At 48.8% G+C, this 114,405-nt stretch overlaps 1 protein-coding gene and 1 non-coding gene across 4 annotated transcripts; one reads left to right on the top strand and one right to left on the bottom strand.

Moving 5' to 3' along the window:
- Window positions 1–23,154: 23,154 nt before the first annotated feature.
- Window positions 23,155–92,243, top strand: Zbtb40 (zinc finger and BTB domain containing 40). 3 transcript variants are annotated; one of them, XM_006538763.4, is made up of 19 exons: window positions 23,157–23,329; window positions 53,208–53,951; window positions 54,565–54,698; window positions 64,078–64,240; window positions 64,795–64,937; window positions 70,582–70,774; window positions 71,001–71,081; window positions 72,363–72,499; window positions 73,277–73,478; window positions 74,021–74,154; window positions 75,782–75,950; window positions 76,263–76,724; window positions 77,424–77,630; window positions 80,313–80,477; window positions 83,213–83,427; window positions 84,604–84,766; window positions 85,406–85,492; window positions 86,935–87,161; window positions 88,731–92,243. In XM_006538763.4, exons 2-19 carry the CDS (start codon window positions 53,255–53,257, stop codon window positions 88,923–88,925), a joined length of 3,774 nt encoding a protein of 1,257 aa, XP_006538826.1. In that variant the 5' UTR covers window positions 23,157–23,329; window positions 53,208–53,254; the 3' UTR covers window positions 88,926–92,243. The 3 variants fall into 3 exon arrangements, with proteins under 3 accessions (XP_006538827.1, XP_006538826.1, NP_937891.1); NM_198248.1 differs by having other exon boundaries at window positions 23,280–23,329; window positions 83,210–83,427; XM_006538764.4 differs by lacking the exons at window positions 80,313–80,477; window positions 83,213–83,427; window positions 84,604–84,766; ... (1 more) ...; window positions 86,935–87,161; window positions 88,731–92,243 and adding an exon at window positions 77,832–77,924 and having other exon boundaries at window positions 23,155–23,329.
- On the bottom strand, window positions 46,163–46,291 carry Gm23834. The gene has a single exon (XR_003955510.1). It is a non-coding gene; the product is annotated as a small nucleolar RNA SNORA17 (small nucleolar RNA).
- Window positions 92,244–114,405: the final 22,162 nt, after the last annotated feature.

Below are 114,405 nucleotides of genomic sequence, written 5' to 3'. Positions count from 1 at the left end.
TCTGACTCGCTGCATCTGGCAATCTGCCTATATCGTTCAATCCTTCTGGCTGCTGAGGTAGGAGGTTCCATCTCCACGTGACAGGACCTTTCCAACCTCAGAGAGGTGAGGGGGCACATCCGATTTGCACTGTTGATGTGCAGGAGGGCTGTGATTCCAGCTTAGCTCTGTCCAGCTCCTCAGCTGCATCCATTTGAGACGTTAGCAATAGGGCAGAGGGAAAGCCTTGTTCTTTCACAGAAAAGATTGCACATAAGAATACTGGGGTCATAGCTCAATGGTAGAAAGCTTGCCTGGGAGGTACAAGGCCCTGGGTTCTATTCACAACACTAAAAAATATAGGTATCTGTTGGCTAGCTGTGCGTGATGGCTCATAGTGGGGCTCAGCTACTTGGGGGAATCCAGCTGAAAGGGATTGGGCCTGGGAAGAGGTTGTAATATTGAAGGTCCAGCCAGCCGTGGGCAAGTCAGGTTGTTCACTCCTCTGAATCTCCACTAAGCACACGTATATGATGTCACCGCCTGTTTTGTAGGGCCGTGTACAGTAAGGAAAGGAGCTGGAGCGTGCCCTTTGGAGCTTCCTATCTGCTTGTATTCATTCCTGCCACGCCCAGGGCCCCACAGCCAATGAATAGCTGAGCAGCCTCAATTCTACAAGGCCAACCTGAGCCTGGGTTCTGAGGAAGAGCAAGAAGTCAGTATGAGGTAGCAGTAGGAGTCTAGGTCCCACCACCTCCTACCCACCTGTGTCCTGATGTGTACTACCCTGGTGGGTTTAAAGGAGTTCTACCTTTTCTGCAGTCATGGACAGAGTTGATATTTTCCATTTCCTTTCTGTTATTGTAGTACTTGAAGGTGATTTTTTCCCCTTCCACAATCCTTAACTTTCCACAGCCACGTGGAGTTAGGTACCCGGGATCTGAAGAAGGTTGGTGTGCCGTTCCTATCTCCACAGGTCTAGAGGGAAGAAAGCAAGTAAGCACTCAGAGACACTAGCGTTTGGGTGGCAGCGCTGGGAGTGGGGAGTCTTGGACTGGTGAGAATACCAGGGAGAAACTGCTGGAGGATGTGACCATGTAACCACAGATCTGCAGCCTTAGAGACAAGGAGTGGCAGGGAAAGAAGGGACAGGAGACAGGGGTGGCAGTGAACCACTGTAATCTCAGCTCTTGGGAGGCTGAGGCAGGAGGACTGAAACATCAAGGTCAGCCTGGACAAATATGGAAAGCTCCGGTCTCACACTAGTCTTTAAAAGTTGGGCATGGGGCTGGCGAGATGGCTCAGCGGGTAAGAGCACTGACTGCTCTTCTGAAAGTCCTGAGTTCAAATCCCAGCAACCACATGGTGGCTCACAACCATCCACAACGAGATCTGACGCCTTCTTCTGGTGCATCTGAAGACAGCTACAGTGTACTTATAAAATCTTTGGGCCAGAGTGAGCAGGGCAGACCAGAGTGAGCAGAGGTCCTAAAAATTCAATTCTCAACAACCACATGAAGGCTCATAACCATCTGTACAGCTACAGTGTACTCATATACATAAAATAAATAAATAAATAAATATTTAAAAAATAAAAGTTGGGCATGAGCACTGGTTTGCAGATGTTGCTCAGTGGTGGGTGCTCACCCGGTATGTACAAGGCAAATCCCTGCGATTAAACCCTGGTCAATCAAAGAGGAGGAAGAAGAGAAGGAGAGGGAGAAGGAAGAGAAGGGGGAAGAAAACAGGACAGAAAGAAAAAGTAGGAAGAGGAGGAGAAAGAGGAAGAGGAGGAGGAAAAAGAGGGGGAGGAGTAGGAGAAGGAGGAAAAAGAGGGGAGGAGGAGGAGGAGGAAGAAGAGGAGGAAGAACCAAGATGCACTTGACCTGTATAAGGTGGCTAGCCCTTTCCCATAGGATGCTATCCCATGATTAAGGGACAACTGGACCAGAGAAGTTGGCATGTGATCAACTGTTATTTACTCTAAATAAGACCAGAATCAATGATGTCTAAGGAGCAACTCTGAGAGTCTGGTGGGGACTTGGACTTGGAGCTGGCTAGGGATAGCTCATCTTGTGCTGGGGAGCCAAGCCTGGGATGGGGGCCTGGGGGCCTGGGGGCCTGGTGTCACGCTGGGCCCTAAGATTCACCAGAAGCAAAGTCCAGCCCTTCCTGTTTAATCTCTACGGGTTTAATATAGAGGAATTATAATCGCTGCCAGGGAGAGGAGCCAGGCACCGGTGCCCTTTGAAGCCTCTGGGGCTGGGGCTCCCGGGGTGGAGACTTCTCTGCAGCTGTCTTTGTGCTTGCTTGGATGCTCCCCTGAAGGTCATTAGCATCAAGGTCATTAGCTACATTGTGTCTCTGGGAGGCCAGGGATATTTGCTGGTTATTGGATGATATTTCTTTTCAGGATCCTCTGGGAGCCTGAACTGCTTAGAAGCCAGGAAGCCTACATTTCTCAACCACTGATGTCAGCTGCTCCCAGCAGCCTCTGCTCAGCAGGTGATTCCTACAGCATCCTCTCCAGCCTCCCCTACCCCACCCCCACCCCCATCCCATCCCACCCCACCCCCATCCCATCCCACCCCACCCCCATCCCATCCCACCCCACCCCCATCCCATCCCACCCCACCCCCTTGGGAGTCACTGGGCAATCCTAGCATCATCCTTGTGAGTTTAAGGTTTCCATGGTGTCTGCAGGGAGATGAAAGCCACATGCTGTAAGTGACACCTCATCCACTTGGCTGCCCAGCCCACCTGTCCCTTCATCCTGGCTCTGCTCATGACCTCTTAATGCTGACCCCACCCCCATCTCACACATAGCTGAGACTGGTCTCCAACTCTCATCCTCCTGCCCCAGTCCCCTAAGTACTGGGATTAGATGTGTGTGCTACTGCTCGCTCCTGGCTTTCTCCCTCTAATCTCTCCACCACCCCTCACTCTACCCAAGTCCGAGCGATAGTACCATCAAGCCAAGATTGTGTTTATCAGTCTCTAAGGACTTCCTAGCTGCCAGCAAGCCCGAAATGCCCCTGTGTTGCTTAGTGTTGGTTGTCAACGTGATAGATTCAAGTATCACTTGGGAAGTGGGTCTCTGTGTGTTTAGGGGTATCTTGACCACGTGAGTTAGAAGACCTGCCCCATGGTAGATAGTTTGTAGTTGGGAACCTGGGCTGTCTAATTGTAGCTTTCTGTTTCCTGGCTGCGGATTGGAGGAACCAGCTTTAAGCTCTAGCTGCCTTGATATCTCCACCGTGGTGGCTTGTACTCTTGCACTGTGAGTCAGAGTAAACCTGTTCTCTCTCAAGGTGCTTCTGTCAGAGAGGCAGGAAAAGGAAGTCAGGTGGTCAGGTGGTACCCCACTGTGAGCGGCTGCTGAGCAGGATGTGGGGGGTGGGGGGTGGCGCTTCGCATGTACTCATGCATGTGGCCGGTCAGGCATTTACTCCGATAACAGATATTTATAGTGCCTTCCACACACCAAGTCCCATTTATTTATATTTTTGAAAGTTAAACAGAAAGCTTTTCATTACATAAGAAAAGTGTAATACGTCTTTAAATAGAAATGTCCCCATTAAAAAATATATATGAAAGTATTTAAGTGATTCTTAACAAAATATCAAATATTGCCATATAAAATAGTTCTTCTCGAAAGTATGTAAGTAGTAATAAAAACTAAAACTCATATTGATCATAGATATACATAGAAGATACAAAGTATCTATAAACTTTTTACAAATGGTAAGCTAAACTATTTTTGCTTTTTTTTAACACTTTTTTTTGTTGTTGTTGTTCTTTTGGTTTTTCGAGACAGGGTTTCTCTGTATAGCCCTGGCTGTCCTGGAACTCACGCTGTAGACCAGGCTGGCCTCGAACTCATAGATCTGCCTGCCTCCTGCCTCCCAAGTGCTGGGATTAAAGGCTTGCGCCAACAAGCCCGGCTTAACTCTTATTTTTATTTATTCACTTTACATTCCACTCACCGCCCCCCTCCTGGCCACTCTCTCGGACAATCCTTCCCCTATGCCCTTACCTGTTATCTCCTGGGTATCTCCCTTGCACATCAAGTCTCTTTGAGGCTAGGTGCATCATCTCATGTCCTCTGGAAACTGAACTTTCTTAACTATTTGAGAAATCCTGGAAGCAGAGCCTAGCCCTGACCTCCCTCAGCTGACCCACCACATACCTGCCTGAGTGTGCGGGCTCCCCCTGGTTCCAGGTCAGACCTTTCACAGTGGGTGTGGAATGTCCCCTTGAGATCACCCAGGTTCACCTCTGATCTGAATCAAGGGGTGTTCGCCTCGCGCACGCGTGCTTACTTGGGGGCGGGGGGGGGGGGGTTTGTAGTGTTCGTGTGCGCATGCGCAGGTTCATGTGGTCCATAAAGGGAATATAGAGGTGAGACTGGCCAGCTCCCTGCTGGGCTGGCAGCCTCTATAGAGAGTATGGCTCTGGGAAGGGCAGAATGGCTCTCCAGGAAGAAGAGCTGAGGTCTTCGCATTGAACCCTTATTGAATACTGCAGTAGCAATTTTAACTTCCACAGCAACAGAGGTGGACAGTCGGCTCAGTAAACAGAAGGACTCCACAGACATCTTAGGAGCAAAGTGGTCAGTGGAGGAGTGCAGAGGGTTGATAGCCAAGGCTGGGTGTGATTCCTAAGTTAACACCCACCTTGAAGAAGTTTCTAAACTTACCTATATCCAATTTCCTTATCTTTAAAGTGAAATAAAGAACCCTAGACTGCTGGGTACAGTGGGGTTTTTTTGTTTTGTTTTGTTTTGTCTGTAATCCCAGCACACAGGAGGCTGAGGCAGGAGGATGGATGCAAGTTTAAGGCTAGACTAAGCTAGATAAAAAAAGACTCCCACGAACTAGGTATCTCCTGACTCCTTTCTAGCAAATGGACAGTGAGTGCTGAATCTGCCATGGAAAGAGAGTCTGTGTCAAATGCAGTCTCAAGTTGTGTCTGTGTCTACTGAAGAGAAGCTAGCAGAAGCCACTCCTGGGAAGAGACAGTCACTAAAGCAATCTAGGAGACTGGAAAGGAACAGGACACTGGCAGGGCTCTAAAGCCATTATGCGTGGTTCTAGCCTGGGTGCCTCCCAGGACACCTATATTCAGCATTCACGCAACACTGGTTAAGGTTTTCGTTTAGTTTTTGGCGGGAGTCTCATATGCTTTTAGCCAAATTCTGATCTTTCTACCTCTCTCTCCAAACTGCTAGGATTAAAGGTGTGTAACTCCACGTCAACTCTAATATAGTGTGTGTGTGTGTGTGTGTGTGTGTGTGTGTGTGTGTGTGTGTGTGTGTGTGTTTTAAATGTGTGCCATGTGTGGAAGTCAGAAGGCAGGTTTCTGGAGTCAGTTCTCTCTTCTCCCACCATGGGATCCAGGGATCAAATCCAGGCCAGCAAGCTTATGCCGCAAGGACTTTTACCTGCTGAGCCATCTAGCCAACCTGGGACTTTTTTTTTTTTTAAAGAAAGATTTATTTATTTATTTTATGTATGTGAATACACTGTTGCTGTACAGATGGTTGTGAGCCTTCATGTGGTTGTTGGGAATTGAATTTTTAGGACCTCTGCTCACTCCGGTCAGCCCCTCTCGCTCTGGTCAACTCTGCTCACTCAGTCCCTGCTTGCTCCGGCCCAAAGATTTATTTATTATTATACATAAGTACACTGTAGCTGACTTCAGACACACCAGAAGAGGGTGTCAGATCTCATTAAAGGTGGGTGTGAGCCACCATGTGGTTGCTGGGATTTGAACTCAGGGCCTTCGGAAGAGCAGTCAGTGCTCTTACCCACTAAGCCATCTCGCCAGCCCCCTGGAACTTCTAATAACTGGGCCAGCTTCAGAAACGCAAGGTCATAGATGCCATTTAAATGAAAGTCCCTGAGGCCTGCTGTCTCTCATTGGCCACAGAAACTCGCAACAGCTGGCACACAGCAGGAGCTCAATAAATATCAACGGAATGCATGTACACTCAGTGGGAAGATGACCACCAGCAGAAGGAGTCGTGCCATCTGGGTTGGTTACAGAGTTACATGGGACAAAAAAAACTGTACAAGATGGAGAGGCTGGCACACACCTCTTCACAGGGCAATGTGCCCCTGATCTCAAGCAGGTACCTAGTGAAAGTGTGTTCTCTGCTCCAGACCGACTCCTGATGTGACGCAAGGGTCCCTGCTCTTAAAGGATTCACATTCCCACATGGGGAAGGGGACATAAACAAATTTAATCATGCACTGTGAAGTAAGAGGTGCTGGGAAGGGAAACAAAGCGAGCATGTGATCCTGAGTTCGGATTCCCAGCACCTATGTACCAAGACAGATGTGGTCTGTGCCGGCCACTCTAGGCTAGAATCTGGGGGATAGGAGGGTCCCTGGAGTTTAATGGCCAGACAGTCTAGGCAAACAGACAAGTTCCAGGTTCAGTGATAGACCTTATTTCAAGAAATATAGTGGAGAGAAATTGAGGAAGACACCCAGTGACAACTTCTGACCTACACACACACAGAGAGAGACAGAGAGAGAGAGAGACAGAGACAGAGACAGACAGACAGACAGACAGACAAACCGACTGACACACATACAAACACACAAGCACACACAGAGACACACAAGAAGGGGAGTAGTAAAGCAGGCTAAATAGTAGTAAAGCAGGCTAAATAGATGACGGGGCCATGGAGATGCTATTATAAATATAGTTTCTCTGAAGATGGTATTAAAGCCAGGTGTGGTAGCGCCCACCTGTAATCCAAGGACTTGGGAGGCCAAGACTAAAGGATTCAGAGTCCTTCTCCTGCCAGGGAGACAAAGTGAGAGCCTAGCTTAAGAAAGAAAAGAGTATGATGACATTGGAGCCAGGAGAAAAGCTCAGGGTAGCTCAGTGGTAGAGCACTTGTTTGGCATGTGCGAGGCCCTGGGCTCAAGCCCTGACGCCCCAAAATAAAAAAAGATGACATTCGAGCAGAGACATGAAGGAAGTCACGCGGATATCTGAGGCAGATTTCCTCCACAGTTGGAATAGTTGAAAGAGGCGCGGAGGCATTTCATCCGGTACCCAGGCCTCAATTTCAATCGACTGAAACAAAATAAAGGCTCTTTGAGGCGCAGACCTGAAAGCGGAACAGAAATACACTCCACATGAAAGGCAAACCTTTGCTTAATCTGCCTTCGCTGCTACCGAAATCTTAAGTGCCTCCTTCATGGCAGATGGCTCAAAACCTGCCGGGGAAAGAGATGCTTTAGAACAACACCAAATGAGAAAAACAAAACAGCACTGAAAGACAGCCACGGCAATGGCCTCCCACGAAATAACTGGGAGTTTTGAGTGCTCCTCTTGATGCGATTAAACACTTGGAGGCAAATGATGCGGAGCTCTGTAGAGGAAGATATTCAGGCAAGTCATCGCAAGATCCCAGGTGGAGGCACAACCCACTCAGAGATGTCCTTTTTGGGTGAGGGGGATAGCTTACTTGTGATGGTTTGTATATGCTTCGCCCAGGGAGTGGCACTAGTAGAAGGTGTGGTCCTGTTAGAGTAGGTGTGTCACTGTGGTGTGTGGGCTTTAAGACCCTCAGCCTAGCTGCCTGGAAGCCAGTTCTCTACTAGCAGCCTTCAGATGAAGATGTAGAGCTCTCTGCTCAGCCTGCACCATGCCTGCCTGGATGCTGCCATGCTCCTGCCTCGATGACAATGGACTGAATCTCTGACCCTGTAAGCCAGCCCCAATTAAATGCTGTCCTTATAAGAGTTGCCTTGGTCATGGTGTCTGTTCACAGTAGTGAATCCCGTACTAAGACGCTGCTCACACAGGAAATACTAGTTGGGCACAGTGCTAATTCCCTGCAGTACCAGAATTTGTGCTACTGAGGCAAGAGGATTATGAGTTCCGGGTCAGTCTAGACCCCATACCAAGACTCTGTCTCAGAAGAGGAGCTATAATTAAGCAGCCAGGTATCTGCAACACTCCATGTTTGCTGACTAGAAAAATAAGCTGAAGGTTTGTAGACGGGGCCCAGTTAGCAGCACGCATGCCTAACAGTCACGGGGCCCCACGTTCCAGCCTCAGCACCCCAGAAACTGGGCGTGCCTGCAGCTCCGGTGCGAGCGAGGTCACAGCAAGCTCAGAAGGTTCAAGGTTATTCTCTGCTGCACAGGGAGTTGGGGCTTGGCGAGTAGCCTGGACTACTTGAGATCCTATCTCAGAAAGATTAAAAATGAAAGATGAATGGAACTCATATCTGCTCTTACGAGGTTTTAGTCTGGTCCCAGGCTGGGCGTTTGATTTTCTATCTTATTCTCCAGTTTCATCTTTTACTGTTTGTCTTTTATTTCCAGCCCCATCCCTTTTGTCCCATAAACACGACTCTCAGGCTCTCGGTCACCCTGTCTGTGCTTTCAGATGCATTACATTTCAAGCACTTGTAATCCACGTAGCCAAACAGCTTACTCTACTTCTCGTGTGTGCTTAGTGTATATAACTGGTATGTGTGGCTATATCAACTGTTCTTTTTCTTTGAGGTGCGGTGATGTTGACTGGTGTGGAGGTAGTCCTTTTTGACTGTAACCCTGAATCTGTCATTCATGCATGCTGTGTTTTACTGAATAATTCTCCTTATTGAAGGACATTGACGTGGTATCCAAGTGTGTGGTGTAACAAGGCTTTGCTGGCTGTGACATTCGGTGAGCTAGCTGGGCAGTGCTGGAGAACTTGCATTGATGGTGTGGGTGCAGGAATGGTGGCAGGCTGACCAACTCAGCTACCACCCAGGCCCAGATCCAGGACTTTGGGTTAGTTCACTCCAGCATCTGCCCCATCTATGAACTGCTGGATCAAGTGAAGAGAGGGGAGGGGTTCCTGAAGGATCTCCATGACACAGGAAAACAGGAGATCGGAGAGGAGTCTCTGTGAAGATCCAGTATTGATGGTGTGGCAGAAGCCAGAGGTCTCGAACCAGACCGATGACTTGAACATTTACAAGTACAGATGTGTGGATAAAAGGGTCTACTGTGGGGCACACTGAGACACAATGCAGCATCCACAGAGATAGGTTTTTGTTTTGTTGTTGGTGGTGGTTTTTAATTTCCTTTTCCAGGGGCAGGGAGGGTTGCAAGGGTGGAAGGTGGATATGAGGGGACGGGGAGATGAGTGGGGATGGGATGCATGGTGTGAAACTCACACCGAAATTCGGCTAAAAGTTTAAAAAAACTAAGCCCCAAGCCCAAGTCTGTTAATTCAGTGTATTGCCCTTCCCTCATAATTGATACTTTTAACTTACTGTTTCCATCTTCAGTTCACTCCATTTTCACCTCCTTTTAAGACTGACACATAAAAAGTGTACCCTTTCAAAAGGATTTTTGAGATAAAGGCTGACCATGTAGCCCAGGCTGGCCCAGAACCCTCTGCAACTCTCCTTTCTCTGCCTTCCCACTTCTAAGAAATGCATTCAAAGCTCAAATTTCCCCGGTAAAAATGCCTTGGCAACATTTTACTGGTTTCGTGCTTCTCTGTCTTAGATATTAATCTCCCTCATACCATTTTTGCCCCGGAAATTAAAAGCATGAATCTGAGTTTCTAGACCCATGCAACTTTTAATTATTGATTCCTGCCTGGCTTAGCTAATTGCTCAGGACTCTGCCAACTCTTAGGAACTCCTTCATTCTCCTGGAGCTTAGCATGTGACCTGCTTCTGTGATTCTTGTGTGACTGGTGACAGGTCAGTGTTCTGGGCTTGGGGTGAGTCTTTTTAATCTATTTATGGGGAATACTCAAACACTCCATGCCTTTGCTTTTGCTGTCAGTTTCTGAGAGGATGTGTTCCCATATGCAGCTACTACTACAAGTTTGCCTGCCCTGTTATGGAAACCCCCCTACACACACACACACACACACACACACACACACACACACACACACACGGTAGATGAAGCAAGACAGGCTCCAACAACTTCACACATACACATATATACATACATACATACATACACACGCACACATTGGGTGGATGGAGCAAAGCACCAACCAAACACAATGCACACACACACATATATATATATATTCACACACACATTATACATATGTGTATACACATATACTCATATATATATATACACACATATGATATATACATAATACAGATACACACATACATATATACATAATACAGATACACACATACATATATACATAATATATATATACACACATATATATATACACATACAATATATACATATATACACAGACACACATACATACACATATACATATATACACAGACACATATACACATACACATGCACACATACACACATATATACACATTCAATATATACATATGCATATACATATGTACATATACACACATATGCATTACATACACATTATACTCACACACATATACACACATACACATATACACATTTGGTGGATGGAGAAAACTCCAATGAACAAGCTCCAACAACTTTATTTTTTCTCTTAACCTTATTATATCACCTAAGACAAAAATTCTCTATGTAAGAATAAAGATTACCTCACAGGCACAAGTCACATATTCTCCAAAAACAATCACAAGAATATATTCTTCAAGAACAAATTAAAATCATTACACAAAAGGAAATTACAACAGGATTATTATGCATTCTTCTTTTGAAACTCATGCCTAATCAAACCTTTCCCATCTATCTTTCTCTCCACAAGTTCATCGTAACCCCAAAGCAATAATTCTTTTGTCATTGATTAACAAAATTTAAGCCAGTCTATAGTAGTGAGTGTTTTCCTCTGCTTAGCTGATGACAATTTTATTTGCCATCATCATCTTTCTTACATCTTATTTTAAATGGTTTGTTTAGCTAACCTGGCTAACCATCTATTCTTATTCTTATGTTCATTATATTATCTACTCTTTATTCACAAACGTGTCTTTTCATGGTGCACACTGAAACCTGTGGCCACATCCTTAGACCACAAGATCCAGGAGCTCCAACCCAACCTAGAAGGAGATGTTTTCTTTGATCATGAACTTGCCCCAAACCTATTCTTCTCTCTCATGCATCACATTCTTGTAACTCACGGAAGCTCCCTGTGCTCCTTCTCTAACCTACGCAGCCCCAACTCTTTTAAAGTTAATTCTAACTTTATTATGTCCTTCTGGCAAAATAACTTAAACCATTTCCTTAAACTTTCTATCAACTACCCTAACTTCCTAAACCTATTTAAATGAAATCAGAATTCTGGAAAATCATTAGTTCATCCAAATAATATTATTTTATGAAAGTTCATCTTCATATTGACCTGCAGGGAAATTGCCCAAAAGAGTGGGCTGTCTCCCGGGAGGCAATCACATCAGATTAAAGGCAGTGAGGGTCTCCCCATGCCCAATCACGCCATGCTAGATATATGAGGGCTACAGCAATGAGAAACATGAAAAGGCAGAGCGGCAGCAAGAAGCAATCCAGAGACAAATGAACCCCTGGGGTTGGGCCTCTCCGAGGTACATCCATCACAGCTGTGCAAATGGTGGTGGACTGTCTCCAGGAAGCTCGCTCATCGCTCATCGCTCATCGTGGTTCCTCCTGTGTGTTATCTGCCACTGTCTCTTCAGAGAAAGGACTTTAGAAAAACAACAACAACAACAATCTGTGTGGTCCTTTGGGTTCATTTGGATACATTGTTGTCCTAGTTTTCTTTTGTTTTCATTTAATATATATTAATTATATGTATTAATGTATATTGTTTGGCATATATAGTGTATATTAACCTAATAGACCCCTTTTTAGTTTCCCAGCTTTCCTCTGTGCACTTGCACACAAATGCACACCTGTAACTGTTCAAAGCCGGTATCTGCACATGTGAGAGAACATGGGGCTTGTCCTTCAAAGGCTAGTTCCCTATTAATGTATTTCCCAGTTCCAGCCATTGTCCTGCAATTTCATTTCAGGTTTTCTTTATTGCTTAATGAAATTCCAGTCTGTGTGTGTGTGTGTGTGTGTGTGTGTGTGTGTGTGCGCGCGCGCTCGCGCGCGCACGCGCGTGCACGCGCACATGCATGTACATGTGCATGTTTGTGCTTATGTGTTTATGTGCATTTGTTTGTATGCATGCTTGTGTATATATGTGAATGCATGTGTGAGTACGTGTGTGCACGTTTGTGCTTGTGTGCATGTATAGTTTGTATGTGTATATGTTTGTGCTCGTGTTTGTGTGTGTGCATGCATAAGTATGTGTGTATGTATATGTAAATGTGTGTGTGCACATTTGTACTTGTGTGCATGTATGTTTGTGTGTGTCTATGTGTGTATGTGTTTCTGCTTGTGTTTGTGTGTGAATGCACGTATGTGTATGTATAGGTGAATGTATGTGAGTGTGTGTATGCATTTGTGCTTGTGTGCACGTATGTTTGTGTGTGTATGCATGTATATGTGTATGTCTGTATGTCTGTATGTATGTGTTTCTGCTCGTGTTTATGTGTGCACGCATGTGTGTGTGTGTGTATGTGTGTGTGTGTATACACCATGTTTTCATTATCCATCCATCAGTTGATAGATAGCTAGGCTGCTTCTACCCCCCTGCTATTGTGAAAACAGCACAGATAAATAGGGTGGGCGTGTGTCTCTGCCGTAGTTAGGACCAGTCTTCTCTAAGCTGTCCTGAGACACTGGGCCTGAAGTGCCTCTTGTTCTGTAAATCAAGGGTGTAAGGCATCCCTGCCTTGAACAAGTTTGCCAGCTCTGCTTTTCCAACAGCTTGTGCACATTTTGGGTCTCAGAGTCATGCTTTGGTAATTCTCAAAGAGTCCAAGCCTTTTCACTATTATTGTATCTGTTATGGTGACCTTTGATGACTGACCTTTTATTGCTGCTATTTTAATTGTTTGGTGTTGGCAGTGGGCTGTGCCCAGAAGAGATAACATGCTGAACTAATGAATGTGCATCACCTGACCTCTCCATCCACAGTCAATTGTTACCCCCACCCCCTCTCCCCTCCAGCTTCCCTACCCACCAGGACAACACTGAAATCAGACCAGTTATTAACTCTACATGGCCTCTGAGTGTCTGAGCCCAAGAAGAAAGGGCTGAAAACTACGGCAGGCCAAATGTAGGCTTCTTGCCTGAGTATGCTAACTTGTATGAGGGAAATTATATTATGAATAGCTCCACTCCTTCAGTGAGCAAGAAACAGGAGAAAGACAGAAAAGCCTCATTGTTGAGACAGAGAAATTTCAATGGTTTGGACAAAAGATCAAATGGCCACAACATTCCATGAACCAAAGTAATTCAGAGCCAGCGCCTAATTGTGTCAATTCTGGGGTCGGGAAGGTCGCAGAGAAAAGAAGCCACCTCCATGGAGGAACAAGGTAACACCACGGGTAGGGGACACAGAAGCAGTAGCTGATGGCTGGAGGAAGCCATCAAGGACTGTCACACCTTGTCTTAGTTAAGGTTTCCACTGCTGAGAAGACACACCATGACCAAGACAACTCTTATAAAGATAAATATTTAATTGGGGCTGGCTTATAGGTTCAGAGGTCCAGTCCACTAGCATCTAGGCAGAAACACGGCAGCATCCAGGCAGACATGGTACAGGAGGAGCTGAGAGTTCTGCATCTTGATCTGACTGGAGCCAGGAGAAAATTTGACTCTTCCGTCCTGGATGGAGCATTAAAGTCCACAGTGACACACTTCCTCCAACAAGGCCACACGTCCTAACAGTACCAGTCCCTGTGGGCCACCACACACCTGTAGAGAAGTCAAGGTCACGTCACAGGCTGACAGATGAGGGGCTAATGGGACTGGTTCAAGTTGGAGCTGTTCCTTTTCCTGTTGCTATGGTAAAAATACTCTGACAAAAGCAACTTAAGGGAGAAAGGGCTTATTTTACCTCACAGTTCACAGTACAGCCCATCAGGCAGGGAAATCAAGGCAGCAGGAGCCTACAGCAGTTGGTCACACCGTGCCCACAATCTAGAAGCAAAAGATGAACAAAGTGCCAGGGTTCATTGTATGTAGTCCAGGCTAGCAGCTGAGGGATGTCGATGCCCGCATCTAAGGTGAGTCTTTTTACCCTGGTTAACATAATCTAGATTAGCTCTCACAAATGTTCCCAGAGCTTTGACACCTAGGTAATTCTAGACCATGTCAATTTGACAATCAATACTAACCATCACAGAAGCTAAGACTCATTTGCCATTCTGAAAGCTAGAGACATTAAGAATTATATAATATGCAGAGGCAGGTGAATTTGAGTTTTAGGTTAACCTAATCTACACAGTGAGTTCCAGGACAGCAAGGGCTATGTAGTCACCCTGTCTCAAACAAACAAACAAACAAACAAACAACAACAACAGCAAAACAAACAAAAAGAAGAAATATAAAATATAATCTAACCAAAGAATGAAAGATCTCTACAACAAAAAATTAAGTTATTGAAAAAGAAAAATCACGGAAGAACTAGATGATGGGAAAAGATTCCGTATTCCTGAATGGGCAGAATCAATATGGTAAAATGTCTATAACCAAAATTATTACACAGAATTAAATGCAATGCTTATCAAAGTCCCCATGTCATATCCCACAGGTTTAGAAAAATTAATGTATGGATTCAAATGCAACCACAAAATCCTACAAATAGATAAGCAATCATAAAGAGACAGAACCTGCTGGAGTGCAGTCATACCACAGAGCTATCGTGATAAAGACAGCCCAGCACACAAACAGAAGACCAGTGTAGCAGCCTAGAGGGCCCAGAAATGAACCGGCAAAGCTATCCCACCAAATTTGTGACAGAGGGGGCAGAAATGGGCCTTGGGGAAAAGACGGCCTGTTCAACAAACGGTGCTGGCCAAATTGGACTACAAGAGAATGAACTTAGATTTTTTTTTTACTTTTCACAAAAATCAATTCAAAAATAGATTAAAGACCTTAACTTAGAACTGGAAACACTAAAACTTTTAGTAGAAAGCACAAGAAACTTCAAAATGTTGGGGTAAGCAAGAACTTTTCATTTGTTTACTTACTGGCTTGTGTTTTTGAGACAGGGTGTCTCTGTGTAGCCCTGGCTGTCCTGGAACTCACTCTTGTAGACCAGGCTATCCTGGAACTCACTCTTGTAGACCAGGCTATCCTGGAACTCACTCTGTAGACCAGGCTGGCCTTGAACTCACTCTGTAGACCAGGCTGCCCTGGAACTCACTCTGTAGACCAGGCTGCCCTGGAACTCACTCCTGTAGACCAGGCTGGCCTTGAGTTTTACTTGCTCCTGCTCCTATGCTGGGATTAAAGGTGACAGCCACCACACCTAGCATAGCAAGAACTTTTCAACTAGAGCACCAACAGCACAGGGAGCGACTCCAGTATCAACAGATACGCAAGTATAAACTGCTTCTGCCCAGAAAAGGACACAATCAGCAGAGTTAACCGACAGACAGCCCAGAGAGTGGGAGAAAAATCTTAACCAGCTCCTCTTCAGACAGGGGCTAAAGTGTAGAATTTACAGAGAATGCAGAAATTAAAACTACTAATCAGCACATGGGCAAATAACCAAATGGAGAGCTTCTTAAAAGAAAGAAAGAAACACAGACGGCTAATAGGTGTTTTAAAATGTGTTCACTATCCTCAGTCCCCAGGAAAATGCACACTAAGACAACTGTGAGACACGATACGACCCCGCTCTGGTCAGCACGGCTGTCTTCACTACATCTGAGGACAGATGTTGAAGAGGATGTGGAAAGAATTGGAGCCAACCTAGCTTCCATCAAAAGAAGAGTGGATAATGGGAATTTGTACACATGTAAAAATGGGACACTCTTCAGTTCTAAAGAAAAATGAAGGTAAAAACTTGGCAGGAAAATGGGTGGGTTTTGAATGTATGATATTAAGCAAGATCATGCAATCTCAGGAATAAACCTCATGTTCCCTTTCACACGTGGAATGCAGCCAATGACATATGTCTATGTGTAAGCAAATGTGCAGGTGACTACAGTATAACATGGAGAAAGAAGAATAAGGATAAATGTAAGAGGGCAGGGAAGGGCGGAGTGCAGGGAACAGACACGGCTATGACGGAGGAGATAAACGTAATTGTTTTTCTAGTTCTAAATCCGTCAAAGATGTTTTGTTTTTGGTTTTAGTGGAGGATAAGAGCATAAAGTATATTTGGTTGCAAATGCACAAGACTTAAGGTGAAGCGCCACATCTGTTCCGCTTGCCCACCTTAGCCGTGTAGAAGTTCATTGAGCTGCATACACTTTGGGTCTGGCTAGTTTGGGTATGTCATGTTTTTGTGCAAAGCTTTTTATGATAAAGTTTATAAACATAATTTTCAAATGGATTATAGGAAATCTCTCCCCTGCCTGTGTTGTAGGTACAGAACAAACCCTGATGAGTGCACATCTGCTTCCAAAGTGGTTTTCTGAATATTTTAAACCCATTGCTGAGGGGGGAAAAAAGGATTGCTTTCAAAATGTCGCTATTAGCAATGTACACATTTAACACAGAAGCTCTGTTGGAGACATGCAATGAGATGAATGTTGTTTGTGTGAATGTTGATACTGTCAAGTGAGGGCCAGGGATGTAACTCAGTGGTAGAGCATGTGTCTGTATGCAGGAGCCCCTGCTTCAGTTCCTAGCATTGTAAGTTAATCAACACACCTAAGGTCTTGGTCTTAGTCAGGGTTACTATTGTTTATTTTGCTCACAATTCATCATGAAAATCAGTGAGGGCAGGAACCTGGAGCCGGGAGCTTGTGCAGAAGTCATAGAGGGGTGCTGCTTCCTGGCTTACTCATCATGTGTTGCACAGCCTGCTTTCTTATAGCACCCAAGACTACCAGCCTAGGGGTAACACCATCCACAATGGACTGTGCCCTCACCTATCAATCATTAATTAAGAAAATGCCCCACAGGCTTGCCTGTAGCCTGCCCTTTCGGAGGTATTTTCTTAATTGAGGTTTTGTTGTCTCAGCTGACATTAGCTTGTGTCAACCTGACATAAAACTAGCCAGGATAGTCACAGTGGTCTCGTTCTGAGAAACTGCTAGTCACTCCAAGCATCAGCAACAACCACCTTGATCATCCGGCAGCCATCAACACTAAGGCAAAACCCTACACCGGTGAGAAGATTATGCTCTGGGTTGGAAGATGGAGCTCGCTTGGAGCAGGTGCACACTTGCTGATTCCATCCCCAAGGAACCCTCTACAGACAGATAGATCACTGAAGGCTCAGAAGATAAAAGAGATATTAAACGGTCACTCTCTGTGGTGTGTGCAGTGTGTGTGTGCATGCGCGCGCGCATGCACGTACGTCCATTCATGAATGTGTGCACAGGCCTGTAGTGTTGGACATCAAACCAGAGTGAAAATCCACAGGAGCTGAAAACTGGTTGAAGGCTAGAAAGAGAAACATTGAAGAGAATGGCCACTGGGGCATCATCTCTGAGCTGAAAGGGAGAAACAGGCTTGAGGGAAAACAGCCCTTGGGTCCTGGGTGAGATGAACAGGAGGGGTCTGTGCACGGTGTCAGCAGACACATTGATTCCAACATTCTGAATGTGAGAGTGCCTTTGGCCTGGGGCCCAACCAAAACCCTGAACTCATCTATAATATATCAGCAGGCGCAGGGCCCGAGAAGTGCCCCAGGCTGGGCAGTGGAGCTGGAGTGAGACGCTCGCCCTTTTGTCTTTTGTCATCCAGGATAGATGAGCAGGCACCTGACCTTTTTGAGGTATTTGGCAAATTCCAACAGCAGTGCCATTTGGGACTGAGGTGGCCACTGGGCAAGATCTGAAGACTGGGACTTCACTGGGGACCAAAGGGAAGGGTGGAGAAACCAACACATGGGAAGGAAGGAAGGGGGGCCCAAAGCCCTGATACTTGCTCTAACTCACACAGAGCACGCGTGCAGCCTCTATGAAGCTGACTTTGATTCTACAAATAACACCACTGCCTTGGGGAGCAGCAGAGATAGCTGACCCGGCAGCAGCTGCATGGAAATTGCTATTTAAAGACTCGGCTTTTGCAGCGCAGGACTCTGGGCTTGGGATTTGATTGGAAGGCAACACTAGGAAGGGAAACAGATTTGGGAGGGGGGGATCAGCAGGTGGATGGCTGCTGTGAACCCTGAATATGTTCAATGAGCTCATCCTAATAAAATGATGTCTCTCCACCTCTCTCTGGGTAAATTGAGCGTGTTGGTTCGTGGCAAGGGCTTGGGATAGTGTGCAGCACGCAGTGATCAGTGGGTACAAGATGTCATCGCTGTCATGGCTATCTCCACAGCCACCGACTAACATAAATGCATCCAGAGATGGAGAGATGCTCAGCTCTAAGTGAGAGGGTATAGCTGAGGGGTGAGCTTTACCATCTCTGCTCTCCTGCTCTCTTCTTTGTGTCTTCCTGTAATCCTTCCATTCCTTATAGTGAACACATTATAGATATAGATATAGATATAGATATAGATATAGATATAGATATAGATATAGATATAGATATAGATATAGATATAGATATAGATATAGATATAGATATAGATATAGATATAGATATAGATATAGATATAGAAACCAAAAGTTAATATTCAAGGCTGAAGAATGTCCAGACTCTGGAGTCAGACCTCCTGGGTTAAGCTCTGATTCTTTGAAGAGCTGTGTGTTTATGGGCAAATTATTGATGCTCTTTGAATCAGTTTCCTCTTTTTTAAAAAATATTTATTTTTAAATGTGTGTGTGTGTGTGCGGTGGGGGTGGGGTATGTGCCCATGAGCACAGGTGCCCACAGATGCCAGAGGAGGACATCACTTCCCTTGGAGTTGAAGTTACAGGTGGTTGTGAACTGCCTGGTTTAAGTACTGGGAACCAAACTCCAGCTCTCTGCAAGAGCCATGAATGCTATATTTTATCTTTTATGTCCATTGGTGTTTTGTCTGCTTCTGCGAGGGTGTCAGATTCCCTGGAACTGGAGTTGCAGACAGTTGTGAGCGGCTATGTGGGTGCTGGGAGTCGAACCCAGGTCCCCAGGAAGGGCAGTCAGTGTTCTTAACCGCTGCTAAACCACCTCCTCAGCTCCACCATAAATGTTCTTAACTGCTGAGCGATCTTTCCACCCTCACAACCCCAGGTCCCTGAGTGGTTATGAGAGTTAAATAAGATGATTTAGACACTCACATGGCACAGCGCATGGTAGGGAGATAGGAAGAGATAAAAGACAACTGCTCTGGTGAGCAATGAGATGCTAGTGGCTGCTTTAGCTCCCATGTCCATGTTCTTGGAATGGGTTTGACACGGTGGAAACCGAAGCTCTTCATTTTATTTATCTTTTGGTGCTGAGGCTCAAACGTAGGACCACTTAAATAATAGTTGAATGTTCTAGCACTGACCCACATTCCCAGGGCTCCACTGTGGATGGGTGAACTGGAACCATGGCAGGTATCTGACAGTGGCTGGAGACCATCTCTTTTGAGATGGGAAGAATTGAAAGTCCCCAAGTGTCTTTCCCATCAAGGTCAAGGTTCTACCAACATGGAAGCACATGCTATTTTCACAAAAGTCAATGCCACTCTGAGAAAGTGAAGTTACTGTAGGGGAAGGTCCAGACACTGTTTTCTTATGGGGGCAACCAGCCAGAAGCCAGGGATGGCCTTTTCTGTAACCCTATCCTATCATGAACCCTCCTCCCAGCTTCCAAGGCGCTTCTTCCTGAATTGCAGGCGAGTCATTTCCAGAAGATTGTCTCCCGCTCAGCGCTCATCTCCGCCCTGGCCAGAGACACTTCTTTCTGCATAGTCAATGCTGAGAGGCAAACCTGGTCAAAGTGCTGGCAATAAGTGTCTGTTGAGATGGATGCCCGGCTCAACATCAGGTACCTGCATCTACCTTGCCGCCAGGGCTCAGGGAACATCTCCAAAGAGAGGCAGAACGGGAAGGAGTGCTGTGTGAGGTGCCTTTGACGAGGTCATCACACCCATGATTGCCTGCACGAGATCAAGCCAACAAGACCAGTCAGGATTCCATCAGGCCACACCAGTTAGATGCTCAAGGGGTTCCAACATTTTTAAAAGAGAAGACATGAGAGTGGGAGAGGACTCAAGGGGAGTAGGAGTGGGGAACTGGGGTGCGTTCAATTAAGATGTTTACATGTGTGAGATTGTCAACGAGTAAATAAGTAAAAGCTATTTTTTTTTAAAAATGTCTGATGCAAGTTGAACATGCTTGGGACTAGAATTATTTTGAATTTCAGATTTTGGAATATTTGCCATAGTGGATTGGGTCACATGTAAACGTGAAAGTCATGGGTGCCTCTTAGACTGAAGGCTACTTAAAATCAGATTGTCAGTGTACTCGTGTGTGTGTGTGTGTGTGTGTGTGTGTGTGTGTGTGTGTGTGTGTGTTTGCATGTATGTCTGTGTATTATGTGGGTACCTGGTCCCTGAGGGGAGCAGAAGAGGACATCAGATCCCTTGGACAGGAGTTAGATGGCTGTGAGCCACCTTTGTGGCTACTGGAAGTGGAATCCAAGTCCTCTGGAAGAGCAGCCAATGCTCTTAACCTCTAAGCCAAGGCTCTAGACCCTCCACCCATGTTTTAACTGCAATTTGCCACGTGAGACCTGGTGTGGAATTTTTCTATTTATGGCTGTATATTGTCACTGGAAATTCTTCTGAGTTGTGAAACATTTTGGACTTCAGGTTCTTAGGGATGCTCAGTGTCACGTGTCAAGCAAATGTTACCTGGAAGCTGCAGATAAGGCTCACTGACTTCCCCCCTTCTCTCCCTCCATTTTTCTCTCTGCTTCCCTCCATGCGTGTGCACTTGAATCCTAGGGAAGGCATTTTTGTTGTTCTAATTATGTGTGTATGATGTGCATACATGTGTGTGAATGCACACATATAGAGGTCAGAGGACAACTCACCTGGAGTTGGTTCTGTCCTTCCCCGTGGGTGCTGGCGATGGAACTCAGGTTAGGCTTGTGTGACAAGAGCTTTGACTCACTGCCTCATCTCCCTGGCCATGTGGTCTTTTCACCACGTGTGTATTATTTATTTGCCTGGGGGCAGACATGTGCCACAGTGTGTGTGAAGGTCAGAGGACAATCTGTGGGTATCAGTTATCTTCTTTTCGTATACAAGGTTTCAGGGAAGAAACTCAAGTTATCAGGCTTAGTGGCAAGTGACTTTACCTGCTGAGATATTTTGCTTGATACCATATATTCCTTTTAAATTAAGGGGCGGGGGAAGCTTTCAAATATCCTACTTTTGGGATTGGGAGATGTAGCTCAGTGGAAGAGCCCGTGACTATCATTTGCAAGATCTAGGTTTGATTCCCAGCACTGAAAAAGAACCTATTCTCTGCAACCACTGTCACGAAAATTATGTATGCATAGTGGCCTCTTTTCTTGTGATCCCTCCTTTTAATCCTTGTGTAATACAGAACCTGGCTTAGCAGAGGTGCTTAAAACTTGCTTGAGATGCAAGTCACCTCCATTTCTATGCAGAACAGTGGCCAGTAGCCACATTGTTCTTTAAAAACACTATAATTTAGTACTTACTTGTGGAGCACCTATGTGCTGAGCACTGTCATAGGTATTTCCTAAACCTGTCAGCTCTACATTGGGGGGGAGGGGCTCCTGCTATAAGTGGGGGATCAGTCCTCCCAACAGCCATAGGTGAAAGTCTAGAGGCTACGGAAATGATAAATCTGATGCTGATGGTGATCTGTGTGGGTAACAGTGGCCAGGTGACCGTGCACCTGGTAGGGCCCTATCAGATACTGGTTTGACTGTGGCAAGAAGGTAGTGGCCGAGTGCTGACAAACCACCGACAGGGAACATGGTGTGGCACCTTGTCAGCTTGACACAACCTAGAATCTCCTGGGAAGCGTCTCCCTAGGGGATTGTCTACATTGGTTTGGTCCCTGTGTGTGTGTGTGTGTGGGGGTATCTTGAGTAAACCAATGTCAGAATACTCAGTCCACTGTGGGTGGCCCCATTCCCCAGGCAAGGAGTCTTGAACTGTGCCTGCAATCCAACTGGGCACAAGCAAGAACATGCATGCATTCACTTCTCTCTGCTCTATGGATGTGGTGTGATTAGTGGTTTGAAGTCTTTGTCTTGCCTTGACTTCTCCAAGGTGGTGGACTAACCTGCAATTGTAAGCTGAAAAAAATCTTTCCCCCCTTGGTCCTCCTCCTTCTTCCTGGTCTTATTATGTAGCTCTGGGTGTCCTGAAACTACACACACACACACACACACACACACACACACACACACACACACACACACATCAAGGTAGCCTCACAATTCAGAGATCTGCCTGCCTCTGCCTCCAAAGCACCAGGATTAAAAGATGGGTCACTAAGCCTGACTCATTAGACTTTTTTTTGGGGGGGGAGGGGGTTCAGGATATTTTATCACAACAAAAATTAACTAGAACAGCTGCCCAGAGTGCTCTAATGACCCAGAGTGTTCTAATTATTTATCTTCAGCAGTAGCTGCAAACTGCAGTCACAGTATTAGATGACAGAAATTTGAGTGACAGCTCTGCTCCATAGGTTCGGTTTCTGTTTTAAAGGTATTGCATCAAGTCGAGCTGACAGCGACAGTGCTGGGGACGACTGAATATTGTCATTGCCCATGGAACAGCTGTAATCACATTGGGAGCTAGACATAGCAACGAGAAGCCTGGATCTCGGACAAATGGGTCTCCATGTGATGCAGGGACAGCTCTCATGACCAGTGCCAATGGGGCTCATGTTAACTGGATCCGATTCACATCCATTTGACTGCCAGGACACTGGACTCGGGGTTCATAACCAGCGTGTGGTGCTATAGGTTAAAACGTGAGAGGATAATGGCAAAAGAAACCCCGTGTACACCCATACCAAGCCCAGTCCAGAAATCAGTCTCGTTCTCGCCCTGCACATGACTGTTTGTTACAAAAGAAGGAAAGAAATCTTTGTCGTCTCTTCGCAGCAAACCTCAGAAGTGGCTAGGTAAGGGATGGATCATGCTATGGAACATGCTAAGGAAACATCTCCCAAGGTACTGTGAGGCGAAGGTCAAAGGTCAAGAGCAGACCAGGTTCCAAACTTGGAAGCCTGCCATTGGTAGAAAGCGTGCACGTGATGCAGGGACAGCCTTCTCGCGAGACCGTCCCCCAGCACGTGACTACGGCGTGCGCACATCCGGGCTACGGCCCTCGGCGTTTTCCCCGGCCCCAAGATGGCTGCCTTTTGGCGTCTCCAGCGCTGTTGAATGGAGAAAGCTTTATTGTTCCCTTCGGGCAGGAGTGTTCGTGTCCTCAATGGCGCTGTCAATAAAGAACGGCAGTTTGAATCGGTGCTGAGCAGGTAACCATAGAAACGGCGCTGGGACTCTGCGCGGAGACCCCTGTCGCGGCGGAGGCTCCCGAGACTCCCTGAGTGAGGGGCGCCCCAGGACCCCTGGGGGACGCAGGGGATGCGCGGAGCGAGCTCCGCCTGGCTCGCGTCGGTCACAGCCGCCGCCGTCCGCTGTCCTCGGGACGTGGCCCCCGGGAACAGCCCTCACTTCGGGCGCAGCCTAGGTTGTTGCGTCCCGTGGAAGGACGCGGGACACTGCCTGGCATCTGCGGCCCTCACTCCCCGGCTCCCGGGCTGTGCTGCGGACGCCCCGGCCCAGAGGGCTCCCTCCCATCTCTGCTCTCAGCTTTTGTTTATCCGCTGTAAAACAGTTGCGGGGAAATAGAAGTCGTGGGAAATAAAACTTCAGCTCCCAGCAGTGAAGTTGCACGGAGACGCAGCTATGGTCGTTTTTTGTTTTCTTTTTAACGGGTTGTCCGGCCGCTCGCCTGCCGCGGGGCGGGGGAGTGCGCGCAGTTGCCCCGGCTGCTTTTCGGCTTTGATGGAAAGGTCCATAAAGCCAGAGTCATTTCTCTCCGGCGCTTTACAGAAGTTTGCCAATCCTGGCCCGAGGCACAGTTGACACGATATGTGACTAGCTTCCATGATGCCGTCAAGCTAGTGGTCTCTCATTCCTTACAAAGCTATCACCCGCCCAGTGTGTGCAATTGGCCATCTATTTTATGTCTCTACGTAGCTTTGCAGTGTATTTTCCCTGCACAAAACGTGAAGTGTGATTAGGGTGTGCTAGCTTATAGGGCTGGCAATGTGAGGCTGTCGCTGGGAAATCCCCCTTGTATGATAGCCTAGGTCACATTACCTCAAACTGTAAGTTTTCTCCCTCTGGGAGTGCTCTTCCTTGGAATTGTATCCAAATCTTGGTGTGGGTTATAGCTGTTTAAGCAATCAATGTAGGGTTAGGGTTAGGAAGTGCAAATTTTCAGTGCTTGGCATAAATTATGCTCAATGTAGACATGGTTCTTCGGTGACAGGTTCCCATTCTGTCTTGTGCTTGTTTTGACACAGACCTCATGTAGCCCAGGCTGGCCTGGAAATAAATAAATATACGTATATGTATTTGTGTGTGTGTATATGTATACACACATATTATATATATACATATATATATATATATATATATATATATATATATATATATATATAGGCTGGCCTGGAAATAAATACATATACATATATGTATTTGTGTGTGTGTGTATATGTATATGTGTGTGTATATGTATGTATATATATGTATATATATATATATATGTATATGTATATATATATAGGCTGGCCTGGAAATAAATACATATACATATATGTATTTGTGTGTGTATATATACACATTTATGTATATATGTGTATATACACATGTATATACGTATGTGTATACATATATATGTATATGTACGTGTGTGTGTGTGTGTGTATATATATATATGTATATATATATATACACACACACATATCTCCAGTTGGTTGGTCTAGAGCTCCTGCTCCTCCAGTCTTCCTCCCAAGTGCTGAGGTTACAGGCGTGTGCCTCTTGCCAAGCTCCATCACCCAATTTTTTTTTTTTTCTTTCGAGACAGGGTTTCTCTGTGTATCCCTGGCTGTCCTGGAACTCACTTTGTAGACCAGGCTGGCCTCGAACTCAGAAATCCACCTGCCACTGCCTCCCGAGTGCTGGGATTAAAAGTGTGCGCCACCACGCCCAGCTATCCATGACCCATTTAACAGTTATTTTGGTTTTTTTTGTTTTTTACACCTATGCTTGCATGAGTTTAATCAGTTGTTCAGGTGCTTCTACTATGTGCAGGTATGATTCCTAGAAATGTGTTATTACACAAGAGGACCACGACTTTTGCCTCTTTGTGGAATTTAAATTCTTCAAAGGGCTTCGGTAATGTATAGGTGCACAGAAATAATTCTCCTTCTTTAAAAAAAAAAAAAAAAAAAAAAGGCCTGCTGTGCAGCCCAGGCTCACCTTTAACTTGAGATCTTCTTGCCTCAGCCTCCAAATGCTGGAATTACAGTTGTACATCACCCTGCCTGTCTGGCAAGAATGAATAATTTCAGATACCTATCTCATAGCATCCTAGCAATTAAATAAGTAGCTAACGCTCACTGAGCAATTTCTTTGTGCCAGGTACTGGCACTAAGGCTTAATATGAACTGTCAGCCTGTGACACAGATAGTGTTAGGATTAACATTTTACCCAGGGGGAGATGGCTGGTGTTACATGGTTTATGCATAGGGAGTGTGGAGCCGCAATAAACAGATCATGCCCTGCTGTGTTCCGTCTGTTGTCTTTCCTGCAAGCTTGTGAGGTCCACAAGAGTCATGCCACACCTTGATCTTGTGGCCTCAGCTACTAGCCAATGCCACAGCTTCATGTATCCATAGGTTCGTAAATATACACATTTTTGAGGATTCATTAAACAAATACCCGGGAATTTGTTTCACACCAAGAGCTCAGAGCTGGGTGGCTTGGTGCATCCCAGAGTGCTTTTGTTTGCTCTTACAGTCTGGACAGTGCGGCTTCCAAAACAACAACAACAACAACAACAACAAAAATCCTAATAGTTCAAGTTTTCTTTTTGGGGTGGGGGTCTTCTTGGTCATGAACTGGTAAAGCAACCTATCCTCCTGCCTCAGTGTGGAGTGCTGGGATACAGTGTGTTTGCTGGTAATTAAATCTGTTTGGAAATGCCCAAATTTGGTCCCAGATGTATTAAATAACAGTACAAATCCAGATGTTACTAGCAAAATGAGGGGTGTCAGGATAGGCGTCGGTTTTCTATCTTTTTTTTTTAGGGGGAGGAGACAGAGTTTTACTAGTGTTTAAATAGAGAACAGCTTTCTCAAGTGGAATTTAATTGTTCTTCTAAGCTATTTAAAAATTAAATTAATTGTGTGTGTGTGTGTGAGAGAGAGAAAGAGAGAGAGACACACACAGACAGAGACAGAGACAGAGACAGAGAGAGACAGAGACGGGGGAAGGAGGAGGCTGGGAGAGAGGAGAGTGTAGCCGGTCAGTGTGGGAGCCTGACTGCAGCAGTGTGACTGAGAAGGAAGAACAGCTTACAGGGCTTGCTTCTCCCCTATGTTGTGCCACCGTGAGAGGCTGAGCTCAGATGACAGGCTTGGCAGCGGGTACCCTTAATCCACTGAGCCATCTCATCAACCCAGAATTTCGTTTTTAAAACCAAGCTAGACAATTGTCTACACAGAAAGTTTTTAATCGTTTTAGTGTTTTAAGCTTGGAGTGTGTGTGTTCCTCAGTCGGAGACACCTGAATTTTGAGGGGTGTCGGGAATGGAACCCAGGCCTGCACCACACCAAGCAAGTGCTCTGTGCCTGAGCTACACCTTTGGCACCAATATCTGCATTTTCTTAGGGATTTCTGGGGAAATGCTGCATGCTGCCTACAGGGTGTGTTTGCAGTTGATTGTGGACTTCCTTTCAAAATCTTCTTAATAAAGTTGCATCCTTTAAGCCAGGCTTGGTGGTGCACACCTTTAGTCTGTGCACTCAAAAGCAAGAACAGGGTGGATTTCTGAGGCCAGCCCAGAAAAAAAAAAAAAAGCAAGCATCATGAGGCTCTGTCTCACAAACAAACAAACAAACAAACAAACAAACAAACAAAAAACCCAAAACAAAACAAAAAAAAGCATAGCTTCCTGTATTATGGTGTGGAATACTTGAAAAGCACCAGGCCTTTGGAATAGGTTTGAACAGAGCGTGAGCATGAGCAACCACAGGCTGTGCTAAGCTGAGGGCTTGCTGGAGCTGTCACGTGGAAGAATGGGTGTCAGGTTTTGCTTTAAACTGTATGCAGTAACCGTGTTGGGCATGTCATCAGAAGATGTCACCCAGGCCAGAGAATGGATCTGGGAGCTGGCCGCAGAGTGGCATGTTAATGCAGTGTTGAACTGCAAGCCCAGAATTAAATTGCTATTTTGGGTCTGGGTGGGACCTTCCCCTCTGAGCTCTGCTGTTTCTGCTTTGTGATTTGGGTCTGTTGGGCTCCAGTAAAGAGGAGGTGGTGACGCCAGCTTTGAAGCAAGGCCTGAGACTGTGGGAGGGGCCAGGGCACACCAATTTGTTTTTCAATCTATTTTATTTCAGTTCAAAGCATCAGTGCAGACAGCAGCCCAGGAAAACAAGCTGCACTTTGGCAACACTCAGCTGCGTTTGGAGATTGAGGAAGGCTGGGAGGAACCGAAGTACGGCTTGTTTTCCTGGGCTGTCTGTCTGAGATGATGCTCTGAACTGAAGTAAAATAGATTGAAAAACAAATTGGTGTGCCCTGTTGCCTCGTCCGTACTGAGGACGCACATAACCCGTCCCGGCAACCACCTGGGCTGACACCCTGGGGGGCGGCACCAGCCCTCAGCCTTCCTCAACTCTCAACCCTGGGAGTGCTTTGGTTTCCCCAGGAAATTGAATAGGGGAATGTGCTTCTCTGGTTCCAATTGCTTACCTTGCAGAGCCGTCATCTGGGTAATGTGGAGAAGCGAGCTTACTAACCGCATCGGAAGGAGTTAAATATTAAGGACATTTACGCTCAGAGATGAAGCTGTCATTTTTTTTTTTAAAGCTGTACAGAGGCTACTGTATTTCATTCGCAGAAAGCACACTGTGAGGCCCTGGCAGCCCTCCAGAGAACGGAGGGCGGGCGAGGAAAGAAAGCTGCCTTCCTTCTCTTTCCTTGATGTTGTTTAACTCAGATCCCAGAATCTCGACACCCAGTAACTCCTTTCCTTAACCAGAGTAAATACAGTAGAACTAACGGATCCACAAAAACCCAAGGTCTTTAATCTCCAGAGAAATAGTGACTCTCAGTGGACCCATGCGTCCTTTGAAGATGCCTAAGAATCCTCACCAATGCCATCCATTCTTCCTCAAGGAGAGCGTCACTTTAATCAGACCTCACAGGGTCCTTGACCTCTCAGAAGGAGCAGAGCTGATAATGAATGTCGTATGTCAGTAACAACCAGAGTGAAGTTACACAGCCAGTCACTTTGTACAGGTCTGTGACCTTGACCTCTAGAGTTCCGAAAGTGCCTGTTTAGGTTTTGTTTCTTGTATGAAGTGGTCGGACATAATTGGCAAACTTAAGGACATGCGCATGCTTCAAAAATGCCTGTGAATGTTAGGACCTTACGGGAGACTAGTGAGCAGTGAGTGGGTAGTGACGCTTAACAACCTCGTTAGCAGATCCTGCCGGCCTGCCTGCCTTTCTTTTTTGAGATGGGTTCATGTGAGGCAGGCTGGCCTTGAGTTCCCTATGTCAACAAGGGTGATCTTGAATTCCTGATTCTCTTGCCTTTTCATGCCAATACTGGGATTACTGTACGGTGGCCCACACTGTTGTTTTCTCTTCTCTCCTTTCTTTTTCTTTCTCTCTTCTTTTCTTTCTTTCTTTTTTAAAAATAGATTGGATGTATTTCTCTTTAGCGCAAGGGATTAAACTCAGAACCTTGCACATGCTAAGCATGTAGCCTGGCATATGGCTTCGTCACTGCTAATCTTTTATATGGTGTGATTTTTAATGTGTTCAACATGGCTGTTGACTGTGTATTACATGTCTCTAATTGGTTACATGCTTTCCTCTTTACGTCAGCAGGAGGCGGTGGTAGAAGCTGCTGTGGGTTAAGCCCCTGGTCTGTTGGTCTCGGCTTCCTTTTCTCCTCTGGCTAAAGCTCCTGTCACTCAGTGCTTTGCAACACTGCAGCAGCCTTCTGACATGCAACCGGATGCATGTTCATAGAGGCTCCTTTAGGGTGTTCATGCTAATACATCATCCCCTCAAAGGCTCCTCTGTTGTCTCCACCATTTCCTGTTGAGAACTGAGCACTTTGTCCTGTATTAGGAAGGCCCCAGTGACCACCCGTTAAATGGACACATAAACTAGAAAGGGGAAACAAGAGGGTGACAGGGGGGGGGACACTGGGAGATGTACCTGAAAGGGTCCCTGCTGTTCCACACCCAGGAACCCCTAAGTGTGCAGCTCTGCTTCAGAGCAGTTCTCTCCCTTAACCCATCCAGCAGTAGCGTGTCAGGAATAAAATGACTGTTGTTGAACACGCACAAAGTGCTATCACTGCACTAGTTGTTTCACATAATTATCTCCCGTGTGCCCCTCTGGCCACTGGGCATTAGAGACTGCTGGCCCTACCCCACCCCTTTGGTAGAGTCGCCTGAATAAGGAGTTTTCACCTATTTTATTTAGATTTTCATATTTTCTGATTTTAACTAGAAGTGGAAGCCAGTGAATACCAGTCTCACTCCAGCTGAGTCAGGGTGTCCAGGTTTGCTCCAGTAAGAGCGTGCAGCCTGTGAGCCAGTCCTCATTCCACACAAAAGCCACGCAGTGGCCCCATGTCCATTGTTCAAATTACTACAGCTTTTAGTTCTTTGGCACCGATTATTTGAACATTTTATTTTGTAAGAATTTCATACGTGAATCTCATGTTTCCATCGTTTCCACCCCACAACCTCCCCTCACTGTCTCCCGTCCCCCTCTCATTTCCATGACGTCTTTAATTATTAGTGTGACATATATGTATATAGAGAGAAGTCCAACCTGCTGAGGCCATTTTCTATTCTTCCTATGTGTTATTTTTACAATTTAAGGTCCCAATTATTAATCTACTGTTGTGGTAGTACTAGGCCTTTGAGGCATGCATGCATGGAGGTGCTTTCCACTGAGCTAGAATCAACCAGCTTCGCTCCCAGCTCCCATTTCTAAAAGTTATGAAGAAAGATTTCCAGTATATTAATGTGAGGATAAGGTCACAGTAAACTTCTTAGGCTTGCAAAAGTACATGTTGAAGGCTCCATACTAGAACTGCCGAGGTAAATGAGGCTTAGCTCTGTACAAGGCCCTCTACAGATTGCTTTTTAAATTTTCAGCCCCATTTGTCATGGGAAAAGCAGAAAAAGGGAGACAGCAGCATTCTCCTTAGCCTGGCTGTGTTCTTAGCGCTGGCACGAGCTTCCCATCCAGAATGCTGCTCACTCCTGTCCGCAGACAGCCAACCTCGCTCACGCCTCCCTGCCTCTATGTGTTCTGCCCGCTCCGGCCCCTCCCTTTGGCTTTATTAGAGCCACCAGCCATGATTGGTTTTCAAAGGGCTGCCCTGGTTCTGAGTGCCCAGCTCCTAGCCCGATGTCATGAAGGTAGAGACTTTAAAGCAGAGACAGTGAAATGTGCTCTATTAGCCTGTAGGTTTGCATGGCACTGTAACTCTGGAGCGGTTCACTGGGGGCCTGGCAGTCATTAAGTGTGATCACCCTGGACACAAGCTGCTCACTCAGCTGCCCTCTGCTGACAGTTGCCCTCAGTTCCAGTCAGGTTAAAACCAGAGGGAGACTTCTGAAGGTCAAAGTCCAGACGGTGGAGTAATTGGCCCCTAGAGTTCTGGGTTTCTTTCCTGGGCTGCGGAATGGTGAGGATGAGATTTTCCCTGTTTCCCTTTGAACATTTTTGAGCAAATAACGATGGAATCCCACAGGCTCTTCGCCAGCGTTAAAGGCAGGGGAGAAGCTACACTCCTGCTTTTTTTTTTTTTTGTTAGTTCCTTAAGATAACCCTCTTGTTATACTCCCCGGTGATGGACTGGGGGAAAGCTAGAGATGAAAGCAATTCCCAATTCTTCAAAGACAAAGGAAGAAGTTAACAGCACAGGAGAGGAGAATGGTGTTGCTCTGTGGAGCGCACACAGAGGGTACTGAGGGCCGAGTGATCTGAGGATTTCGGTAGGACACGGTGCGGAAAGACAGGCATCTAGAGTCACTCTGTGCTTCCAGCCTTCTCTACAAAGGCAGAAGAGAAGCAGATCCGGGCAGAGATAGGCCTCTTCTTCCCAGAGGGCCATGGGCTCCCTGAGAGCCAAGCGTCTTGTCTGTGTAGTGCTGGGCATCACACAGGGCATCGGACTGAGTTCAGTAGAGCTCTGCTGGGTGGACAGGCACACCCCATTCCCAGACACCACTGGGAAACAGCATGGGATCGTATGGAACACCCAAGAGATAGCAAGCCATGGAAGAGAAGAGTTTGGGCTCATGGTTTGCCCCACAGTTGGTTGGCGCTGATGATTTGGGACCTGGTGCACTAGGATCGTGCAGAGCCGACTCCACTCTCCTCTCTAGGACATGTCGCAGTGCCCAGACTTCCATACACCTCACCTTTGAGACTTTCACCACCTCACAGTAGCTCCGTTCTGAGGGTCACGCTTTTAGCATGTGGGCTTGTGTGAGCATTTAAGGTCCACGCTGTGCCAGGGCTTTGCACAGCAGAGACTAAGTAGGCTCTAACATTTTGTCAGTTTCATTGGTGCTGGGGATGGAATCCAGGGCCTCTTGATGCAGTAAGTGCTGTGCATGGGAACTTCACACCTATTTTCTGATGTCATTTAAAAACACCTTGTGTACTCTGTGTGTGGTACTTCTGAGCAGTTGTCTAGATGTAAGAGGACTAGGTTCATCTAATTTGATGGTCTCAGTCTTGGGCCTTAGAACTTTCTGGTAACATTGTCATCTCAGTGTGGGTTCATTTACTGACCACCACCCTCTGACTTGATTACTTGGGCAAATCTCTACATCTTGTCAAGCCTCCACTTCCTCAGTAGTAAGAGGTTAATATTAGTAACGGACTCACTGGTCGTACAGGATTATGCTGTCCCACTTGTATAAGATACTTATACAACTACAAGAAATGCTTAATAAGAGTTACCTACTATGGATGGGTCCCTATGGCAACCTCCCACTGTCTTCAACTTTCCAGATTGTCTTCTTCATTGCCTACCATTTAGAATAAACTGTTGGCCCCGTTTGCGTATGGGTTTCTCACCTATGGATTCAGCCAACTTGGATTGGAAATATTTGGGGAAGAGTGCACCTGTTCTGAACATGTTCCGGGTTTTCCTTTCCTGGACAATTGCCGGAACGGCACTTGCATAAGAGATGAAAGTTTACCAAAGGATGTGCATGGGTAATCCAGAGTTCTGCACAATGCTCTGTGAACTTTGGGCATCCAAAGGCTTTGATAACTTTGGGGGATTAGCGTCAACACACACAGGTACCAAAGGACAGCTATTTATTATTACGAATGTAATAAGGACTTAGGTCAGTGGTGAAACCTCTCAGCCCAGGGTTTAATCCCCAGCTCCAGTTGACTTCTCAGTGAGGAATGGTAGATATCCACAGGATGGCCTGGACCAGTTGGTGTGAGATGTAGCTGCACATGTAAGATAGGAAACAGGAAGAGCCTCTTCCTAGACTTCCATCAGCAAGGACCTTCAAGGTAAAACACTCAGCTGTGACATGTGAAAACTGGGCTGGGGCCATCTGAGTGGTTACTCGTTCCTGTTATATGCAGGGTTTGTATGAGACTCAGATTGTGGCCTAGGGCTCTTAGGAGAGGCCTCACACTATCCCATCCCCACCCCCACCCCCCTTTACTACCAGGCTTCCAGCCCAAATCAGCTGTGTGAGATGACAGTGGGAATGTATCATGTCTTTGCTCATAAAATCCGTTATGTAAATCTGATATATATCAAAGACAAAACTATAACTTAAAAATGATGATGCACAGTAGTAAGAGCAAGCATTTCAGTGGGAGAATGCTTATATTCCTCTCCTTGAAGTAGCATCCTGTGTTGGGCAGTAACAGCTCACTGTGGGCATCTGTGGTACTATAGGAGCTGTTGATATATATTGGCTTGTTCATGTGGAGTAGGTTATTCTCACAGACCTCATGAGCCAAGCAAGCCCTGATGTCATCTCCATTTTACCCACGAGGAAACTGGGTTCCCAAGCATAATCAACTTGCCTCAAGTCTTAGCTCATTAGGGCCAAGCTGATGTTCACTCCTGGGCAGCTATAGAGGGCACACTCCAGACCTTTACTGTTGAGCACACAGCCTCTGGCATCACAGTGCTTAGTGGGATACTGGGTCCCTGCCAGGCGCTTTCATTTGTACATCAGATGGGGATTTGGTATTTGGCCCTGTGTTAAATGTGTAGTCCAGATGTATTCCCTGCCGAAGAAAAATGTATTCAGATAATCAAGTTAGGAGAACTTGTAAGTCATCCAGGTTTTCAGGTCAGAGCAAAAGGCCTATCAGTGACAAAGCCAAGGGTCTTTTGTACACCTAAGAGGCTGGATTTTAAAGCATTAAAGCAGTGATTGCTTGTTGAGACTCTTGACTGCAAGATGGGAAAGTTGGCATTAAGTATAATGCAGTCACAATCCCCAGTCGCTCATTAGGCGGCTGTGCTGCTCAGGGGATTTTGCAGGGGAGTCTGTGAAGAGTAATCTTGGATGAACTGGATCAGAGCAGCGTGCCCAGAAAGGCACCTAAGTCCCGCAGAGCCTCCTTCTGTTGTAATAGCCGTGCAGAATCGCTTGTTTCTATGAATTAGTCAGCCGCTTAAGAGGGGTTGAGCAGTTTGCTACACTGTTTTGATGTTTTTGCTTCATTGTATCTTGTAGACGCCTCAAGAAGACTTTCATTAGAAACAGAGAATCTGGGGAAGCAATTAGTTGCCTACGGTGGTGGTTAAAGTCGGGGTAGGAGTCAGATGGCTGCTCCCAGCTTGGAGTTGTGGAAATCAGCCTTCCCAGTGATCTGGAGATTTCTGTTAAAATTGTAAAATAGTTTTATAGGTTTATTTTAAATGATGTGTGGATGTGTGGGTTAGTGAATATTTGTGCAGGTGCCTAAGGAGGTCTGATCCGGCATCAGAGCCCCTTGAACTAGAGTTACAGGAAGTTGTGAGCCACGGTCTCCTGGAAGAACAGATATGTTCCTAAGCATGGAAACATTGCTCCAGCCCCCTTTTCTCCGTCTTTGTTTTCTTGCTGGATGTGGCGGTGATGCTGGAGATTATCGGGGGCTTGATTGATAAGCACTTGCTGTGCTCCTGACAGGCAGTGCTTTGGCTGCGTTCACCCAGCCTTTCAGTAGCCCTGTTTGGGAGGTGCGGAACCTGAGCCCCACACAGGTTCCATCATTTGTAACACAGTTACAATTGGGATTTGCACCACCTGTGTAGTTTGGTTTACTACTGAACCACACCTGGGGAAAGAGAACTCTGTCTGATAAGATGCAGTTGGGCATTTGTGGGTAATGTAAGAAATTTATGACTTCTCTTTCCCTGAATAATTTGGGCCTAAACCCCACCCTTACACATAAGGATATATCCTGGCAGTGCCTTGATTACTGAGGTTTGCACATAGCAGGAGTGTAAATGTTTAGTGGGTGAGCTGTGTCAGACCCTGCCTTTGAAGCAATTTACACAGGCTTACCTGAGTTTCTGAAGTTTTAAAATTTTTTTTTTAATAGAAAGTCATGTATCGGAGATTTCCCTCAAACGTGTGTCCAAGGACAACTTTAAACTTCTGATCCACCTACTTCTACTTCTTGAGTTCTGAGTTTATGATTTTTGGTATTATATATCACTATACCTCCTTATATGATGCTGGGACTAGAACCCAGGGCTTCAGGCCTGCTAGGCAAGGGCACTACTGACTGAGATCCATCGTAAGCCCCTGGATTCCTTTTTTTTTTAAATGCCCTGACTGCATAGCACACATTTGAGCAGGTGGTAAGGCTCAGTGACAGAGTGCTTGCTTGCCCAGCATGTGAGGCCCAGGTTTGCTCTCCAGCACCGGTAAATGAATAAACAGATAAATAAAACCAGTGCATTTTGAATCATATGAAGAAGACAATGAATCCCCTATTAAGACAGTACTTAGGAACAACCACCATTAGCATTAACACATATTTTATATTCTCTCTGCACATACATATGCACATGCATGTGCTTTTAAAGTACACTTGCACTTGGATCCTGTCAAGCCCTAGCTGTTCTCCCTTCCAAACTGGGCATGATGGTGCATGCTTGCAATGCTGACACTTTCGAATCTGAGACAGGAGGATCAGGAGTTGGAGGCGGCCCAGTCTACACGAAACCCGGTGTTTTTGTGTATATGCACATGCTAGAGCGAGTACGGGGTATGGTGGCACATGGCTTTTAACCCCAGTACTTAGGAGGCAGGGGCATACAGGTCTATGTGAATTTGAGCCCAGCCTGATCTACATAGCAAGGTCCAGTGTGGGTAAGGCTACACAGTGAGACACTGTCTTAAAACATTGAAAGACAAAGAAGGAGGAGGAGGAAAAAGAGAAGGAGGAGGGGAGACAGCATTTCCCCCATGCTATTAGAAATCCTAATTTTCTTTTCAGAAAATGTATTTAGATGTAACTTATTAGATCTAATTTATTTAGATGTAATTCAGTTTAAATTGCATGGTTAATGTCTGTAACCATTACTTACTAATTTTAGGATTTTTTTTAGATCATTTCAAGGCAGTCCTACTCAGTCACTCTCCCTTCCTGCCCTGTAGCCTGTGGTAACCGCTAATCCTGTCTCAGTTTGCCTTCTGTTGCAATCCTCATGCCGTAGGTAGCGTGTGTTAAGAACTTACTTCTTTCTATGGCTGACTATTGTTCCACCTTGGAGAGGTGTGTTGCACCCATTCCTCAGCTGATGTCCATTAGGTTGTTAGCACTGCCTGCTGTGGTTAATGTCCCAGTTAATGTCCCTACCGTTGCAGAAGTTTCTGTGTTTTCAGCTCTCCTGAGTGTATCCTGGCAATGGAGCTGCTGGGTTGTTGGTGTTGAGCATTTTTTCCCTTGAGACAAAGTCTCATTATGTGCTGGAGCCTTCTGAGTGGCAGATTGTAGGTGTGCACCACCACATCTGGTGAGTGTGTTTAGCTTCTTAAGGAACCTCCAAATTGTTTGCCAGGGCAGCTGCAGCATCCGCACACCCACCTGCACTTCTGTCGATTCACAGCCCTGTCCCATGCTCAGCAGCACGCCATTTTTCTCTCCTTGTCTGCTTCCTTACAGCCTGTAGGGATGCGTGCCTGTGCTCTCTGGCTGCGTTGCCTGGCCTGAGCAGTCTCAGGTCCTTTCATTGCTGTGAATGCCCATTCTGCTCTAATGCTCTTCTCAGATAGCTGATTTCTAAGTGATGTGGTCCTGTTCTTTGAGTTATCTTTTTACTAGTCACAACGGTGTCCTTGGATACAGAAGAGTTTTGTTTTTGAGATCTTGTGTAGCTTAGGCTGCCTTGACTTCTGATCTTCCTGCCTCTACCTCCCAAGTGTGCAGATCACAGGTATGTGCCACCATTCCAGGCTCTGAAAGCTTTAAGATTACATAAAATCCAGTTCTGTATTGTCTCTGGTTTCTTGTCCTTTTGGGTATCATAGAGAAATTTGTCCAGTGCTGAATGCTGAACCCGGGACCTTATGTATGCTAGTCAAGTAAGCAGATTGCCGATGAACCATACCTCCAGCCAGCAACCTGTTTGAATGGCTGCATAATATTCCCCAAATATGACTATACTATATTTATTTAAAAATCTCTTTGTATTTTAAGTTTTCAGAGTTTTTTCAAACCTATTCAAATGGTATTGCTTTGAATACAGTGAACATTTCACGTCCTTTTTCTACACTGATAGAATTCTAGAATGGATCTAATGGACACATACATTCTTCCTGTCAGGTATCCCTCATTTTCTGTACTTCATACCTGATATGTTTTGGTAAAACAGTCGGTCCGCAGCAGCACAGGTAAATACATTGTTCCCTGTCCCCAACCTTCCTGTCTTATCAGAGGGTGTCTGTCTAGTTCTAGATGAGCAGGCAGGTCTCACATGTCTTGCAGTTGCCCAGGGAGGTTTGACAGTGAGACCTATGTTGTAAAACCACGACTCCCCAATTAAATATTACCACTGAGAAAACTTTCTGATTTAGTTGCCTCCAAATTATATTCATGTTTTTAATTTTTTAAACTGTGCATGGGCGTTTTGCCTGCATGTGTGTGTATCTATGTACCACTTGGATGCATGGTGCCCACAGAGTCCAGAGAGGACATCAGATTTCCTAGAAATGGAATTATAGATGCTTGTGAGCTGCCATGTAGGTGCTGGGAATTGAACCTGAGTCCTCTGGAGGAGTAGCCAGTGCTATTAACTACTGAGCCCCAGTGGTTGGTATTGACTCTTTAGCACCAATGGTTGGTATTTTAATCACAGTCAAAGAAGGAGTAACAAAAGTGCTGTGGGCCATGTCCAGTATGGTGCCGGTCTGAGACACAGAATCCTCCCTGCTGAGGGCCTCTCTTGTTTGCCTAGAAGTTGAGTGTTTTAGTTTTGGCCCAAATACAAACATAAGATTCAAAAGCTGGGATCCTGGTTTCTGGCCTCAGCATTGCTTAGATATATGAACAGCTTCCGCAGGCTACTTAATTTCTGTCTATCTCTTCATCCATAAATGACTACGGTTGAGTTGTATCGTCTCTAATCATAAATAAATTGCAGTTCTCTGACTTCTGTCTCTTAGTCTTTGACAGCATCCTGCTGGGCAGCCCACACTGGCATCTGACTCACCATCCTTCTGCCCTGTGCTGAGGTCACAGGCACCACCACACGGGCTTTCATCCCCTTCTTACAAAGGGTCATTCCATGGTGCTGTACATCGGGGAATGAATTTCTTTCCTAAGTTTTACTCTGGTGATGAGTGGTAGCAAGGCAGGCTGAGTAATAAGTGGATGAGGCCCGTGGAGGAAGCTAGGGAGGAGTGAGGCCGAGTGGAACAGGGACCGAGGGCTGAGCCTGCAGCCAGTGTGTGGTAGGTGGCAAGGAAGGGAACAGGATGAAGCTGAGTCTGAAGTCAGCTGGGAGATTCCTTGGGCTTAGGCAAGAAGAGGGAGAGGCTGGTCTGCCACAGCTGGATGCTCAGAGTAAAAGTAAAGCTAAGTAAAGCTCTGTCCAACCTCAGTGAGGGGCCGCCTGGCAAAGCCTCAGCTCACGGCGGTGCTCATCAGAGACCGCATGCATCTGTCACGGGAGGAACCAGGCTGCAGCATACAGGACCTCAGTGGTGGAAGGAACCAGACACACTGCCATTTGGCATTGCACCTTAATCCTAAAACTTGCATGCTGATTTACCCTAACGACCAAGGTGATTTATGGGGCCTTATGTAAACATTGGCTCCATATAGCCAACTTGCTTCTGCTGTCTTCTGTGATTTGTAAAGGGCTTTCTGATGCTGTCTGCTCTGGCCCCTTGCTTCTTTTCACAGATTATTACAAAGAATAGACATAGCTCACATTATAGATCTGTTCTCTGATCTATATTGAGTTATTTATGTTTCTCAAGTCCAGCCAACTGTGAGACTCTGTGAGGATAGGGTTGTGAATCTGCAAGGCTGATAGCCAAGTCAGACCTTTTGGTAAATTAAGTTCAGGCCATCTGAGGAAGTTTCTTGGCAGCCAGCTAGCTGGCCTGTGCCAGCAGCACTCTCTTAGATACATAGCTTCACTCAGTCTGTAGCAAAGTACAGTAAGAGCAAGGCTCCTCAAACGGGGGGGTGGGGTGGGGAGGGGGGCATCCCCATCAGGCTGGCTAGCACTCCATCTCTCCTGGGAGAGGCTTGGGAGCCTGAAAGCTCTGGCAACCAGAGAAATTGAGGTTCCGAGAACAGGGAGCCAGGTGATAGGAGAATGGCTCAGAGGAGAAAGACACTATGTAAGTCTGGTGACTTGAGCTTGATCCCATAATCCATATGTTCTAGTTCCCTTTCTGTTGCTTTAATAAAACACACCGATCAAAAGCAACTATGGAGGAGAGGGTTCATTTTAGTTTACAGGTCATTGAGCGAAAACAGTGGAGGAACTCAAGAACTTGAGTTTCAAGTGCAGAAACTTGAAAGCAGAAACCGTGGAGCAACACTGCTTTAGGTTCATGCTTAGCTAGCGTCCTTGTATGCAGCCTAGAATCAACTGCCTGGGGAATGTTACTGCCCACAGTGGGCCAGGCCCTCCTACATCAATTAATAATCAAGACAGTTCTCCACAGACATGCCCATAGGACAGTCTGAGCTGGGCGGTGCTCCAACTGAGACTCCTCAGGTTACTGTCTGTAGGCTGTGATAATTAACGATTAACACAAAGGTGAAAGGAAAAAAGTGACTCTACAGCACTGTCCTCTGACTTCCATATATGTGCTGTGACATCTCCTCCACCCTCAAAATATAAGTAATTTTTTTAAGGGCAAGGAGCCAAGCAGATCTGCAGTTGAGCTGTCCCTAACATTAATGACTACGGTGCTATCTTGGGCAAGTTCCCTTGCTGGGTACCAGTCTCCACCACTGTTAAATGGAGATAGTATGCTTTCTACCTGACAGGAGGTGTTAGGGGAATTAAATAGAGGATAGAAAATGCTTAGCCTATGCTCCTGGCATTGGCATTTAAGAATCAAGGATATGGAAAAGGATTTAGTGGACTGGCCAAAACCGATGTTTTAATTGTCTCCTGCTCACCCCCTTGATGAGGAGGGGTTCCTGTCTGAGGAGTCTAGGGATGGCCCCACACAGGAACTCTGACAGAGGGTGGGAACAACTCGAAACTGTGCAGAAGTCCGATGAGCACTGTGTGCCCGTGGGAAGCAGCCTCTGCAGTACCCAAAGGATGTGACTGGCTTCTTCAGCAACTTTGGGGGAGCCAAAACCCACTGCTGAGGGGCAAATAGGAGCTGCAATTGGTCTCTCATAGGAAGTTCGTTCTGTTGAGTAACCTGGAGCTGTGAGTGTTTGGGGGGACTGGTTTTAGGTGCTTTGAAACCCTCTCAATATCTCCAAATTCCAAGGCAGCATGCAATATTGAGTTTTAATTTCTGACACCACAGAGTAGTGATCTCAAATGCCATTGCAGGCAGCTTTCAGGGTCTGGCCAGGAGGCTGCTGAGAAGCTCAGTTGTGTGAAGGAGGACAGATGCATGGTGTTTAGAAAAGAAATGTCACAGTAGGTTATGTAGAGTGGTGTGGGCCAAGATCCGTTCACTGTACTTAGTTCTGCACATATTAATGGCTGGTATGCCATCTGTGGCCCTTCAGAGGCTTGCCCGGGTCCTGGTGACCACTTCTTCACCCTAGGTAAGGAGCAGCTTGTCCTGAAAGTGAGCCCTGTGGAGTCTAGTGAGAGCGACAGCAGCCGGGGAATCTGGAGGTTCTTGGAAGACAGGTTGTGGGAATGCAGGCCAGTGGCACTTGGGTTGTTGCCAAGAGGCTGCGGAGCTGTTTGCCTAACACCTGGCTAGAGAGCTCTAGAATCCCCTATATTCTGTAGGTGAACGCCCGGAGACAGGGGAGTGCTGTGGCTGTTCTTGGTTTGACTAGAGCTAGGGCAAAAGGGAGTAATGTGCAGATGACTTGTAACTTCATAGACATGGAGTGTTTGCTTTTAACATATTTCAAAATAATCAGATATGAACAAATGTGACTTGAAGTTAGGCTGCGGCAGACAGTACCTGGCCACTCTGTAGCATCTGTATCACCTGGAGCTATTACAAGTGCAGAATCTTGGGCCTCATGCTAGAACATCTGGGTCAGAATTTCCTTTGACAAGATCCCCATGTGATTCTTGTGAACATAAAAGCCTGGGAAGTTGCTCTGGTGGGTGAGAGGACTTAGGTTTCAAGTCAGACAGATGGGATGAGACACTCACTGCCTCTGTTGCCTTGCTTGTGTAAGGCCTTGGGCTGTTACTTAACATCTTCACCGTCAAGGCCTTATTGTAAGTGGAGCGCAATGCCTCACTGGGTTGTTAGCGTTAAGCATTGCTTAGAAACATAGTATGGTTCATCATTATGGTGGCTTTTAGTGATTTTTTTTTTTTTTGATAAGTGACATCCTAGTATAATTTGGTAGAAAGAAAGATCAGGCTGTCAGTGCTGACAGGAAGCATGGATTAGCAATTTAGAAAACTTGGCCACCAAACATAGTGGCCCTGGAGAGGCCAGGCAGGGTTGTATAACAAGAACCTGTTTTAAGAAACCGAGTGCTGAGTGAGACTCTTAGCTCAGTGGCATAGCATTTGCTAGTTAGCATCTAGGAAGCCCTCAGTTTGATCCCTAGAGCCTTACAGAAGGAAGAAACGGAGAATGGAAGGGAAGAGAGAAACAGGGTCTCCTGAGGTGGTAGATGTGGTCCGTTCCCTCTCCTTAGGAGAGGCTAGAGTGCGTCTGTTAAGTAACCGATGGTTGATAGCTCAGTTGATGAGAGAAGAGTTGCCTGTAGGAGGGGACTGGGGGTGGCTAAGTCTTAGTAGCCAGTTTAGCCCTGCATTGTAGAGCACATAGCCATGGCTTGCGTGTCCAAACCCAGACTTAAGTCAGGACTTAGCCCCTTATTAGCTATTTGGTTCTTTCACAAAGTATTTGATGTATCTGTGCTTTAGTTTGCATCTGTGCACAAGGGTAAATGGGATTGGGAGCTGTAAATCCCAGTACATAAGCAAGCTGTGTGTCTATGCAGCTCCTGGCTCAGGAGGTAGCGCCCCAAATCCCTGAAGGTATGTGCTGTACCTGAGTCGGTCCTTAGACCTTCCATGCCGGAGTTCTCCGGAGCTATTCTGGCTGCTTGGAATTCCCAGTGACCAGAGTGTGCCTTAGGAAAGACCACTGGTCCATGGAGGTTTTGCGTCAACCAAGAACACTAGTGTTTGGGGCAGAGTGATGACGATGGTGATGATAAGATTAGAAACACGTACATGTGAGAGTCACAGTGGTGAGCCTTGCAACAGCACAGGAAAGTCTGCATTCCTTACTGCAGCTCTGCCTATCAGGCAGTGTTAGAGAAGATACCAACTGACAGCTGCTTTTGAACTTGAGAAATCCAGCCTGCTGAAGGCTGCAGTCACCCTTTTCTAACCTCACCAACCGTCCTCGCGTTCTCAGAAATAATTGCCAGGGCTTCTCTTTTAACTTGACTGATTCCTCTGGTAGCTTACATTTGAAATCATCTCTTCGTGTGGAGCAATCCCCCATTTCTTGTCTCGAGTGTGTGATCTTTGCTCTAATTATGTTGAGAGAGCCACTTATTTCACCTGGCTCTGGTTGTTTGTGAGCTACTAAACAGCCACAGGGTTAAGGCAGTCTAGGATCAGAGAGCAGCTCAGCCTCTCAGGACCTCAGTCTCTTCCCTTGAAAAGGAGGAGATTGGACTAAGGTCATCTGGTCGTGTGACAGGAGTACGTGACAGATAAAGTAATGAAATCCTGTGCCGAGAAAGCAACCAGAAGGGCTCTCCAAGGTCCCTCGGCTCTGGCTTCCTCAGAGCCCAGGCAGTGAGACAGAGAGCAAGACTGCAGAGGAGACCGATATCGCTAGAGACAGTAAAGCAAGAGGTAGAATCAGTACGGGACCCAAACTGACAATCTTTGACCAAGAATTAATTAGAATAGGTTTTCTTTCCTGCAGTAGCCCAGCTGTTGGGAACCTGCGGCTGGTTCCTGATGGACAGTGTGGGTAGGATGTCTGGGCATCTGTCCTGCTGCTGGGCCCTCTCCTGGATCTGCCCATCCGACCTCTCCTAATGCTCTGACCTCAGAATGCAGGTGCCCTTTCCTCTGCTCAGTGTGTGACCCACCACACTGCTGTCACTTGGTGGTGACACCTCTGTCACCAATGCCTGGTGCAGTGTCATGGGGTCCCTTCAAGAAATAAGCTCAAGTGTCTCCTCTGCCTAGAGCGCTTGACCTTTGCCCTCACCTGAGAGTCCTATCTAAGTGGCAAGTACTCCTCCAACCCTTTGCCTTCCCCACTGCTCAGCAGGGCCGCGCCATCCGTTGTCTCCCTCTCCTTCCTCTGGCCTCAGACTGAGCCCATGTGAGAGTTGTGGTTGCAGTTGAACCAGTGCTGGGTGAACTAGGTGCTCCCATGGACATGGGTCTTGATTTATATTCCACTGGGCTCCCACAGTCAGTACCTAGCAGTGTGCTGAGCGAATGATGGTGTGTGGGCTGCTTCCCCGAGACTCCTGGGAAAGCAAGGACAGGAGATCTAGTCTCCGCTCAATGCCACTGCAGCAGATGCCTTCACCAGTCAGTGCCTTGCTAGGGAACCTGCCCGAGGCTGTGGAGGGCAGAACTTTTTTATTTAACAGTGTATATGGCCCGTGTAACCTGCAGTGTTATTGCCATGGTCTTTAAAGAGATGTCACCTTCCCCCCAACTATGCCTCAGCTCTTGCTTGCTTTCTCCAGCTTTCTCCTGTGTTCTTTGTAACATAAGGATCCTCAAGACTTCCAAATCCTTGTTGGAAGGAGTTAGGGTAGGAATTTAAATAAATAAATATTCTTTGTGCCCCTTTTAGAAAGCTGGCCTAGTTTTCTACTTTGTGTTGAATTCCCATTTGTGTTTTGGGTCATTATACAGCACTTGGTTCAGCCAATTAAGTTTCTTCTGTCTGCTGTCTTTATTCTGAGTCAGTATAGCCTTTTCTTGAGGCTTTAATAGTGCTCCTTTGAGGAGCATCCTTCTTTCTGGAGTTCTTTCTTGTTGCTTAAACGTTTTCCCCACGGGACCTTTGACAATTTTCCCCAGCCTAGCAATTTCTGCAAGTGCTTCATAACATATTTTATATTGCTCCTGTGTCAATCTTCAACACTTAGAGATTTCAACACTTAGTGATCTTAAGTTTCTTTACCTCCCAAACCACACTGTACAGAGCCTTCTGTTTTCTCTCCATGGAATGTCCCTGCAAAGGGAGTTAGGCTGAGACAGGAAAGCGTGGTGGAAGCTGTGGCTCAGTCTCTGGCCTTTCTGCTGCTCCCTCCCCACAGCCACAGCTGTGTGGCTCATCACACGCATTTACTTAGTAACAGAATCCTGTAGGTGCCTTGCAAAGGTTGAATAGGTTGTATAGTTTGTTTCTCAAGTATAGCTTAGCCGGAGCTTTGGGTCTGCAAAGCTTGTATAGTTTGTTTCTTTAAAGACAGATACTTAAGTCAGAAGGGTGGTTTCAAAACTATTTAGAGCCTCTCTTGGTAGTAAATATAGCGAGCTAATTCACTAATGCTCACTGCACGTGGCACTATTTAAGGGTATACACACACATGTTGATAAGAAAATTATTGTCTGTTTACTTAGTGTGATCACTAATAAGTATGCATTTATTGCTTCCGTCTTAATTTGTTTCTGTTTAGTGCACTTCCCTTGTCTTCCTTTTCCCTCACTTGCTACTGGTTTAATCTTATTTTCCTTATTCATTTTTATTTCTCTGGTTTGTAAATACCTTTTTATATCTTTGGTTTAGAAACTCCTCCTTTCTTTGTATCTATTGTTAGGGGTCAGCCCAAGGGTCTCGTGCATGCCGAGTAAGGGACTACCACTGAGCTGCCTAGTCCTGGCACCTTATCTCCTTATGTTCACATGTGTCATTATGTATGCTTATCAGGGAAGTTATTTGGGACATCTTCTGACTGATAGAAAATGAGTCTAATCCCAGCTGATCTCTAATTCCAAGAGTCAGCCCGTTAGTGTCTAAGACCACACGCCTCAGTAGCAGCAGGTGGTCTTGTGGATGCTATCAAGTGACACAGTATGTTCCTTGCTATACCGTTTTGTCCACACTTCCTTGCTTGCAGATATTTATTGCAATGAGTCATTGGTCTGTTTTGAGGCCTCTGGTTTCTGCTACACTATCAATCCTGAAACTTCACTGGGACTCCTCTCAGATACCCTGTTGTTGCCCTGTGTCATGGAGATCCCGTGGTTTTGGACTAGCCCTTTCATGTACTCCAATAGTTCACTGATGGGGTAGATTTTGGGGTGGGCCAACTCAAAGCCCTGGTTCTGGGCCTGAGAGGTATCTGGGCTTATCATCCCACTAGCTGTTCCACACCAACATCACTGGGGTGAAGCTCTCCTGCTCTGACCTGGCTGCCCACCCAGTGCCACAGCCAGCAAGGACCAGAGCCAGCTCTCCAGTCCTCATGCCCTCGGGGCTGGCTCACCTACCCCCACACCATCTACTGTGCTGCTCAGGTGAGGTGCAGAGCCTACTTTCCCAAACACTTCAGCAAGCAAGGGGTCAGCTTTCCTCTTCTCATGACCCTGGGGCCAGCTCTCTACCTGCCATAGGTGACAGGGGACAAGGAAGGGGGGAGGACATCTTTTCCTCATTCTCACACCACACAGCAGACAAGAGTCAGGGTCTGGTCTTCCTCACTCATGCAGGGGCAGGGTGGGGACTCACTCACAATCTCCACTTCTGTGCTATCCAGGTGAGGTGCAGGGCCCTCTGTCTGGAGTTCTGCAGCAGATGAGAGGCAAGGCCGGCTCTCCTGCTCTCATGATCCCAGGGCCAGCTCTTTTGCCTGCTGGAGGGGGCAAGGGACAAGTGTATGGGAGGGCATCTCTCCCTTACCCATGTCACCACAAGGCAAACAAGTGGTGGGACCAGCTCTCCCATGCTCATACCCTCAGGGTGGGCTTGCTCATACCCTTGCCACCAAGGTCAGTTCTACTATGCTGCCCAGGCAAGGTACATGGCCATCTCTCCCACTGTCATGACCCCAGGGCCAGTTCTCCCATGATGCCCAGGGAAGGGCTAGGGCCAGTTCTGCACAGCCCTCAGACATCAACATGTCCTGGGCAACAGATCAGACCAGGGACATCTGCCTGGCCTTTGGTGGGAACAGACCCAGATGTGGCCTCCAGTGGCAGCACAGGCCTCATGCGGGGATCATCTGTCATGGGCTCAGTCTGGCTTGGTTTGGGACCCACTGTCCCAGTCAGAGTTCTTCTGGTCTTCAGCTCGTTCCTGTTGGGCCCCGAGGCCCCAGGCGGGGTTTATCTCCTGCTGACTTCCTGCCCTGGGAGCTTGTCCAGGCCCTGTGCTGCTGGGCTGGAGGTCATGTCAGGCTCACTTTTATCAGGCAGCAATAGGCTACTCATCATTCCCATGTTCCCAGGGCAGAACACTGAGCATAGACATAGCCTCTCTCCTCTCTGCCACCTACTGATGCACGTGTGACACAGCAGCCACAGCTGCCAGGGTTGAGACAGGGTCTCACCTTGTGGCCCTGGCTGCTTTCCCATTCTCTTTCCATGCCCAGCAACAGCTGCCTGATGCCACTACCTGATTGCATCGTAGGATCAGCTTCACCTACGTTTGTGCCCTGTACACAGGACTGTCTAGTCGGGTCTCTTATGTGTCCGCTTTCTCTGGCAGTTTCTTTAAAGTGCCTCCATGATGTAGTGTAGACTGGAATCTCCTTCATCGGGACAATGTGCAGTATCTCAAATTGTTACTTTGTATTCTCACCAACAGAAGACAGTGGGTTCTCAGCACTCCCAATGTGTCTTATTCTCATTGAGCAGGGAGCTTGGTGGTTTCTCTGCTGCTGCTGTTTCTCTTTATCTCTGGTGTCTGGTTCCTTTTATCTCTCACAGTGGCCCTGTCACAGGTGGCCTACTGGTCACACACTTTGAGGCTCATCTCAAATGGCACTTCATCATCTTGTGCATGCTTGGTGTATAGGCACATCCCTAGACGTGAGAGCAGTGGTCCTCCCTGACACCATTGCTGTGAATGGGAAGTCAGGATTATGTCTGCCATTGTGTTAATTGATACTTTGAAATCTTCAATCTAAAGCCATGTATCTATCTGTAATTTTATTTCTTTATTCTAGGGATTGCTTGTGTCTTGCATGTTCTTAGAAGCTGGTGGAAGTCGAGGAGTTGTGGATGTCCTGTGTCACTCATTTAACTCTCTTGGGGCAGGTGGTCTCTCCCTGAGTCAGAAACTTGCCATTTGGGCTAGGGTAGCAGAATTTGCCCATCTCGGCCCACTCCCTTCCTCTCAGTGCTGGCATCCTAGGCACACGCGACCATGCCTGGCCTTGCACGAGTTCTGGGAATTCAAACTCAGACCCCCATGCCTACATAGCATGCACTATTCCTTCCTGAGCCATCTTCCCAGCCCTGACTTCATCTTAGAAAGTTCTCAGGAATGGTATATTCTCCTGTGTGTTCATGTCTCCATGTAGAACACCCAGCCGATGTCTGTCAGACATCGCACTCTGTCTTCTACAGTCTTAACCCAGGTTCTGCTACGTGATTCTACTTGACTTTGAAGGAACCGAGCAGCTTCTCTGGGCCTTAGTCTTCTCATCACTTATCATCCACCACTGATGGGATAATATCTGCTCATTAGGTGTTTGGAGAGTAAATGGAGTCGATAAGCAGAATGAGTCATTGTTTTGTAACAACTCCATCACTGCCTGGGAGTCACTTCGCTTGCCCTTCCCTGCACATTCCATTTTTTTCCCCTAAGATTATAGGACTTGGTTATATTTTTTAGTTATAAATCCATTGATGCCTTTAAACTTCACAGATGTTGCCTCCCATTTATGAATCTGGCTAGCGAGCTCTGTTGATACCTATACACAGATAATATAAGCCCTCCTGTTTCTTCTGGGCACCATTTAAGAAGTCTTTTCTTACCTTCACTTCAAAGGTCCCCTCTGAAACTTTCTGCTGTTACTTGCTCACTCGGTCTTCCTCACGTGCCCTGTGGTGGCAAGCATCCTTTCTGGGTTTTTCTGTTTCTCTGTGGGAGTCTCTTTGCTTTAGGTTATGAAAGTTGTCCAGTTTCTTCTGATGCATTCCAGAGACAAGTTTTTGTGTTAATTTCTTGGATTGGGATTCCCGTAAGACACAGAGTGCTTGCTGTGCCTGTGTGTCAGGGGCCTGCGTGTGGTTCCCTGCGTCGGGTGGAGATGACTAGGGGCTGCGTCAGCTTCCTGGTGCTCGTGCTGCTTTAGCTTAGGGGGATGGGCCTGGGCCCTGGGCATCATGCAGGGTCTCAGTCCCTGCTCCCTGTCCTTGGTCTGCTGGAAGCCACATCTCTTGCCTGCATTACTGCAGCGTCCTTCAAGTCCAGAGCCTGTTCGGGAGCTTGAAAGCCCACGGGGCCACTGGTCTCAGCTCCCATTGACTATTCCGGCTTTGATTTTGATGTCTCTTTCATTTTCAGGTGCCTGGGGATTTTTTTTAAACTTGACTATGTATTTTAAAAGCATTTCTGTGGGTTTTATCCAGCATTTCTGTATGTCTGTAGTGGTAGAAAAGATGACTTTATATCACCTCAGTGTGCTGTTTTGCCAAAGGTCGGTTCTGAAATTAGCAGTCCTGTTAGGTTTGGTATTCTTTTTAGTTTTAATATTATTAAGTAGCCCTTGCCTGTCCTTGAATGTTTCAGGCCATAACTACCTCCGATCTCCTTTTATTGATCAAGTCTACCACATTGCTAGTGTCCGTACTCACTGTGTGCTGTACTGGCTGTTTTTCCAAAGGACCTGGACTCAAGTCCCAGCACCCAGACGGTGCTCACAGCTGTCTGTAACTCCTGGACTCAAGTCCCAGCACCCAGACGGTGCTCACAGCTGTCTGTAACTCCAGTTCCCGAGGCTCCAACACTCTTCTGGCCTCTGTGGGCATTGTTGGCATGTGATGCACTTACACACATGCAGGCAAAGCACCCATACACACAGCATACGTGTGAATAAAAGTCTCTGTTACTCTTTCCCGTTTTTAAAACTTCCTGTAACTTGATTGACTTGTTCTTGCTGAACCTGACTGCGTATTCATCAACTTAGCATTATTTTTCTTTTTACTCATTAATAAGAATATTCAATAGTTTGACCACAAGGATCCCATGGGCAGTGCTCACATTTTAAATTTCCCACATTTTTCCTTTTGCTCTAAGTGGCATGAGATGGAGACAGATTCCCGTGCTGTTCATCCTGCTCCTGCTTAGCTTGAGTCACCAGCCCTCTGTCCATGCGCTGAGAGACGTCTCACAGCAGGGCTTCTCCTCTGTGGCTTTTGTGTAGCCATGGCTGGACTGACAATTGTTCTGTGGACCTAGGGCAGCCCTCTGCCTCCTTGCTGCTCAGGTTGTAGGCGTGTATCCCTTCAGAAACCCACGTACCTTGTTGTGACATAAATGTTAAAACAGCCAGTACTCAAGTGGCCGGGCTAAATGCTCCCAGCCACGCTCTTTAAGGAAACTAAGCTGAAAAGATTATATGAACGAACACATGCAGCCACCAAGGTGTGGGTTGGGGTGGAATGGCTACAAGTGGAAAAGAATTCATTCTACAGTCTCTTGGAAGTGACTCTGTAAGATTTGCTCTGTGTGTGAGTGTTTTGCTTGCTTGTATGTCTGTGTGCTTTGTTTGTCCCTGGTGCCTGTGGAGGCCAGAAGAGGGCATCATCTTCCCTAGGACTGGGGTTACGGGTGGGTATAAGCCACCCTGGGGCACTGGTGGCACATTAGGAGAGAGAACTCAAGGAAATGTGCAGGGTACCCTGTGACTGGGTGCTCGGCCTTCATCAGTTCATTAGTCAGGGTTCAGGTTTTCTGGGCCATGCTTGTTTGACGGAGGCTTTTGCCCAGGGCCTCTGTTCTTGGTGATCGTCTGCTTCTGCCTGGCACCCATCTTATGGAGGAAGTGTCTCTCTCCTCTAATCAAGGTTTCTCCATCGTTCAGCTTTTTGGTTATTGTCAGGACCATGGCGCCTTACACACCCTTCAGATGCAAGCTGAAGCCTGGACTCCAGGTAAGGTTTGTTTCTATTTCCCGGGTGTCAGAACACATGAGACTAGTAGTAGATGCCAACAGAAGCAGCCATGATTATTTAACAAAAGCAGCTACTGTTTCTCTTCTATTTAAAGAGAAATTCTCACCCTTCTCTTACCCCATGGAGATACCACAATTTTGTCATCAGTGTAGAGTCCACAAATGCAAACCTGAGCTGTGCCCTCATTACCTATCTTCTTCAGTGTCATCTGGGCCATCCTGTCAGTGACCTGTGGGCCGTCTCTCTCCTCCTTCGTGCTGTTCAGTTCCTAAATCACTTGGACTGTCCTTCTGTTTCTGTCTCTAGCGAAGACCCTCGCTGGTTTGTTCTGAATCTCTTTTAATGGTAGAGTCTGCCTTTAGAATTATCCTCCTTAAATGCAGAAACACCACCGAAATAACATATTTAAAATACGTCTTTGACCATGTGTCTTTTTACCACAAATCTCTCTTTGCCTTAAGAGAAAACCCAGGTTCTTCCATGTGGCCTACTCACTACTGTGCGCAGATCCCTGTCTGCCTCTCCAGACCCACCTCTTGACTCTCTCAACCCCCTGTTCATATTCTAGCATCACTGATCCATTCACAGCCTTCCTGTACCCCAGGCCCCTGCTCAGGAGGACTCTTCTTACCTCTGCGCCTTCTGCAGGCTGCACTGCACAGACTGTCTCTGCCCTTGCCACCCACTTACCTCCTCATCTTTTAAGATGCAGCTCAGAGAGCTAAGGACGTGGCTTGGTGTGTAACTGTGCTTGCTACACAACATGAGGACCTGAGTTTAGATATCTGTGTAGCACATCTCTACTCCCAGCATAGTAGGCTAGTATTTGCATTTTCTTTCTTTCTTTCTTTCTTTCTTTCTTTCTTTCTTTCTTTCTTTCTTTCTTTCTTTCTTTCTTTCTTTCTTTCTTTCCTTTCTTTCTCTCTCTCTCTCTCTCTCTCTCTCTCTCTCTCTCTCTCTCTCTCTCTCACACACACACACACACACACAGAGTCAGTCAATACTCTTCCTCCTAGTTTTACTCCTTTTCTGGGCTCCTCTGTCCAAAGCTAGGTTGTTATGTGCCTATTGCAAATCCCCATCATTACATTTCCCTCTAATTGGTGTTTCTTTCTACCAAGTCTTCAGCAGGTTAAAGACCCTCTCCCAGTAAAGCTTAGGCATTACCTAGGACAGGTGAGGCACAGCCACCCCACCACATACCTGTAGGTGACGTGTGATAGCTGCAAACTGACCAAGTGTTTTTACCTGGCAATGTTCTAGGCGAGAACTATTTTGGATATATTGGGTTTTGGAAGATCTGCCTATGGAAACTTGATGATAGACCCCTGAATATAAAGCACAGTGTTCATTCTTGTTTCTTGCACACTAGCCTGAAGGTCATTACACACAGATACTATTGTCAGTGCATTGGAGTGTTGACTGTTGAGCCTGTATCTGTGACACCATGTTGGTGCCATTTCATTTGCAGCTGGCAATGGGAGCACACGCCTACAAACTGATTCCTCTATTTCCTCAGTAGTTTGGGAGGCAGATTCAGAGGCAGGGGGAGCAGCTTGGACTACAAAAAGAAAGACACTGTGTCATAAAACAAACAGAAAGAAAGAATGAAGTAGTTTCTGATTCCGAAGCATCTCAGATTACACGTGTTCCCCCTGTGTAGCCCTTGAGCACTGAGCTGGTGGAGGTGAAAGAGCCATCCTGGCATGAATGTGAGGAGCCCTGTGGCTGCCATGTGCTCTGTGTGATCCTAGGTCAGCAAAGAAGGCAGCTGAGGGCAGAGGAACAATGTGGAGGAGGTTAGGCAGCCAGTGTTAGTTGCATCATGGTGCAGTTCATTATAATAACCTTGGCTTTGATCTAACACTGAAGCCTTTAAGGCATTAGTGCAAAGAAATGCCTGGCTCTGGCTGTGTGCTAAGTAGATCACTCTGGCTGTTGAATAGAAGGTAGGGCGGGCAGAGGCATGGAGATCAGCTATGAGATTATTGCAGAAATCCTGATAATTGGGGGTGGTGGTTTAGATTGGCCGTAAGGAATGAGAGGAGCTAGGATTTACATATATTGCAAGTAGAGCCAGTGGGGTTTTGAAAGATTGGATCTAGTGTATGAGGAAGCACCGGCATCAGAGGTTCCTGTGGGTTTTTATTTCTATTTTTATTTTATTGGATGTGTATGAGTGTTTGGTCTGCATGTATGCCTGTGTACTGCATGCTTGCTTGGTTGCTTTGGAAGTCAAAAGAGGGATCCAGATCCCCAGGAGCTGGAGTTACAGACATTTGTGAGCTGCCACATAGATGCTGGGAATCAAACTTGGGTCTTCTAGAAGAGCAGCCAGTGCTTTTAACTGCTTCTGTCTCCACAGCCCCCATTATAGGGTTTTGGTGTGAACAGTTAGGATAGGATTTCTGGGAAGTGGGGAGGATCGGCAGGGAGCTTTGGAGTCATAAAGTTTCAGAAACCTGTAGGTTTCCATTTGGAAGTATTGAGAAAGAACACAGGAAGTTGATACACTGCATGTTGAAACCAGGAGTTAAGAGCAGGCTGGAGCTGGAGAAGCGATGAAGAATGCCCAGCAAAGGAAACAGGGAAGCCCAGCCAGTGAGCCAGTGGAAGCATCAACCACTTGACAAGTTTGTACAGCGGGGAGGTGATGGTTCCTGTCTAGTGCTATGCCAGCTGAGTGCTGGGACATTGGTTTTTTTTTTTTTTCCTTTCCGAGACAGGGTTTCTCTGTATAGCGTTGGCTGTCCTGAAACTCACTTTGTAGACCAGGCTGGCCTCAAACTTAGAAATCTGCCTGCCTCTGCCTCCCGAGTGCTGGGATTAAAGGCGTGCGCCACCACGCCCCCGGCTGTACTGGGATATTGTATGTCAGTCTTTATGTCTGTCCCTCCTGCTGGTCAGCACTCCTGGGGGAGGGAGATAGGAGGGCCATACAGCAGAGCAGTTACAGCTTCCAGATCAGCCAGTAGAGATGACAGGCCTTTCCATAGCTGGTTTTCCCTCAGCTACTCTGTGGAATGAGGAAGGGAAGATGACTCCTCTCTAGAGTCAGCATGAGGATCCAGTGAGACCGTGTATGTAGGGCATTAAGCATGACCCTGCCAAACTAAATCACATAACTGTCATATTTATGGGTAACTCAGGAGCCCTGGGACCCTGCCCTTCCCTGCTGAGCAACACTCATGGATGGATGGATGGATGGATGGGTGGATGGATGGATGGGTTGCTGTTATTGGATGAGTGAATTGTCTTTTGGCTTGTGGAGCATCTCCCCCAGGCTTTTCTTTCCTGAATGCCTGTTTAACGTAATCCTTTGTGGGTCTCTCTAGGTGGAGTCTGAAGGGCTAGAGGAAGGCGGCAAGGGCAGAGCCACAGCATGGAACTCCCCAGCTACAGCCAGCAGCTGCTTCTGCAGCTCTACGCCCTGTGCAAGGAGCAGCGGTTCTGTGATTGCACCATTTCCGTCGGCAACATCTACTTCAGGGCCCACAAGCCAGTCCTGGCAGCAGCCAGCCTCCTGTTCAAAACCCTGCTGGACAGCACAGACGCCATCTCCATCGATGCATCCGTGGTGAGCCCCGAAGAGTTTGCCCTCTTGCTAGAAATGACATACACCGGTAAGCTACCTGTGGGCAAGCACAACTTCTCCAAGATCATCTCCTTAGCAGATAGCCTGCAGATGTTTGACGTGGCCGTTAGTTGTAAAAACCTTCTGACCAACCTGGTAAACTGCTCTGTCCAGGGGCAGGTGGTAAGAGATGTCTCAGTGCTGTCCTCAGAGGCAGGGAACAAGGAGTCAGAGAAGCCACAAGTAGAAGCCCTCTCCTCTGAAGGTGCTGAGGAGCCCTCTTCTTCCCCGGAAGTTTCTGCCGTGCCAGCGGGCCCTGAGAAAGCCAAGACCCAGGACGTAATCAACATAGCTACCCAAGAGATAAATGCAGACCCTCCCGTTGCCCAAGAGGTTCAGGTGGCTGCAGAGATCACAGGGGCGACTCCTCACACAGCTGAAGTTTGTTCCCCTTCCCCTGTTGGACAAATCCCAAGTGAGACGAAAGAAGTCAATACAGAAGCAGGTAGCAATCATTTGATTTTGTATTCTGTTTCCTTTAAATTTGTATTTAATTGGAATATATACTTCTATTGCCAGTTACAGTATTTGGTAGGTTTTATTTTCTGAAATACTTTGTTTTCTTGTTGTTTGTTATTTTGGAACTGAGTCCTTCTATGTAGTCCCAGCTGGCTTGGAACTCGCCATGTAAACCATGTTGACCTCTAACTCATGGCAATCCTCCTGCCTCTGCTTCCCGAGTGTTGGGATTACAGGCATGCATTACCGTGCCCCACAAATGTTTTGTTTCACTGATAATTTGCCAAAGATCATGACTGGGTACTGTAGCCCATCACTGGAATCTTCCTTTAAAATGTCTTGTTTGTTGGTATTGAAAGTTGAAGTGGGCTACAGAGCAAAGATGCAGTACTAAGACAGCAATGCCCTGCTTCTCAGAGTGACCCAAGACTGTCACCAGTCAGATGATGTCAGGGAAAAGCCTCGAGATGCTGCCATCCTGCTTGTCCCTTGTGTGCTAGGTGGGCTGTCTGCGACTGAGGGCTCTCTTCAGCGGAAACTTCTTTTTCACCATTTCAAGTCTTAAAGCCCTGTGTTATTTCTTTCTCCTCTTCATTCAGAGTGCGAGACAAAGCAGGACCAACTGACTCTCCTGCTAGAGCATGAAAGCGTCTTCTCAGATGCAGCCTTGCTCACCCCAGACACCCTGAGAAGACTGGCAGGATGCTCAGAGATTGAAGGGCCTCAGAAGGAGGTAGGTGCCCTGAGCATCATTTGTCTCCAGCTCACTCACCTTCTCAGGAGTCTAAGTCAATGTCCCTCACAGGACAGGAAGGAAAATGGAAACGACCCAGATGAAATGGCCTCCCTCCCTTCCCGGAAGAGCTGGCCTGAAAGGTGGTGTGCTTCCAAAGGGTGGTGTGTTGTGATCACATGAAAGTCAAACTTCCTTTTTCACCAAATTTTGTTTTGTTCTTGAGACAGGGCCTTGCTCTGTAGCCCAGCCTGGCCTTGAACTCCTGCTTCAACCTCCCAAGTGCTAGGATTTCAGGTGTGTACGTGATGCCTGGACTACCACCAGTTTTGTTGTTTTCGTTGTTTTGTTTTGAGACAGGGGCTCACAGGAGCCCTGGTTGGTCTAGAACGCGCTGTGTAGACCAGGCTAGTCTCCAGCTCACAGGCATCCACCTGCCTCTGCCTCCTAACCTGTGTACCACCAGGCCTGACATTATCACCAGTTTTGGTCCATAATCACATGATTCCTTTCCAATTAATTAAGGATAAACTGAGGCAGAAGGTAGTCTCAGAGAACTCCAAATCAGAGAAGTAGAGCTCAGAACACGTACAGAGTATTAAATAGCCGCGCACAGCAAATGGCATCTCATAAGGAATATAGTGGCCCTTTCAAACACTAAAAACTCAATGATAAACATTTGTTTGGTAATGCTATGCTAAACTTGATAAATAATTTATTTCATTTAATCCTCACAGAAATTATGCTTCTATTTTTTGACCTGTTTTATGCCTGAGAATACAAAGCGGTAATATAGCTTGGTAAAGGCACTGAGCCCATAAGACTCAGAGAGCCAGAATGCAATCCAAGGATTCTGACTGATGCGTGAGGTACTGAGGATAGTGCTCAGGGGCTTCCTGTGTGTGAAGTTAGTACTCTCTCTACCACGAGTATGCATCAGCCCGAATTCAGAGCTGCACACTGAGTTCTCCTGATTCCAGCAGGGCAAAAGTGACCCATATGTGTGTGTAAACGCGTCGCCTGACAGGAAACTGCCAGATGGTTGTCATGCTGTGTTTTAGCTGCCCTTTTCTGTTTTCTGGCTGGCAACCGAGACCCATCTCCACCTGTGCTCGCACACTGCACCCTGCAGGGTTCATGCCACAGGCACTTAGAACCCACCTGCTTCCTTTGTCAGCCTCCATTCCCCTGCGGTGAGCTCAGCAGGTGGACCCAGCAGGGGGCCGATCTGATGGGGGCCTCGCTGCTTCAGGCATGTTAACTGCTAATTCTGTCAGGAGATGCCTGCCAGCATTTCATTGTTGTCCTGGCTCACTGTAGGTTGCTGTTTAGAAAATAAATTCAAGATTTTATATTGATTCTAACCATATTAATGAATAGTTGGCCACAGTCATAAATCGCTGCCTTGAGAGCAATGCTTTCTACAAGTCAACCCTGATGTCTCTCTGGGGGTCCGGGAGAGGGGGGAGGGGGGAGAAGAGGGTTAGAGGGAGGTGAGGGGGTGTTTCAAGTCATAGATCCCTGGTGCCCTTTGTCTGATTGCCCTGAAGGCATTATGCCTTTCTCTTTTCTGCACTTGAGTGTTCTCTTAACAGCTTACCCCGTCATATTTGTTGGTCTGTTACCTTGATAACGTCTAGGTGTGGTGCGCCTCATCGTGTTCTCCTTCAGGGCTTCTCTCACTATCAGCTGTGCTCTCGCTGGAACCCTTGTGTTCCTTTGAACTGTGTCTTTACTTTTAGATAACATTCTACCTAAAAGTGTCCATGGCAGGAGCCAGAGAAATGGGCCCAAGGGTTAAGAGTACTCACTACTCTTGCAGAGGACCTGGGTTCAGTTCCCAGCACCCAAATGGAGGCTCGCAGTCATCTGCAATGCTGGCCTCTGTGGGCATGCTGTGCACAAACACAATACACACATACACGCAGGCGGAACTCTCATATGCATAAAAGAAAAATAAATTACAAAAATTCATCTTTTTTTTTGTGAGTCTGCCGAACACTTCCCCTTTTTCTTTCTTTTCTTTCTAGTTCCCGTTCTTATCTTCTGATGACAATAACTTTAATAGCGTTTAGAAGATCCCCAAGTCCTGGTGGTGACCATTGCAGGCTTATGGGTTTTTTTTTTTTTGTTTTTTGTTTTTTGAGTTTGGAGGTCAGCGTACCAACTTTACAAACCACTTGGTGACTGTATTTAAAACTGCTATAGTCCATAATACAGCTTTAGACTTCAGAAAGAAAAAGGAAACAGTCTGTAAGAACATTAAGATTTAATTAAATATGAGGGCAGAGGATGTAGCTCACGGAAGAAGTCTTGCCAGGCAAGCACCAGGACCTGCGTTGGCTCCCCGGCACTGCACACACGACTTGCTGAGTCAGGTTTAAGGTTGGGGCGTTGTCTTGTGCCAGGTTCTCCCGCTCCTGTTCCTCTCAGCCAGCTCTAGAGAGGCACGCTTGGCTGCAGTGCACTGCATACTTTTAAGTGCACAGTTGCTACACGTTTAGTGTCTGTCCAGAAGCCATTCTCACAGTCGCAGTAGACATGCAGTACCCTAAGTCATCTCGTGGCCTTGAGCAATCCATCCCTCCATTCACCTTTCCCCTAATCACGTTGCTTCAACCTTTTCTATTCACAACCCCTGTATGCTTGAGAGAGCTTATGTGAACCTGGGAGCACAAGTATAGAAAGTGTGTGTAAGGCCAGTAGTTACTGGTGACAAATCCAGATCTGCATCTTAAAAGAATTCTTTGGTGTACAATACTTCATCACCTAATTATAGGCAAAAAAAAAACAAAAACCAAAAAACAAAAAAACAAAACAAAACAAAAACCCCAAACGATTGGCATACTAGCGAGAAAGACTTTATGTCGAGCGTTAAGTCTTGGCTGACTGTTTGGTACTGCAAGACGCAGGGAGCATGGTCAGCTCTTGGATGAGTTCCTGGCCTTCACAGTCCTGAGTGCAGAGAGCAGTGCCTCACACAAACTGGCACAAGTACCTTTAGGGCCATTTCAGAGATGATGTGAAAGTCTGCCCTAATCTCAAGCCAAAATTCATTTAACCTGTCTTAAAAAATAAAATAAAAGTCGGCAATTTAAACAGCAACTTGAGACGTAAGCATTCTAGCATGACACCGCCCAAAGTACAGTAATTCAGCGCTCATGGTGAGAGCTGTGGGAGAGAAACCTTCAGCATCCTTGTTTTCTGTAAACTTCGTGTCTCTTTAAGCAGAAACCTTAGTGTGAGCAGCAGAATCCCTGTAGCTCCAAGAAGCAGTAGCCCTGACTCGGAGCTGGTGTGCCTGATGCAGCGACCATGACACTGCCTGGCCTGCCAATGTGTTAAATGAGCTGTATACACTGTACGTTCAGAACTGAGGCCACAGTGACGTCACACTGTCAGACCAAGCATAGAACCTGCCAGAAACACAGCAGAGTCATTGTCCATTCGGTTTAAACTTTCATTTTCTTAATCATTTTGTCACCAAATCTTTGGTAACATCCCCAGTACACACACACACACACACACACACACACACAGTGATTTAACCCCTATTGGGCCCGGCTCTAGGTGACACGGATTTGCTGTCATTTAGATTAGTTAGTGTTGTCTAGTATCATGTAGGTGGAGTCTGGTGTGGGTAGGGTCTGCTTCCTTAGCATACTTTGTTGAGACCCAGCCATTCTGTTGTTCTTTCCTTCTTCTTACTGGGTAATGCGCTGCTGCAAGGCTAACAGTTTGTTTGCCCAGCTTGACTGCCTCCTTGTGACCTTGAGTAACCTCATCTTTATAAGGCTTCGTGTCTTACTTCATAAAATGGCAATGTCACCAGGTACTGTAGGGTCGTTATAACATAATTAGGATTATTTATATGGTATTCTCCATAAAATGCCAGGCACACAGCAGGATCTCAGTAGTTAGCACCTGCTGCCTTGGTTTGTAATCACCTCAGCACTCCTTGGCCTGAACAGCTTCTAGGCTTCCTTTTTCTTGAGTGCCCTATGGTGTCCTAGTGCTGTGTGCTTTACACTGACATATGAGATGTTTGTAGTGGTGGCCCCAGGCTGAATCTATCAGGCCTCTGTTCAGAGAGGTACCAACCTCTGAATTGTCCTCAGTCTCCAGGACAGTGGTGTATTCTGTATGGTCTGGAATGCTTGTTAAGATGTGAGCCTCCAGAGAGTCTGGTTCTTAGGTTGTGGGAATCTGCCTTCAACAAGTTCCCCAGTGGCTCCCACCTTGGTGTCTGTGGGCCATGGACCACGCTTGAGAAGCCCTGCTGAAGTGTGACCTCAGGATTCCCACAGTGAGGACAGAGAGCATGATGACTGTGTCCTGAAAAGAATCTATTTTCTCCAAAGATCGCTTGCTTGCCTTTGGTTCAGCTGAGCTACTGGTCTGAACCAGGCAGCTCTGATCCCTGATGTTAGAGATTGTCTCTCAGTGAAGACATCCTTCCAAGAGGCTAGCCAGCTCCTGGGTGGAGTCTTGCTGGAAGGCTCTTGTCATGAGCATATTCAAGAACTGTTCCCTGGAGCAGCATATTTGACGTTCTGGTACAACTATAGGGTTTGGCTTTTGTTGTTGCTGTGGCTTTCTTTCCTGTTCATACCTTTTTAGCTCCCAAGGAGTTTTGGATGTTTTGTTGTTTCTGTTATTGAGCTAATCAACATGACATAACTTGACACCACTAAAAAGTTCGCCATTTGAGTCCTGCTACCATTGGTACGTGGTACTGGGTTCTGGTTGAGACGCACAGATGTAGGATATACAACTGACCAGGGCTGAGTTCAGGGAGGTCTTGGGCTCCTGGTGCCCTGGTAGCTTTATCTCCCAAGCTACCTGATGAAAGGTGGCAAAGCCATTCCCTAAGCATTGATCACTGAAACATGTGAGGCAGGGCGCTGCAACCCAGTTCCACAGCTGGACTGTTCACGCCAGCTCTCCTGGGGCTGGGGTGTGAGTATCTCCTGCCAGACGGTGCCCAGTCAAACAGCCACTACCATAAGAGAAAGCTGGCAGTGACTGCTGGCTGAATAAAGGGTGATTCAAGCCAGCCCATACGTTCTTCAGTTTGTGCCAAAACTTTTTATTGTCTTCCTCCTTTATTCCTAGCCATGTCCCTGCTTTTAATTAATTGTATGTATAGCAAAGCGATCTTTGTCAAGAACAAGGAGCTGACTTTTCCAGTATTGATTTCTGGGCTGTCTGATTCACTTAGACTTTATGTCCTAGAAAGACTCCCAGAGCTGAAGACCTAGTGTTTGTTCTCCTTCAGCTGCATTGCAAAGGCAAGCTAGTTTCCCCTTCAGAGAATCCAAGGTTCTCAGGGCTGGCACTGCTTTGCCTTGTCCCCTGGCACAACTCTTTGGTGTCTGAAGGACAGTGCTCATTGGCTGGGGTAACTCTCAGAGCGAGTGACTGGTGATCATTTCACAGGTCGTGAGAGGTGCAAGCAGCTGGTATTTTTGCAGATCTCCACTGTTCCTCAAGGCTGGTCCCCACAGCTACAGAAAGACTTGCAGGAATAGGGAAAGGTTCAGTTAAACGCGGTGTGAGCACCTGCTGCGTACCAGTCTCCAGAGTCATCACATAGACTAAGAAGAATGGCATTGCCTTGGCATTGCCTGTGCTCCACTCAGTGTTCAGTGGCTGGTTCTGGTAGGTCCAGTAGCATCCAGTTTAGATGCATTTAATGTGTCCAGTGTTTCATTCAGACTACTCTGTGTGCTACCCTATGACCCTCAGCAAGTTCCTCAGCCTCTCCCGTGCTCATCTAGAGCGGCAGGAGTGCATCCTGGGATAGTTTGAGGAGTGATGTACACAGCAAGTCTGCACTCAGGCCAGGATGGTGTGGAACTATTATGATCTGTATTGTGCTTGTTTTCATTTATTTATGGTGCTACTGACCAAACATGCTAAGCAGGCACTACCCCAGAGCTACACCCAGCCCCGCCGTTGCTGTCCCCTGGCTCTCAGTGTGAACGGGAGGGCCTAGGTGCACAAACTTCACCCAAGCAAGTGTAAAGCCGAGGCAGAAGCAGGTGAGATAATCACATTAGTCCAGTGAGAAGGCCGAGGGAAGGGACAGATTGGATGGTTTTACTGTGTCATAGAAGGAGAATTAAACACCTATATTTCACTTGGTAACTTTGACTGCTTGTGTGAACATATGGATGCTGGAGACTGAGCTCTGGCTCTCTGCAAGAGCAGCAAGTGCTGTGAGCCACGAAAGGATAGAGTACTGAGCTAAGTTCTCTCCAAGCTTACTTTTGGAGATGAATAGAAACCATAAGAAATCCTCATGTATTTAAGAAGTATACATGCAACTGTATTATGAAATTATGTTTTGGTGACCTCATGGTTTTCAAAATAAACTTTTGCTAAAATAGATCACATAGAATACCATTGACCCCTTAAGAGTCAAGGTGACAAGGTTGTATTTAGTTGGGATCTTTGAGTTCTGCTACATGGTAGCAGCCCTGTGCAGTATAAGACACCCTCTTGGCATTCCCTCTAGGCCGAGCTGCTGTTGCAGAAAGGGTGGCCTGCACTGCAGGAGGCCTGCAAACCTGGAGTGCCAGCTCTGATGTGGATGCCCACTCGGTGCCGGAGTGACGAGCAGGCCTGTTCAGGCGCTGCCGACTCCTCCTGCCCCTTCACCAGCCCACTCCTGCTTCTCCTCCCAGGTGGTCACCCAGCACCACTGCTGAGCAGTGAAGTTAACAAATGTTTTAATTTCACCGCTCAGTAGTTCTGCAAAGGGAGAGACAGCAGAGAGGATAATGAGAAGCCCTTCAGAAGCCACCGATGGTGGGAACTCCATTCCCCTCAACTCAGATGATAATGCCAGACACAGTGGATGCCCTGAGAGAATTTGAACTATTCAGAGAGCCATAGGTGAACAAAGGAAACAGCCTGGCCTGGGATACAGTAAGAAGACTGGGTGACATCAGTAAGAAAGGGAGGGAGGAGGAAAGGAAAATAGAGGAAGCAGAGTGTTAGGCATGAAGAGCCACTGTGAGCTAGCTACCTCTTCTTATGTGAGGTTCACTGTTAACATTCAGCAGCCTGGAAATAGCGAGCACCTATTCCCACAGGTTCTGCAGGTCAGGAGTCAGGGGAGCACCTAGCTGGTCTTTGACTTGAATCTCACAAGGCTGCAGCTGAGTGTCAGCTAGCTACTGCTGTCTCCAGGCTCAGTGACACAGTATCTTCTATGTTCTCCCCAGGACCTTAGCAGGTTCCAGAAGGCGTGCTTTCATAGGACACTCTGCTGCAATTGGACCTGTCCCTTCTTCCCAGGGACCTCTTCCTAGGGCAGTTCAAATATAGTGGCTTGCATCTCCCAGAGCAAGGTAGAGAAGGACAGCAGGTGCACAGAGCAAGTCCGTGTTTACACTTACACTGTCACGTAGATGCACACCCGTGCTCAGGGGCCACACAGAGAAGCCTAGTAACCCGCCTCCCAAGGGCTTACCCTATTGCTTATGACATAGTCTCTTCTTGAGAAGTAAGTCAGTCATGTGGTTCAGCCTAAGGGTGCAGAGCCTGGATGCAGAAGTAATGGGAACTATTTCTCATGCTCTTGATCCCAAGGTTCCTACCACTATCAGTGAAGGGCGTTCTAAAAAGATGGTAGACAAACTAACAAAACAGATGAGAAGTTGAATTAATTTGGCCAAATGGGGTTTAAGCATTCACCTGATGTCTTTATTTCTCATTCATTGTTTTTAAAGTAGAAGATCTGTTACCTAAGGTTAATGGAAATCATTTACTATAGTAAGATCTTTATGTAGTTTTTTTTTTTTTTTTAATGCGTATGCGCCTACACATGTGCAGTGTGTGTTCCGATGCCTGCAGGAGCCAGGAGAGGGCATCAGGCTCCCCTTGATCCAGAGTTACAGGTAGTTGTGAGCGTCCCAACATGGATGCTGGAGACTGAGCTCTGGCTCTCTGCAAGAGCAGCAAGTGCTGTGAGCCACCAAAGGATAGAGTACCGAGCTAAGTTTTCTCCAAGCTTACTTTTGGAGATGAATAGAAACCATAAGAAATCCTCATGTATTTAAGAAGTATACATGCAACTGTATTATGAAATTATGTTTTGGTGACCTTATGGTTTTCAAAATAAACTTTTGCTAAAATAGAAATATTAACTCTGCCTTCTCATTAACTCTTCTTTCCTCCATTTACACAAGAGATGTTCTATCAGACCAAAGAGAGGCATGTTGGTTTTGTTGATTTTGCCACTGGGGTTGCTGATATTTTACTGTGATCTGAAATATTCAAGGTTTTTCTTGTGGCCCTGAGACCTGGAGCTGAGGCATATCTCACAGACTTGTGTGGTTCTGGTCACAAGAGAGAACTGGAGATTGGAACCTCTTTTCAGAATTGTCTGGGGGAAGAAACAAGAGTTGACAGGAGGCTGGGGCAGCCAGGCTGTATGACAGTTCCCTGTCTCATCAAAACAATGTTTAGGCCAGTCTTACATCCTGCTCTGGTTATAGGGATGGGAGAAGGCTGAAAGTGTCTGGCCGCAAACACGGGTTTCTAACCATGGTGCTTCAGTGTTACTGATGCCAGGGAGCTGTGATACCAAGGCTGATGGGTGCCAAGTGTTATTGAAGGGTCAGGGGGGCACGAGCTGAGGGGCAAGGCGGGCCGTGGGTGAGTGTTGGTTCCAGAAGAAACTTGGACACTTTCCTTTCTGAAATAGAAGCAGCGTTACCGTGGGGTAATTACGATGAGAATCATGTTCTCTGACAGCTGGCACCTATAAGCCAACACATTGTTAGCCTTATTACAGAGTATAGCTAAATGTAATAAGGCCCATGTCTTTCTAAATAGTCTATCATTCAGAATGTAAATGACTTAAAGTGTTCTTTTTTCCTAACTCGCGGATTTTAATTGCATTCTCAAATAGTAAAATGACAGTTCATTCCATTTGAAATTCAGATATCCTTGCCTGAGAAATACCCAGTGTCATAAGATTCAGAAAGGTATAATTAGGTGAGAAGTGCATTGCATTTGTTAAAAATATCCTGTACACCTACTATGTGCCAGGCTGTGCTTCTTGCTGAGGCTGTAGAGCCCTAGAAGCGAGATTGCTGCCTTCTAAAAGTGTCAGTGTAGAAAGCAGTAATGAATCAGTCACAGCATGTGTGTCCAGTGCAGAGGAGGAGGAGGGCTGTGGGACCCTAGGGAAGGATGGAGGATGGGCGTGGTCCCCAGAGGTGGAGCTGGTTCAGTTGCTCTGTTTATAAGCTGGTGCCATGGGTAAAGATTAATGGAGAGGTGTGAGGGTCAAGATGTCAGAGCCCTCACGCCACACAGGAGTTCTTGGAGGCAATTAATCTGTGTGTATGTGCTTGGTTCACAGACCATAATAGAATGTCTCACGAGTGAAGGAGGCAGTTCAGCGTTCCAGAGAATTCTGGACAAAGTGCACGATGGGAGCCTGGATGTGCAGGTGGCTCTGTCTCTGGTGAGACTATACCAGGAGTCTACACCTGCAGAGAAAGTGTCTCAGATTCAACCAGAAGGTAGGAGGGCATTCTGGCCACCTAGGTGACCCAGCTTAGAGCTCCAGCCAGTAATGCGTATCATTGGTGGCTTTCGCATAGGTCTTTTGCCATCCCAGAAGCTGCATGTTAAATATGCACAGGCGCCATGTGAGGCTCCACGTCTGCCCCAGTTATCTAGGCTGGTACCTCAACAAGCTGAGGCGACTGTCGTTGTCTTCTTGCCTTTCAAAAAGCCGCACGTCCAAAGCAGGGCCTCAAGTGACTGGTTCGCAGCCAGCACTTAAAGGCTGAAGTTGCTCTCGTTCAGGTTAGGTACAAAGCAGTGGCCTTGCCTACCAGACGTTAACCTCTGGCTGGCTTCGAAGCTTTGTATTTCCACAGATAAATGAAACATTTTTCCTTTCATAGAGTTTAAACAGAATAATAAAGTATTTTCCTCTCCAAAAGTGATTCTGCATTCAGGTGCACAGAAGCGCTTTACTATTCTGTTAGATCTCTCTCGACAGACCACGCTGTCATTTCCTTCAAATTGACTAGCTTCTCTTGTGTGTCTCTAATTCTTTCTCCCCCAGGGAGCGCAGGAGAGGGAAAGACCTTGTCTGTTCTGCTACTGGAACACAAAGAGGACCTGATCCAGTGTGTAACACAGCTCAGACCTATTGTGGAGTTCCTGGAAACAGCCAAGGAGGAATTCCTGCCAGATTCCGAAAAAAGGGTAACTGTGTCGAGCCACCGCTGCAGAGCTTTTTCTAGTGCCTGTGCAGCACGAGGCACTTTTTGCCTTGCAATATTTTGATATCTCCTGCATAGTAATCACCTTGGCTGCTCTGAGGTTCCTGACCCATGCTCCATTCATTTCCTGCCATAGCTTCGACCATGCACTTTGCAACACAGGGCACCTGGGCAGATGGGTGGACAGATGATCCACCGTGGCTGGGATTCTAACTTTACTAGAAGCAACTGTAACAAGAGTTGAATGTTAAGGGACATTTGTAATTATGATGCTTTCCTTGTTTACAGAAATGGTACATGGTTAATATAGAGATAAAGAGGAAAATAAGCAAGTGGGGAGAACCTTGCTAGGGACTTCCCTCTGTCCTTGGCATCCTGAGATGGGAGCAGTGACCACTCATGGCCCTTCTTTGCTACCCTGTTTCTCTCTCTATGGTGTGGCCTGGGGAGCGCCGCTCTGGTCCCACAGCATCCCACACCTCGCTCACTCCTTACTCTTGGGCATTTGTTGCCAATATTTTGGTGTTAGGAGATGATGTTGCTGAGGACATCCTTTCAGGCAGAGCTCTACCAACTCCTCAATATTATTTCCTTAGGGTAAATTTTAAATGGAGTTTTAGAATAGAGCTTAAAAGTTTTTGTAGGCATTGTCACATTGCCCTTCAGGAAGGTCACACCAGTTTATTCTCCCAACAGCTAGCTGCTAAAACCCTCATAAAACTGCTGGCATGAGTTCTCAGGGCAACTAGATAACTGTATTTGGTGGTATTATCGATTTCAACTTTGTGCTAAAAATATGTCTGTCTAGAAGAAAGGGTAGGGAGAGAGAACTTTAGTGGCATTGCTTCTTAAACTCCAGAGTATCTTAGATGCCCAAGAGAGATGTTTCAGAACCATTGGTGTGTTAGCACTGGGTTCATAGTGAGCTGGGTCCATTTGTCTGAGTCATCTTAGGTTGAAAATCCAGGCAGACAGACAGATGGGGCAGCTTCTAATCTCAAAATTGAATTTTAAAAATCATGATATATTCAAGTTCTGTAAGCTTCGTAGACAGTGCTGCTGTGATGGGGAGTGAGCTGGTGCTCCCTCCCAAGGTTTCAGATCAGAGGTGATCTTAGGCACTCGTTTTTAGTAAGTCGCTCCTTGCACTAGATTCCCCATTGATAGATTTCATTGATTATTCCTCCCAGCCCTTCGCTGATGAGCCAGGCTGAAAGTGGACTTTGCGCTTTAAAGCAGCATTTAGGCAGAGCCAGCCCCAGCTCTGTGCTCTGCTGCAGGATAGACCACGCTGTCATTTTCCCCTGTCACTTTCAGTTTTCTTGACAAAACAGCTGCAGCAGAACTTAAATTAGTTGCAAATCACAGGAACACTTTTTAAGCTGGGGTCATAGAAGCCATAGCTGCTGCTCCTGGGAGATGCAGGCAGCCCGGTCCAACCCACTATAGAAGAGACTATTGAGTGCAAGGCCACAGCCTCCTGTCACCATGGGGAACGAGTACCAGGCCTATCAGAACTTGTTTTATCAAATTATGCTTTTTGAGCTTTATCTGTAAAAGCCTTGACTTCTTTCTGTAAAAACCGAGAAACAACAATTTCTTACTTCAGGACATAAGCTTAGCAGTTGCTATAGCTGCCTTTGGGCTTGCTGCTTAGCAGTCTGCTGAGCAATGTACTAAAGGCTTCCAGTGTCCTGAAGTTTGCTTCCTGGGACCTTACTGAGGCTGAGGCTCTGCTGGGCCTTCCGGCCTGAGCACATTGAGAGCATTCTCACCACTGTGCAGATGGCAGGTGGCCGATGGCAGCACACTGTCGCTTCTGAAGGCACACATGTGTCCTTAATGGTCATGCTGGTCTCTGTAAGCAGCAGCTCTCACAGAATCCTCAGAAGGACAGTGAAGGAGTTGGTTTGCTTATCTTCATTTGCAAGTGGAGAAAACAAGCTTTTAAGATGCGTTTAACTTGCCCAAAGTCACCCAGCCCAGCCCAGCACGAAAAGCAGCGCTGAGGTCCCAGCTGGGTCATCTGGCCTTTGTGCTGCTTCACTCGGCATCAGAAGGCTGCTTAAGAGTGAAGGGGTGGTGTTGTGGTCACTACACGTTTTAAATACAAGCTCTTAAATTTTAAATTATGGTTCATTTAGTCAGTATCTACCATAGACTTTATCCAAGGAAAAGACGGCTGGTTTTAAAGCTCAATTCATTCTTTTAGAACGTAGCTAATTTGATAATGGCAGCTGCTGGCATGACAGATCTGCTTGACTGTCTCCTGAGAGCAGGCGTTTCCCAGAGGAAGGCTCACAGATCAGTCACTGGTTGCTGTGGATAAATACATTGAAATAGTCTCCTAATTTCCTGGTTCCGTAAGAGCCATGCTATGCATATTGAATCATGGTCCATTAAGAAATAGTTCTCAAGGCCAGCCTGGTCTACAGAGTGTGTTCCATGACAGCCAGGGACAGAGAAATCCTGTCTCAAAAAAAAAAAAAAGAAAGAAAGAAAGAAAGAAAGAAAGAAAGAAAGAAAGAAAGAAAGAAAGAAAGAAAGAAAGAAAAGAAAAAGAAAAAAGAAAAAAAGAAATAGTTCTATTGGGCTGGAGAGGTGGCTCAGCAGTTGAGAGTGCTGGCTGCTCTTCAAGGGGACCTGGGTTCTACTCCTAGCACCCACATGGCAGCTCACTGCTGTCTGTAACCCCAGTTCTAGGTGATCCAACACCCTCACACAGACACACATGCAGGCAAAACACCAATGCATATAAAATTGTAAATACAGTTTTTTTAAAAGAAGAAATAGTTGTATGGTAGTAGGAAAGTATCTGTGATGGTTTTTTTTTTATTGTTGTTGTTCAACACTTTTACGAGAGCCTTGTGGCCTTTTTGCTCAGAAAATCCATTGACAAACCAAGAATGAGCAAGGGAAGTGGGAGCCCCAGGCACATAGAGCATCACTAGGGCTGACAAGGCCAAGATCTGGCTACAGTGGGAGACCCCATCTCAAGATACAAAGTCAAAATTGATAGAACAGGACACCCAATGTCTTTGCATGAACAGTGCACGCACGCATGCACACACACACACACACACACACACACAGAGCACAGGAGTATGAGCATGTATGCACACAAAGAATTTAACAAAAACCAACCAAACAAACAAACAAACAAACAAACCACACAAAGCTGAGGGGCACACACTGTAATTTTAGTACTCAGTAGGCTGGTGCAGGAGGATTTCCCTGTGCCAACCTGGGCTGCAGAGTGAGGACCAGGACAGCCAAGGCCGCACAGTAAAGCCGGTCTGCACAAACAAAAGGAAAGATTTTATAAGACAAATAATTTGAAAGAACAGCTTATTCTTACCTTTTTAAGTATTCCAATAAAGTGGAAGTAAATAAACAGAATTGACTTTGGAACAGAGATAGAAAAGTGTTTTAATAGTGTTAAGTGCTGTCTTGGGGTTTTACTGCTGTGAACAGACACCATGACCAAGGCAACTCTTTTTATAAGGACAACATTTAATTGGGGCTGGCTTACAGGTTCAGAGGTTCCATTATCATCAAGGTGGGAGCATAGCAGCATCCAGGCAGGCATGGTGCAGGCTGAACAGAGAGCTCTACATCTTCATCTGAAGGCTGCTAGCAGAGTACTGGCTTCCAGGCAGCTAGGGTGAGGGTCTTAAAGCCCACACCCACAGTGACACACCTACTCCAACAGGGCCATACCTTCTAATAGTGCTACTCCCTGAGCTGAGCATATATAAACCATAACAAGTGTGTGCTCATTTCTTAGTCTCAGTATCTTAAGCAGACAGAATCCAAAGAGCTGGTCAGGTATGCATTACTTACTGGATCACACCAGCCAGATCTGAGGTGCTTTCAGCTAGGTAGCACTTGAGAGGCTGAAGCAAGAGAATTGCCTTGAGTTCAAGGCCAGCCCGGGCTATATAACAAGTACTAGGCCAGTCCGGTTTCTAAAATGGTTTTCAAACAGTGCAAGCTGTTGGCAACGGACTGCACACAGGCTTGCCACTGGGGAAGAGTTTCATGGAGCTATTTCTTTGGAGAGTAAGGTTTTAAAACAGAATAGAGAAGGGACTATGACAAGTAGCAGTACTAGGGACCTGCACAGCAAAAGTCATACAGGTAGCACAGCTGCTTAGTAAGAGCAGCAAAGCTGAGCCTCATGACATGATCTCCATCACGAAGGCTTTCACCCTGGTCCTCATTGCAGCACACGGCATACATGTGTGCGTGCGTGCGTGCATGGGGAGATTTTCGTATTTGTGCAACTTGGAGATATTAGGTTATGGGAATTTTCTTATGAATCATTTATGCCTTCTCTCAGGAGTATTGCTTCTGAGTTTCCTCAAAGTCCTGAGCAGACTGCGCCTCCCGCTTCTAGGGAAATAGCCTTCTCTGGCCTATTTAAAGGTCTTCCTTGCACCTTGGAGGTTGTGACTCACATGAAAACTCCAGAGATCCCCTTATGAGGCTCTGGCTTCAAGATACTCTTGGAACATCTGCCCCTGTACTTACTCAGGAACAAGATACTCAGAACAAAGTCAACTTCAAAAGGTCAGCAGATCAGACCAGCCCCTTCCTACTGTATGATCAGGCGGTTATGTGGCGTATAAGCACATGGTATACCCCTCCAGGGAAAGATACAGCAACAAAGCTAGGTTGGCTGGAGTTATCTCTGCCGTACCTAGGGGCTTATACTGATGGACAAAGAATGCCGTGGAAAAATAATAAAAGAATGAGGTGTCAGGGCCTCCCTCAGAATAGTGAGCTCACACAAGGCCATTGTGGTGTCCTGTAGCCAAGGAACAAAAGATTAGACATATAAACAAATTCTACGAAGATATAATACAAATATTGTATTATACCAGAAATTAAATAATAACTGTAGCAGCTTTGGCCTGAGGATTTTTCTTGAGCCTAATGACAGTTGGCACTCTGACTACTAAGAGTTAATAATACACACTCTGGACATGGCAATCTGCCTAGGCTGGCTTGGAGATTTTCTTTCTGTCTAGTGCCCTTGAAACTACAAGAGCTGTCAGCCTGAGAACGGGCTGTCATTTACCATATATATTTGCTTTGGCAAAATATGCCTCTAGATTCTTAGAAGTTGGGTTATGGGGTTGATGAGGGAAAATGATTTGTAAAAGATAACTCTGTTCTACCACAGTTTATCGATGATGACTAAACTTAGGACCCCAGACATACAAGAGGAAGTTAGACATGTGCCTGGGGACAAAAATGATCTGATCTATATCCCTTGGAGCAATGTGAATCTATCCCTGCCTACTGTGTTCTGTATAAACAAAGAAACAACCTGACTACCAGTCAGTCACGGCTGCAAGAGTCTCCTGTGCCTGATTCAGTTCTTCTTCCATCACTCCTTCCCTTCTTCCCTCCTCTCTGGAACCAGGTCGACTGCTAGGGCAGCCATGGTTACACCACCCCCCCCCCCCCCCACACACACACACACACACCGGCAAGAGACTGACTTGGGAGGGTTTGGAGGTGGGCATCCTATACCACTCTCTAGCTGGCTTTTCCGGCTGTGTGTCAGATTCATTGTGAATTGCAGTAACTGGTGTCTGCTTGATTGCACGCCCCTGCAGGTGATTCAGAGCTGCTGTGAGGGCAGAACACCCAAGGAGATGATAGAGAATTTGTTGCACAGAGTGACTGAAGAGAAGACCCTGCCTGCCAAGAGTCTGGTAAAACTCCTCCAGGCTGTGAGGACAGCATTCCCAAACCTGGACCTCCTGCTGGACAATTTGCAGAAAGGAGCGGGATCAGCCGGCACCACAGGTACTAGCTAATTGTTCACTCTCTGGACAGGAGTTGCCTGTACAGAAAATCACAGCTTAAAGCTGCCTTCTGGCCCCATGCCGGGAAGATGAGACACACGTTAAGAAATGGCATTACGAAGCAAGCTCACTGTCGCAGATCAGTTGGAATCTGAGGACTCTTCTCCATTAAGCTCCCTCCTAGGGTCTCTGTGGTTTAGATTTATTAATGAGCCCTCCTCCTGCAGGCCTGGCCAGAGTCTCCTGTGAATCAGAATGGACAGATGAGCCCAGGCCAGTGTGCATTCCAGCAGACCGCGTGGATGGATGTGAGTTCAAATCCTGATTGTCCCCTTCCCAGCTGGGCGCTACAGTCCCCAAGTTCCCCCACCCCCACCTGTGGTGTCCCTTAGCTCAAGGGAGTGATCCTAGTTCAGTTCTTAGCCCAGCTGGAACTTCTTTGCCCTTTTCCCAGAGTATATATGATCAAGATAGCTTTCAGAAAAAAAAATGGATTTCTGGGAAACAGGGGAGCATTTCCCAGCTTATTATAATACTTACGCACCCAGTGGGGCAGCTCCCAAAATGGAGAAGAAAATAGGCTGTTGTCTTACTCCCCAAGTCAAGGCCATAGATTGCCTTATCTTTTAGTTGTATGGTTGCTCCATTTAACAGTATCAAAACATTCCCTTGTATTTCTAAAAACTCCAGTCTCCTTTGAAGGCTGTGTACTTTTTTATCATAAAGCTGTGCATGGCGTGTTACGTGTGCCCTGACCTGGACTGATGTATAATGGGAAGACTGGAGGCCACCGTGCCATCCATGTCTGTCTGATATTAAGCACACAGCTTCACTTTATGAACCCCACTGTCCCTGGAATGAGTGTAAAAATTGTCACATTTATTTTTGTGGCTATTGTGAAATAACACCTGTTAGACATTTAATGAAGGACCTGGCACATAGTAGGCCATCAGCAGATATTAGTTGCTGCCTTTACAGTCAGTCCCATTATCAGGCTCCACAGTGTCAGAAGTCCTTTGCCTTCAGGATTTTTTTAGGCTTAGTTTCCAGAAGTGAATTTACTGGGTCAAAGAGGAAAGTAAAAACGTAACTACATATAAAGTAAGGGGCACGCAGATTGCTGCACTTTCTTTACCTTTAAGGAAATGGGACTTGAGAAAGTAGCTGACAGTTGGGCTCAGGGGCATCTGAACAGACTGCACTCAGCTTCCCGGACGCTGCCTTGCTGGGGATGCTGGTGTTTGGGATCACCACATAGATCCTTTATAAACCAGGGCATTATGAAGAACACAGTCTGTACACCAGAGCCGCTTACAAATGCAGCGTCCTCATTACCCGCCTGCTGGGCAGTCACTGCCTTCTCCCAGCCACTAGCCTGTTTGTACGACCCTGAAGCTCTGGTGAGTCTGTGTAGACCAGAGGAGATCTGAACCCTGTGTGTGCAGCCCCAGGCTGGCCACGGGACTGTGCTCCACAGTAGAAGCAGCTCATTGCTGCTGTTCTCTCTCACTTGTCTGTGACTCTTGTCTTCTTAGAAGCTCTCGGCTGCCTTTGCATCAAGCATTATTGTTCTGATGCTGTCCTTACAGCCTCCCCTAGCCCTGATGCTTACGGAGCTGAGCTGTTGAGAAAGTACCATGAGAACCTGTCTGAGATTCTCATAGACAACCAGGTGCTGCTGAAGGTGATCTCACGGATGCAAAGCTTAGCCCCTGGAGACAGAGAGGTGAGCAGCAGGGAGGGGCTAGGAGGGGGGTACGACTATGTATACACACGCATTTCCATTTTCTATAAATACATATACACAGCTATGTTGGGAAATGCCAAGAAGGAGAACTGGAAGGTGACTCCTTTTCTAAGGGAAAGTGCCAAATAGAATAGATGCGGTTTCTGATGTTAACGTTTTGTTTATTTAGTTTGTAGAGTGAACAGCTTGCAGGAGTCAGTCCTCTCTTACCGGGTAACTTATAGGGATCAAGCTGAGGTCATTAGACTTGGTGGCCAGCGCCGCTGCTACCTCAGCCATCTCACTGGCCTAAATAGTCGCCATTTCTGTAGTTATAAAAAACGGCACTCATGAGAAAGAATGATACGAAATCTGTCTGTATCCATGGTTGGTAGCACATGCCTGTGATCCCATCACAGAGGAGACTAAGGGAAGAGGATTAGAAGGTCAGTGCCAGCCTGAGATGTACAGGGAAATCCTGCCTAAAAACCAAACCATACAAAATCCACACACACAGACACACACACACACACACACACACACACCATTCAGCTAAAATTACTTTGTGTGAATATATGTTAAACGTCACACCAAGGGCATGATGTGTGTTAAATAAGCCTCCTACTACTCTGCTGTTTCCCTGACTCCATACCCAACTCCTGACACACAAAGCCCATTTGAGTTGAAAAGCCCTCTGCTCCCAGAACACAGGCTCACCTGTCTTGCCAGCAGCTCAGGATCAGTCTTTTACACCTATGTTTGTGCTGCACCTTGAAGGTCATGCAGACCCTCGTGAAACAGGGCTCTGGCTCGGGTGGCTTCAGTTCCCTGATGTTGGCAGCTCTGGAAAGGCAGACTCTCTCAGCAACGGCCATTTGGCAACTACTGCTAGCAGTTGAAGAGACTGAGACCCGCCCACTGAACCTGCTCTTGGAGGAAGTAGGAAAGGAGCCCGGCGCTGGGGCTTTCTTCCGGGCAGGTGAGTTGTCTTCCCTTTGCCTTGCTGTTGCCTATAGAGGCAACTGTTGACCCCCAGGAAGTAAGAAGACTCTCTTATGGTTGCCACCCATGTCCCTCCCCTCAGGAACCACAGCAAATAAGTTGCTGTGTTCTCCTTCACAGTGGGTTGACCGTAGGTGACCAAGGTGCTATGTATTTGAGGAAGGCAGGAAGAAAAGATTTTGAGTGTGTTCAGAAATGTGGCATTTGAAGAGCTAGATGGTGAATCCTGATTCAAACGTGGCACAGCACCCACGTGCGTGGGAGCATCAGGAGGTCATGCAGGCAGAGGCTTATGTGTCAGAGGAAAAGCAAGTGAGCAGTTGTGGTCAGGGATGTGGGTGCGGCCATCTGTCACTATGTATTACTGTGCTCTGGCTACAGTGCTGGCAGCCATTCTCACACCTAGCCCAAGTGAAGAGACAGATGGGCTGTATGATGGATGCGAAGAGTAGAGTGGACAGGCAAAGGAGAAAACAATGCCCCTGGTTTGACTGAGTGTCCAGTTTCCCTTCCTTTCAGTGACTGCCCCAGAGAGCACAGTATTGGAAGCCATCCTGAGGCACAGCAAGCTGCTCCGGGAAGCCATCCAGCAGACAGCGGGGTGTGAGCGCCTTTCTTCAGAGGAAGAACACCTGGCAGAGACCGTGCAAGAGGTGGGGAGCGAGGACAGGTGGAGGTTTGTGGGGCATGGAGTTGTGTAGAACTTTGCAGGGTAGATGCCTGGCACCGTCTTCCTTCTCTGCAGCATGCCTACTGCACCACTAGCCCTTCAGCACCTTTGCCCTTTAGCTTTCCAGCCCTAAGTGGCAGGTGATGTCATCCCCTTTACAGAAGCTCGGGCTTGCACGGTTGTGTTTCTCATGGTGAGTAAGCGGTAACCCAGTGTCCAACCCCAGAGGGCACATCTTAGAATGGCTGGGACAACTGAAATGGTGACTGTGTCTACTGTACTCTCCCAAGCAGCTAGTCTCAGATGCAGGAAGTTGGTCTTAATGTGTGCTTTCTTCTACTTCTTGGAAGAGCCAAGATAAACATAGATAGAGCAAAGCTTTGCCCATATGGGGCAGCAAATAGTGCCAGCTCATTTTCTGCGAGGCATCTCATACTGACCAGCATCCCAGAAAAATCTCCATGGGGGCTGAGGAAGACTAAGAGATGTCTAAATCCTGTCACGTACATCTGGAACAGAGAAAGATAATGAACATGAAATTAAACTATAGATGTACCTGGGGTGTCCTTTTGATCCGCATAGACAGAGGGCAGGTTTCTAACCATCCCCACCGGTGACAGCCCCTCCTCAGTCTGGCTCTCAGACAGGAAGAAGGCAGCACATGCTCCCACAGAGCTCCAGTGGCAAGGCTCATCTGCCCACCTCTCTCCAGAGTGCCACACACTTCAGAGCTGGGGCCTCTGCAGTTGATCGTTTTAGCCTCACTAATTAGTCCCCTGCCTGCCTGCAGGGACATCAGGTTTATTTAGATAGACTTGAAACGAGCGAAAGTAAAATGTCTTCCGCAGTGAAAGTTCCATGTGGCCATCTGTGATGGTCTTGCTTTATTTTCTCAGTGTGTGCTGACTCTCTGCCCACAGTTCCAGCATTCTGAAAGAGGACAGCTTTGAAATCATTTTCCTGGCCTCTTTAAAGCCCCTATTTGAACCTGCTTTAAAACGCCGAGTTTCTTTATGAAAGAAAATGATGTTTAAAAGGGTACATCTAAGTGTCTAAAAATATGAAGCCACTCTTCATGCAGAATTACTTCTAGACATGGAGACAATTATATATTATGAAAAATTATCTTGATCTCTACAGAAGCAGCTGCTGCCAAATGCTGTAGCCCACCCATCACCATCCCCCTCCTGTGGTGACTTCTAGAATCCTCTACCCCTCCCCCCAGGCTTCCTGTGCTCACTTCTGGGATCTTACAGCCCCTCTTCCCGGGCTCACTTCTAGAACCCTATAGCCTCTACCCCGACCCCCAGCCTTACTGTGCTCACATCTAGAAAGGCTCTTTGGGAGGTGCCTGGTGCTGAGCCACAGTTCTTACAGGAAACATGGTGCCTCCGTTTGTTCTCTGCACAACTTGGTATGTGCGTCCCTCATTTGCATTTTGCTTATTTTCTTATCCTCTGAAAAACAGGGTTCTCTACGTGTCTCAGAGAGAAATATAAACCACCTAAAGATGGTGCTGTGTCTTCTAGAATTCAGTGTTTCTGCCCTGATGTTGAAGATCACGGAGACAATCTGATGTTAACGAAGCTTGGTGTCTGGTTTTCGTTTAGATGCTGAGCATATCCTCCGAGACAGTGAGCCCTGAAGCCTCCCTGAGAGCGGTGCTGAGCAAAGCCATGGAGAAATCTGTCTCGGCCTCTGTGGTCTGTCACCTCCTCTGCAGTGTCCACAAGTCTTTCCCTGGCCTGCAGCCCCTGATGCAGGAGTTGGCACATGTTGGTAAGGAGCAGGGTTTGAGGGCCTGCTAAACCCCGGGGCACTTTCTATATTGAGGAGAAGAAACAGTTGCTGTAAGAGGATGCCGTGCTTCAAGATATTTGCTCCTTTTGTGTGCTCTTGGTACCTAACAGCCAGGAGTGCAGGTGTGACATGGCTCTACTTGTGTTTAGTGGGAAGTAAAGATGACAGCTATATGACTTCTGAGTTTCCTGAGGACCTAGTTAATCTCCAGTCTCCTCTAAGGGTGTGTTAGGGAAGTTGCAAAGCATGATAGAAGCCGAGCCCTGGAGCTGTGCGTCTTCTCCTGCGCAGGTTTCCTTACCAAGGAAAGCGGAGAGGAGAGGTGGAAGGTGACTGATGGCCTTCACCCTGGAGCCAAGGACAAAGTGGAGGAAGTGGCCAAGGCAACCGGAGAAGACTGCCAGGCCAATGAACAAAAGGAGCAGGGAGAGCCTGGGCCCGTGCCAGAGCAACCGGAGAAAGACACTTCTGCCTCCCCAGACTCTGCCAAGAAGAGCTTCGTCTGCAAAGCCTGTGATAAGAGCTTCCATTTCTACTGCCGTCTGAAGGTGCACATGAAGCGCTGCCGGGTGGCCAAGAGCAGGCAGGTGCAGAGCGAGGAGGGCAGCGAGACCAAGGGCTCGGAGAAGGGGCTGGAGAAGCAGCAGCCGGACGCCCGCGGCACAGGTGGGGAGCCCGATGCCCCCAAGAAGAAGAAGAAGCGGCTGCCAGTGACATGTGACCTCTGCGGAAGAGAGTTTGCCCATGCCTCAGGTATGTTAGAAGGCAGCCATGGCTGTAGATGCTGTCGCTTGGGTTCCGGCATGGCAGTGTGAGCACCCTGAGTGCGGATGTCTTCAGCACTAGGACAGCTTCATAGAGGTATGATGGTATCCTGAGAAGAACACAGGCACTGGATTGGCCCCCAGAACTTTGCTCTCCCAACTGTTAGGGAGGTTCCTCACCACACCTTTCTGTACTGTTAGGAAGTCTGAAGATAGAAGAACTAAGTGCCTAGCACCACGCTCACACACTGGCAATTACAATAATTGTAGCCAGATGTTGAACATCTGGCTTGTGGGTACCCACATCCCATTTACTTATTGATAAACTTATTGATATGGAAACCCCAGGCATTACATCAGAATCATTTTTTGCCTTGCCCCAGATGTCAGGTAAACCTAATGAAACTTAAAAAGTGAGTTTTGTTTCCTCATTTGCGAGTGGAGAGGAAGATAGGCTAAAAATCTCTGAGCCAGATTCAACCAGGAGTGAAGCTAAGATGACTGGGAATCCAGAAGTGGACCAATAATGGCATGTGAGTGTCATGGCAGGATGCTGAGGCTGGGGTAGCCTGGTCTCCTGTGGCTGAAGCATGAGCCTGGCGAGGGCAGCTTGTTTGAGCATCCTCCAGCCAGGTTCCTCACGCTGGCTGACTGCAGTGTCTCTTCTGGGTCTGGTACCCTTGCCTAGGCATGCAGTACCACAAGCTGACCGAGCACTTCGACGAGAAACCTTTCTCCTGTGAGGAATGTGGGGCGAAGTTTGCAGCCAACTCTACCCTGAAGAACCACCTGCGCCTGCACACCGGAGACCGCCCGTTCATGTGCAAGCATTGCCTCATGACCTTCACGCAGGCCTCCGCCCTGGCTTACCACACCAAGAAGAAGCACTCGGAAGGTGAGGGACACCCTTCCTTCTCCTGCAGAGTGCCTCTGGGGGAGTGGAGGCAGGCACACTGGGTAGGGAGGTAAAGCAGAGGTAACCGTGTTTGCGCAGGTATAGAAAGCTTTCCCTGAGGGTTCCTGGAGAGCTGGCTGGAGCAGCGTTAGGACCTTATGGTCAGAGTTAGAGACAGCAGGGAATTTTTTTTTTCCTTAGGATAGAAGCAGGAGAAAGACCTGACGGATTACTTCTGTGAGCAGGCCGTGCCGAGTGCCAGCTGACTAGCCTGGATCCTTCCATCTCTGTAACTGCTGGCCTGAGGGATGGGGTGGGGGTGGGGCGGGCCAGAGACTGCTGAGATTGCTGTCAGTGTATCCCAGAGAGGCATCCCAGGAGGGTAGAGGAGAGCATGATGGGGACCAGTGTAGTGACATTGGATAAGAGCTCGGAGCTCCTGGGTGCGAGTAGCCGTGCCTCCCACCGCCTTATCTGGTTGGTCTCGTCGTCTCTCTGGCTCAGCACTGCCTTTCACTTTAATGCAAAAGCTTGGCAAGCCATGTCCCTGCTCAACACACTGGCTTTTCGTCGTCAGGGGGCAGCGTGAGTCCTGCAGCCTGCAAGGCCAACCGTGCTCAGTCCCTTACTGCACTCTGTGCTGCTCTCTTCACGTCTGTTCACTCTCACTCTTCTGCATGCGTTGGGCCCTTATCAGCCTCAGGCTCTTCCTTCAGGGCTTCTGTTCCCTTTCTTAGGCTCCTCCCTTCAGACGGCTCTGCCCCTCTTCCCGGCTCCAGGCTCACCTTCTTGTGAGCTCTTTGGCCTCCTTAGTGGAAACTGTTGTCACTTGTTTCTCTGCTTTCTCCACATGTGCCATGTGCCAGGCATCTGCACCATAGTTCACTTAGTGCCCTGGTTAGTGCCCCAGTAGAGCACAGGCTCTGGGAAGATGGGGCTGCTCGTCTCTTAGGGAACTTGGAACAGTGATTGGCAACAGAAGGCCCTCAAGAAACACTTGCTTGCCAAGCAGTGGTGGCACACACCTTTAATCTCAGCCCTTGGAAAGCTGAGGCAGGCAGATCTCCAAGTTTGAGGCCAGCCTGGCCTACCAAGTGAGTTCCAGGACAGCCAGGGCTATACAGAGAAACCCTGTCTCAAAAATCCTAAAGAAAAGAAAAGAAAAGACAAACAGACGTACTGAGTGGGTCTCCTGAGTGCTGTTGTAAACAAATGATTGGCACTTACATTTCAGTGGCAAGATGGACAGCAGACATGTGACAGAATGGAGAGAGGGTCATTGTGTGGTGGAGACTAATACATGGAAGCAGTGGGGAAGAACAGAGTGGGGTACGCTGGTCTCACCATCAGGGATGCCCTCAGAGACATGAGCAATCCAGAGGGACAGCTGGAAGAAGGGCCACACCCCTTCTTAGTGCAAGTGAGCTTTGGACCAGAGAGAGCTGGAGGCAGAATCATGAGGTCGGCATTAGGAGGCAGTGTTCAGTCTCGCTGTCAAAGGCGAGGGCCTGCCGGGTTTTCATAGAAGCCAAGGAAAGAACTTTGGTTGTCTCTTCTTAAAATAACACATGTTGTTACCACTGTGGAGTTAGAACTTATTTTTAAAAGGGTCCTAAAAGCTAAGGGTTTCATCAGAGATGGAGTCATCAGAGTTTGGGACTCTAGGAGAGACCTGGTTCTTGACCTGTGCGGCTTCTAGGTACTGCCTTGACTCTGGGCCATATCACTCCAGCCTCTACACCTACTGGACTCTGTCCTCCCTCATAGCTGGGATTCCTTTAGGATATCTTCCCTGGGTAGGCTAGCACAGTCTGTCATCACAAGACATTTGACTCAGCCACAGCAGTGACTTATAAGGGGCCAGTCACAGGTTCTTGCTACAAGCCACCATAGAGTAGGTAACAGTGATAGCGGCTAGGATTCACACTGTGTGTATGTATTTGCACGCATGTATGTGTATGTACAAAATCTTACTTTAGAGCCTAGCCAGTGAAAAGATGAGAACGAAGCTGCCTGCTCCAACCGCATGGGACCTAGCTTTGGGCTTGCTAGTCCTGAGCCCCTTCTGCACAAAGGCGGCTTCCTGGCCTGGGAGAAAGGAGCTGGGGGCCTGGTGGCAGATACTGGTTCTCCTGGCTGGCTTATCCCATTTTCTAACTTTGCTCATGCCCTAGAGCACAGTGACCACTGCAGTGGGTCACCGGAAGGCTTTGTCCCCTCCAGATCTCTAGCTCATCCTTGTAGTACTGGGAAGCCACACTAGATATTTGGTTGTTATTTGCTTTGTTCTGTTGCGAGACAGGGTCTCCCGTCGCCTAGGTTGTTTTGCAAGGAGAACAAACTGTGCTTTGCAAGATCTAAGTCACATTTCTGGACAGAAGGACCTTTCTGTTGCTGGAAGGGGGTGAGGGGGGTATCTTCCTCTGTGGAAGCCTGATAAACAGACAGGCTCTCTTGGAGGCCGGAGCTTTGTTCCCATCCAGTTGTGCTCACCCGCACTGTGATGGGGCTGTGTTTGTGAGGTATGTGCGTTTGATGAGCTACCTCAGACTTATCCCACACTGCCTGAGGTAATGTCACCTGCCAGTGACATTTCTCTGGTGTGTGCTTTCTAGTTGGCTCTGTTTGCAGGAGTGCCCATGAGTTTGGTATGTGCTCTCACTCACTCCTGTGCGTTTGCAGGGAAAATGTACGCGTGCCAGTACTGTGACGCCGTGTTCGCCCAGTCGATCGAGCTATCCCGGCATGTGAGGACCCACACCGGGGACAAGCCATATGTCTGTAGGGACTGTGGAAAGGGCTTCCGGCAAGCCAACGGCCTCTCCATCCACCTGCACACCTTCCACAGTACGTACTACAACAACTGCCTCAGGCCACACTTGGCACTGAGGAGACCTATGCCAGTCATAGCAGAGCTATCACTGTGCCAGAGCAGGGTCCCATTTGGGGCCCTCTCCTCCCAATTCTGTAACGCTCACAGTCCTTTAACAAGAATCCCTTCTGAGCATATTGCTGTGCTTCCTGCTTCTCTGCCCAGCCAGTCTCCTTGTCTCTTTAGCTCGCCTTACAGTGTTTGGCTGGCAGAAGCAAATTATGTTAGAGGGAGAGAATGTCTTCACTGTCATGCTCAGAGGACACTGGGACAATTCCACCAAGCCCTCCAGCTTCCATTTTCTACCCTCCCCATCTCCACATTCATCCTGTTTTTATCCCTGCTCTTGCTAAAGAAGCAAGCCTGGCTGTCCTGAGTTAAATGTTCATTGTGTTGGGCAATGCTGCCGTGTCCGCACCACACTCCTGCCTGGCATTTCTCTTCTAAGTGCCATTTGGTTTCACTGAGTTATTTGGGGTGGCCCAGCTGCCTGCCTTTCTCACGGAGCCAATAGAGACACACACACACACACCGTGACACACTATTGGTGGCTGGCACCTGACGGCCTCTCCATCCTCCCTTGCTGTAGCCGTATACTCTGAAGTAGCACAGGAGAGTCAGACAGCACGGCAGGTGGGCTGAGAGCTCCTTCCCTGAGAGTCCTGTGAATTTTGATCTTCCCACAATCTTATCCTTGGGACCTTACTTAAAATGAATGTCTTTGTCCTGCTAAGTCTCCTCTGCCCCCTTTCAAACTAAAATAAATAGTAATACCACCACCTTGGCTTGTTGGAAAAGTTAAATGAAATTCTCTTAATCAGTATTCTATTGCTATAAAGAGACACCATGACCACAGCAGCTCTTAAAAGGAAAACATTAACTTGAGGATGGCGTACAGTTTCAAAGGTTTAGTCCATTATCATCATGGCGGGGAGCATGGCAGCATGCAGGCAGACATGGGGCTGGAGAATAGATGAGAGTTCTATATCCAGATCTGCAGGCAGAGAGAGACGCTGAGCTTGGCTTGAGCGTTCGAAACCTCCCAAAGTCAGTGACACTTTCTCCAATAAGGCCACACCCACTTCAACAAGACCACACCCCCTAATCCCTGTTCAGGCATCCTCACTCCCTATTGACCAAGAATCCAAATATATGAGCCTAGGGGACCATCCTAGTCACACCACTTCAGAAATAGCACGAAGAAAGAACTAAATTCCTTGCCTGACACAGAACTCCTCAGTAAATGCCAGGGATTGGTGTCGTTGGTGATGAGCACAGCCCCGTTGGGTCCCAGATGTCACCCTCAGAGGGTATGTATGTTTCTTACATACCAGGTGCCTTGCTCCCATCCCCCTGCCTCCACTTTCTTTCTCATGCCAGTTTCCAGCTGTGGGCACAGTGTTACAGTGTATGCTCGTGTCTACAGCTCTTGTCAGTCACCCAGCAAAGACCTTACCAGAGCTCCTGTGTGTTCAGCCTATGGGAGGACTCCTGGGTTATGTCTTCAAGGAGTTAGCACGACTGTCTTGAACTCCTGACACCGTGGCCCTCGGGATGAGTGGCTCTGACACAGTGCCAATGTCTGATGTCTTCTCAACCTCAGGAAATGATGACATTTTACTTTAGTCTTCTTTCCCCAGCAGCAGGACTATCAGAAAAGGGGACACTTACTCATAGGACTTAGTCTCTCACACCCTAGAGTGCACCATTCACGCGAGCCCAGCTTCAGGCCCCGCTTTCACCTGACTACAGCTTTGCCAGTAGAAACTGTATTAAAGTGTCTTAAAAGACTGTGAGCCTGGGGTTTCCAGGGAAACTAGCCAGTGCTTCTGGAGGCTGCTGCTGGGCAGGCTTCCTAAGGAAACAGGGTTACTGGCCACACAGGTTTATGCTTAGGACCCTTCTTACGGGCAAACGACTTTATTATCAAAGTATTTTGGCTTTAAGTTGCTTTTAAGAAACAGCCTGATGTTTTCTGTCATCTAGATGGCAGAGGTGTCCATCAGTAGTAGTACTTATTTCTGAGGTCCCACTGAGGAATTGGCGTGTCCATAGGAGAATAGGTGAGACCTCTTCCCAGGAATTCCAATGAGATCCTTGGACATGATGTTGGCAGCTCTCTAAACCTTGGGTTTTTGTTTGTTTGTTTGTTTGTTTGTTTTTTCTCATTAAAGTAGGACTTACACTAGAGCCTCCTCCACCAGGCTGTGAGGGAGGCAGCACACATACAGTTCCTGAACACACCTGCCCAATATTCACGAGGAGTCTGTGCCAAGGCTTTACTGTTGGGTCTCAAGTGGGTACCAAGGAAATGTCCTCCTGCTGCCGCTGGCAGGAGACATGGTGACAATCCAGAGCGGATGTTTGGAAGGTCTGCAGGGAAATGCAAGACCCAGACATGTCACTGCAGACAGGAGGAGCAAGCATAATACTGGTAACGTAGAGAGCAGTTTGACATGTAAGACAGGAAGCGAGGGGTGGAGGTGAGCAGTCTGATGCTGTATAGATGCTGAGTCCAGAGGCTCAGAGGAGCCCTGCCTTCTTGGGCATAGGCCAAGATTGTTGTCACATTGACTTGGGGTCCTTGGACTCTGGCCCACAAGAGGTCTGAAGAGCCTTCCGTCTCGATGTGTGTGAGGTGGGTCGTGTCACTGACTGCTGCTGTCTGTTGTCTCCCTCTGCCCCGCCCCTGCGCCCTGCCTGGAAGCAGACATAGAAGACCCTTATGACTGCAAGAAATGCAGGATGAGCTTCTCCACACTGCAGGACCACCGGAAGCACATCCACGAGGTGCACGCCAAGGAGTACCACCCCTGCCCCACGTGCGGCAAGATCTTCAGTGCCCCTTCCATGCTGGAGCGGCACATGGTGACCCACGTGGGAGGGAAGCCCTTCAGCTGTGGGATCTGCAACAAGGCCTACCAGGTGAGGCTGGCTGTCGGGAGCTCGGCCCCCATCCCTGCCTTTCTCCCCATTGGCTTTTGTTGCCCGCATGTTGTCCAAGCGCGTCTCCAGCGTGTGACAGATAATTTGACTCTGAGAAAGTATGGGCTGGGGGCTGGTGAGATGGCTCAGTGGGTAAGAGCACCCGACTGCTCTTCCGAAGGTCAGGAGTTCAAATCCCAGCAACCACATGGTGGCTCACAACCATCCGATCACGAGATCTGACTCCCTCTTCTGGTTCTGGAGTGTCTGAAGACAGCTACAGTGTACTTACATATAATAAATAAATAAATCTTTAAAAAAAAAAAAAGAAAGTATGGGCTGAGGGGGTACTTAGTGAATGCACACTTAGCATCCACGAGGCCCTGGTTACATCGCCAGCAGACGGGAAGTGTTGATTGGCAGAAGGTTCCAGCATCATTGTGGTGTGAGGGTTGGTTTTCTCCTTCAAGGCTCACTCTATGGACAGCTGACTCCAGGCGTGAAGAGCACAGGGCTTGGGGTGTTGAAAGCGCACCCAGGGTGGCTGCGCTCAGTCCGGTCACTTCTTGCTGTGTCTCTCAGGGAAGGGCATGGGTTTTTTTTACTTTGGAGACCACTGTGTAGTTAAAGTGAACTATACTTGTTAGAAACCGGTCACAGAGAGCAACATGCCTCACTCACGACTGAGGTGTAGGCAGAGCAACCACTCATTTAGAAACGGGGGGCTAGCTCTGAGCCAGGCCTCGTGCTGTGGTGGCGGTGAGACTGCGTGTGATCTCTAGGAGACGGAGGACTTGTACAGAGATGCTTCCAGTACACTTCTAGAGCTGGGCTAGAGAGGGATGCAGCTTCAGGCTCTACAGGTCACTTCCCCCACCCCAGGCTCAGCAGCACTGAGATTCAGCCTACCGAGCAGAACACACATGCTCCAGTCAGGCCAGGCTTTGGTCCTTTTAGGCTTTTAGTCTCCATTTCTCTACTGTGGCCCTGGGCAAGTCCCTTAACTGCCCCACCAGGAAGATCTTTACATCGTCTCCTAGGCTTGTGTGAGTGAAGGAAGGGTCTGCTGAGCCCTGCTCGCAGTGGCTGTCCACTCACTCCAGCCTCCAGCTCATCATGATTCTAGATCCAGGAGCTTGTCTCAGAACTGTTTCTCATTTGCCAAATGTCTTACAGCAATTGTCTGGATTGTGGTACCACAATCGGACGCACCACCCAGATGTGTTTGCTGCTCAGAACCATCGGTCACCCAAGTTCTCATCACTGCAGTGTAGCTCCTGTGACAAGACCTTTTCCAATACTGTCGAACACAAGAAGCACATCAAAACAGAACACACAGGTGACAGACGCTGGGATGCAGCTGAGGGTGGAGGGACTCACTGTCCTCGATCCAGGCACCGTGGCAATTGCCTCTGCTCTTCCCTAGCACAGCAGAGGAGACCACGCCTGTCCATCAGGAGCAGTAGTTTAAGTGGCTAAATTTCTCAGGCTCCTTAGCCCAGAGCGGTGTAAGCTCCAGCTAGCCCTCAGGAGCCCTAGCCAGCACCTGCAAAGGGAGGGTGTCGGTTTCATGGCAGATGGGTCCAGGTGGGAGTCTTAGCTCCAGCACTTAGCAGCTGCATGACCTTGGCAGGTGACATCTCCTGTCTGAGTCTGTTTTCTTCTCTTCAGAATGGAAGTTATTAATACCTCCCTTGCAGGTACATTTGGGGAAAATCGCAGCAGCTGTCAGTCACAGCATTTCCTATGTGCAGGGCCCCAGCCCAGCTCTCTGTCTGTGTTGTCACGGGAGTCCCACACCCCCTGTTGCACCCACACAGTCTGGACCACAGCAGTGCTCTCTGCCAGCAGGTTACACAGATCTCTTTAGGCACAGGCTCCTAACTCCGCAGATGCCCTCTCCCCAGCCGGGCCCCGGCCCCAGGCCCCGGTCCCTCCAGCTGTGGCACAGCCGCCCTCTTGTCCCCTCCCCCCACAGATGTGAAGTTCCATGAGTGTGACCAGTGCAAGGAGCTCTTCCCCACACCTGCTCTGCTCCAGGTTCACGTCAAGTGCCAGCATTCAGGTCAGTGGTCCCTCAGCGCGCCCCTGAGCTCCGCAGTGGGCTGTGGGTCTTTGTTCCCCTGTTCACAGCTCCACCACGCAGCCTGAGTCCCTTACTGGCCTGTGCTCTATTTCATCTTGAAGCTGGCACATCAGTACCAAGCTTACAGGAGGCCATGACGACCTCAGGCCTGGCCCTGTACGCAGCTGTGCAGCCCTGTGTGAGAGCCAGGTCCACTACTGCTGTTTTCCTCAAATAGAATTGAACCTTTATTTATTTACTTATTTATTTTTACTTTTTATTAGTTCTTTGCGAACATCACATTATTCACCCCAGTCCCACTCATCTCCCTGTCCCCTGGTACCTGGTTTCCTCCCTTGCAACCTCCCCCACAATAGAAAAAAAAATCTTGTGGAAGCTGTAGTGTGACCCAGTGTGTCCCACAGTGCACCCTTTTGTCCACACTTCTTTGCCTGCACATGTTCATTGCATGTGCATGTCCAGGTCTGGTACAAGGTTTCTGACTTCTGCTACTCTATCAATACTGGAACTCCCTGCCATGGCCATGTGGAACGGAACCATTTTTCAGTTACCATAGGAGGGGGAGTGTTGACAGTGGTGCTGCCTGCTCGTCATGAGAGTCTGCGGGCTTGGCAGTTTCTAAGCATTTAGTCTTAGATGGTACTGAGCTTGTCCGATCACTTACTCGAGTACACGTACAAAAAGGAAAACAAGAGATAAATGAAGGAAGACGTAAGCTTCACAGAGGAGCTTTGGCCTTTCCCAGTGTTACCCCACTGTCAGCTTCGATACAGCACAAGCTGTAGGCTTCCAACAGAGGACAGGAAGCCGCTGGTGTGGTGTCCTGAACACCTTCTACAACTGGGCTGCTTTTGGTTCCCAGTCTTGGAATGTAGCCAGTGCTTCATTTGCCTTCTTAGACGTCATGATCCCTGGGAGGTGAAAGTGTACCCCACCCTGTCTAGAGATGTTCTCCTAAGCCATAGACTCTGACCTGCAAGCCCTGATGCTCTTTGTGTTTGTGCGTGCACAGTCATTGATAATGGCCCCTGCTTACGGTCTAGGCTGCATCCGTCAGGTGCCATTGAGCCCATTTAGAAGTCTTAAGGAGTGCTTCTTGAGGTCTAGAACACGGCTCAATGGCAGGCTGCTTGCCTTGCAAGTTCAGTTCCCAGCATGGAAAAAAGGTGCTTCTTGGATAGAAGAAATACAGTCCCATTCGCAGGCTGTCCACTATTGAGTGAACAGTGGCCATCTGCATGGGTGATTCAGACAAAAGCCACTAGCCGCTCTGTATCTGCAGCTTCATGATGAGGGAAGTGTGAGCCTCACATACCAGGAGCCCTGCCTCTGCCTCTGCCCCCTCATCCTTACTGTGCATCCCCTGCCCTGCTCTGGGCCATCATTTCTCTACAGCCGAATGATGTCTCTGCCTCCTTCAGGGTCGCAGCCATTCCGGTGCTTGTACTGTGCAGCCACCTTCCGCTTCCCGGGAGCCCTGCAGCACCACGTCACCACAGAGCACTTTAAGCAGTCGGAAAGCACCTTCCCCTGCGAGCTCTGTGGCGAGCTCTTCACCTCCCAGGCCCAGCTTGATAGCCACTTGGAGTCTGAGCACCCAAAGGTGGCAGGCACTGAGTCCCAGGCAGCTGCCTCTCGCATGGTGCAGGTGAGTCTGGGGCCGTTGGCCGCACAGGATTTGAGCACAAGGTTCCGGGGGCTTCGCTAAGGACTTGGTCCCAACATCCAGTTCCGCTCTATGGGGCTCTCGACAGCTCTTACATGAAGCACTCCTGACCGTGAGACTCTAGACAACAGGAAACTCTAGTCTGTCAGTGGCCCCTAGGTAGACAGAACCTGGAATGGGAATTTGCCAAAGTGGAACACCAGTGTCTCCTTTCAGCTCACACGTCCCCCACCTGAGAAGCGTGTGGGATGTGAAGGGTTGTCAGGATTCCTTGGGGAAGGATGGCTGTACTTTGTTGGGCAAGGCCAACAGAAAAAGTGCCTCTTGGACAGAAGTATAGTTTTATTCACAGGCTGTCCACTATTGAGTGAACAGTGGGCATCAGCACAGGTGATTCAGACAAAAGCCACTGCAAATGGCTGGGTATAGTACGCATCTGCCCACACCTGTGCCTTCGCTAGCTGGTGATGTGAGAAGGCCAAGTTGGAGCCAGCCTGTTCCTTGTGCTTTCTACTTTCTCGTCTTCTCCAGAGGCCGCAGAACGGAAAAGAACCCAGCAGGTGTCCGTTGTTCCTAGGGAGGTTGAATGGGGATGTTTCCCAGTGGAGGTCTCTCTGGCCAGTTGCCATAGCGATCAGGTGTAAGGCACTCTGGTTCTGCAGCCTCTGGGGAGCAGGGCAAGTGTGATGAACAGGAGTCCAGGTGAGGCTCCTGCTGCCAGCCTACCTGGGGCTTCTCTTCCGTTGGCTTGCCTAGAAACAGGGCTTCTAGGCAAGGTACCTTGTGGCGGGCGGGGACGCCATCCTTCAAGGGAAGAAAGGCAAAAGGCAGTTTATAGTTGCGTTTACAGCAGTGCTACTGTACCAAGTTCCTGATTCACCACCGTTAGCCCACAGCCTGCCACAGAGCTGAGCCTGCTTTCCTCCCCAGTGCCTACTCTCCACCCCTGGCAGGTCCTCGGGAGCCAGGTGGCTATGCCTTTCACATAAGACGCTGTCTTAAACACATCAATGCATCAAGCCGTATCAGCTCAGAGGTGCACCAGGAAGCACAGAGGAGCTGAGAAGGCCACTGTTAACAGGGTGTGCAGGTTTTCATGGGCAGCTGTGGCCCAGCATGGGGAGGAGACAAGCCTCCATCTTATCCCCTAACCACTGAGCCATGTGAGTGAAGTGAGTGGGAGAAGCCACAGTTGAGCTCCTGGTGGACCGCTCCTGTTCCCTCGGTCCTCTTGCACGGCACTCACTCTGCATCCTTGAGACCGAGGAAGCCGCTGTTCACTGGAGTGTAATCATAGAGTCCATGCACCCTGAGGTGGCATACCGAGCAAAATTATAGCAATTTAGTGCATAGAGTTATTTAAATTGTCTGCCTGCCTCTCTTTTGCATCGCTGGTGTATGAAACTTCCCTCTTCCCATTAGGTGTAAGTAATTGCTCTCCTCGGGTGAAAACATAAATATCATCATTACAGCGTGAGCCAGGAGCCATGTAAATTCTGGGTAGCTCACTGTGGACACTGCCCAGAGCAGCCTTCCTGTCTTTTCCTCCAGGTGATCCGAGCTCCGGAGCCAGCGGCCCCGGCCGAGCAGGTGATCACGTTGGAGGAGACGCAGCTCGCTGGCTCGCAGGTGTTTGTGACCTTGCCAGATTCACAGACCTCTCAGAACAGCTCCGAGCTTGTGGCAGTGACGGTGGAGGATTTGCTGGATGGTACTGTCACATTGATCTGTGGTGAGGCCAAGTGAGTGGCTTCCTTCAGTAGAGGAGCCCGTGCTGTACCAGCAAGGATGCTCTCTGCCTGCCTCTGCTCTAGCTGCTCGGCTGAGCTCCACCCTGGTGCTCTCACTTGAAAAACAGAGGCTTTGTCGTTCTCATAGGATCCACAGTGTCTGAGCTATCCACGCTGACACCAATACTACCGCCCTGTGTGGTGGAGCCTCAATCCTCCAGGCTTCAGCTCATGCCTGGACTCCACCCACCCCAGGGAAGTCTGGCTTCTGGAATCAGAGTCTGGGGGAATCAGAGTGGAGGGGAGCTGGTAGCCAGGATGGCCAAGGAGATACAGCATGCTGGCTGCCCTCAGGAGCAGGAGAGTTACCTGAGTCTGAGCCAGCAGAAGGCCACAGACACCGCCAGTGCCTCTGCCAGGGAAGCACCCACACAGCCTCTAGGGACTCCTGCGTGGCAGCCTGTCCTCCCTGGCCCCTGCTCAGGTTCCCCTTGGAGGCTGTAAGACAGGTGGCCATGTTAACAGTGCAGGCATTGGCATCCCTGATCCTCCCTGCTCTGTCTTTCCCAAAACACAGCTTCAGAGCATTGCCACTGGGGGGGCAGCTTCATGTGAGGCCATCCTGCTGCCTCTGCCTTGCTGGGTGTTCATTGCATTCCCATATCAGAACCTCCCTGTGAGGCTCTGGCCTGCCACACCTTCAAGCTAATCAAGGCTGAAGCATCCCAGCCTGGAGACCTCTTGCTGACTTCCTCTGTACCATGTGGTAGTCTAATGAAGCAGCTCCTGGGGGCAGGCCTGTGCCTGCATGTGACGGATTAGAGGCATCTGAGGTGGCTTCTGCTTCTCCCGTGGCCGGCCCACATGCCTGGTGCATGGCCTGCTCCCTGGGATCCCCCTGGCTGCATGCTTACTGCAGCGCCATGCTCCTTTCAAGTCTGAGTGTCACAGAGCCTTTTATCTTCAGTTCCTGACACACAGTCTGGTAATTGATGGCTCGTGGAATCCGGTTGGAAGTGCAATTAGATGGATGTTGGTTCCTACTGCTCGGAGAGAAGGGCTTGCATCTAGCTTGCTTTTCTAGAAGCCCAAAGAGAGGAGTGGGTTATCACAGTATTTGCCCATCAGGCCGGGCTCCCTGTCACCTGGTGTGGCTGGTTACCTACAGAGGGGATGCCCTGATTTGACACTCACCTTTAAGCCACCTGCTCTCAGAGATAAGCCCACACCTTCCTGCCAAGTGCAGCTCGCAGAAGCATGTGCAGAGAGGGAGGGTCTCTTCTGATCATGGCGGAGATGCATCGCCACCATGCCTTGGCGGGCTCACAGGGAGACAGGCGGTAGCAGCTTAAACCGCAGCAGTGTTCAAGGCCTGCTGCCCTTTGGCCTCAGCTTGGCACAAGACAGCACTGGTGAGTTTCTATTCCAGTGATGGCCAGCCTCTCCCAGTCAGCCCCACCCTCCTCATTGCATATGCAAATCGTTTGAACTCATCAGCTAGGGAATCTCCCCTTTCTAAAAGTAAATGTTTTTCAAAGCAAGTCAGCCTCAGAAGCCAAACACTGACCAGAAGATGGTGCTCGAGCACCGAGACTTCGCCTCCCTGTTTCTTCACTGCGGCCCTAGCCTGCTGGCTTTCAGACCGCGCCTGCCAGCCGACCAGGGGAGCTCTCGATCTGTAAGTGGAGAGGTGGTTCCTCAGTCCATCGTCCAGGCTTCTGTCAGGAACAGCACCTCACAAGCTGTGGAGGACTTAGGAACTGTAGTGTCACCAACAAAGTCTTTTCCCAGCAAAAGGCAAACCTCACAGAGGTCCTGAGAGAGAAAGTCTCTAAATACAAAGAGCTGTAAGGTAGAAACCTGAGTGTCTGAGAAACACAGTCTCGTTTTCCTGGAACCTGGGTGGTGTGCTACCTACCTTCAGTCACCAGACCGTAGTTGGCTGCAGAAAGCCTTAGGGCAGGTTGGCTGGCTGCCCATCCTTGGATGCCCAGCTCTGTAATGCACACTGCTGGAGGCACAGCAGTGCTGGGTCTGGAGTATGGAGAATTCCTGTCCTCAATGAGCTCTGTGCTGGTGACTCGCGGCCTCTGCCCCAGCTGCCTGACTTTTTACAGTGGCTCTGAAGAAGGTGAAAAATCTCCATCTGCTGCCCCAGAGACCTGCCATGTGGGCCTCCGTGGTCCACATTGCTTTTGCAATGGAACTGTGGCTCCATTTGCTTCAACCTCATGAATACTACCTGCCTAGCCCGTGGGCAGGAGCTAGAGGAGCCTCCAGGTCCCTTGGAATTTGTGTATTTAAGCAACGGGGCCCCAGTCTTCCCTAAGGCTCCTGACCCAGCCACCAAAGAGGGGAAGGCGATGCCAAGCTGGAGTCTGGTTGGCCCGTCGCTGGTGTATGGACTGAGCAGGTGAGATTTGCTGTCCACATGCATGAGCAGAGCCGAGGCGAGCGTGGCAGATAAAGGTCTTTCTCAGCTGTTTTATCAGGATGGGCTCTACTGTCTTCTAAGCTGTGTGTCAGAAAAGCTTTGAGTTCTGTCAGCATCCAAGCCTGCTGTACTGTAAGTTCTGGGCCTGTGTGTTGTACTGGCCATTCTACAGAAGCCTCCAGCCCATGCTGACCACAGGAGATACCTCAGCCTTGTCCCTAGTGCCTGAGCACTGATGGTTAGGACCGAGATGAGGGACAGATGCCAAATGAGGGGGAAAGATCTCTGTCGTCCTGAGGATGGAAGGGTGTGCCTTTAAATTTCTTGTGCCTGAGAACCTGTACTGACAAAGGATGGAGACCCTGACGGCCCCACTTAGAGTGGGCAGTGCTTGCCAGGAACAGAAGTGTTTCTTCTGGAACTAGAAAGTTGGCCAGGGGTGGAGATGGCATTGGTTTGTTCTAGTCAGCTCTCCCACCCCAGCTTTGTTCTTCCGGGTCCCGTCTGTCCCAGCAGACACTTGGAAGAAATTGAGAGTAAGAGACTTAGGGCTGAGGGAGTCAAAGGAGGTTCATAGTTTTGTTGCTGTGGAAACCTTGGGGCACTGAGGACTTATACTAAAACTCAGAAACTCAAACCTACTCCAGTCTAACTGGGCCTATAAAGAAGAGGAGAGTGTGAGTTCTTTGGGGACTGTGTTGTTGAGGAAATCGTTCCTTGAGCAATTTTACATTGCCTCCAAATTGTGAAGCTGGCCGCGGTTTCCCTGCCCAAGGCCGCCGCTGCTCGTTTCCACCCAGGGCCAGGACAGCCAGCCCCGTGAGATGTGAAAACTGATTGCAAACTAGAGCTGCTCGACATGCACTGTGGAGAGAAATAAAGTCTGTACTTAGGAAGCAACTGTGGCTTGTGTGTTTCAGGAGACTGGTGGTGATGAGTCTTCCAAAGGAGCCCGGGTCACATTACAGAGCACTCTGTCCACCTGAGTTGTCCTTCAGTGTCCTACCTGGGGCTCTGGGGACACCTGCTCAGCTCCCTTCTGGCAGTAAGAAGGGAGATGGTGGCTACTCTTAGGGCTAGGGAACAAGTTAAAGTCCACATTTACTCAGTACACTCCAGAAGGTTTACACACAAGCCAGCCTCCTGTGTTCTCTGATAGAAGGAGAATTCCCCCTCTCAACTCCCCCTCAACACCCCACGACATCCACCACTTTTCATTTATGTACTGAATGTCAGTGGCCCCTAAAGCACCAAGTGTGCAGCATCTCTGACACTAAGAAAGCAGAGTCAAAGATGTCACATTGCTGGCAGACGACAAGGAGGAGAAGAGATGCTAGGAGGACCAGAGTTCAGGGGAAGCCTGTTGCACTTGCAAGCTGAGCCCCAAGGCTGGGAAGGCAGGATCTGGGGAGGCTCTGCACTCACTCGTAGAACAGTCTTGGGTCCAAACATGGATGTATCCAGAACCTACTGTTCTTCACCCTTCTGTCCAAGAGAGGTGTCGCAGAAGCCGGAGGGCTCCAGGTCTCATCTGGGGCCTGAGGGTCTGTGCTCTGTGGAATCTAACGGAAGCATGTCCTTGGGCCCTGCTGGAAGGGGAATATGGAGAGGGCTGGCCTGGGATGGTTTGAGCAAAGGTAGAAATTGGGCTGAGGGATCCCTGGTGAGCTAACAGTCTTCTCCATGGATGAGGGTCGCTGTCTGAGAGGCAGAGCAACACAGACGGAAGGGAAGGAAGGGGGAGCTTTCCCACCCCTGCTGAGAAAGTCACCTTGGACAAGCCTTTCCTAAGAGTGATGTGGAAAGTTATTAACATTTTTAAGTACCTGACAGTGCAGAGGCTTCCTAAATGGTTGCTGTTAATGTTTATGATAGGTTCAAGGAGCCCAGGAGATGAGCCAGGCCCAGGAAGGATTAGAGAGGAGCAAGGCTGAGAACGGAGCCTCTAAGCTGTCCTGCAGTGAGGCCACAGCCTTCCTAGGACAAACAGGCTCCTAGAGCCCTCAGCAGCACAGCCATGTAAAGGCATGAGACCAAGTCTAGTGAGCATGGTTACGCTCCTACATCCTCAGTCTGGTTCACTGTCTCAATCTCTGTGAGCCTATGAGCATGGATATGTTTGGGTGGAAAAAGGAACAGTAGCCTAGTGTGATGACATGAGCCTTATGATCCCAGCCTTCCTGAGCAAGAAACATGTAGATTGTAAGTTCAAAGCCAGCCTCGGCCACAGAGCAAGTTGACAATCAGCCTTGGCTACTTGGCAAGACCCGGGGGTGGGGGCTCAAACAAAACAAAACAAAACAGGCTAAGGTAGCACTCTGAGCAGCTCTGAGTTCAAAGCCAGCCAGGTACTTAGACCTTGTCTCAAAACACATGCACACACAAGGAAATGGGAGAAAGTAAGTACTGGGGGCGCTCTTCTCCACTATGGCTTGGATTTCTGAGAAGAGGCATCCAGGATGTGTGTAAGGACTTCCCTTTCCTCTGTGTCTATGCTCCATGCTCCCTGCCAAGTGCTATCAGAGCATAGATCCCATGTCAACTATGTCTCCTCTACAGAACTGACCATGCACAGTGTACTCACTGGGTGCTCAGGTGGTGCTTGCTGCTGTTGATGGGTCCCAGCCCAGGCACATTGCGCTGAGCAGGAATAGGGCTTGTCCCTCACGACCTGTGGGAGCTGTTGCCCACGGGTGGCAGCATATACTATAATCCCACCCATTCTTCCTGCACGTCTGCAGCTTGGCAGGACAGAGACTGGCACTGTCCTAGGGTGAGTGCTGCTGGAATCCTACAGAGGTGGGGCTTGCCCAACTCTCCTCTCCAGCTGCTACACAATGGCAACCCCTGGTAGCAGAAGTTAGATTTTGCTGCAGTTCTTGTGCAGTTCCATCCCCCATTGGATTCTGAGCCTTGAAGAGGAGGCCAAGCTGTTCCTCTGGAGAAGTGGGGAGGACTAGGCTAGGAACAAAGGGGACCCAGCACTCTGGTTGCTGCCTTTCCCCGACTCTGCTTCACATCTCTGGCAAGGCTGCTCCCTTAGATACCTATGGGAGAGCCTGTGGGAACTTCCTTTCTTTGCCCTCTGAGATGAGATTAGCAGAAGGCTGAGCAAGCTAGCCTGAGCTCCCCAGCTGCCCTGATCAAACACCATGCCTGCCGCTCTTCTCGCACCAGGTTCCCCCAGCGCAGGCCAGGGACAGCTGATCAAACACATCCAGACAAGGTCAGTCCAGGGACCCGCGGGCCTTTCCAGGAGAGATTTCACAGTCCTGGCATCAGGAGGGTCTGATAAAAATGGACGGGGTAAAAGGGACCCCAGAGACTGGGGAGGGAGGGACAGCAACTTTACGCCCTGTGAAGGATGGAAGTGCCTGATCCAGGTAGGGTTAGGACGGAAGCCAGCTTTGCAAGACCAGCATTTGGGGCTGCCTCAGAGCCCAGGGACTGCAACTGAGGAACAAGATGGCTGTGGCATGTAGAGGAGGAAAGTTGTCAAGTGACACACTTAGGAGCTTGGGAGCATGACATTATTAGGTTGTTACAGGGTGACCTCAGGCCTCTCACTGTGACCCCTTCAAGGGCAAAGATGGCATTGACCTTGCTCAAGTACACACACGCAAGCATCTAGGCAGTTAGCCTGGCCCTCCAGGTGTCCGACTGCATAGACCTGTTAGAGCAGGGGCCCTGGGAATGACTGATCTCACCCACACCACATGCAGTGGACATTTGGGGATGAGGCTGGAAAGATACATGGCTTCCGTACCTGGGGAACTCGGACACAAGTTCAAGAATGCCGTGCCAGTCTAGACTAAAGCTGAGAGCTACAGATGCGACACAATTTTCATCTGTTTTATTTGTCTTGGGGAGGTGCTTTTTTTCTCTTAGAAATATTCTCATAATTGTTTTGGGGGTGCTTGTCATGCAAGCCTGAATTTGTGAGTTCAGATCCTCAGACTCAGGTCATCCCAGTGCCAGGGAGATGGGAACAGCATCCTGGGCTTGATAGCCACATAGTGTGCAGCCAACCAGTGAGCTTCAGGTTCAGTGGGTACCACTGTCTCAATAATAAAAGGTGGAGACGTGGTTAAGACACCAACATTGACCCTTGACCTTCACGTGTGCACAAATGTGTGTGCATGCGCGCATACACACACACAACACACACATTCTCATCATTAGCAATTGGCGTTAAGTGCTTCCCACACAGTGGACACTGACCGGACCCTTTAAGATTCTGAGTCCATAAAATGACAGTACCCGCAGTGGTGCGGATGCTGGTGCTCCGGGGTGACTGATGAGGAAGTCAGAGCAATCACAGTAGCAGTGAGCTCGGCTGGAGATCATTCATAACCCTGCTGTGTTTCTTGCTTTCTGCCTGGTTATCCAGGTAAGTGGCAGAGTCTGGCTGCAGGGCTACTGGCCAGTGACCTGTCCCTGTTTTAGATCCCTGAACCCTCTGTACCTTCACTAGACACCTACCAGCTCAGTCAGGGCTTCTTCTAGAATGCAGCAAGCCACAGAGCCTGCTAGAAATCCATGTGGGTGTCTGAGCCCAGTATAGTATGTGACACACTGTGGGACTCCCTTGACCCAAAAACTTACGGGGAAGGTTCATGGCTTCTCTGGCTTCTCATCTCAGCTGGGGCCCCTAAAGCAAAATGTTTCCCATGGCAACATCCATCCTACCAGAGTGTCAGATCTAAAGAAGATACTAGGATGCCTTGGAGCAGAGCCCAGCTTTTGAATTGCTTAGCTCTGTGTTCAAGTCCCTGTCCTGCTCTTTGTTAGCTGTCACTTTAAATGTGCTGTCCTATCCTGGTCTTGTCTGTAAGATGAAGTAATGAACACTCTTATAATAGCAGATAGACATATATAAAAGGCTCTGGTATAGTTGCTGGTGGCCATCAGTGCTCAATGACCATAGTAACCAGTCACATGAGTTGGGCACAGAAACTCCATGGGATGCTTCTAACCCTCAGGTAAGCTGGACTGTGGAGAAGGAGGGGAAAAAAACAAAAAACAGTCCCAGAGAGTAAGGCCTGGTCCCAGCTGTGACTCTCCCAACTTGTCTGGGGCCAGGCACATGGCTGGTGCTCTGGAAATTTCTGTAGTGTGTATATGGAGATAGCAGAGACCACTGGGCAAATACCTCGGGCCAGCCCTCCTCTGGCCTCTACCTCTTACACGGGCAGAATGGGTCACCTGACTTATACATTGACCCTGTTTCTGTCCCAGCCAGAAGACTCAAGGCTTTGTGGTGGGTTGAGCTGAGCAGGAGAGGGTAGAAAAGGCTCAGCCCAACAAGGGCACCCTCAGTTGTGGATGAGTGGGACAAACGTCTCCAGTGTCTCACGGGGCCTCACTGCCCAGTAGCACTCTGGGGTTTCAGTCGGTTCACACAGGTGTGTGCTTTTGATCTTTAACAATATTGAAATTCAGAATCCTGCTGCTTTCCCCTCTGCAGTCAAAAGATACAGAGAGCGACCTCAGCCTCGTTCTCAAGCTTCCTCAGCTGGGTGGACTCAGGCTGCCATTTCCCTGAACCCCCACACCCCCATCATCCTGTCCCTGCCGTCTCTCCTGGTCCCCTATACTTCAGGGCACTTCTGGTGGCTGATTCGTTGATTCTGGTGTCAGTGCTCCTGGGGTTGGAAGGACATGGATTTGTTTTGCTGGTGCAGATGTTGAAGTTTCAAGGAAGCAGATCACTATGTCACGTGAGAAGGCAGTAGCAGACCTGCAGTCAGGACAGCTGGCATTAAGTTTGCTTCCCAAGGAAAAGCGACGGCATGCATAGCAACAGGGTATAGTGACAGGGACACCATTTGGTCACTTCCACTGTGAGTATCCCCAGTGCAGGCATCACATCTGTGTTCAGGTCCCTGGATCAGCAGTGTCCCGTGGGGCTTCATGACAATGGGAACAGTCTACCATGTCATTCAATATGGAAATCACTAGGCCCACGTGGTCGATAGTACTTGAAACGTGGTACAATGGAGGGACCTGATTTTAATTCCGTCTTAGCATCAGATGCAGCTAGTGACTGTCACTGGACAGCATAGAACCAGACAGAGGCTTGGCATGACAAGTGGCTGAGCCCAGCTCTGTCATCTAGTCCCCAAACCTGTGACAGCCCCACTGGGTGCCCAGGTCAGGAAGGAAAGGCACCTGATGTGGGTGGTACCGGCTGAATGGGTGACATCAGTTCAGCTGTGATCTTCAGAAGACACTGTCAGCAGAAGGCTGTCCCCTGCCCGGGGGTCCTGGAAAAAGCACCCCCCAGCTCAGCCTTCACGGTCTCCTTCATCCAGAGGGATCAAATGGACACTCAGAATACTGAAAGGAGCTTGTTCAAGGTCACTCCCCTTTCAGGGTGATGCTGGTGTGAATACGGAATCCCATATGCTCTATCCTATTTAACCCCAGTGGTGGACCAGGGCTAAAGAGAAATGAAAAGGGGCCAAGGAGGCGGCCGGCAGGCTCTCCCTCCCATGGCCTTAAGAAGGCCCCATCACACAGAGGATCTGCACCCACGCTGTGCACTGCCACACATGTGATGTGCCCTGTCTGTGCCAACATCTCCGTGTCTACTGATGCCACTTGCAAGTGAAGGCGTGAGACTGGTGCCTGTGGCCAGTGTACAGCGAAGGCCTTTCTAGGTTATTTTGTGTTGTATATGCAGTGCCCAGGTAGCCCCGTGTGGCCCAACTCTCACGGGACATGAGGGAAATACTCTGTTGTCAGGTAGATGTGGAGGGATTGTGTCCCAACATGCCTGCCAGATAGAGGCTGAGAACAGCTCCATCCTGCCTCTCTTCAGCAGGGGGTGGGGAAGCTTGTGACCCCTTAGCTGGCACACACAGAGGAAGCAACGTTTTCCAAAGTGGGATGATGAGTGCTGCCCAGCAGAACAGGATGTGAGCACAGTGGAGCTGCCTGCCTGCTGGATGGAGATGCCATGCTTCCTTGGCTGGGCTCTGGTGCCCATGGGTAGTGGGAGACTCTTGCTAGGAGATCTCCATTGACCTACAGCTGATCTCAGTGGCAGCTGTGAGAGGCAGGTCTGAGCATGGAGAAGCACCCACGGCTTCTGAGTGCTGAGTCTCCAAGATGCTGAGTCTCCCAGGTCACACCCTCCTGGCTCAGTGACCCAGAGCACTTTCTCATCCTGAAAGGATAGCCTAAGAAGGAGGCCTAAGAAGAGAGAGCTTCCCCGACCCAGCATTCCCACAAAGCTTTCTCTGGGGCTCAAACCTGGGCAGCCAGAGATAAGAGAAGCCACTGTGCTCCAAACACGGGGAGGGGGGAGGTATGCCCCAAACGTGTGCACCCTCCAGAGCCTCTGACCCAGCTGTGGCCACCTACACTGACTGCCTGCCTTCCTACCCAACCTCTCCATACCCCAGGTAGCTGTCACTCACTCTCAGACTCCTCCCTGGACCCCACCAATGACATCAAATACAACATTGAGCTCATGGTCATTTATGTTTATGCTTGGGTTATTTGGAGTTTTGATTTTTGGTTTGGTTTAGTTTGGTTGTGGTGGTAAACTAGATGTAACACAAACAGCTACCAACTGATTTTAAGTGCAAAGTTGAGCCATTTCGGGCACACCCATTCCCACTGTGCCCCTTACTACCAGACTCCTTCCAACCTTCCATATTTCAGCTCTGGACCCATGAAACATTTCATCACCCCCAAAGAAGTCTCCTCTCCAGCACCAGTCCCCAGGGCCCTGTGCTCACCGTGTGACTCTATGTGACTTTCCCTCACCAAGCTCTCAGAGATGACTTTGTAGTGTCTGTGTGGGCTCTCTGCCCTGCAGAGCCCCTGATGAGCGATTAGGAGTTCAGTGTGGCTGGGAGGATGGCTCAGCATGGGTGGGGTCCTGGGTTCCATCCTGACAGTGACTCTGCCTCTGGGAGGTCCCCAGCACTGAAAATGATAGCGCAGCAAAGTGAGTATCCAAGCTTTGGCTGCGTGAGCCGGGCCCTGCTCCCCTAGGCACTCGTTATGCGTCACCAGGTCCCTAGAATCCAGGCAGCTCACAAGGATTTACTAAGCACTTACTATGGCTTAATAGTGATACTGGGTACTAGGGTAACCACAGTGAAAAGGCCAGGCTCAGCTCGTACTGTGGGGCTCATGTTTAAATGGACCAGACAGACGAGGAACGAGGAGTGTGCTTGGTGGTGGTTGGCTTCCAGGGAGGAAGACTGAAACCCTAAGCACCAGAAGTGTTGGAGCCAGAAAGACATATAGGACGGTGTCAGACAGTGCAGTGCGCACCTTTTTAGATGGTGTCTTAGTTTGTTTTCTGTTACTATAACAGAATGCCTGAGCTGGGTATTTTATAAAGAAAAGAGACTCCCCAGACTGGATATAAATAATGAATGAGGGTGCCAGCTACACAAGAGCTTGTGGGTCATCCTACGGGTATGGCCAGGGAAGGGTTTTGAGCAGAAAGCGCTGGGCTGCAGTGTAGAGAATAAACGTAAGGGAAACGGTGGGTGCTGGGAGTAGTTAAGGGGCTCTTGCAGTCTTGTCACAGCAACGCTTTATACAAATGGAATGACACGGTGGCACCAGCGGAATTCTGAGACTTGTCTAGGTGAGCGCAGGGGAAATGGTGGGCAGTGGGAGAAAGCCAGCCAATTTGCTAGTGAGTCGGACTGACGAGGATCTCAGGGGAAAGAGCAGAGTCCAGGATGACTCCCCGGGGTTTGGGGGCTGTGGGAGAACCTGGAGGAAGGCATGTTTTAGGGAGAGATAAGGAATGTGCTGGGTACTTGCAGTCTAGGGTGCCTGTTTAATATTGCAGAACATACTGGCCAAGTGTTCCTCTGTTGTCTCCTGTCTGGCGCCTGGCATCACAGAACCCCCCTGGAGACCCTAGCTGCAGCTCTGACTTACCAAGTCTGTGTGGGAAAGATACTGGGGTCAGTTTGCCTTCCCATCTGTCTGTCCACCCATCTATCAGTCCATCCATCCATCATCCATCTGTTTTCCTAATATGCCCTGCGTGTCTAACCTATGTCAGATTCAGCCAAAGGACTCAGCAAGAAACAAGCACTGGCCTGATTCCCCCCTCTCCCTCCCCGCAGGGGCTCTCACTCCAGTTACAGCCTCCCCATCCTGTCCTTCCAGACTCTGCTCCCACCCCCAGGTCTCCAAAGGCCAGGTTTCTCCATAGGTAAAATGTTGTGGATCAGACTGTCTCCCGGTGCCCCAGGAACCCAGCCCACCCATAGCTTCACAAGAACACTCTGCTGCTCCCCTCCCCCATCCTCCAAGCTGGGGGAGGGAGGGCCCTGTGTCAGCACCTGTGTCCTCCTAGAATGCACAGCTGACCAGCAAAATGTGCCCTGACATCAATTTTGCCATCTACGAGTTCCTTGGAGAAGTGATTAGCCTTGGTGAAGCAATTACACCAACCCAGTGTGCATGCTCAGGACCAGGGCGGCCTGGATTGCCGAGTGCGTCCTCAAGGGGGCGATAATGAGCTACCGGGCTGGAAAAAAATCCCTCTCCCTGTTATTCACAAAGCACAGATGTGCACAGGCTACATACACAGACACAGCCCATCTACAGAATGAAACTTTCATTAGGGGGAAATTTTTAAAAGGGTCCTTGGGGAATAACACTTAAGATGGAGCAGCCCAGACCAAGAGGAGGGGAACTGGGTCAGGGCTGGGAATACAGTGGCCAATCCTGGTGCTGGAAACAAAGATGACCAGGCTCAAGGACACTGCGCCTGAGCCCCACTATCTAGTGAGGTGCATGCAAGAATATCAGACAACATGATGCCTTGTGGCCAGAGCTGCCACACCAGGGGCCAGGAGAGGACAGGCTCGGCTTCAAGGTTCCATGGACTGGGTCGGCACTGTGGGCAAGTGCACAGACTGGCTGGTCCCTTTGGACAGTTAGGGTGGTGAAGGCCAAGAGGCTCAGCTCAGGGTAACTGCTTGCCTGCAGTCCCCAATCAGTGCAGAAGATGTTCTTGTGGCTACCTGATTTAATGCAAAAATTCCAGACCAGGGGCTATCCTGGCCTGGGGTGTACCCAGTGTGGGGGAGATAAACACAACCCCACCACCACCACTACCACCACTGCAACTCCCACCCCGCCATCTCCAGGCTTCACCCACAGCCTGGAAGAATCAATGCAAGTCAATGGTCTCTACCTAGGGATAAATGGATCCACTCATGTGAGGAAGAGATTCTCTAGGCAAGGAAACAGGCAAGTTAATCGCTTTTTCAAAAGTCACACAGGTAGTCGAGTCAGGACTTTAGCCCAGAGACTGAAAGCTCAGAGGAAGTAAGAGTGCAGGAGATGCATGCGTGTGCTGGTGGGGTGGTATACGACGGGGAGGCAGGCCCCCACAGATTCCCCGCGCTTGACTTTCCTATGGGTGGCCCAGGCTGGCGGCCTCTCCTGGAGCTGTTAACAAGCATAGCACGTGCTAAGGAGTTAGACTGGGGCAGCTGGAGACCCTGGAGACCCCCAGCAGGGGAAGGAGCGGGGGAAGCCCAGGGGGGCGGAGCTGTCTTCTCAAACCTCTCAGCTGTCAGAGCTGCACTGGACACAGATCTGACCAAACCAGAGGCCTCATGCGGACCCCCCATGGAGCCTGGGATAAGGTCCTGGCAGCTGAATGAGCCAGTCAGCGCCCCCCACCTGACCTCTGCCAACCCCCAGCCCCAGCCCCATCACTATCCTCCCTTCATCTGTCACTTAGGTTACCCCACCCTCAGGTCTGCTGCTCCACTTCTGGGCAAGGAGAATCTGCTCTACTCTTGAAGCCCCGCCTCCCCCTACCTCCCACCCCCGGGGTAGAAGCATGGCCCCTTAGCTTTTCGGATTGGGGGGGGGGGCTCTTTTTGCTGCAGCATCTGGTCCTGGAACCTGGCCCTGCTGCTGGTTTTGTCTGTGCCCTCCTTCTACAGTCAGAAGTTGCCTCTAGGGGCGCAGTGGCTGTCATGACCCCCAAGGTACATCCATCCCTATGCAACTAGTGGGAAATGACTTGCCTAAGGGCACGCTCTGAGGTGGCACTGGATAAAGCCTGGGAAACCAACCCCACAGTCCCAATTCTGCCAGCACACGACCCCTAAGCTACATGCAGGGCCCTGATGCTGTTCTGCTGATGTCATCATCCTGCCCCACAGGGTGGCTCCTATTCTCCTTCTGACATGCTTTTTGTTTCTCTCTGAACTGAGCCTTGACGTTTTAGGTCTGTCCCCACCATGGGGACAGCCCCCCCTCCCCATATCAGCACAGGGACCTGACCAGCTGTGCTTACTGCTGGGTCCCCACAGCTGGCCTGGTGCAGGTGTCCAGGAAATGCTTGCTGAGTGAATCCCCCTCACCACGTGGCCCGCCACATCTGTCACCGGCTTGATCCTCTCAGCCATTCTCCGAGCAGGCAGCATAGGTGTCAGGGGAAGAAGCAGGTATCCCGAGAGGCTGGCCCACGGCTGACGATCAGCAGAACAGCAGAATCTTGTGGCAAGGTTGGCCTGATCTCCAGGCTCACGTTCAGACACCATTGCCACAGAGGAGGGTGTGGCACCCACTAGCCCTGCCTTGCCAAGGTCACTAAACCAACTCTGGCTCAAGACACTGTCGTTATTCGTTGCAAGGCCTTCAGCTGGGCCCTCTGAGACCCAGGCACAGAGCCGGTAATACTTTTCCGGACTTCATTCTTGTCTTGTATTCAGCCATGGGAGGGCTCTGCAGACACCATAATCGGCTGCAGTTCACCTTGACCGGTCCCCCAGCCCCCTGTGGCTTTTGAAATGAGCACACTCCTTCCGGGCTGTGGTGTCATGAATTCTCTGGCCCCATCTTTGATGAGGCCTCTGGCTGGGGTCAGGATCTTCTGACAGCCTTGGCAGGAGCCTTTTCAAGCGCCTAATCCACCTGGCAGGTGTTTGAACTCTGGGAAATTATGCCTTCAAATCTTGTCCTAATGAAAACTCAGCCACCACTTGCCAGAGGTGGGAAGAGAATGGGGAGGAGGGAGAGTGGGAGAGGGTGGAATCCAGCTACTGGTCCTGTCCTAGCTCTGTCCCCAAGACCTTTGCTCCCTCCAGTCAGCTCCTTTCTGGCTCCTGCACCTGGGCAAAGTTCCTTCCCCACTGGGCTTCAAGCCCCCAACTCGGGGTGTGTGCGCGATTAACAGCTCCTTCCTGTAAACTACCCAGTTGAGGGGGCCATGGGGGAGGGGGGGATCAAGGCAGCTCTTAGCAGGACGGTGAGACAGACATGTCACCTCTGACCTTGGCTGGAAGCACTGTCTGCACACAGGCACCCGAGCCCTGTGGATAGGACCTGTCTTGAGTCTGCCGCACACAGAGTAACTGTTCAGCAAATGTGTGCTGGCTGTGGGGACATCTCCACATCTCCTCTTCATCCTCTGCAGCTTCCTCAGTTTGTCTATAGTGTCCCCTACCACTCCCTGTCCTTTCCTGTTCTCTCGGTCTCCCCTAGAGCTGTCTCCGATGGCTTTCAAGTCTTCCATCGCTAGATCTCTGCTCTTCTTCAGTCTAGCTTTTGGCCTGCCAGTCTCTTGCCCGTCTGCTTTCCCCTTTCTTTGTGGCTTTCTCTGTCTCGTTTTCCCTCTGGATCTAATCACACACACACACACACACACACACACACACACACACACACACATACACCCTACTTTACTCTCTTGGTCTCTGTTGCTACCCCCACATCCTCCAATCTCACCCCTATTCTCTTTCCTAGTTATCACTACCAGCTCCTCCCCCTCCTCCTCCTCTGCCTCCTCCTTTCCATCCTCCCCCTCCTCCTCCCACTCTTTCTCCCTCCCTCTCTGCTATTATGTCTCCTCCTAGTCACTTGTTCAGCCCTCTCCTCCCCTAGCTTCAATGGAACCCGGCTCCTCACAGATCCCTCTCCTCCTCGGGAAGGCAGGCACGGCAGCAATGGAGAAGCCCCCTGGATGACAGCCGAGCCTGCGCATCCCTCGGAGCTGTCACCGAGGAAATCACACACCACCGCCTGAAATTCAAATTAGAGTTTTGCTGAAGCCGCTAAAACTCATCAAATACCATCTTTGAAGTCCCCTAGCAAGCTGGCCAGTGCTCTTAAATGAGTCCCGGTGGGAAACAAGCCATGGGCTAAGGTTCTGGGCAGCAAGCAGGGTCACCAGGAGAAGGGGGGGGGTCTCTCCTCTTGACCATTGGCCCTGGCCAGGTCCAGCCACGGAGGGTCACTGCCACTGGAGGCTCCTACGGATCAGGCTCAGTGAGTTAGCCACCAGTCTCACCAAGGCACGCCTCCTACTGCGGGAGCTTCACACTTCACCCACAGATGGGGGACAGGAAGCAGCAAGGAGAGAGGAGGTGCTCTGGTCCTGCCCTTAGAGCCTTTGGCCAGGGCTAAGGAGGTCTGAGTGGGCACAGTGGGGTCAGTTGAGGTTTCTGGGTCATCTTTGCACCTCTCCTGTTCTGTGAACCAAGACCAGTGACCTCACCCCTCTCAGCCTCCTCTGCATAGAGGCTGGACTCCCAAGACACTGCAAGGATAAACTCATCCCCGACCTGACAGTACCCAGCCCACCGCAGCTGCTCCATAGAGGATCGTTAGCAGAGCAGCAACAATAACAACCCTCACGGTCATCAGTAACAATTAGCTGATCCGGATCTTAAGCACCAGGCGTTGTTTCAGGAGATGACTATATTAACAGATGATCCGACATGAGCGCCATTTTACAAATGGGCTGAGAAAGCTCCTGACATCAACTTCTTATCCCAGCAGATGTCTGCCCCGCCCACAACTTCAGAGCCTCTACGAGGGGCCCTAAGCCCAAGGCTGGTCTTCAGTTACTGCCTGCACTTCAGTGTCCCCGGCAAATGTCCACCTGCCCTTTAAAATCCTACTACCAGGCCCTCCTGACAGGATGGCTTTCTGCTTGGAGGCTTTTGGAATCCGTCCCTGCCAGATCAGACTGCCCTCCGCTATTGTCTGGCCTCTGTTTGGACATATTACCAACTACCATCAGGCCCACATGGAAGGGGAATTTTCTGCTTGTGAACTTCAAAATAAAAGTCCCTGACACACTCTTCCTGTCATCTGTGACACATGACCCCTGGGAAGGACAGAACACTTGCCTATAGTAGAAAGATGAGCTTCCAAGGACTTTAGGAGCAAGAGAAAAGACACCGAGTTTTAAAAAGTCGTCCAGGAGGGGCTGAAGGAGCCCTGACTGCATGGGCTGTGCTACCAGGATCAGTCTGAGAAGATGGGACATTCCAGAGGCTGACCTGGGTGGGGAGGTACAGGGGGCTTTGGATTGGGGGGACAGGGCTACACTATGCAGCTCAGGCCATCCCTGAACTTCCGATCCCGCCTCCACCTCCTAAGCGATGGGATTACAGCAGTGTGGCGCCATGCCCTCCTCGGGGAGTCTTTTAGAGACCATGAAGCTTGAGTGGTTTGAAGCTGAATCCAGTGAATGGAGGGAAGCAGCAGGGGAGGGGGGGAAGAGAGAGAGAGAGAGAGAGAGAGAGAGAGAGAGAGAGAGAGAGAACACCAGCTTAGAGAAAGGCCACAGCATACAGTTGGCTAAAGCACCTGCACCCTTCCTGCGAGCCCCACCCCCCACCCCACCCCGGCAGCATTTCTCTGGCACCTCCATGGACCTCTCTAGTTCTAGATGACCAGAAATGATGAAAAGAGATGACTCAGCAGGGATGGCAGGCAGGTGCTGGGCCCATTGCCCACTGCCACCCAGTACTCGATTTCAGACAAACTCAGAGAACTCCCAAAGGTGGGGCAGGATAGAACCTTTTCTGTTCGTGAATGGGAGGGAGTCAGGACCAAGGTGGGAACCCAGGCTTTGAACCTCAATTAGGATGGGAGGACTATGGAAGTTCCTCCAGACGGAAGTTCCTTGACGGCCAGGGCACCTAGCTCATCTCTTTCGGTGCCTGGCATCGGCCACACGTTTGGAGGGTGGTCTGAGGGACAAGGAGATGTGATGTTGACTAAGTAGCATGTGAACTACAGCCTTTTAAGAAGGGCATAGAGGATGGGCGAGCACTGCATACATGGATCAAACATGGCCTGGAGTGGATACAGATTGCAAGGTGCTCTGAGCTTGAGGCCAGGGCCTCGCTGCTCTCTGTGCCCGCCCCCTTAAGGGGGCTGCTTACCCTCCCCCTGCCCTGCTGTTCAGCCCCATGAGCTGAGGAAGTGTGTGTTCATGCACAGCTATGTGTGCCTGTGTGTCGAGCAGGCACAGCTACAAGCGCCCCAGGTGTATTTCAGGGCCGCTAAAGCTCCGTGCTTAATGGCTGGAGCTACAGCGGTCACGGCTGTCAACCGGGATTTCATGGGTTCGTTTACATCTTTAGCACCGTCCTTCTCTGACGACTTCATCATGCCCAGCCCCCGGGCCCCTTCCCCTGGTGAGGAATGGGCGGGGCCTAAGCTAAGCTTTTAAGGGTTTTATGGGCTTTTCTATAAGCCCCAAACTCAGTGTAGGGTCTTTGTGGACTCCAGGATTAGGGCCACTTCTCAGACTACCCAGCGTGGCCTGGCAGCTGCATGCCGGGCAAGAGGCCAGATTTGAAGTGAGGATATGCAGATACAAGATGAGCGGGAAGTGAGCTCTGGAAGCTGGGATCTCCCAACTGAGGGAGGCAGAGAACATTCAAGGCCTGCTGGAACCCAGGATTGAACCTGGGAGTGGTAGCGGGAAGAGCCAGCGTTGCTAGCAGGGTTGTCCAAGTCACTGGAGTTAACATCCAACTGAGCCAGGAATGACCCCCCAGAAGCTCAGACACGAGGCTAATAAGCCCCCCTTATACGGGCACATCACTCCTCCCTTGTCAAGAGCAATTCTGGGGCCTGTGGTTTGGGTCGGTAAAAGAATGAATGAGTAAGTGTCACCAGGGTCACTGCTGGGGTGCAGTTCCACATCACAGCAAGTAGTACAGCCACCTGGTTTTGAGAGCACCCCGCTGTAATGACAGATAGTCTTAGGCAGCAGTTCTCAACCTGTAGTTCACACCCCCCACAGGGGTCGCATATTAGATACCCTGCTTATCAGATATTTATATTACGATTCGTAACAGTATGAAACTTACAGTTACGAAGTAGCAACAAAATTAATTGTATGCTTTGGGGGGGGGGTCACCACAACATGAGGCAGGAAAGGGTGGCAGCATTAGGAAAGTTGAGAACCACTGGTCTTTGATGGGGTATGTGATGGGGGAGAGGGGGAGCAGGTTCAATCTACCCAACATTAGGGCTTTGGCTCAGGAAAAGCTCCAAGAAGGTGATGTCTAAGCTGACACCTGCACAGGTCTATGGGAGGCAGAACCACCCTCTCATGTATGGCCTAGAGCCAACAAAGAACTCCAGGGAGAAGCCACACAACAGACACGGACAGACTCTTCCTGGGTCAGGGGCATTGCTGCAGCTGAGATGGAGGGAGATGCCCTGCTTTGGGGAGGCGCGGGTGGAGGAAGAAAAGCCCCCGGAAGCTGTAACCAGGAGAGAAGATGCAACAGAGTTTCTAAACAGGGGTAGATTCAGCCAGCCCCTTCCCAGGCTTTCACTAGAAGGTGTCAGCCCTGCCTGAGCCCCAGCTCCAGTGGGCAGCAAGGATGGGCAGCGGCTGCCTTCTTCCCTTAAAGATGGCCCTGAGCTGCAGCTTTAGCTTAGTAGGTGTTCAGCCTCCCAGGACACAGAGATCTCAGGCTGTGCATCTCTGGAGTCCTGGGCTCCTCTGAGGGGCAGAGCAGGGCTATCCCTGTCTCTCCATCACTTCCCAGGGTGCACGTCTGCTTTAGAGACAATTCCAAATTAAATGGCACATCAAGAATGGAGACATTAATGGATCCAAGTTATTCCAAGAAATCCATCTTAGGGACTCCTTTGGCTGCTGGGGCTGATGCAGGGGCTCACATCTCAGCCCACCTACTTCCTGATCTCCAGAAGGTCACTTTCCCACCGGGAATCTCCACAGAGCCTGATATAAATAGTCTGGGACCCTTGCAGCCTTGGGGCCAGGCCAGTGCACTGGGCATTGCAAATCACCCAGCCACCGTGGGCACCTCACCAATGACAGCTCCTTTTAGCTCTGTGTCTCCCCCCCTCCATTGAGGGTTCACAGTGCCACACTTGTTTTAACTGTTGGGGCTGGCATGGGGTGCAGACCCAAAGCCTGGCCTCCTCTGTCTGCAGTGACTCCATGAGAAGATGATTTCCAGGGAGGCCAGAGCGCTGAGTGAGGAATGGGAGATGGATCAGCTGAGTGGCCTCAGGGAAGTCATCTCTCTCTGATCCTGCGGTCACTGCACACTGTCCCTGCGCTGTCTTTCGCTGTCGTGAACTGGTGTTTAGATGGCCTGGTCTGTCCAACCTCACTGCCCCCCCACTGGCATGCCCCAAGGGAAGTCTGTGTGCCTCCCAGGAGCCCCAGGCTGTCAGGCCCCACAGAACACAGAAGGAAAGAGATATAGATGTCTTGAGGGGTCTTTGCTCATGTGACAGATGAGCCCCTGAGGTGGGCGAGGCAAAGCTGCCGACAAGGGTTCCTGGACTTCAGCCCTGACTGCTGACTGGCAACTGGTGATGGCCACCTGCACCTCAGGGCCAGTGAGGGCAAAACTTCCTCCAGACAGCTGCTGACAGGCCTGGGTGGGGGAAGCTGGCAGGGTAGCTGGTACCACAGGGACCCAGCTATGATCCTGGCATCAGACCTCCCCAGAAGTAACAGGCCACCACCCCCTTTCTGATATCCATAATGAAAAGCAGGCTCAGGTCATCAGGTTGCTTAGCATCCAAGTCTGGGTCCTACCTCCTTGGCCCCCTCCTCAGCTACCCCTGGGTCTAGAGCGATAGCACCACCCCACCTCCAGCAAGGATCCTGTCACCAAGCACTGGCCTGCTGCCTTTGTCTGTCTGTGGAAGCCATCACCACACACAGCGAGCTGCTCCCAGCTGTCAGAACGCCATGTGGGCTCCTTTCCCAACAAGGCAGGGTGACAGAAAGGTTATCTTTTAATATCAGAGATATGAACGCATCTCTTTCTACTGATGAGCCCTGGCCTGCTCCCTCCTGATTCCTGGGGGAGGGCTTGAGATGGGCAGGGAAAGACAGGCACAGGATGGTAAGACACTTGGGCCTACTCTGTGCAGAGTTTAATCTCCATAAGCTTAAAGGGCGAGTGCTGATGTCCTCACTTTACGAACCAGGACAAAAGCTCAGAGAGGTGAAATGCCCTTCCCAAAGCCACACAGCAAGGGCCATGCCTGGAGTTGGAATTAGGTCTAAGGTCAAATCGCATGGTCTTTTCATCCTGACAACAAATCTTGACCTCTCTAGCTGCTACCCAGGAGTCCCATGCCTTGGCTCTGCTCCAAGAGGCCTATTCTGCTCTATGCCTGCAGGGAGGTCAGGCCCAGCTGTGGTCTCTGGACTCAACAACAGTACCCTGCCCCTTCCCTGTGGTTTCCCTGCATGGGCCTCTCCACAGGCTATGAGCTGTTCTGTATCCCTGCTGGCAGGCCAGGGGTGAGGGGACAGCCAGTAGGCCTGGTTGGTCATAAATCAATAGCCTGGACCTGCACGGTGTCAGCTCCCTCCCATGCCTCTATGACCCACGCTCCCAGTGCTCCAGCCCCACACCCCTCCTGGGGACCTCATGGCTATGTGCTCCCAGTGTGGAACCAGGCAGATCTGAGTCTGCCACTTAACAGCTGTGACATCTTGGACAACTTATGTCATCCCCCTCCCCACCCGGTTCTCATTTCTATAGAGATAATGCAGATAAGAATAGAACTCACTTCAAAGGGCTGCTATTAAGATTAATAAGAACAGTGCATGAGCTGTCACGTGATTCCAGATGTGGAAAGTTCTCAGTAGCTCCCTGCCACACACACACACACACACACACACACACACACACACACACACACACACACACACACACAAACTCCCTGGCTGCACAGAGCTCCAGGGAGGAAGTTCAGAGATTTTTGCCTGAAGTCACAAGGTCACCAGGTGGCTGAGTTTCAGTTGCAGATCTGTCTCAAGTCTCAAAGGGGGCTATGTCCAAACAGCACCAGGCATTTATGTCAGGAGACCCCTGTGTCTTGAGGTCCTGCAACGACAGAAGGGAGGGGAGTGCCAACCCAGAAGGGGTTGTTTTATAGAGTTAGATCCTCCAGTGGGAGCTTGGTGCCAGCAGAAAAGGCTGAGACAAGACCTGGAATGAAGCTGTGGCTGAAGGTAGACAGGGGTTGGATAGAAGGCAGGAGCTGGCACAGAGCTCCTGGACTGGCCTGCGGGAGCCATAAGGGGTGGACCTCTCTATCCACACAAAGCAGCTGCCCCTGGAAGGGATCTAATGAAAAGATAAGGGGATGGGTCTGGCTGACTATGATCTTGGGTGGTGAGTAGTAGCCAGAGGGGCCCAAAGAGTGTGCTCAGCTCCAGCGGTACAACATACAAACAACATGATAACGGGGGCTTAGAGGCAGCAGATATGAAGATGGGATACAGCTGTGGTCCAGGCTTATTTGATGCTCGCATCACAGGGCATGATGTTCGGGTTCCAAGCTTGTGTAGCTTGGAGGGGAGCAGGGCTATCAGCCGGAGCTTGTGGCATTGAGGGTGCAGGAGGCTTTACTGCATCACAAGGAGAGGAGAGTTGAGCAGAAGAGAAGGGGCTGAGATGAGAGCTAGGCACAGTGAGAGCAGACTTCCCACCCACACTTGCTGGGGCGGGGGCCGTGGGACAGGGGACAGGGGTCAAGCGTGTTTGGGTTGGCTTTTCTTGCTGTTGTTTTGTTTTGACATGAAAGTCTTGAACTTGAAGGATGGAGCGGCTGAGGTCGTTCCCCATCTGGACATCTTTCTGAACCACTCTGCGCTTGCCAGCGGTTCCCACCATCGAAGTGATTGATTGTGCATAAACAGGAAGAAGCAATTAGTCTGTACATGCCTGGCCATTAATAAACCTCTTATGTATTTATAACGACACCTCTCTTACCCTCCAACCTAAAAGACCGATATCCTAAGAACAAACATCTTTGGAAGAGCCTGGGATAAGAAGAGGAACCTGTAAGCAGCCTGGGCTCCCAGCTTCACTCCTTGGAATTCCCCTGCTTGGAACCCATGGACTCCTGATTTACATTTGAGTCTAAGGGCAGTGATGGCCACCAAAACCTGCAGTGAAACAGAAACCACAAGTTAGGAGATTTTGTAGCAGAGAGAACAGGCAACTGCCAGCCTGTGGTGGGGAGAGAGCAGAGCCACCCGGAGGTCACCTAGCTGGAGGACAAGTTGGTCTACCCAGCTCAGAGTCCCCAAGGACACGGGTCTTAGATTGCCCTTCCCCCAGCCCCCATGCAATGCCTCAGACTAGTTTATCTCTGGATCAGTTTCCACACCAAGCCAAGGATTCTCTGTTCATACGGTGACTCTGAGTCACCAACAAAAAGAAAAAAAAAAAAGGAGAGAAAAGAAAAGAAAAAGACTTAATTACATGCAACATTTATGCTTAAAAGGGATTTTAACGATATGTATTTTTAAATTGTAAATTTGGTTTTAAGTTTTGGTGCCTACGGCTCCTGCAATATCCCCTATGTGAGAGGGAGTGTGGTGGTTGCCTGTTTATCCGTTTCATGGTTACACTACATCTCCGTGAGGACAGAAGCTGGGTCTGGGTGGCCACAATCAGTTTAGGTCAGACCTGGCGCCACCTCACAGAAGAGCCCAAACACAATTGCTAAGGTCATGACTTGAATTGATTTTGTTGGTGGTGGTGTTTGGAGCATGGTTTCCTGTAGCCCAGGCTGGCCTCAAATTCATTCTGTAGCTTAAGATGACCTTGAACTCCTGGATCCTCTTGCTACCTCTTTGCAAAGGCTGGGATCACAGGTGTGCCTGGCTGGCTGAATAAGGGAGCTGATTCATTAGTCAACAACATTCCTCCATTCCACCCCAGGCACCATCCAGTCTATACGTGTGTGTGTGTGTGTGTGTGTGTGTGTGTGTGTGTGTGTGTGTGTCTGTGTGTGTGTGTGTGTGTGTCTGTGTGTGTGTGTGTAGGTAGTCTTACATTGTGTTTCACTCGTAATTTCATCTGACCTTTTAAATTCGATATTGGATAGTTTGGATCATATAGATGGCATCCGTTGCCTTAAGCACTCTTGCCAGGACTCCGGTAGAGGATGAAGCTTGAGTCTCCTGTAGAGCAGACTCTGTCAGCTCGAGGACTTTAGCCATAGATGGGGTTGCCTCCCTCCTAGGCTTGTATGCTCCAAGGGTAAGGTCACATCTTATTATGGGGAGCTAGGCACCCTCCCAGAGGAAGCCCAATGCCAGACTCCTCCATGCCCTTTGCAACTCATAAAAACAGCCCAGGAGGCTGTCACAAAAGGGAAACTGAGACCTGAGGAAGCTCTTTCTAGATATCAGCCTCCTCCCAGGCATGGTGGAGAAGATTTGCATGCAAATTACGGAGTGCCCATCCCCCCTCTGGCCCTGCCTCCACGAACCAGGCTGGAGGTGGGTTCAAGAGATGGGACCACCCCAGAGGTTGCCCCAGTTCAGCCAGGCTTCTGTACTCCCCATCTTGACCTGCCCGCTCTGCAAATGAAGCTTTCACCGTGCTGGTGAGAGCAAGTGCTCATCTCTCTCTCCGAGGTTTCTGGAAGCCACACTCATTTGACAACTTTCCCTGTGTACCTGTGGTGTATCACGAAGACCCTATGGAGACCCCACCCTCCCATAGGTCAGCAAACATCAGGGGAGGAGACAGGACTTCAGCTGTCAGATCACACATCTCTCTCAGCGCTCCTTTTCTGTCACTGGTCCTTGCTAGACTCCCACTGCACTTGCCCGTGTCAGGCCAAGAGTCTGGCTGCAAGGGTTCCGTGAGAAGAGTATGAGGTACAGCCTGAATGTGCTCAATGCCTGGAAGCCCCACCCCAGCCCATCTGTGGGCCTCCCAGAGCCCTGTGGCTGCTCTACCTCCTCACCCCAGGGCCCTGCAGAAGCACATGCAATGGCTTGCTTTCTCCCTCCACAGTCTTTTGACACCCAGGACAACAGAGCTCAGGGTGGAGAGACTCCTAGGCAAGGTCACACCTGAGCGCTTCTCAAGGGCTCTGGTATCCCAGAAAGATGGGGACACTGGATTGAACACGTCTCAGGGACTCTAGTAGTCTTAACCCAGGGAAGACTAAGGAGGACTCAGGGCAAGAAGCAGACTCTGACTGTGAGTGGCCTCAGCACCCTCCTAGTTCCTCAAGTGTTCCCAGCTGTCCCCTGTCACCATCCAGCCAGTCACTCTGCTGGGCTTAGGGTGTCCCTCTTCACAGGACTGCACACCCTTGGGTTTTACAGTACCAACTTCTGGCCTTCAAAGTCAGGAAACTAATGCCAATACCCACCTGCTTTTGAAAAAGCACCAAACCCAGCTCATGTGGCCATTGGCACCGTGGCTGGAGCCAGTCAGTCACTCTGCCAGCTAGGACCACGAGGAGATTGCTGGTCTTACGTGGGTACTTGAGTTCCCCACTCTGGGTTCAGTCAGATTTGCCTCTTCTACCTTCTGCCACTCCCTTGACAATCTCTAGCTTAGTGACTGCTTGAATCTCTCTCTCTGGTGAAGAGGTGGCTCACTACATTTTTGAGGTAGTTTGTTCGATATGCTAGAAGGAGTTCTGAAATGGAACTGCCCCTCCCCTTCTGCGATCAAGATATACAGAGCAAAGAAATGAGCTTCAGAGACAAACCCTCTGGATTCCTCTCGAGCATCTAGCTGGGGGACCTAGCGTTAGTTTCCTTCCCTCCTCCTCCCTGCAGGCACATATGGGGCTTAAACTAGAGTGGGTGTGTTTATAATGCCCGGAAAGAAAGAGCTAACCCATAGGGCATGTATGTATGTGTTCCCCAAGTGGTCTTTGTTCACTCTGTGTGACCTAGGCAGAAGGTTGTGCCAATCAGGAACTGGTAGGTCCCATTCTCACTGGTAGTCATACTTTGAGTTGGTTTCCAGAGGTTGCT

Source organism: Mus musculus, chromosome 4 (genome assembly GCF_000001635.26).
Source record: "Mus musculus strain C57BL/6J chromosome 4, GRCm38.p6 C57BL/6J".
NCBI classification, from domain to species: Eukaryota; Metazoa; Chordata; class Mammalia; order Rodentia; family Muridae; genus Mus; species Mus musculus.
The sequence above is the reverse complement of the archived record's forward strand: the minus strand, read 5'-3'. Positions and strand labels throughout refer to the sequence as shown.

What these genes read in the sequence shown, in the direction of transcription:
- Zbtb40 (NM_198248.1), top strand. Translation starts at nt 53,255, where the DNA reads ATGGAACTCCCCAGCTACAGCCAGCAGCTGCTTCTGCAGCTCTACGCC. An exon ending in TAGCCCCTGGAGACAGAGAG is followed by an intron (nt 72,500 to 73,276) that starts GTGAGCAGCAGG and finishes TGCACCTTGAAG; the next exon opens with GTCATGCAGACCCTCGTGAA. An exon ending in CCACCTGCACACCTTCCACA is followed by an intron (nt 80,478 to 83,209) that starts GTACGTACTACA and finishes CCTGCCTGGAAG; the next exon opens with CAGACATAGAAGACCCTTAT.